The sequence below is a fragment of the Helicoverpa zea genome, chromosome 19 (genome assembly GCF_022581195.2).
Source record: "Helicoverpa zea isolate HzStark_Cry1AcR chromosome 19, ilHelZeax1.1, whole genome shotgun sequence".
Taxonomy (NCBI): domain Eukaryota; kingdom Metazoa; phylum Arthropoda; class Insecta; order Lepidoptera; family Noctuidae; genus Helicoverpa; species Helicoverpa zea.
This window is the reverse complement of record NC_061470.1, coordinates 2,397,949-2,542,127: the sequence shown is the minus strand read 5'-3', so window position 1 is coordinate 2,542,127 and position 144,179 is coordinate 2,397,949. Positions and strand designations below refer to the sequence as shown.

Genomic DNA, 144,179 nt, shown 5'->3' with positions numbered 1-144,179 from the left:
AAAGAGGAAAACTTTGTTTGTTTGTTTGGTTGTAATGAATAGGCTCAAAAACTACTGGACCATTTTTATTTAAATTCTTTCACCATTCGAAAGCTACATTATCCACGAGTAATTTAGGCTCTATTTTATCCCGGTATGGGCAGTAGTTACCACGGGACGCGGGTAAAACCGCGGGAAAACGGCTAGTCGTTGTGTAAACTTATCATATCCCTGCACATCCAAAAAGTTACCAGATGCGGTATTCGTGGCATTTCTCGCGTATTAATTTCTCTTGTAAGAAAATGACAATAATTTTTCAAATATTTTAAATAGTTTTGCCTCATGTATTGAAAGGGAAATCTTTATTATGTTTTAATTAGAAATAGACAAGAACCACAAAATATAAGTCCCGATTAAGAATCCATAGAGCTAGAATAATAATATGCTTTTTATTATAAAGTAAAAAGTAAACATTTATTACTTTTCGATAGTGATAATAATTAGCGTGTCTATAGAGTCATTCGATTTATGAGTATTATATTATATACAACTTTATGAAGTAACACATTTTACTTCCTTATGACTTAAGTGCATTGTTGAATAACATTTCTTTATGTCATCAAATGGGCACTATACATACATTTATACTTACTTATTTTATGTAAACCAGTTTTGCATAAAGTGGCACCCTCCCTGGGGTTTCCCTACCTGCCTACTTATCTAAGCACTAATCGTCTTTGTAAGTGATGTAAATAGAATGCACGCAATACAAACTGATTTATCTTTGCTTAGGTTTGATGCAAAAGTGAGTTTGTTAATTGATTATCTACGTATTCATGGTCAACAGCTCAGAAGATTAAGCTCAAGGTTCTATGGAGAGGAAATATCATCTGCATAGCCGTTTCCCAACGATGTTGGGGTCGGCTTCCAGACTAACCGGATGCAGCTGAGAACTAGTGTTTTATAAAGAGCGATTGCCTATCTGACCTAATCAACCCAGTTACCCGGGTAATCCAATACCTCTTGTAGCTTGGGAGTTTGTTGCGCCACTTTTTCTTCCCAGCAAAAACATATGGGAAGTGGGAAGGGCGTTTTAGGGACTGCTTTTTAAAAAGTGCTGTTTTTCAGCAAAGTTTGAATAAATTATTTTCGATTTTGATTTCTTGGTAATACTGGTCGTCAGACTTACTGTCTTCTCCTAAACTCACAGAAACACCGACAATTTAAAATTTTGTAAGAACTTCTACTTTATATAACAAAAACAAAGACGGCCCTATGACGGAATACATTTAAAAAATATTATGGCTATGTCCGTATTGCGTGCAAAATATATTGATGATGATTGAAGGCCGTTTGTGATATTTTTTTCAATTAGTTGCGGTGACAAAGAAGAAGCATTAGTAGATATTTCAACTAAAATTAATATTATAAAACTGAACCCTCAACTCACAAGTAACATTATTTCAATTTATTTTCTTACATTTTTAAGTCATTTTAATAATTTATATATGTATACCTAATTTTTATGGTCACAATCATAAACACTTGCGAGAAACAATATTTGCATTCCAATATCTATAAATTACAAAAAAACCGACTTCAACCTTCTTCTAAGTCTAACAATACTATTCTGAAAACCACATCAAAATCGTGCATAAACGCGCACAAACATACACATCAAACTGAGTACCTCCTTTATTTGAAGTCGGTTAAAGAATTATCGCTGAGAGATAAACATTGTTCTGACAATAATAAAAGCCTGTACATTCCAATAGGCAGAAATTATTAATGATACTAAAGTAATTAATATCGTTCACTTTCATACAAGTTATTTTAATTACACTCCATGCGAAGAGGTTATTGACCTCTCAGTACAAAAGAGTAGTAGTGTAGTGTAGTACATAACAGTTGCATTGTTTAAAATTCACCCTTAAAATATTGTCTTTCACTGTTAGTTTTATACGAAAAAGTCGTGATGGCCTAGTGGAAAAAGCACCGTGTTTGATTCTAGATCAGGCGAGTAACTTTTCATTTGTATAATATGTACTTTCTAAGTACTAAGTACATATGTCATGTTGTGAGGAAGGTGATGAGTATGAACGTGAACGGATATAGTGGAAGAGGAAGACCAAAAAAACGATGGATGGATTGTGTGAAAGTAGATATGGTAAGAAAGAATGTTACTTGTGAGATGACGGTAGATAGAAGAGTATGGAAGAAGAAAACATGCTGCGCCGACCCCAAATGAAATTGGGATAAGGGCAGGAGGATGATGATGTCCTTTCTAAAAAATTATAGGTATGTTGATGGAGGAAAACATGTCGAGAAAACCTGGATTATATGAAGTCTGAAACCGGCAAATAAATATATATATTTTTTTAAATCTATAAGTAACTCTGTGTGTTATGATAATCTGCGTTAGCGTCAGGACCGCCGTCACAATTCTCCGATCCTCTCGAAATACATATAGAGAGTTGCTACCTAATTGCCACCAGCTACCATTAGTTGCTACCAATTGCTACCCTCATGGTTTTGAAGATATTCAGCATGCAAAGGTGACAGCCATTCTGATATCAGGATGGCTGTCACTTTTCCCAGTGTGAATTCCTCACCTTTGGATGCTGAATATCTTCAAAACCACGAGGGTAGCAATTGGTAGCAACTAATGGTAGCTGGTAGCAATTAGGTAGCAACTCTCTATATGTATTTCGAGAGGATCGGAGAATTGTGACGGCGGTCCTGACGCTAACTAATCTGCTTATTCTTTTTTCTGAGTTGTTAAAAAGATAGTTAGTTGGAATGTTAATTGGAAGTACGGGAAGTAGTTTCTTCTGGACGCTGGTGAATCCGCTGGTGGAAGCCAGTACTTATAAACACACGTTATACAAAATGTAAATAAACAAATAAACATTGTATAACAACGTATTTAAACTAAAATAATTATCTATTTCTAGCCTCCGTGATATAAATGCAGTATTTAATATTTATTTGCGTCAGTTTCCGTATTAATTAATGCACATTATGTAATTATAAATTCCCAGCGTCATATGCAGTTTTAAATATACCACAATTAACGTACCTAACACTGCTTATTAAACAGTCGACCGGCAGTTGACCCGGTTGACAAAAATCATCATCATCTCCCGAGCCTTTTCCCAACTATGTATGTTGGGGTCGGCTTCCAGTCTAAACGGATTCATCTGAGTACCAGTGCTTTGCAAGGAGCGACTGCCTATCTGACCTCTTCAACTCAGTTACCCGGGCAACCCAATACCCTTTAGTAAGACTGGTGTCAGACTTACTGGCTTCTGAATATCAGTACCTAACGACTGCCAAGGGTGTTTAATGACAGCGGGAAACTACAGTTTAACGTGCCATCCGAAAACCCGGTTGACAAAAATGTTTCATTCAAAGTTTTCAGACGGTCTACTACCGGCTAAATACCTGATCTTTGTAATGTGCGCACTACCATTCATCTTCATACTGATTTATGAGCCCAAACAAACTAACGGCCGACTAAAAGTTTGTAGTGTCTCTTAATATACCACAATTTGTGTTTAAGGTACTTTTTAAAATTGCATAGTTCAAAAGTTCATTAATTAAACCATTATACAGCGAGATAAAAATCTAACTGCGTTTTTATCACAATTATGTATGTCCTATGTCTTAATAAAAGAGTAATCACACGTTTTGATATACTTAAAGTTGTTAAAAAATATTTCTTTTTTCTCATATGATACTAGTCTATACTTATATAATAAAAAGGAAATATTTTTTTGTTTACTGTTTTTACAGGGCTTAAAACTCATCATCTCCCGAACCTTTTCCCAACTATGTTGGGGTCGGCTTCCAGTCTAACCAGATGCAGCTGAGTACCAGTGCTTTACAAGGAGCGACTGAAACATGTTCAAATGACAGACGGGATCTACAGTTTATCGAACCTGAACTTTATAAGACCAGATGGATATTATTGTATGTTCTACTTATTCTGCATATAAGAAAAAATAAAAATAGGAAGGTGAGGTAGGTACTGGTTTAAGTAATGCGTGGGAAGAGTCTGTCTTTATATGGACCAGTTTTGTGTTCTGTTTTTTTTTTTATATAGTAGGTAAGCGAAGGTCTAATTTGCTTTACCTGGTAGTATGTACTATTTATGGTAAGACTCATTTTGAAATTATGAATTAAATATTTTGATTTAAATATATATATTTTTGATTGGTTTCCTTATGATGGTTATTCACAGATTGACAATTACACTGGTCAGCAGCATTCTTGGTGCAAAGGTGAAATATATAATTTCTTATAGATTATTTGATACGTAATCGAAGTCCAGAACATAAAGTTGCACTAGCACGTAGGGATTTAGAGATTTTTTAGAAATTACTAGAAAATTCTGCTGTCCCCAAAAAATTACATCAAATTTCATAAAAAAAACGCGTTTTTGGTACTTTAGGAGGGGTATATCTCTAAATCCCTACGTGCTAGTGCAACTTTATGTTCTGGACTTCGATTGCGTATCAAATATTCTACAAGAATTTGTTTATTTCACCTTTGCACCAAAAAAATAATAATAATTTGTTGACCAGTGTTATAAATGTCTTTTTTTATGTGTGAATTTATGATATTTTAAAAGTAATCAATAATATTTTAACGTGCCACTATGTAGAGACTAAACAAATCAAAGGTCAGAAAAATGAGGATAACTGCTGTTATGAGAATCCAACTTTTTTATATTTTACCCTTATCCTCAAGTGACACCTCCTGCACCCGGTCAAAAGTAGCCTTTACCTATGTTATTCTGATAACCCTATACTAATAATATTAGGGTCAATTCCCACTGAAAGAGCAGCGGCCGGCAGCGGCCGGCAGCGGCGGTAAATGCAAGTGATTGAGCGCGAGCGCGGCGGGCCGCGCGGCGCCGCGCTGGGCCGCGTCGCGCCGCGCTCTTACATTGTCCGTGCTCTTACGGCCGCTGCCGGCCGCTGCTCTTTCAGTGGGAATTGACCCTTAATGCCCGTTTTTACCAACAATCTCTTAACGTTTCCCTAACAAAGTGTCACTTAGAATAAGGGCTCCCCCCAATACTTGAACGTTATAAGGGACACTTAAACTTTGTTGAAAACGAAATTCGTATTAAGTGTTCCCTAAATGTTCTTAGGGATTCCTAAATTTAGGTATTTGTTGGTGAAAATGGGCATAAGTCTGTCTGCCTTTTCGTCGAGCTAATTTTTATCCGAGTGTGTATTGGTAGGTACCTACAACTGACTAATACCTTGATATTGAACTTTTATTGTATCCGGTATTTTATAGACAGTAATTTTCAAAACGCGAGGTCAATAATATAAAAGGGCAAACCAAAAAAAATCGACTATGTGTCACAATTTTCCCATGACGTCAAAAATGTTACCAATTTTGAACTTTTAAAACATAATTTAAATCAAGGACAAACCATTTCTGAGTATCGATTAGTCAGGTATTTTTATTGTATACGGAAATAAACTTGTATATATGCGTATAGGCATATCGAGTATGATTCATGAGTTACGCCTTTTAGTTTTAATATTGAGGTTTTGTTTTGATTCTTAGCGGGTAAATAGACCGGATTATTTAGAATGTTATATTACGGAACTTAAAAACATGAATAATTTGTTGTGTTTTATTCCATAGAGGAAAACTTTATTTTTTGTTTGTTTGTACCTTAAAGGCTACGAAACGAATCCACTGAATTGAAATGAAAAAAGCTAGGGAAGTTACACTATATAACCCCGGATGACATAGGTTGACATAGGTTATCCAGGAACGATAAATAATGCCACTATGTTCGGCCATTCAGAGAATGCGTTCCTGACACGTCGCGATTGAACTGACGACGTAATAACATTCATTGATTATTGATATAATAATGTTGTTTTAATGCTCCTCAATTGTTAAAACGGTAAACAACCAGCAAAAATATTTTTATCGTAACTGCAACGCCATTGCAAAGTTACGTCGTCAGTTCAATCGCGACGTGTCAGGAACGCATTCTCTGAATGGCCGAACTATAAAAGGTATAATTTTCTCCGAAGCGTACCTAAGTCAACTTTTGTTTTGAAAAGAGTGTGTCTACAGACTTTCTTGCCGGTTAACCATTCCTTGGAACCCTGCACCTAGCTATTGAAGTTTCGTAAAAACTTGTAATAGGTCTTTATGAAAGTAAAACCTTTGAAATTGACTCAGAAGCTAGTTCCTACTAATATTATAAATGCGAAAGTAACTCTGTCTGTCTGTCTGTTACTTACGCTTTCACGTCTAAACCACAGAACTGATTTTAATATAATTTGGAACAGAGATAGAGTTGACCTTGAGAAAGAACATAGGATAGTTTTTATCCCAGACTTTTGAAGAATTCTCTTGGAAACGCGATATAACCGAACTCTACGCGGGCAATGCCGCGGGCGGAATCTCGTAATAAATAAAAGCAATAAAATACTCACGTAATTGTCCCTGTGGCAAGTGTGGCTGCTTTTCATACCACTCCCTTATACTGGCTATTATTTCATCCAGAGATTTCTTGTTGATATTGTATAACTTGAGCAGGACTTCCAAATCACCATCTTTGATGTTCAACATCTTTTGCACGTTGAGAGAGTAATCAAAGTTGTTGTACTGTGAAAGAGATAAGTAAAATGTAGTACAAATATAACCCTTTTTGGAAGTCGGTTAAAAATATACACAGTCTTTGTTAGGTACTTAGAAAAAAATCTATTTATGGGTATTCATAGGTACTTATCAATTAATATTTTATGTTAGAGCTAGTTTCTGTGAAATATCATTAGTATCCCAAGAACTGATTGATCATCATTATCGTCTGCCTAGTTTTTTCCAAACTATGTTGGGGTCGGCTTCCAGTCTAACAATATGCAGATAAGTACTAATGTTTTGCATGGAGCGACTGCCTATCTGACTTCTTCAACCCTGATATCCGGGCATCCCGATATCACTTGGTAACACAGCATTTCAAACTTTCTGACTAAATTATCATTAAGTTTTAAGCATCTTGCAGTAAAAATAGAAATATACACATTCTTTTTTCCTAATGTCAAGTACGTTTGTTAATAAAACGAATATTCTTCTTCTTGTTAATAAAAGTCTAAAATTGCCTTCCTCAATAAATGGGCTATGAAACTCAGTCGCAGTCCACTTGTTCCTGGGATTACCATGTTGAAACAAACCAACTCTTTTGCTTTATATTTTAAAAAGAAAGTATAGATAAAATACGAAGATTTCAAAGAAAATTAAATGAAAAGTTACTTAATTAATTAATAATTAATTACGATATTTCCGACTTTGTAACTAATTGTTTTTCATTACGTAAATATAACAAATTGATAAGTAATTAACTGAGGCAACTACAATTATCATTGTTTATAGGAAAAATACAATAGTTATCTATAAATTATTATTGCTTAGTATTGCAAGTTACTTTGTTTGCGGCGATTACCTAAGTGTTTCATATCTTAAGACATTATTTATTACTTAAGTAAATAAAAGAACAAAGGATTCCTTTTAAATAGGAAGGAGTTTTATTTTCTCAATATTTTTTTAACGGAAAAAATAATAAAAATAACTTTGTAGCAAAACTAGTACGAGTCCGGTGATGTAGGTAAACAAAATATCAAATATTTATATGATTTTTTTTATTTATCTACCAAACTTTTTTTTGTTTTTAAGTATCTATAATTAATTACCAAAAACTTGGCAAAAGTAAATTTAAAAAATATCAAAAATAAATATTACTATAACTAATACTTACAACACACATCCCATCTCCGATAGTCATGGTCACTGTTTTTTTTTTTCAAAAATATATTTTTTTCACTAAGGATCACAACACACGCAGCCCACTCCACTATCAGATGAATTCTGTGCGCGTCAAGCCTCAACAATGTATTATATATTAATAGTCCTTGCGTATCAAACAAAATATGTTTTTTTTATTAAGTTATATTTTTAGATTAAAAAAAAAAATATATTATTGTAAAACATAAGTTTTTGTAAAACATATTTTTAGAAGTTATTTTTAGTTATATAAAAAAAATTAGGTATGCAAAAAAATATTATGCGAATTATTTTTGGCCAATAATGTAGGATTTTTATTTAAAGTTTTATTTTTAGGAGTTAGTAAAAAAATATCATAAAAATACGTTTGAGGTTAATAGAAACTACTTTTGATGTTTACAAAAAAAATTGGTAGGTCTGTACCTATGAATTATTTTGGTTAATATTTTTGGGATAAAAAATATAATTAAGTATATAATTTAATTGATATAAAATTTCGTGGCTTTGGGGCAGTATTTTGCTCTGACAGTCAAACAAACTCTGATTTATTTAGTTTCCGATATTTTTTTATAAACTTAGACGGAAAATAACAAGATGGTTAGCGTAAAACCCGTATTTTTTACGTCTTTTCTATTTATAAAGTGGGAAATTATAATTGTTGTGACATACCTTATTATTTTGCAAGATTTTTTAGTTCCTACTATTTAAAGTCGTACGTAAACAAGATTTTTATCATAATTTTTCTTTTAATGGGATCGTCTAATTTTATAAGAAACCTAGTAAATTCTCTAATAAAATATAATAATTTAAGCACATGTTATATACCACGATATCATACGCAATTGACTTCACTCTAATAGGCAAAAAACACAAAAAATACCGCCCTAATTGTGAATTTATTAGGTACATACTTAGACGTAATATTGCTTTTATATTTACTTTTATATTTATGTCACCCCAAAAAATATTTAAAAAACATTGAAAAGTGAAACTGACAATATAACTTGAAATAACGACTCAAAATTAACAGATGGTCAAGGGTCATTTGAATTCGTACATATACTGTTTTTAATAGAATTCTGCCATAGGCTCACCTCATTAAGTATGCCATAGGCTTATTTATATTCAACTAGCTTTTGCCCGCAACTTCGTTCGCGTGGAATAGTGACTACCAGCAGATTTTTGATTTGACCAATAGATGGCGCTATATGTCCGGAATAATTTTATTTTTATTTTTTTTTTGTAATAAAAACTATCCTATGTCCTTTCTCAAGTTTCAAACTATGTCTGTACCAAATTTCACACAAATCGGTTCAGTAGTTTAGGCGTGAAGAAAAGACAGACAGACAGACAGAAAGACAGACAGACAGAGTTACTTTCGCATTTATAATATTAGTTTGGATAAGTTAATGTTAATTTTACCAAACCGGTTTTGGACACAATCAGGTTTTTTTTATATATTTGATTAATCGAAGTTATGTTTATGTAACTTAAGTATAACTTAAGCGATAAAGCGATATAAGATTTTAGGTCCTGACCTGATTTTTTGTAAAAATATATTTTTTCAAATTTTTTTGCTGTCATGTCAAGTTTTGATGCAAAATTCCAGTATGGTAAAATAGAACCAACAACGATTGGTTATTGAATTTTCGGTTTTAATGTTAATTTCAATAGGGTTGATTTTGCTTTAATGCTAAAGCTGACTTTTTCTAGCATCTGCATGAGAACAGGACTGGCTTAATGAGTTCTTCAAGACATGTCGAGCCGGTCATTGACCTCTAGGATGTCTGGTCTTCTTACAACTTGATTGATTGCGATCATTCATATTGGAGTCTAGTAATGTTCCCAATATTTTAAGAAATCGAGTGAACTGATTTGGCATACGAACTGATAAGGCCGAGTTAGATGTCCATAAAAAGTTATTTTTATATATTTTCCTGCATTTGTGACGTTATACCAAGCAGTTTTATATGAAAACTAAACTATTTCCGTATTAATTTATACATACAATTATACCGTTTCCCCGTATCGGGATAAAATTTAGGGATATATATAATATAGATAAAAGATCTTATCGATAAGAGTGTATCTTTCCAACAGCGAAAAAAGTTTTCAAATCGCTTCAACATGTTTCGAGCCTTTAGCGTATAAACAAAAAAAATAGTGTAAATATTATAATACGGATAAAGAAGTCAGAGTGGCAGAACAGTGGTTCTCAGCTGAATCCGGATAGACTGGAGGCCAATCCCTACAATTATTGGGAAAAGACTAAACAGATGATGATGAATCAAGTATTCTAGTTTTAATACATAACAAAGCCTAGAAACACTTGAAACAAAGGCCTAATTGCCGTATATTTCCGTAATGACACTGGTTATGAACTCGTTGACAATTTAAAACTTGTTGTATTGTTTGAAGAATTTACTAAACCAGTTTACTCTTCCTGAAAAAGAAAAAATACTTCTAGTACATTTTCTCGAAGTTTTAGAGGCTTTGTTTTGATGTTCCATGTTTTTTTTTTTTTTTAATTTTATTACTATTTCATGTTTATCTGCTTTTTATCAAGAAGCTTTTAGAAGAAATATCGTAAACAATTTAATTTCGCTATGGCACCTTTGTTTAATTCTAATGAGTAATCAAAATCGTCAAATAGACCAAAACATATATAGATTTTCAGCAAATAATATTTTCCCCCAGATGTTTCACCCGTTTTCTAGAAAATTATTCTGATATACAAGCTATATTACTGCCGCTATCATCATTCAACTGATTGCGTGTAAAGAAGTAACAAACATACACAAAAATTCAATACTAACATAACTAAAATCGAACAGCATATTTAGATGAAGTTCACAACATTTTTCACTACATTTTCATCAGATAACAACAGACAGATATCAACAACATAATCCTATGATCCGTGGAAAATTCCACTGTTTCTTTTTCATTGCGAGATTAAATTTCAGCTGGCTTATTCATTCCTGGGTTTAAGTGCAAGGGAAAATGGGAAACTGTCGATATTCAACTGTCAATGCAGTTACATAGATTATATAGTGTATTCTGTGTTTTCGCGTTCCGGTTGTCATAAGTATCGGTACGAAAGTAAGGAATTACTGATAGTACGTTCTTGTAAATAATAAGCTTTTATTTTGGTTTTGTAACTTAAGTTTAAATTTTTTTGAATAGGTTATTTTTGCGAAGAAAATTTGACATCCTCAGTTTCACCCCTATCCTGGAAGTATCCGATTCAAGTACCTATCTATCGCGGAACTAAATTTCATTTAAATCGGTTCAATAGTTTATGAGTATTCAATAGGTAATTGTTGCGTGATATTCTGACTGACAGATAAGAATTATTTTTAAACGAAAGTGTTAAACTATATACTTACATTTTCTAAACTAATAAAATTTAAAACTTCCTGCTTGCTTCTAAATCATCAACAATTTAACAAATATGGGTCTCATACCACATTTTTTAACAAACTAAAGGTCCATAAGCCACAGAATCAATCCGGTTGACCATACCAAAGCATAGACATCGCATACCTATATTTTTAAATCAACCTTTTTATGTTAACCGGTTCAAGGGCAGGCTACCCGGCAACCAGTTATGCGATACGTTGAACTCCATTGAATTAAATTAGCATGAGGTCTAAGACTGTATGTGACGCGATTGAGAAGTTTCAGGGTTAGAGTTAAATGCAGTTTTGTTGTTATTTTTTGGGGTTTAGTAATTAAATTGAGAGCATCTCTTTGTTTCGGTCCTAATCTATAATATAAAAATGAATCGCAAAATGTGTTGGTAAGCGCATAACTCAACAACGCCTGGACCAATTTGGCTAATTCTTTTTTTGTTGTATTTGCTCTTATAAGTTCTTATGAAAAAAAAATAGGGTACAGTAGAGAAGTCAGTTGACGGGAGCGAAGCCGCGGGCAAAAGCTAGTATGTAATATAGAGGAAACAATTTTTTGTTTGTTCCCGAGAGACTCCAAAATTACTGAACTGATTTCAAAAATTCTTTCACTGTTAAAAAGCTACACTCTTCCCGAGTAACATAGGCTACATTTTATTCTGGTACAGTCAGTAGTTCCCACATAACGTGGGTGAAACCGCGTTAAAACAGTTGTGAAATAATTTAGTAACGATCGCACACATCACTAAGCTTTTTTCAATCAATTTAAACGTAGTTTATTGGTTTATTCTAAATTCATAAATATTTATTTTAAGAATGTTCAAAATTTGTCTTTTTTTGATGTACAAAGTTCATGTTAATAAATAAATATAATGCTTTTTTAGTGGTTTGTTTGTAATGGCGTCCAAAGCGACGGCGGCTGTTCTCATATAAGAAGATCATACGTATTATAGTGCTCAAGCATTTGCTCTATATACTTACCATATTTATTTTTACACGTCTTTGCTGCGTTTCAAACTTGCTTGTTCGATCGCTTTCAGATCAAGGATTACTTTATGTCAAGTTATTTATTTATTTACCTCGTTTAGCTAAGTTATGCATTTAGATCATTCTAAACGCTTTAGCTATTTTTTTAACATTAAAAGTTTGAATAAAGTAAAAACCAATCCCTTTTTCCGAACTTGCCTCAAAAAGCCGCACACCACTTTCTAGTGTTATGGCTCGAAAAAAAAAAACAATCATGAGCTTCCCCAGCAACACAGCTGTTTATTACAATTGATATTTATGTCTAGCCAGCAAAAATAAATAGTAATAAAGAATATGCATTTCTTAGTGTCTAGATTTCGCTAATTTATAAGAAAAAAACTTAATTTGAATAAAAAATTGACATAAGGCTTAACGGAACAAAAACCGTTGACTTATACACACTTATAAATGTGTGTCGACAATCTCATGTCCCAATACACATTGTACCACAACATTGTACCCATTTAACACTAGCTCGTACCCGCGGTTTCGCTTGTTTTAAAGGGACTTCTTCTTTTAAATGAATAAAAAGCAGCATATATTATTATGATGGTACGAGCTCTCTTACTGCCACGATTTATCAAAGTGTTTTATTTTGTGTGAAAGTATAAGACATACATCTCTAGTAGTCATCCAAGATGAAATGACACCATTTCAGCTTAGGCGAGCTTGGTACACAAACTCATCATCAACTGTTAGGACTATAAATAAACTAGGTATAAACAATCAAACACTTTAGCTTTATAATATCAGTATAGATGTGCAAAAAATATGCAAATGCTCTCACTAAATAAATTATTTTTAGTCTTGTTCAAAGATCTATATTGGTCTCGATAACCTGTCTTTGTATTTACTTAATGACTCATTGTGTGTGGTAAAAGAAACAGGTGGTACCTACATTATTAAAGCACTAGCTTACGCCAACGGTTTCAGTCGTGTCCGGTGGGAAATACCTACTTTATGCATCGGTATAAAAAGTACCCTACCTCCCTCGATAAATTGGCTATCTTACACCGTTAATGTCTTTTTCAACTGCCTAGCTATCATGGTGAGATACAGTCTAGTGACGGAGAAACTTACGGTGGATCCCACTATTTTTAGTTGTCAAATCGCCAAATTGACCAATTAGCGGCAATTACATCACATATTATGGTTTGGCTATCCAGCAACTCATTCTTAGTAAGTAATAAGGTCCCGTTTTAAGAAACTTGTAAACTCACAGATCCGATTCCCAATCAAACGCAGAATACGTTCACAAAACAATTGAAGATACACCACTACATACACACACTGACACACACACATAGATCATACATACATAGTGACGATACACCCCCATTCAGTACCAAGAATGACCCTTGCGATGGGGCGTGACGGTCATAAGCATGGAGAACAAAATGACTAGCGGAGATGTCATACCGCATGTCGCATGTCGCTTGGGCTATATTTTATCCCGGTACGAGCAAACCCTACGGGTGAAAGTAATCCTACGGGTGAAAGACTAATATTTGATAAATGTATTAAGGAATCTGAACGCCTCATTATTTTAATAGTAACTGATCTTTTTGGTCACGCCTACAGTTCGTTAATTGACCTACAAGAAGGAGCCTAACCTACCTTATGACATCTCCGCTATCGTTCCTTCCTCCGTGATCATGAGTTATAGCCTCAGCAGAGGTCAGTTTGACCTCTATTGTCCAGCGATTAGCTATTGATCCCACAGCGGTGCTATCAAACACAAAAGGGCTTGCTTGATGAGTGCGAATAAGTGGTATTGTTAGGGGTTTTAAGGGTTTCGGTATATTGCGGGTCTTGTGACGAATTTGGTAGAATTCCACAGTTATAATTAATAGAGTTACTAATCTTTAATTATTTTATCAGATAAGTTAATATCATGTTGCTGTTGAAAATAGTGGGTGGTACTTGAATTTTGACAGTCGGTTATGTTCAACAGTCGGTCGGCTATATCAGATCATTCATTAGTACTAATCGGTCATAAATCGAGTCAAATACCTAACTATTTTTGTATTGGGAAACAATTCATCTATAATAACAGCATGCTTAATTCGGGCCCTTTTTTTGAGATGGAAAATCATCAGTGTCAGTCTCTTACTCACTAAAACCACCTTTGTTCCTCCCGGAGCCCATTATATACCAGGGCCGCGGTAACTCTTTACAATATACTTGAGTGGGGACCGTATAATCATCGGCACGAATCTTGAGCGCTGACCTTTACCTGCGCAGAAGTAATTTATTTAGTCCCTTTTGTGGTATGAAGTGAGGCGTGGGGCGTTGCAAAGCGGTGATTGGCCCGCAGCGCATTGCGTCATAGCCGTCACTCGGGATTGGTTCTTTGCTAATAAATCACTTCTGCACTGATGAAGGTCAGCGCTCAAGATTCGTGCCGATAACTATACCTAGAAACATATATTCGATTAAAGAATTTAAACTTACTATCGTACTAGACTAATGATGTAAAAATCCAACCCAATTGAATTTTGTGTACACTGAGTTTTAAAACGAATTGAAAATGTTTGCAACCTCAATAAACGAACAGGATACTTACTTTTCGAAACGAATTGAAGCGTTTGAAACTTCAATCAACAAATATGTTTTTTTTTTTTTTATCCCTGTATCTAACCGCAATTGAAGTTAAAAGCAAAGTAATAGATTGCTACGAACTTATTAGTGAAAATCAAATAGAATTCTTGATTAACGAAACACTTATGGCCTTACTACAAAAACTTTAACCACTGTTTTACACATGTCTAAAAAAAATGTGGCTCCAAAATGAACCATATGTCAACGTCATAATTTGACATTTTTTTAGACAAGTCTTAAACTGACGTTAAAAAGTTTTTGTGGTAAGACAATGTGGGCCTTACTACAAAAACTTTACACCCTGTTTTACACTTGTCTAATAAAATTTTGGCTGCAAAATGAACCATATGTCAACGTCATAATTTGACATTTTTTTAGACAAGGCATAAACTGACGTTTAAAAGTTTTTGTGGTAAGACGGTTTTTTATGTTTAAAACGACTGAGCCGATTATTTTGATGAAGATGAAACATATTTCAGAAAACCAATTATCAAACAAAAAATAATCGCATCTAAATCGATTCATTCATTTAATTCATGTCACTAAAATTAGACAGATACAGTCGAACTTATTTTATGTGACAGCAAAAATAATACAAAATTTTAACTGTCTTCTTGGGTTTCTTAACATTAAAAAAGCTTTATTTTTAAAAGTCGGCTTAAAGCACCAAAAAAGTAGAAAGCAAAAAATCAACTCTCTAGACCCCTAGATTACGCCTCATTAAGTCCCCAAATTTCAGCACTCCATCTATTTACTACGTACCTACTTAATAGGAAGACTTATTACCTATTACAGACTAATTAATTGACAAAGTGCAGTCACAGTAGCATCACTAATTAGCTAGAGTATGATAGATTGTTTAATAGTCCTCGTTAATCTTAGAGCATAGATCGGCGGAGGATTGTGTACTAAAGCTTTTAAAACGTGAAATTGTCCTTCTGGACAGTTTTTTGCCATGTAACAAAAGTAAAGGCCACTGAAAGGAAATATGTGTTTATAACTTTTCTTGTCGAAAATACTTTAAGGTATTTTATAGTATACAGAAAAATTAACTTCCCAAATTAACTATCTTTCCAGTTTGGCTTGAAAATTGTAATATCCTTGTTTTTAGCGTTATCATCGTCCTAAAACATTTTTCCAACAGACCCAATAGTTCTGAGAAATCATCATCATGCTCCGAGCCTTTTCCCAACTATGTTGGGGTCGGCTTCCAGGCTAACCAGATTCAGCTAAGTACCAGTGCTTTACAAGAAGCGACTGCCTATCTGACCTCCTCAACCCAGTAACCCGGGCAACCCGATACCCTTTGGTTAGACTGGTGTCAGACTTACTGGCTTCTGACTACCCGTAACGACTGCCAAGGATGTTCACTGACAGCCGGGACCTACAGTTTAACGTGCCATCCGAAACACAGTCAATAGTGTCTAAGATATACTTAGAAAGTACATCCAAACTTAGAAAAGTTGCATTGGTACTTGCCTGACCTGGGATCGAACCCGCGCCCTCATACTTGAGGGGTTGGTCCTTTACCCACTAGGCCACCACCACGAGTAGTTCTGAGAAATCGAAGATCAAAAATTACACCGTATTTTATGAAGTCAGTGAAATCATTTTTTTTACAATTCTTTGTTTTTCTATTATATCTAGACACACGGCAGTGTGTCCGCCAAGTTCGAGCAAAAAAAGCGACACACCGGCCGTGGGTTATATTACACGAACCATTTCGGGCCAAATTCGACCCCCCTGTAACTCAAAATCTATTTTGTTCCCGCATATCAAATTTCAAGTATCTGTTGAGACCCCCTCACTTATCTAAAATACAAAATTTCATTAATATACCTATTGTAGGTCTTGAGATATTGACGTCAGAAAATCGCTATTTTTACTATACACTCACTGACTGACTGACTGACTGACTGACTGACTGACTCACTCATCAAAAACCTAGACCACTTCCAATGGTCGTATTGACTTGAAATTTGGCATGGAGGTAGGTCTTTATGTCAAGGTAAAGGGAAAAATCTGAAAATGGTCAAGTGTGAGTCGGTTTTAAAATAATGAAGGTGTTTTATACCCCTAAGGCACTAAAACGAACTAAATTTATCTATATTTATATAATATATCTTCGAATGGTCGTACCGATCTGAAATTCGTTACAAAGGTTTGTATTTAGTCAAAGTAAAGTAAAAATCTGAAAACGGCCAAGTGTGAGTCACTTTCGAAAATAACGAATGTGTAACTTTGATCCACAAACATAATATATGATAACATGTCATGTCAGTCAGTTGGTAAATCTAGTTCATTTCTTTGTAAGAAGCGAGCATATTAAAAAATCTGAAAGATAGAATAAATGAGTCATTTCCTTAACTAACTTAGTATACACAAAATAGTTACTTTTTAATGATGTTACTTGGCAAGTTTTAATAGAAAATTAAATACTTGATTCATTGCATTTAGTAGGTTTATAACAAGGTGTGTGAAAACTTGCCAAGTAGCATCATTAAAAAGTAACTATTTTTAACTGAGGTATGTGTATGGAACTTGGTACTTATTCAGATCTCATTTCTTTTATAGGCGAAGCGTTCCCATATTATCGAACTTGGCAGTCTTTCACATTTATGTTTTGGGTGGGATTAAGATTTACTCGTTTCATTTTCAATCAAAGAATTTTACAAGAACATTCGACAGATATGACAGTAATTTGTCTCCTTTGGTAAAAACAAGAGACACTCGGTCACCTAGACTGAAATGCCACTGTGAAATTGATTAAAAAATTTCATGAATTTGTAAGCAGCCTTTCAGAATATGAATGAGCTGGTTAACAGGCCAGTTGAGGTACAGATACAACTCTGCTTGACTATTTTACGAAAATTATTAAATTAAAATTTATGAGAATTCTCAATTCATGAGATTCTCTTTAAATATTTTCATAGAACCACTTTAAAAAAAAAAAAAGCCTATTTTAAATAAAATCTTTGTTTTTCATCTTCATGGAAAATAAACAAACTATTTTTTTTAAATTAATCAGATTTAGTTCTAGGTATGAAAACTAATAGCCTATTAAAATGCTTTCGCAGAAAGTACGCTTGCCGATAGTTGGTTCTACGAAATAATGGCTTATTGAATGTTTTAACTAGAAAGTTATGAATACTATGAAATTACCTACTATATACTACATAGTGTTCGCTATCAGAAACAATGAAATTCTTTGAGAATTACAAATTAGATCTTACCCTCTCTTTTTTTATGTATGTACATAACTAGATAGGCACCTATCCGTAAGACCACCGATTGTACTATTCTTTGTGTGTTATGTTGTTAATTTTCTTGGTGTACAATAAATGATAAACTATCTATCTATCTCTTAATGGGATGCACTACCAACCACGGGAAATAGCGCTCTCAAAACAGTAATATTCACAACATGAAACATCTTAAAACCATTTAAACAAACAAATATTAAAACGACATTCAAATACGATGTTCAGCTAATTCTCACTATAACTGACTTCAACCGCATCTGCTGGAAGAACCACAATAATACACGTCAAAGCCTTTCCTACTTCAAAATACAAGCCAATACCAACCTTATTTTTTTGCATACAAAGTCTACATTCCCATTCTTAAAATTTTGCAAACTTCATAATCAATTTTGCAGTTGACTTCATCCTTATTGGCTGGAGCATTAAGATCAATTTCGTGTGTAGGAAGGGAACGGTATGTTGGTGCAGTTCTCAGTGACTTTGCTAAACATTGTAATTGGATACCTATAGTGTAATGGACGTTTGGATACGCATTGAGAATGGGGGCACTAATCTGATTGCTACTAGCGTTTTGTGGCTGACTAAACAGGACCGTTTCATTCTTACATTTTTCCAAGTCCACGGAGGATGGAAAGGTATAGAAATAAAAACATTTGACTTTGACTTTAGTGGAAATGTGATAAGAACGTAGGTCAGGCACCTTCCTGTAGGTCAAGCAACGGGTTCCTTGTCAAATCAAAAACGATCTGTCAAGGATTGATCTTGATTAATTTGTGATTTATTTTGAAAATAATATCCGGATTCCGTAGAAGGCTAGTAAGGGCGGAGCTAGTAACGTTCCTCGTTCCCCGAACACCCGCATTTTGGCGCGCTACTTTCTCAGGAGATTTTGCGTTATGACATCTCTGCTAGTCATTTTGTTCTCCATGGTCTTTACGTTTTCCAAGTTGCATTTATTATAAACTTCTTTCAATGTTATAGGTTCCTTTGGTTAAATTTTCAAGCCATCTCCTCTTGTTTGTGTTACTTTTACGTTTTTGTTTTCTCTTCTCTTTTCGCGTTGAATTTTGTCGAAGATATTTTTGAGAATTTTATATGTATCTGCGTTGTTTGTTGAATGTGTTTTGTCATTTTAAGTTTTTTGTTTATCATGTAGGTTATCTTAGATGTCTACATACATTGTATCTCGTCAAAAATAGACGTATTTTCTCCTCTTAGATCTAAAATGTAATATTTTTGTTTACAGGCTTGTGTATAAAGACCAAGTTTTAAGTTGAATCCTGCGGTCTAACAACCATAAAACAAATCCCCAAAATTCAACAAATTACATCGGTTTCTCAAATAGCTCAAATAGATCTTTTGTCTGAAATAAATTATTTACAACGGTCGAAACCCCAGTACAATCCGTGAACACTATTCTAATACGTATTTAACAGACCCTAGCGGTTACTGACCAAGGGAATTTCAAATTCGGGACCCAAATTATCTAGACATTGGCATATTTAGTGGTTTCTCTCAAAGCCGGTGTAATGAACTTGCGCCGGTCAGTTATTATCAAAATATTCTCGCGGTGGTTGTAAATTTGAAACGGTTCATGGTATTTTGAGGTTCTGATGTCGGAATGGGTCGGGATGGGTCCAATTTGTGACATCATGATATTGAAGATTGGTACTGGTTTGGTTCGATGTAATTATTGGTCCTATGGGACGGAGTCTGTGGATTTTATAACTCTTGTTTATCACCTTTGAGGTTTTATTTTAAGTTTGCAACGAAGTTCTGTTCTATATGTCTCTATAATAATACAATAAAGAGGAATCATTTTTGTTTTGTTTGCACCCAAAAGACTTCGAAACTACTGCATTGAAAAAAAAAATCACTGATACAATAGGCTTCATTTTGTGGGTATAGTCTTTCAATTACCAAAACAGTATTTTTAAACTGACTTCGTAGTTATGTACTTCGTTAGCTATTATTTAAATAAAACTTCATTCAAAACTAAAATATAAATAACGTCCACAAAAAAATCTTACTTGTATTTTAAAAACCACAGCTGGCAAAACCAATGAGCCAAAATAAGTGCCCATTTGCGCGAAAACCTATCGTTTTAAATTCCCCGTTTTTACTTGCTATAATATTTTTATTTACGAAACGTGAAGTGTCGTCGTTTTCATCTCGGTGAGGTACAAATTGCGTTTGCTATCCAATTTCATACTGAAGTGTACGACGTGAAATTTTTCCGCGTTACCTCCTGTGTGGGATTTTATTATATTTGTAACACTTATCAGGTAGTAGATTAGTTGGTCCTTTAGTGCGGTAAGTTGGTCCTTTTGCTTTTTTGTGTAAAAGAAAAGGATGGTGGCTTTTTGATGTGGTCCTTTTTGCGTGTGGATTGGGTTTAATTTTGCAACTTTATTCTGTGTAATGTCTAGGGAGATAAATGGGTTTGGTATGATACTTATCAATAATATAAATGCAAAAGTAACTGTCGGACAATATGTATAACCTGCTGTAATGTCATAATGACTGCTGAATCGATTTAAATGAGATTTAATACAGATAGATTTTGTAGATCCTGGGAAAGGGCACAGACTACGTTTTATATGGATGCAAGAAGTCCCCTCGGGACATGGGGGGAACCACTAGGAACAGCAACTTCAAAACATATCTACACTTAAAAAGTATCAACACTTACTCTTTCTACTTCAAATTCACGCCTTTGAATGATAGACCAGTCACGCACAAGACCCAATAGAATGAAACGGCCCCAAGTGTGAACCCAAAGCAACCTTAATTCGAAGATAGTGCCTTTTGAAAAAGTAATAGCAAACTGTAGCAACTGAGTCTATGTAAAATGTAAGAACACAGATGTGTCTTAAGTTTTTTTTTTTTTTTTTTTTTTAATAAAGCCTTACCGCAGACTTGAGGGTCCGCGCTTTTATTTACATTTTTTTTATTTAATTATAATTTTTTGCCGTCTTGGCTTCACAAACTTATGTCTAGTCTTAAGACTATGTGAGTCCACCGCGTATTTACGTTTTTATTTTAATATTTATATATATATATGTATACAGATTTTTTTTTTTATTACTTACACAATACTTAACACTATATTCATGGACTTTGGCAACTTAGTTAAACACGATTTTGGGACAGGAACGGATTGGGGATTAGTCTCATTTCCCGCTAGCGACCAGGGACTTTGCGAGTGCTAGTAGGGCTAACATGACAGTGGAGTCTCGATGTTGCATGGCCGTCTTGAGGTTGTATTCGACGACCGTTTTTATTGGCGCGTCCATCGCTCGCTTTATGTGTCTTAAGTTTTATAGGGTCATTCCTTTTGAACTTTCGAAAACTGAAGAATGAGTGAAGGTCGTGTTGATTTGAATGAGCCTTTAAGGTTTTGGTTTCTTACTTTGAAAATGCTTCTGGGAATTATTATTTTCATCTTATTACGGGTACTGCAAATACTACTGTTACTCTTTCAAGTAATACTATTCCTCAAAGTTCCCCGCAGTTGGATAACAAGTAATCTATGTCCTATGTCAAGCTCTAGGCTATCTGCGTACCTACTAGGTTTAATTTAAATAGGTTCAGTAGTTTTCGCGTACAAGCTGGGAAGACAGACAATTACACTTGTTTAAATAAGTATTATGCATCAGATTTATTCTGATATGTATACAGATGGTCATAAAGGACTAAAATATTATTTTGTCTTCAATAATATTTCGATGTTATAAATTGTAATTTTTACAGAAAATGGTCGAAACTGAGAAATGCAGAATATGATGCATAACTCATGCAAGAATGCATTTTGAAAACCAACGCTTAGTATGCAAATTGTGCTATATTACATTTGAACATTCTGTGGTCCCGACTTCGTAATAGTTGTAATTCTTTATTGTACTTCGCATTTACATGTAAATACTTCGTATGTTTACTTTTATGTGTATCTTTTGGTAATAGGTTGGTTTGGTATATGGTTGGTTGGACTAGCTACATGGTTGGTGTTCGTTGTGGACGGTAATTGGCTGATATGAGATGACAATTAGTTACAAGCTTTGACCAATCTTCTTCTTCTTCTTATCGAGTGAGGTGCAGGTTTAATCAACTTACTAGCGTGTGCGTGGTGTTAGAGTTTTTAAATCCACCTGACGTGGGAATGTAACAACGACTGCTACTAGTAATATTTGCCACTAACTACCAGACTCCAGGCTGTTGAAACCCCTTGGTAGAAACGGATATCAACTTTCTGGCTTCTGACCAACCATGCATTCCTCTAACTGCCAAAGATGTTCAAATGACAGCCGGAACCCACCAACTTTGCGTTACTTAGCCGTAAGTTCTTCTATATATACTTAAATTGTACTCATTTCAAAATACATTGTCAAACAAATGATTTCCAAAATTGACGGCTGAAGATTTTTCCTTGACAACCAACAATTTATTCGCAAACAGCAGACACGGAAAAACCTCCCTTGTAAAATATTTATATGTCTCCAGCCTTTTCAACCCCATAATATATTCAGACGTGAGGGTGGTTGTGTAAAAATATTTAATACTTGTATTTATATTTCAAAGGCGTTTTAGCTTTGTTTTTTTTTGGGTGTCTGTATGTCATGATTGTATGGTTTTTTATATGAGTTCGTAAGATTAGGATTGTTTGAATGAAAAATCTAAAACGTCAAGCTTTTTTTGTTAATTTGATGGTTGCTTTTACAACTGTTCATTTATATTTACCATTATATAGCCGACTTAAAATAATGGTAATATTTTTCGTGCAAATTCCTATATATCAGGTTGCCTGAGTTACTAAAAGACGAGCCCAACAAGACTGGAAGACTGTTGCTAACCAGAAGTTTAGTAAGGGTACTAACGGGGTTATACCTAAAAACTATTCATGACCTTTCAATTTGGGTGCAAAAAGCAAAAATAGGGAACAAACGTGACCTCAAAACAGATGAGACGAATGATTTGTTTTATTCATAAAATGTTGTGTGTCACTTTGTGCCTACATCTGACGATGTCTCTGAGGAGTAAATAGTTAAATTCTTAAAGCTTAGTTTTCCCTTTTGTAAGTCTAGAATATTCTCCCCGGGAATAAAATTACCGTATCAATATTTTTCAACGATAAGTTGTTTATCACCTTCACATCGGCCTATTCCCGTCTACTGCTGAACGTAGACATCTCCACCAACTCTCCCGATCTAGGGCAGCCTGCATCCATCCTCAACCGCCTTCTTCAAATTTTAAGTCCATCCCGTACGCCATACACCATACTGTAGTGGTTGGTTCTTTACCCACTAGGCCATCATGACTCACAACGACGAAATTTACTGCTAGATAGGATAATTACTCTTTCTTATACTCTATCCTCCTTGAAACCGATCCCAAATATCGTCCACATACCTATCTACATTAAAACAACCAAAACGATTCAAATGCTCCCAAACGCGTAACTCGTGATCAAAACTTAGCAAAGCGTTCTAAACTATGAAGGTGTATGGCTGGATTCGAACCTCCGGAGTCAGGGGTCACAGTAATCCCCTACGTACTGGCTAGAGCACGGACTTGGCTCAAAATATGGAAAGGATTATCCTGGTATGGGTGTATACGGACGGGTGTTGTGTGCGGGCCTGCTAGAATAAGTTGTTGGTACAGAAATTTAGATTATGTGTTGTGAAAAAAAAAATGGTAATATCAAATGTATTTAAATGTTTAATTAAGAAGTAATTGCTAAGGAAAAAATGGTGTCGGATATATCATAATTCTATTATGACCTATGATTATCGGTTTATCCAGTTTATGGTGTAACCAAATCGAACCACAAGTCTCAGTCAGAAAGCAGGTATATAATTATTATTAACTAGCTTCCACCTGTGGTTAAATGCATGTCTTGAGAAAACTTCCATTGTACGTTATATTGATATAATGTTTACGTAAACGATGTATATTACAGCCAAGTTTCAATAAAATACATCCAGTAGTTTTTGCGTGAAAGAGCAACGTAAACACATAAATACATTCTTTTAAACTTTCGCATTATTAATATTAGTAGAATTAAATAAAAACTACCTCGAAATAAAAGTCAAAATTGCCCTTATTTACTTGAATCATTGAACTACTACTTATAGTTCTATTTGAATTTATTATGTTTATTTCTTCAGTCAAAGTCGGTTGTAAACACAAAATGTGTCCGTATGTTTTCTTATGCCATAGTTTCATTATTAAGATTGTTAAAGAAAAATAATGTTTTATAAAACATTTTTCTGGCAAACTTTTCAAAAGTTAATGAGAATTTCATATATTTTGTATTTTGCAAAATGAGTTTGTACGTGCGTTTTTAGTCTAATGGAAATAATTTCATATTTAATCTGAAAGAGATTCTTTATAAATCTAAATATATTTTATTAATGTATAAAAAGCTAACCAAAATATTTTTTAATAAAAGAAAATAAAAAATACCTAAGCAATTATTAAAATAGATTATTTTAATGTTTTGACTATAAGACCTATTTTTAATTTTCAACTTGCCACTATTGGTAGTTGAAAAGAATATTAACCATTGATAAATTAAATAAGTTTATGGTACTCTACCCTGCAGACTAAAAAATTGGTCGACAGGTGACCCGAAACATGACAAAACATTTTTTTAAAGAAAATCATGATCATTCAAAGTTTTCAATCAGTCTGATACTGGCTAAATACCTGATCTGTGTAATTAGCGTACTACCATTCATCTTCATACTGATTTATAAGCCCAAACAAAATATCGGCCGACTTAAAGTTCGCAGTGACATGTGTTCTAAAGGTTCCGCAGTTTGTAGTAGTGGTTCCGCACAAAATACCCATGACCTATAAAAGTCATAATTGACTCATGTCCCAGTCAAGTCACTCAGTCATGTGAATGAAATTCATGTACAATAAACAACATAAACAAGAATGAATTCTTTAAATTATAAGATACATGCTTTAAATAATAAAGAACCAGTGAAACGCGAGTCGTATTCATGGTTGGGGTCTTTATTTTTGCAACAGATTTAGTCGAGTAGAAAAAAAATATTTGTCAAACGACAAAAACAAAATCATTATTTGCACTCGTGCCATAAAAATGTAATGCAAATAAAAAACTTCATTCACAAGACCGACGAAAGTCGATCAGTTTAAAATGTTTCTTTAATACTAAACCCATTTTGTTTGAATATATTTTCCTTTGTTATAATTTCCTATCATTTTCTCTCTCTATCTCTATGATATGACGTGAATACTCAAAAAGGTATAAGAAATGAAAGCAGGTATTTTTATTGAACCCTAAAAAATCCAAAAAGTGCATAAAATAATAATTCAAACCGCTCCAGTTTGTTTAAAGGTCACTAGTATAACACGGAAGAGGTGACATGTACCAGTTTCTTTTGTACTTTAAAAAAGATAAACTGACTGTTATTCATAAAATAATACTTTCCTGTACTGTCTTGGCCTTATCTTTTATGCTCCAGTTGAAGACACAGATGGTTTTTATAATGTAAATACTACATGTTTAACTGGTTCACGTTTTTGACCGCATAATTCCGTGGCACAATGGCACCCAAGGCCAACTTCGGTCACGGTGGCTTTTCGCATCGCATATAAGATCATATTACCTATAGTGCACAAGTATTTGCTCAGACACAGGTGCACTCACTATTCTCTCACTCTGATAGCCCCCTAACAAAGTGACAATACTCTTCATCTCTAGTAATTAGGTTGAAAGAGAGAGAGGGTAGGAGTTTGATGTAGACATCAACTTATTAGTTGGTTTCTGTGTATCTAATAACACTTATAAATAACATTAATGCAGGGTTCAATTACCTATCAAAACTTCACAATAAAACATAGAATTGAGTAGGTAGGTATTACCACAAAAATCATATCAACTGAAACGTTAACGGAATTTCAATACCGAATTTATTCCACCGACAAAGAAAAACAGCAATACTTCGATAAAATCTTCATTTACTAGGAATAGTTAGGCTTTTTACAAACGTAGACACATTTTGTTGCGAATATGGGCAACTACCTCCTGAAAAAAATTGCTTCTTCATGACTCTTAACGTGTACTTTTATATAATTTTTCATGAAAATTTCTTAGTTTTACTTTGAGCACGATAAAACATAAATTTCATAAACAATCATCAATAACCAATAAGATTTAATTTCTAGGAAAAACCCAAGCAATGTGTCGATAGCGGTTAATGGTTGCGAAACATTATGTGTAGGTACTAATATAATAATAAAGAGGAAACAATTTTCTGTTTGTTTGTATTCGGCTCCTAATTTACTGAATCGAATTGCCACTGTTGGTAAGACTACATTATTTCCGAGAAAGAGATTATATTTTATCCAGGTACGGAAAAAAACTTCCACGAGGATGCGGGTGAAACCATGGAAAAGCAGCTAGTTATTTGATAGAGTGGATATATCCACTCTATATAGGAAATGGCAACTTTATGCAGCGTAACTGATATCAGCAACAAAATGTGTCAACGTTTGCAGTGATCCTAAATGTACTGAAATATAGGCCATTTTTCAGACTTCGAGGAAATCCAAAATGGTAGAAATAAAGCAAATTCAAAGCTAGCCTGTGTCGAGGATATTTTCATTCATTCAAGTGTAGCGAAGGAGATTTGTTGAATTTTTTCAGTACCACGTTTTTTCAGTTGGAAATTCTTTCACTATAATCCTGAGAACATTTTTCTTTGTTTATAGACGTTGTTAATTGACCCACGGTTCATTGTTAAGTTCTGGTAGTAATAAGTGTTTTTTATAGGTAATTAAAATGTATCTAACTTGGTTTTTAACATTAACAGCATTTTAAAATTAATCAAAATCAAGATCACGGATTTCAAAAAAAATCTGTTTATTTTTCCAAAATTTATTTATTCGAAACAAATAACAAGCTACCTTTATTGTGTTTTCCATTTTCCAAACTCTTTGATACACAGAAAATTACTTAAAAAAATAAAAATTAAAACATTGTTCCGAACCGAAACTTCGCTAATTCAATTCTAATGTAACTTCGTGTTTGTGAAAGAAAAAAAAACTTTTATCGCGCTCCTTGTTTGTAAAAAAAAAAAACAAAAGGATTGCTGGAGAAAATTATTATTGTTACGACTTTCTTTTTTTTTTTTTGTTTAGCCGACAATAAGTGACTTTGGTATGGTAAGGATGCATTCAGAGATGCTCTGTTTTAAATATTTTTTGTGGTAAAAATGTTCTCAGACAATTTATAAAAGTCACTAATATTTTATTTCAAAAAGTATTACCGTGTTACTTATGTATTTTTTTATCATTATATAGCTTAAACTAGTTGTTTTCCCGTGGTTTCGCCCGCTCTAAAGTATAACCTATGTTACTCAAGAAGAGTGTAGCTTTCAAAGAGCAAAATAATTTTTTAAATCGATTCAGTAGTTTCGGAGTCTTTAGGGCACAAATAAATGAAACAATGTTTCCTCTTTAGTATATGAGTATAGATTTACCTGCTGTTAACCAGTTATTTCGTCTTAAAAATAAAAACACCAATTTATTTTTATTCCCACAAAATCACACCAATTCACTCAAACAAAATACACCTCGAAAAACAATTTACCAAGAAAATCTGAAACACAGTGAAAATCAATTTAATTTTACCCGAAAACTTGTACATTACAAAACTGCCTAAGGCAAAATTTACACCTCTTAACTAATTAAGATAATGTTCAGCAATAAAGACCCGCTCAACATTTTTGTTCGTACCTATAAAAAGGGGTTTGAAGAACAAAATTTATTATTGTTTGCGAAATTTTTTGAAGCAATTCCATTGTTATCTTGGAAGATTGGGATAGGTATTATTCGTTTTGTTGTAGTCGTAATTAACGTTTATTAATGAATTCGTTATCACATTGACGGGTAATTTTGTTGTGCTTTATTCAGTACTAGCTGTTTCTTGAGGTTTTATCTGCATTTCTTAGGTATTAATTGCTTTAAGTACCTTAATAAAATAATAGCCTGCGTTGCTAAAATAATTTACATATAATGGATTAAAAATGTTTAGACATTACTCATAATTTTTACGTCACTATAATTAGTAATAGCATAGATTTGTATTTATTTTATATGTTTTGAAACCAGTTCAAGACTTGGAACGATACTAGCTCCTGATGAAAAAGGAAATTAAACGCGCTTTAACAATCGTTTGCTCAGTTATTTTTTAAGCTGTTAGCAATTTTAAATGTCTTATTACTAATTGTATAGTTTCCAGGGATATCGGGTTGCCCTGGCAATTGGGTTAAGGAGTTAGTCGGGCAGTAGCTCCATGTAAAACACCATGGTACCTACTCATTTGCATCCGAATAGATAGAAAGCCAATCCCAGCTTAGTTGGGAAGAGGCTGGGCAGATGATATGCGGAAATTGCATGTTTAATATTTAACGTCGATTAAATGATGCATTAAAACCGATTAAAGTCGAGAAAAAGCTTTGAGGATCCCGTATGAGAAGTTCCGTCATTTTTAATCTTCACCATAATTTTACTTCTTTTTGTTATAGCGTTTTTCCTTTGATTTTAATTTCAGAAATGTCAAACGCAGTTTCCTAACACAAATAACTCTCTAACCATATTTTTTTCTAAACCGCTTAAAATCTAAGAAAATATTATTAAGACCACGGTGGAAGGAAAGACAACGGAGATGTCACAAGGAAGGTAGGTCAGGTGCCTTCTTGTAGGTCTAGTATCGTACGGTAGGCGTGATCAGTTACTAGAACTAACGAGACGATCGGATGCCTTATCAAATCAAAACCAATCTGTCAAAGATTGGTCTTGATTGATTGGTGATTTTATATTGAAAATAATGGGCGGGTAAGGGCGGAGCTAGTAACGTTCCTCGTCCCCCGAACACCCGCATTTTGGCGTGCTACGTTCTTAGGAGATTTCACGTTATGACATCTCCGCTAGTCATTTTATTCTCCATGATTAAAACCAAGTGTTTTTTTATGCTAATTGTTATTCGGAACAACGTTAACGGTTAAAAAAGGATAATAAATTCGTTCCTTAAGTGTTAAAGTGTAGGAAAAAGGTTTATTAGGCGAATCTCCTGTTAAATGGAGGGCCGAGATATTTTATATTAATTATTTTGTTTTCAACATTTTACGTTTAACGCTCAGTGGGCGTGAAATGAAGTGATTTTGGGAATTAAATTTAAGTTGTATTTTTATTATTTTGTGAAATATAAGTAACTTATAGGATTCCTTTCACACGCACTCTGTGTTTTTTGCCACGCACGTACATTGTATTCGATTGCTTGCTTATTGGCTAATAACATTACCCGCATTTTTTTTTATGACATTTAAATCCTTGTGTGTCAATAATAATCAATTATGAAACAATAGAAAATCTATTGTCTCCCGTATGTAAGCGTACCGACATACAATGAGTTAACTTAGACAACATAGAAAACATAAAAGTTACAATTTACTTAAGGATTTCCGAAGAATATATTCACGACGTATCAGTGAAGACATCCTTAATTATACTATCTACTGTCTACAGTCAAAATTAACCAATATTCTCTATCAGAACGCTGACACTAACAAATTTCTGGTCTTTGATCAGAACTTATGACAACAAAGCGTGGCCTACCATTATATCGCAGAAGCGTTGTCCTCAATATGCTGATAAACTTGCTCTCAAGTTTCAGCTCTTAAATTAATTTCACACTTGGTAAGTCTGACTTAATAGGAAATTTACTGCCGGCCGTTTTCTTGTTTATGGTGGTTTCACACCGGCGGGTTTTTGTCGCGACACATTACGAGAGGTAAAAATCTGTCGTTCAGTTTTAAGCGTCAACTTTCACATTCATAGGTAGTCATTTGTTTTCTAGCACGAATCGAGTTGGTTGTGTCGTTTGGAAAAATCGAGCAGAAAATACGCTAGTGTGAAAGCGCTGTTAGTTCGGTATCAAATTATTGCAGAGGTTCGCCAACCGTGTTTTGGAGACAGGGCTGAAAATATTTGTCAAAATTTTGAAAAGGGAATGAGCAGAACTTTTGTTATTATTCAGTTTTGCAAAAATAAGATACCTACACGTATTTATGCATACGTCGATGGGCAAGTAGATATTATAATAAAATAGCCTCCACGGCTGTTGCAAATTACCTAAAGATGAAATATTTTCCACAGTTTACCTAAATATTATGAAGTAAGTCTGATAAAAAGTTGGCGAGTATAAGTACAGTACATATATCGACTTTTTTTAAGAACCGTCACTCCTATAGTGTGGTCATAAATCTCCGACAGCCATTGAAGAAAAAAAACAAATACTCTTCTAAAAACTTATAAACAAAACCAATCATCTTCAGAACTATCTCGTTCTATATCAAAATCGATGGAAACTAAAGATTTCAAAGATTGAACTCCTTTCAGAATTACTCTTAAGAGCTGAAACTTTGTCATCGAGTTTTCAGCGACTGATATGAATCAATAGTTCGAAACAGTCGTTCTTTCAAATATAATATTTTATTGTTGGGTATATTTTGTTATTTTTCTTTTTTTAAGTATAGGTAGGTATTATTCTTTGCTATATATTTGCTAAATTTATGTAATAATATTATGTTTAATCTAACTTAGAATGAATCTAATTCCCTTTAAAAATGACCATTTTCGTTGTCACGCGGTGTCCTGCGTGAGCGACGAACGCGACGCGACGCGACGGAACACGAGGCGACGTAATGCGACGCGATGCTATACGCGACAAATGTCCTACGTGATTTTGGTCATTACTTCTTAAATCATGGAGAAGTTGTGTTAAAATACATGTTACAATTTTGCTTGAAAGTTCATATTTAAAGTACAGACAGCAACATTCTTCTAACTTGTTTGCACTAATAAACGATTTCTTTAATGTTTATGTTTTTGTCATACATCAATCAACGCTTCTGAATAGTTCGTGGTGTCGCATCTGGTCGCCCTCAAAACAAGTTCGCGTTACGTCGCATCTCGCCGCATACTGTCACATAGGCCGCATGTAGGGAATGCCGTTGAGTTGATCGCGTTCGTCGCGTTCGCAGCGTCGCGTCGCGCCTCGTTCGTCGCTCACGCAGGACACCGCGTCAGCTTTTTGATTATATATCTCTCTTGAATAATGCCTTTGTACCCACGACGGAACCGAGCAGGTAAATGCGTTTAGGGTGAGAGATGTGCGTTTGTGTTTGCGTTTGTTCTATCACTATCACTCCAATATTGCGAAGACGAAAGTATAAGTACGTGTGTGTGTTTGCAAATTCTTCACTTACAAACGGTTGGACCATATTTTGATGAAATCGGATAGATAGGTATTTGAATTCAGTGTGGATCAGCAGGTAGGCTACTTTTTATCCTAGTGCGAGATGTAGAGAGCCTAAGAATTAAGCCATCTCCTGCTCTAGCAGTTTGTTGCAGTTTTTTTTTTGATAATTTAACAGATATACATAAATTATTAAGAAAGTATATGAGTAGGTATAATATCGTCAGACAAAACAAACTTCTTCCTACATAACTCCATACCTATAATTAATTCTGATGTTTATTAGAAAACATAATTTTCTCACATCTCGCCTACATTCAAGACACGTAATACAATTACTTGACAATAGACTTAAAATTACTTCAAGCGAGACCCAAGATGTCTCGCGGTATGAATATTAAAAATAGCTTTGCTTACATGCAAATTTCAACTTTATTTCTAAGGTAGTAAGGTTGAGATTTGGGTGTGGTTGTTCTATGTATTAAATGCGTTATATGTATGAGAGAAGACGGTAAAGTAGGTTATATAAACTAAGCTTATTCGACTGTTTAAAAGTGATATGTTTGCGCGCTCAACTTGGTGAGAAAAAGCATGTTTTGTGATTTTGTTTACCGTTCCTTGTGTTCGCGTTATTTATGTATTTTTATCATAAATAACGGCGTGAAGAGGATTAAATAGGTTTTTATTACGTGTCTTGTTTTTCTTGGCCTTAACTGTAAACAATATTAAAGTACTTACACTTCATTGCAAAAAAAGTATCCACCATTAAGAAAAGAGTAGGTTGACATCGCTTTGATTTTTAATTGGGACATTTCCTAGAACTGTCATGTGATACCAAAAAATCATGTTTTTATAACATGCATTTAAGACCTGTAGCTTCATTAAAACCGTGTCAGGACTAAAAAAAGCAAGTGACAATGACAAAGTCTCTCTTCACCCCCTCAATCACGTGAAGTATAATCGCGTAGAAAAAGGTTTTGTTCCGTACCTTGAACACTTGAAAAATAATAATTACTGGCAAAAACTGCCGTTGTACGGAGATGAGAGTTCTTCTCTTACAAAATAATGAGAGACTCGCTAGCTAGGGTCAAGTGTCGTGAAAACATTTGAAAATCGTTGTATATACCTCTATAGGTGTTTGTGCATAACTGTACTTTGGGTAAATGGTGCCTTGGTGCCTTTTTTGGGTTGTTTCTTTGAGTTTTCGCGTTTCAGAGATCATTTTTGGACATTCATTTTAAGGTTGCCAGCATTGGGGGATTGTTAATATCAAAAGCTGATGTTAAATGATACAGAAATTAGATAACACCTTAATATTTTTCAAACTTCAAGTAGTTGAATGCCACATTCTTCAATGTTCATCCATTATTTTTATATATTTCCTTATTTTCACGATTTATTACAACACCACCTATTTATCTGTTACTGTTACCTACTGCCTTTTTATCGTACCACTGCTGGGCATGGCCCTTCTATCACACGGAGAAGGATTGAGCATTAATCACCACGCTTGCTCAATGCGGGTTGGTGATTTCAGACTTTATAGTCCAGGTTTCCTCAAGATGTTTTCCTTCACCATTTTATCAGCCATTGGTGTCCAAGATATACATACAAACTTAGAAGAGTTGCATTGCCTAACCTGGAATCGAACCCACACCCAAATACTCGGGAGTTGGTTTTTTAACCTTTTTATCAGCCATCTGTGTCTAATATATAGGCTCGAGTTGCATAAATTGGACCGGCTCGTAAATTGTACCACCTCAAAATCTACTAAACTGTAATGTTTAGTTTTAAAGTTGTTTTTGGTAACACTAAAAAGCAGTACAGTACCAAAATGTAGCAAAGGCTGCCATTTTGGATTCTATAACACAACAGAGTAAATCGTCGTAAACAAAAATATGTTTTGCGGCGTTCTAGTATTATTTTATGGGTGTTTACCTGTAGGATTTCTTGTAGCAACGGTAAGTATAGAAACAAAATTAAAATTCTTGACAAGGGACAGTTGACCTACTTCTTAAGCAGTCTTTCAATAAAAACAATCGAAGCTCTCCACTCATAATTCAAACTGAACTACAAAGAATTATCGATAAAACTTTCAGCACATTTCCGAACTTATTTAAAAAGGTATCATGACAAATATTTCGAGTACAGGAATAAAGGTATTCTAACTTTTCAGACCCCATGTCAGAGCTGTCTCCGACGGAGAGCGTTTTATTAAAGCTGGAAGTTTTCACATATCTTATTTATGAAACTTGGTCTTCTTCGATATTGAGAAGAATTGTTATGAAGGGGAAATAAATATGTAAAGTTTCTGAGACTAATATTTTTCGGTTTAACTGATTTAAGTTTTTCGTTGGTAACCAGTCCTAGTACAAGTCCACCCGTGAACACAGTCGGTGCAATTTGGTCGAAACGTCGGGAAAATATAAATGTGTCGTATCTTGTACCTTAGTTGTTACCTACACGTAATCTAATTTCTACATAAGAGAATAGGTCCTCGTTGTAGACCGGGCGAGTAATAGACTGCCCTTATTAAGTAAACAATATTAACTACCCATACAGCTGCCATTAACAAATTGCTCCCTCCATTAGAAACTTACCAAGCCTGAGAAATGTACCAACATAAAATTTTTCTTCCACAAGACAAATATGGACCAACTCAAATTCCTCGACGGTTTAAATGGCCAAATTACATAGACCTCCGCGCTTCTTACATTGCGAATTTTTTTTAATACCCCTATAGTGGTTCTTAGGGGTCCGATTATAGTGGTGGGAGTTTTGAAACTTACCCCCTTGTCTTGCAAACTCTGGGTGCATTTAACGAGATAAGTTCGTCAGATGGGGTAGACGGCAAAAAGGCATTTAAGTAGTTCCGTATAATGTTGGGCATCTAATATGGCTACCGTATTTAAAATGCAGATTTTAATTAAGATGGATATTTTGTGTTGTAGTAAGGAATTTATATTTTGAATTTGTTTTTGGTTGAGTGCTTTTGTTTATAGCGGTAATTTTACACCGTGAAAAGTAGATTTTGGATCAATTTAGCTCAGATGATACTTATTTACAAACATCTTGGTCATTTCTTTATTTTTAAAAATCTTCTTTATCAAATACATTTTAGTGCAATTCACGCGAGTGAAACTGTGGAGGGAGCTTTCCACTGTCCAGCCGGCATCGAGTGCCCCGTCTTTGGCGGATCCTTCTCTGTCCATTTCCCAGTTCCCAGTTAAGTTTTCTTTTTTACCTGCTTTGAGTTTTTCAACGGAGATTGCAGCAACTTGTCGGCCAGCGAAGACTGTACATACTAGTTAATAATACTCTTCACAGATGCATAAATGTTTACCATTTTATAATTGTTCTAAGAAAAAAAGAAGGAAAGATACATTTATTTCCATACAACATAGGTGGTACCAGTTTTTACAGAAGTTATAAGTTCTAGCTATAATCTGTCTAACTTGACATGCAAATATTAAGTCCACTTAGGTACTTACTTAAAGTTACATTACAAACATTGAAAACATTTAGAATAACATTGATTCACTAACAATTTTCTAGCTACTTAACACGTCCTTTAACTCAAAGTACCTAACTTAAAGCAGAGATTAAGTATATTTGAAAAGATTATTTCTTTTAAAAGTTCAGATAAGCCGTTGTTACAAAAGATTTGCTTAATATAACTTTTAAACTTAAATTTTTAGACCCTCGTTAAGACAATCGCTGTTTTTAATGGAAAAAGGGTAAGTAAAATAAATGGCTGTTTACGAATATTTTCAGGTAGAAAACAAAAAGAGAAATAGATAAAATTATTTTCTTTATGGAAACTGCTTTCAGCCTTGAATGCAGTGTCAACACTTTACCAATCACTACGATGTCGGGTGACCAAATGACTCGATTTTTAAGGAGGCGTGACGAGTGTGTGTTTTTTTATTTGTTACATTTTCATGTTGATGCCGAAATGAGTTGTAAGGTGAATCATAGTTTTTTTTTTTTTTTTTTTCAATTAATATATGCCAACACATCATTACCTGAGATACCATGGATGATTCAGCGAGCAAATCTTGTTGTTTATTAACTAAGTAAGCTAAGAAGAGCCAGAAAGGTTTTATAATCAATCCAAAAATATGAAACAAATAAATAACGATTTTTTTGTTTGTCCACAAACTTACTGTAGTATATATTTACAACTTTAATTTAGTAGAAAAGTAAAGAACACAAAAAATAAGTGTTAATTTATGGGCAAGTTCCACGGAACCATATTTCCTGGTCACCCTACACTTGAGTGCGCAATCCGGATGTTTTTACATCAGCCATCTCTTATTGGATTCCTTTCATTGACATCTATAAGTGGTGATAAACTCCAAAGAAATAGCTTCACTCTGAGAGACTTAAATTGTTTGTGCGTATTGCCTGCCTTTATTGTGTATGGCATTTTATGGAAATTTTGTAGAAAGACTATGAATCTGAGGGCACGGCAGTGCCCCAGCCAAGACTCGAGCAAAGCGGGCACGGCTGTACCATCTTTTCTCGAAGCGTTTCGCGGCTATTTCAGCCCCCTGTATCTTCCATGTGAACAAAGCTAAGAGTTTAGGTTTTCGATGACCAAGAGTAAGTATTAGAACAAGCTCAGTCTCAAAATTACAAGACATTTGAATAAATAGTTTACGAGTTATGAGCGATCAAAGTTACACCATTTTGTCACTGACTCACTCACTGACCGATCATCAAAAGTCTAAGGTACTTCTAGCAAACTGAGAACCTTCAAATTTGGCACCAAGACAGTTTATCAGCTACAGCTACAAAAAATAGGAAACAAATTTATATTTGCGGTTTTTCAAGAACATTGTGTATGAATTTTGACTGCATTGATAACTTTGTTATTTATTTATGTACAAAATGTATTTGTTTTATTGTTACGTAGTGTGGTATATTGTTATTATGTATTAAATATACATACATATGTATAAAAAAGCTAGGTTAAAATGAAATGAATAATGATAAAATCTTTCGTATTAATGCAGTGCGATAAATAGTGCATGCTCGCTCGATAGATGGCGTTGTCCTGGTCTAAATCGCGCTATGGTTTCGTTACATAGCATAGTATAAGTAGTACTTAAAAAAAAAACAAATAATTTCATGTGATAGCGCCATCTACCTCTGAAATAAATCTCTTTTATTCTAAAAGATATTCGATTCAATAATTTGACAATTTCGAAATTTTTTAGTTTATTTTTAAAAAATGTTGTTTACGTGCTACTTTAGGTGTACACATTTAGTTAGTTGCATGTAAGTTGATTTAATATGTTAAATACTTAGAGAAGAAAGAGACCTACAAAAAATAAATTAGATCCCACCAAAAACATTAAATGTAAAAAAAAGCCAATCCTCTACGCAATCCCTCCACCGTAAAAAGTTTTGAGATCGCATAGAAGCCAAGTCCTGTTCAACTTTATTTGTAATAATAAATCAATATTTTGTGACTACCTATATCAATAGTTTTGTTCACATTACAATAATATTGTCTTGGCCATGAGCACAAGTTAAAAGCCGCTCCTTGAAATAATGTGTAAATACCATTGAATTGATAAATTCTATATGGACATGATTTTACGATTGGACTAATTGGAATTTGAGATCACCATGGACTAAACATGCGCCATATGTAGTATGCATACATGTGCAGTTCATTGATGTTGGATGATACTGACTGTCGGTCATTAAGTAACAATTGAATAAACTAAAAGTATTTAATTCTGTGATATTAAACTTCATGTTTGACTTTCGCCTCTCCAAGATATGCTGTATTATATTTGTAGTTTATTGTGCTCATGGCCGAGTCAATATTATTGTAATGTGAACAAAACTATTGATATAGTCACAAAATATTGATTTATTATTACAAATAAAGTTGAACAGGACTTGGCTTCTATGCGATCTCAAAACTTTTTACGGTGGAGGGATTGCGTAGAGGATTGGCTTTTTTTTACATTTAATGTTTTTGGTGGGATATTCTTTATACTTTAGAAGTAAGGACTATATTATAGTGCGCCTTATAGTACCAGCAGTGCAAACTTTTAGTCGGCCGATAGTTTATTTGGGCTCATAAATCTAATGGTAGTATTCACATTACAGAGATCAGATATTTAGCCAGCATTAGACTAATTGTAAGCTTTGACTGGAATCAAAATTTCCTCAAAAAAAAAATGCTGACCAACGTGTCAGCTATCAGCAGACTGTATTATTATGATATTTTCGGAAAATTAACTTTCCTAAGTTACTTAAATATAATACCTATAACCTCTTTATAATAATATACTATTCGTAAGCATTGTATAGGTATTTATTATCACATTCTCCTTTCAAAACACGACTTTATTACGACTCTATAAAGGTTAAATCAATCTAGCAATGACACTTCACCATTAAAACTAAGTACTACACAAAGTACAACGTTATTTTCTAAATACTGCACTAAACTAACTAAATAGATAACAATGTTAAACTACAGTTTAAAACCGTTGAGTTAAGACAGTGTTAACTGTTGGGTGATTGTTATCGTTAAACTGAATTCTCCGTTTAAGTACTTGCAGTTTTAATAAAAGTAAAATAACTATTATTTTGCAGTTTTAGTGATACCTATTATAAATGTGAAAGTTATTTGGCCTTACTACGAAAACTTTAAACATCTGTTGGACTCTTGTCTAAAGAAAATGTGGCCGCAAAACGAACCTTATTTCAACGTCATAATTTGTCATTTTTTAGACAAGTTTTCAACAGGCGTTTAAAGTTTTTGTGGCACGACGGATTATGTCTGTCTGTTAGGTTTTACATATTATAATAATATACATCTGTGTGCAAGTTACCCCCAACCCTAAGTGGAGGATAGTCAATAAGGACTTACTCCCTTGTTAAAATTAAATCTTCATGTATTTTGCACATATGTATGTATTAATATTAATATTCAGAGAAGCAGTAAGCAAGAATCATATTGAAAAACAATTATTATAAGTAGATTAAATTGAAAACTATTTTTCAGATGTTATTTACTGAATTGAAGGCCACGTCATTTATAGTTTTGTGATATCTGTAGGTAACTATGCACTTTCTTTGTACACGTAGAAAGAAACTACAAAAAAGTACATTCAACCCTTAAATCACCATATTCAAAAACGCCATTAAACACCATCTCAAAAAAACTATAACACACCGATCTTTGGTAGCTCGACGCTTATAATTTCCCCCGGGAGCGTCCCGACCCACTAGGCTCGTTTAATCAGTACCAGCTTAAGTTCCGGGTAGAAATTACCTGATGCTACCTGATACCTGATGCTAGAGTTATGTGCTGTGTTGGGTGTACCGGATTTTCTTGGGAAGTTTAAAATAGCACCTTGTATATGAAATGAAATCGTTTATTTTGCAAGTTGGACATTACATCACTTTTACACGTCATTTTAAGAACGCTGGGGTCGGCATTTCTTAACTGACTGATCCCTGAGAAGAAACGCTGAAACAAACTTAAGGGTCATAGTCTCTTTTACATGTACTTACTTTTATAGGTACATGACATATGTGCGTTAATTTTAGTGTTAGAGTGTCATTCAAAAAAAATTTGGAAAGTAAATGTAACTATTGTTACGAAACCAACAACAACTAATAATAATAATTAGTTTGTTATTATTACTTTATCGATGACTTCGTTAGATGCAATGGTCATCAAGCTGGACTGCCAAACTGATGGTCTCGGGTTCGATTCCCGGTACGATCGACATTATGTGTGATGAGCTCGCTTGTTGTGTTAGAAATACTTATGTATTTAGATTTTCGCATACCAGCGGCATCTCGTCTCAATGCTTCACTTCAAAAATCACACGATTTTACATTACATCCTATTAGTCCTAAGGGAGAAATTTTAAAAATTCTCTAGAGCCCCTTACACATAACCTTTTTTCATTGTTCAGCGTAAACACGAAGTAAGGAAAGATGAGCGGAGATGCTATAATGCAGGTAGGTCAGGCGCCTTCTTCTAGGTTAAATTCTTACGGTTGGCACGACCAGGAAGATCAGTTACGAGTGAAGAAACGAGTTTTGAGACATCTGTCAACGATTTTTGGTATTACAAAAAACGGTCGAGCCCAAAGAAAGCGTATGAGGGTGGAGACTGTAACGTTCCTCGTCCCCCGAACACCTGCATTTTTTCGCGCTACTTTCTTAGACGATTTTCCGTTATGGCACCTCCGCTAGTCATTTTGTTCTTCATGAGCGTATACAAACACATTTCCGACGTATTCCATACAGCGTCCCAGTAGGCCTTACGAAAACGCTCTTTGAATCAATGTGTAATAAATAATTAATGTACTGAATATTGTACATGGAGAAAATAAACAGTAGGAAACTGTTTATTTTCTCCTATTTTTCAGATATCACTTTTTTGAAAAGATTAAATCTAAAAGTGTCTATGAGAAGGGTATGTTTGTGTATCTATGCCTCGTTGGTCTACCAGGCACACTCTAGAGTAGACCCATGTCTCTAAGCAGATCTATCTGAGCACTGGGTCTAGGAGTCGAGTCCCGGTTGAAGCTGAAACTGCTTTGCAGGTTTTAATTTTCACAAAGCAGTGCCAAGTCTGAGAGATGGTGATTGATACACCTCTTCCTCACAGAGAACGTAAATGTCGGCCCTGGGACACAATAACATAAACTATTGCAATAAAACGACTAAATCAATTGAGACAAACATTCACATGGTTAGCTGGCTTCATTTCTTCTTCTTCCTCCTGCCCTGTTCCCAATTTTATTTGGGGTCGGCGCAATATGTCATCCTCTTCCATTTTCACTGTCACTCATCATACTGACACTCACTCCCTTCGTCTTCCTCTCCATCCATCTACATTCATACTTAGCGCACACTTTGTTGCATGCGTATCATCCCTCCTCATTACATGCCCATACCATGACAATCTTCTACTTCTCATATTTCTGTAACTGGCTTTAACCGGGACATAATACTCTTGGAACATTGATGCAGTCGCGTGTAAAATGAAGTACACCATATTTTAAGCCGGATAACGTTGCATTAATTATACGAAAATAACTAAATTTCCTCGTAATTCTACCATGAGTATCGACGGGTTAATATTTAAATCTATATATATTATAACAAGCTGGGCTAATTTAATTAGTGGTCGTTGATTGGACTTGATAGAATAACTATATTAAAGCCTGCCGGCTATTGCTGTCCTAACGTGGTGTTATAGTAATTTCATCATCAAAATTTTGATGAAAATCTATTGGAAATTACTAATATTTTGATATTAATTCGTCAGTGTTTAGAAATGTTTGGATTTAGTCAAAATGTAGTTTATTTGCTCTTTACGTTAAATCGTTATTTTTGTCCGAAAAAAATTATGTAACACTTTTTGGAGTATATAAGAGTGTAAGTACATAAGGGAGTTCATAGGGAGTATATGAGGAGAGTACATAAGAGAGTATATAAGGACAGTACATAAGAGAGTATATGAGGACAGTATATAAGGGAGTATATGAGGACAGTACATAAGAGAGTATATAAGGACAGTACATAAGGGAGTATATAAGGATAGTACATAAGGGAGTATATGAGGACAGTATATAAGGATAGTATATAACGGAATATATAAGGATAGACAGTACATAAGGGAGTATATAAGGACAGTACATAAGGGAGTATATAAGGATAGTACATAAGGGAGTATATGAGGACAGTACATAAGAGAGTATATAAGGACAGTACATAAGAGAGTATATGAGGACAGTATATAAGGGAGTATATGAGGACAGTACATAAGGGAGTATATAAGGATATTATACTTGAATCCCGCAGCCCCGGCAGGTTTTGGCCCTGGTGGGCCCCACTGCGGTTTGCTGACTCTCTGTGAAGGGCTTGGAACAACGCTCGCCTCCGACACGGGCCTGTTGTCTCCAAGGAAACGGAGGAACGATGAGCATCCCGAAACTCATCGTCCACAGACCCAAGTCGTCGGATACCCGACGCGCGTGGTGTCTTCCACGTCCACCACAGTGGGTGGGATGAGAGGCGCGAACTCTCAGTTATAACACAGCCTCCTTTTCTGGCATGCTCACCCCTATAGAATTTCGGGTGGCTCACCGTCCCTCCGTCTCTTTGGAGACAACAGGCCCGTGTCGGCGGCGTGCATTGTTCCACACCCTCCACAAAGAGTCAGCAATCCCCAATGGGGCCCACCAGAGCCAAAACCTGCCGCATAGCATAATAGAGTTGCAATGTGTTAGATAGAACAATGAAATCTTGAAGGTTTGTTTTTGGCAAATGTATTGTTTTATAAAAAGTCATAGAACAAAAAAAGTTGTAGTTTATGATGTTCGTAATACAGTCCTGCAAGGTTGTTAGTGTTTTACCAATAACCCTGTATAAGGACAGTACATAAGGGAGTATATAAGGACAGTACATAAGGGAGTATATAAGGATATTGTATAAGGGAGTATATCGATTGCTCCTAAGTATACTGAGTCAACTAACAAATTTTGCGAATTGCACTTTTTTGTGTATTTACAATATTGTTATTGTTATTTGTGTTAATACACAAAAAAGTGCAATTCGCAAAATTTGTTAGTTGACTCAGTATACTTTTTTTTTTTTTTTTTTTTATCGACGTAAAATCATCAAATGACCCCTCCCGCTGTGGGTTAGCAGCGGTGAGGGAGTGTCAGACTCTTACTGACTAAAATCGTCGTGTTCCGTCATAGGCCTTTTATGTACCAGGGCCGCGGTATCTCTTTCGAACAACCCGCAGCCCCGGCAGGCCTTGGCCCTGCTGGGCCCCGCTGGGGTTGCTGACGTCTCTTTGAGGAGCGCGTGGAACAACGCGCGCCGTCGACACGGGTCTGTCGTCTAGGAAGACAGAGGGACGATGAGCCACCCGAACTCACCGCCCACAGACCCACGCCTACGGTGGCCGGGAGTCATCTCGCGACACCCGGCGCCCATGGTGTCTACCTGGTCCAGCGCGGCGGCCGGGATGAGAGGTGCGAACTCTCTGGCGTTCCGCCTCCTCCTTCTCGAGCATGACCGCTTCGCAGAAGGAGGCGACGGCATCCCATTCCCTCTCGCCCCGGACCATGGCCTGAACCAGGGCCGGACGCGAGAGGTCGCCGCCGCCCAAAGCCTCGACGAGGACCCGGCGGTGCCCTTCCCATGCGGGGCACACCTGGACTGTGTGGTCCACCGTGTCCTCGGGGCTGTCCGCACAATGGTGACACCCGGGCGCCTCCTCACGACCGATGCGGTGCAGGTACCTCCCGAAACAACCGTGTCCGGTGAGGACCTGCGTCATGCGGTACGTGAGGGCGCCGTGACTCCTCCCGAGCCACTCCTCAAAGAGGGGACTTACCGCCACGATGGTGGCGTGCCCTTGACTCAGTATACTTAGGAGCCGTCGATATAAGGATAGTATATAAGGGAGTATATAAGGACAGTACATAAGGGAATATATAAGAATAGTATATAAGGGAGTATATAAGGACAATACATAAGGGAGTATATGAGGACAGTACATAAGGGAGTATATGAGGACAGTATATAAGGGAGTATATAAGGACAGTACATAAGGGAGTATATAAGAATAGTATATAAGGGAGTATATAAGGATAGTATATAAGGGAATATATAAGGACAGTACATAAGGGAGTATATGAGGACAGTATATAAGGGAGTATATAAGGACAATACATAAGGGAGTATATGAGGACAGTACATAAGGGAGTATATGAGGACAGTATATAAGGATAGTATATAAGGGAGTATATAAGGACAGTACATAAGGGAGTATATAAGAATTGTATATAAGGGAGTATATAAGGACAATACATAAGGGAGTATATGAGGACAGTACATAAGGGAGTATATGAGGACAGTATATAAGGATAGTATATAAGGGAGTATATGAGGACAGTATATAAGGGAGTATATAAGGACAGTACATAAGGGAGTATATAAGAATAGTATATAAGGGAATATATAAGGATAGTATATAAGGGAATATATAAGGATAGTATATAAGGGAGTATATAAGGACAGTACATAAGGGAGTATATAAGAATAGTATATAAGGGAGTATATAAGGACAATACATAAGGGAGTATATGAGGACAGTACATAAGGGAGTATATGAGGACAGTATATAAGGATAGTATATAAGGGAATATATAAGGATAGTATATAAGGGAGTATATAAGGACAGTACATAAGGGAGTATATAAGAATAGTATATAAGGGAGTATATAAGGACAATACATAAGGGAGTATATGAGGACAGTACATAAGGGAGTATATGAGGACAGTATATAAGGATAGTATATAAGGGAGTATATGAGGACAGTATATAAGGGAGTATATAAGGACAGTACATAAGGGAGTATATAAGAATAGTATATAAGGGAATATATAAGGATAGTATATAAGGGAATATATAAGGATAGTATATAAGGGAGTATATAAGGACAGTACATAAGGGAGTATATAAGAATAGTATATAAGGGAGTATATAAGGACAATACATAAGGGAGTATATGAGGACAGTACATAAGGGAGTATATGAGGACAGTATATAAGGATAGTATATAAGGGAATATATAAGGATAGTATATAAGGGAGTATATAAGGACAGTACATAAGGGAGTATATAAGAATAGTATATAAGGGAGTATATAAGGACAATACATAAGGGAGTATATGAGGACAGTACATAAGGGAGTATATGAGGACAGTATATAAGGGAGTATATAAGGACAGTACATAAGGGAGTATATAAGAATAGTATATAAGGGAGTATATAAGGATAGTATATAAGGGAATATATAAGGACAGTACATAAGGGAGTATATGAGGACAGTATATAAGGGAGTATATAAGGACAATACATAAGGGAGTATATGAGGACAGTACATAAGGGAGTATATGAGGACAGTATATAAGGATAGTATATAAGGGAGTATATAAGGACAGTACATAAGGGAGTATATAAGAATAGTATATAAGGGAGTATATAAGGACAATACATAAGGGAGTATATGAGGACAGTACATAAGGGAGTATATGAGGACAGTACATAAGGGAGTATATGAGGACAGTATATAAGGATAGTATATAAGGGAGTATATAAGGACAGTACATAAGGGAGTATATAAGGACAATACATAAGGGAGTATATGAGGACAGTACATAAGGGAGTATATGAGGACAGTATATAAGGATAGTATATAAGGGAGTATATGAGGACAGTATATAAGGGAGTATATAAGGACAGTACATAAGGGAGTATATGAGGACAGTATATAAGGATAGTATATAAGGGAGTATATAAGGACAGTACATAAGGGAGTATATAAGGACAATACATAAGGGAGTATATGAGGACAGTACATAAGGGAGTATATGAGGACAGTATATAAGGATAGTATATAAGGGAGTATATGAGGACAGTATATAAGGGAGTATATAAGGACAGTACATAAGGGAGTATATAAGAATAGTATATAAGGGAATATATAAGGATAGTATATAAGGGAATATATAAGGATAGTATATAAGGGAGTATATAAGGACAGTACATAAGGGAGTATATAAGAATAGTATATAAGGGAGTATATAAGGACAGTACATAAGGGAGTATATGAGGCCAGTATATAAGGATAGTATATAAGGGAATATATAAGGATAGTATATAAGGGAGTATATAAGGACAGTACATAAGGGAGTATATAAGAATAGTATATAAGGGAGTATATAAGGACAATACATAAGGGAGTATATGAGGACAGTACATAAGGGAGTATATGAGGACAGTATATAAGGGAGTATATAAGGACAGTACATAAGGGAGTATATAAGAATAGTATATAAGGGAGTATATAAGGATAGTATATAAGGGAATATATAAGGACAGTACATAAGGGAGTATATGAGGACAGTATATAAGGGAGTATATAAGGACAATACATAAGGGAGTATATGAGGACAGTACATAAGGGAGTATATGAGGACAGTATATAAGGGAGTATATAAGGACAATACATAAGGGAGTATATGAGGACAGTACATAAGGGAGTATATGAGGACAGTATATAAGGATAGTATATAAGGGAGTATATAAGGACAGTACATAAGGGAGTATATAAGGACAGTACATAAGGGAGTATATAAGGACAGTACATAAGGGAGTATATAAGAATAGTATATAAGGGAATATATCAGGATAGTACATAAGGGAGTATATAAGGATAGTACATAAGGGAGTATATAAGGACAGTACATAAGGGAGTATATGAGGATAGTACATGTAGCATCTAAGCGAGATGCTCATAAGCATGCTACGCAGGATTCTAACTAAATAAAAATGCTTCATCAAGATTGTAAAAGTATTGTAATCTGTCAGTTTATTTTTTGAAGGAGAAAAATTGATAAAATATAAAACATAACACACACACAAAAAGTTCCGACTGTACAGGTTTTAGTCCGCCACATGTTCCCCCCGGCCAGACCGTGACTACGGTCGATAAAAATCGGGGAACTTTACTCGACGCCCGCTTCTCGTTATTTTCGCCCCAGATGTCGTATTGGTGTTAGTAGTGTCAGCTCTTGTGATTTCGTGCTGCGCCTCATCACGTGCTATGAAAGCTGGTTTGAGGCGGTCGACTGACACGTTGCTTGGCTTTCCCCGTATCTCGATCGTGAAATATTTTTCATGCCTCTGTAGAACCTTGTAGGGCCCCGCGTACGGTGGTTCCAGTGAACGTCGTACATGGTCTCGACGGAGGAAGACGTGGGAGCAGGAATGAAGATCTCGCGGCACGTAGAAGGGCGACGTGCTATGCCATGCTGCAGGTTTCGGAGTGAGGCTGGCCATGTGACGTCGTAAACGATTTGCGTACTCGGTGACGTCAGCTGTGGTGAAGTCTGCTTGCATAGACATGAACTGACCGGGAAGCTGTAGTGCTTCCCCGTAAACGAGCTCGGCTGGCGTAGCTTGGATGTCTTCTTTCCACGAGTTACGCATGCCGAGTAGTACCAGTGGAAGAGCTTCCGTCCACTGCGAAGAGGTGTGGCACATGATGGCGGCTTTCAGCTGCCGATGCAGTCGTTCCACCATGCCATTCGCTGCTGGATGGTAGGCAGTGGTGCGAAGATGCTCTGCCCCCAGCAAGGCAGAGAGAGCCTTGAACAGGTGACTCTCGAATTGGCGGCCACGGTCAGTGGTCACCCGTGCCGGACAGCCGAAGCGGGCCACCCAATTGGCTACCAGCGCCTCTGCGCAGGCCTCCGCCGTGATGTCCTTCAAGGGGTAAGCCTCAGGCCATCGAGTGAATCTATCGATGACGGTAAGGCAGTACCTGTAATCAGACGAAAAGGTTAACGGTCCTACGATATCGAGGTGGATGTGAGCGAAGCGAGAGGATGGGGTTAGGTAAGAGGAAGGTGGGGATTTGGTATGGCGAGTGACTTTAGAAGTCTGACATGGCAAACACTGCCTCGCCCACTCTCTACAGTCTTTGCGGATCCCTGGCCACACATAGCTTTGCGTCACCAGTCGCACTGTAGCTGAACATCCAGGGTGATGCAAATTGTGCAACGATTCAAAGGCTTGCTTCCGGAGTTGTGGTGTCAAATACGGTTGGGGCGTAGCCGAGGTAGTGTCACATAGAACTTGTGCGTTGCCAGTTGGTGTAGCAACCTTTTCCAACTTCAGTGAGGACCCATTTCGAATGAGGTCTTGTAGTTCTGGATCTGTTTCCTGGAATTTTGCAAGATCTCCAAAGTTTATTGTCGGTGACACTTCCTCGATTCGTGACAATGCATCAGCAACCACATTTTCCTTGCCCGGGATATACCTTATATCGGTAGTAAATTGCCCTATAAAGTCTAGGTATCTGAATTGCCTTGGTGAATGGCTATCTCTGTTCGACTTAAAAGCAAACATCAGTGGTTTGTGGTCGGTGAAGATCGCGAAGTCTCTTGCCTCGACCATATGTCGAAAGTACTTCACTGCTTCATATACCGCTAACAACTCGCGGTCGTACGGGCTGTATTTTCTTTGAGCACCATTTAGTTTGTGGGAATAAAAGGCTAGAGGTTCCCAGTTAGCTTCTCTTCGCTGTTGCAGGACAGCGCCGATAGCAGTATCAGACGCGTCCGTGACGATGGCCAACTCAGCTGAAGGATCCGGATGAGCGAGAAGGGTTGCGTTGGATAATGAAGTCTTAATGTCTTCGAATGCTTTGAGGAGTTCTGGAGTCATATTGACTGGATGTGCTCCTTTAATTTTGGGACCGGCTAGTATTGCGTTCAATGGGGCTTGTAATTTGGCCGCGTTTGGGACGAATCGACGGTAAAAATTAATGACACCTAAAAATCTACGAAGGTCCTTGACCGTCTTGGGAACTGGATACTCCTGGATAGCCTGTATCTTGGTACTTAGAGGTTTTGTCCTGCAGCTGACACATGGTATCCTAGAAACGTTACCTCTGACTGTCCGAGGTTACACTTTGAAGTGTTTACCACTACCCCGTATTCTCTTAAACGGGCGAATAACTGCCGTAAATGCTGCTCGTGCTGTTCATGGGTCTGCGAGAATACTAGGATGTCGTCGATATACCCATAACAAAACTCTAAACCGAGCAGTACTTCATCGATGAACCTTTGGAAGGTCTGAGCGGCGTTCCTTAAACCAAAGGTCATAAATGGGAACTCGTAAAGACCGAAAGGTGTAGTGATGGCGGTCTTCGGAATGTCGTCTGGGTTTGTTCTTATCTGATTATAGGCTTTGACAAGATCTATGGTGGAGAATACTGTGCACCCTGATAGCTGGTAGGAGAAATCGTGGATGTGGCGTATAGGATACCTGTCTGGTATCGTCCTAGCATTTAGTGCCCTGTAGTCGCCACATGGTCTCCATCCGTCGTCTTTTTTCTTCACCAGGTGAAGAGGAGCGGACCAGGCGCTTTCCGACCGTCTGACCACACCACTTGCTAGCATCTCTTCGAATTCCTTCTTGGCGATTAATGTTAGAGCTGGATCGAGACGTCGAGGTTTGCTTGCTACCGGTGGGCCTGGAGTGGTTCTTATGTGGTGCACCGTGTTGCGCTTACCCAGTACATGTGTTCCTGGTGGTCGGGTGATTTCTGGATACTCACGAAGTATTTTATGGTAATCTGTATCACCGACTACTGCCTTCACGGATGCAATGTCGTCCGATGACTTGCAATGGGCTCCTGGAACCGATAGTGTCGTAGTGTTATCTATCAATCTCTGATTTCGGCAGTCGACAAGTAAATTATAAAAACTTAGGAAGTCGACCCCTATGATAGGTCGAGAAACGTCAGCTACCGTGAACTTCCATGTGAAGTCCCTTCTGAGCCCCAAGTTGAGTCGTAGCTGTGTTGGCCCGTATGTGTGTATCATCGTATTATTAGCTGCAACCAAATCGAATTTTGACTGTTTCACCGGCGTTTTTACTGCCGACCGAGGGAAAACACACAAGTCTGAGCCAGTATCCACCAGGAATTGCATTTTCGTATTTCGGTCGGTTACAAACAAACGGCCTGTTGAAGAGGGGCAGTCGTTGGCCGCTACTAGCGACCGCCCTTTGCGTTTTCCGACGTAAATGTGCATGGTTGTCTACACTTGTTTGCCTTGTCTCCAAAGGTGTAATGGTAGTAGCAATGCGGGTGGTTCGGTGGTGGCTGTGGAGTCCTAGAGTTATTAGAGCGACTGCGATAATACCTTCTTTGGTTGTGCCGAGACTGTGAGCGAGAGCGAGAGCGCCCTCTCCACTTGCTGTTCATTTGCGATGACAGCCGGGCAACTTGTTTTGTAAGTTCGCTTACCTCTTTGACCAAGTCCGGCGCGGTGTTGGTAGACGCGGTGGCAGCGACTTGCGGGGTGCATGGTACAATTTCGTACACCCGGTCAGCAATCTCTGCTAGCTTTTCTACCGGCAGGTCGGCAATCTGTGAAGCAATCACTGTCTGTATATTTTGCGGCAAGCGGTTAGTCCACAGACTTTTCACAAAATCCGAAGCTCCAGCGGGTCCAGCTAAATTTTGTAGATGCCGTAGAAACTGAGAAGGCCGGCGATCACCTAGCTCCTCATGGATTAATAATTGCTGGATCCGCTTTTCCTGTGATGCAGAAAGACGATTAATTAATTCAGTTTACTGGCACTGCTTGATCCGAGTCCTGAATCTGCGCGATCACGTCGGGGTCACCAATGTAGCATCTAAGCGAGATGCTCATAAGCATGCTACGCAGGATTCTAACTAAATAAAAATGCTTCATCAAGATTGTAAAAGTATTGTAATCTGTCAGTTTATTTTTTGAAGGAGAAAAATTAATAAAATATAAAACATAACACACACACAAAAAGTTCCGACTGTACAGGTTTTAGTCCGCCACATACATAAGGGACTATATGAAGACAGTACATAAGAGAGTATATGAGGACAGTACACAGTATGACGAGTATATAAGGGAGTATATTAGGATAGTATATGATGTTTTATCTTCAACTTAATGCAATTAATCTGGCGTGTAGTACAAAGAAATATACCACTAGATGCATGTTCAAAAAATACTTTTATTAGAGCTTTTACCGACTATTTGACAAAGAGACTTTACCTTACCTTAACAGAAACCAACTTACTCACACACACACTCTCACTCATAACTTCCCAAATCACCCTTATTAATATTCGGAACCCACTTTTCCACTTAGATGATTTCGGGCACTATCTTCCCCGATATTTACCCCCATTTCCCCCAAGATACCCTCGGTGATATCGGGGAGGAAATCGGCACGATACCAATGTAAGAATTCTGTATTGAATGTTTTCATATCATGTTCTATGAATGTTAAAGTAGGATAGGATTGGGGGAAACCTTCTATCTTGTTGCGTTTCGGCAGATTTGTTGGTTATTTTCTAGGTTCTACTTACCTGTAGTTTTGGATGTTGTAGTTAAGTAAACCAGGTTTAAGGTATTAAATAAAGATAAAACTCCTATTCGTGTCTGGGTAATAGCTTAGATGTTAGCAATAATATCACATACGAAGCTACTTTTAGAAAAATATTAAAACAAAAATATTCGCGATATATTTTCCACTGTCATAAGTGCTTGTAAAAGTGAATTACATATTCGACTTTGACTTTAGAAGCCTTTAAAACCTATACTTAAGAATATATTAAATCCCTATTTTAGTGTAAAAATGTGACTGGCATACCTATGCGCTTTTTAATTTCAAATATTCATATGTAGTTTGGTGTAGGTCATTTTAGAAAAAGCACGTAGGTAATGTTTCCCCATATAAGTCTCTTTTTTTTTCAATTCAGTTACATAAAGAAGCGTCTACAGAAAGTGAGTAAAACTGTAGGAAACCTTTCTAATAAAGAATCAATGACCCGCAAGTCAACTACACAACAGAACTACCAATAAAGTGACCACAGCCGATATCCTATTATTAACTTTGTCCTTCTGGAAGTGCGTTAATCTGTGAAGATTTACCTCATATTGTCTACAATGAGGATAGTTACTTGGTCTTTGTATTAACTCCTTTTTTAGTAGTTATAGTGTTTTAGTTCTTATTGTGTGAATCTTATTTACTTGAGTACTAAAGTGATTTTTTTTATCATCATCTGCCTAGCCTTCTAGCCTATACGTTGGTCCGACCAGATCCGCACTGCTCTTGACTCCACGGTGCACAGTGCCCTTCACACCGCCAGAGACAGAAGCAGATGGAAGAATATCATACGTTCGAAGGTGATGACACAGGGAGGTCACGACCCTCAGCATTGAGGAATTACGACGCAAGGAGGAGGAGCCTAGCCTCCTTCTTCAATGTTGGGGACGGCTTCCAGTCTAACCGAATGCAGCTGAGTGTTTTACAAGGAGGATTTATGTGGATTTTTAATCTACCTACCATAATATTCATACATTTTATGCGACACATTGGCTTGCATTGGTAGGTATTGAACTAAGCTATCGCCCCTTGCCGTATAACGTACTATTTCTATACCAACCTACGTATGACAAAGACATAATATTCAAAGTGAACATTTTTTTAACCATTCATGAACCGACCACATCATGCACCTTAACACATATTCTTCACCCATAACTGAAAGCCTTTCACACATAGAGCCTTTCTAAATTCGAACTCAATCTAAAACCACTAAAAGCATCCCCTCCAATAATTTTCACGCCAAACAAACCATAATATGAAGACATGAAACCGTTCACCATAAAGAAAAAAAAATACTATAAAAAACTGGCCACGTTTAGTGTAGGATTCCGTAGTTTTTCGATGAAAGCTCATATAATTACGAACTTAGTTCAGAAAATATTTTCCAAATTTTTTTAACTCAGCAAATTGAGTCCAAAACAATTTTCCTACAAAATTTTTATACAGTTCTACGTTAGATTTTTTTGATTGATTATTTTCGAAAACATCGACGTTATAAAAAAAATACCTATCCAACGTTATATCACACGTTAAGATTGGAAGGAAAAAAAAAACACTCCCCACTTTACGTGTAGGTAGAGGATGTACCCAAATATTGTTTTTTTACTACTTTTTATTTTTGCATTTGTCGGCGTCATTGATATTATGTTGGTGCCAATTTTCTTTTTTCTATTGTTGACGGTGACCAAGATTAAGTACAGACGAACGAACAGACAGACTAGATAAATTAATACCGAAGCTACAAGGGTTCTTTCTTGACTGCGGAACCCTAAAAAACCCTCCCTTAACTCGAGACGTTAAATATAAAAATCCTCATATTTATTCATGAAAGTATTCCGAACATATTTCGGGCGATTGAAAATTATTACAGGATGCCTTCGTACGGAAAAGTGAGGAAATAGGCCATTGTGTATTAGAAAATAAAATATTTACAGGCAATCTTTGTTTGGAGGTGGAAAGCGGATAGTGGATAAAGGATTATTTATCGAGAAAATTTTATAGCGTACTTACTTCTTAAGTTTATGAGTGGACTATCATTTCGATATGGCTGCCTTTGTCGATTTGCGCATATTTTGAAGTTAAAAGATATGCTTTTAGCTGGTTTTAGTTCAAAATATGATCCATCTATGTGACAAGATTCACCTGTATTTACTCACTAAGGGTGCTTACATAAAGAAACAGGTTACCGGTACAGACAAACCTGTACGGGTAGGTACCGATCAGTGCATGTATAATATTTCAATACAATCCTATTCACTCACTTATAAAGAAACAGGTAAGTTACAACCTCTTTCTTTCTTTCTCCTTCTACGTAATAGCCTACCTACCTAGCTATTGATTCGATTCCAAGACATTGACCAAAAATTATATTATGCTTCTAAGATACTTACTTCTTAGAGTTATAATTTCACCCGCGTCCCGTGGTAGCTATTGCCTGCACCGGGATAAAATAGATAAAATAGCCTATGTTACTCGCAGATAATATAGCTTTCTAATGGTGAAAGAATATTTAAAATTGGTCCAGTAGTTTTCGAGTTTATCCATGACAACCAAACAAACAAACATAGATAGTATAGATGTTAATTAGCCTGTTAAAATAATAGAATTGTTTATATAAATCAGATCCAATATCATAGGTTTTTTACTAACAATAGTTTTCTTTCATCGATCGCTCGATAGACCAGCTTCCTTCAGCTCCTCCCTATGATCTCTCGCCTCGATAACCAAAATGAGTGTTTAACAAAGTATACCACTTGATATATAACGGTTACACAGTCAAAGAGATAGGTATCGTAGTCAAAGTACACCCTACACTGCAGACTAAATAGTTGGCCGACAGTTGACAACAAATATCCTTAAAGAAAGTCTTAATTCCAATCTAAGTGTTCATTCGGTCTGATACAGGCTAAATACCCGATCTTTGTAATGTGCGTACTACCATTCATCTTCATGCTGATTTAGGAGCCCAAACAAACTATCAGCCGACTAAAAGTTTGCACTGTGTTACTCAAAAGGTTATACATATTATGATTACAATATGCACGGTTCACTTAACATCGGGTCCAAGAAAAAGCTTTCAATATTCCTGCGTAATCTCCAATTTATTTCTTTGGAGGTAAATATTTTAGAATATTGTGTTCTTATTTATTTTTATTATGCATAAAACTTGCTTTTGAAATATTGCAATATCTTCGAGGGCTGCGGAATATTTCGAGAGTAACCATCCCTGATATACAAAGGGCTTCAAAGAAACATGTTTGGTCCTCCTGTTCGCTGCATCCATAGTTTTCCCATCTATGAAAAATAAGATAGTTCTTCGAAATCTTGGCTGTTTGTCTTCCGAGTGCTATAAAATGTCTACGAGGGTTCAATATTTAAAAAGTAAAGCTAATTTCGAGCCTTTTGGATTACTCGGTATAATTTTCAGCAAATAACATAATACTATTTTAATTACATTTTATAATTTCTTAAATAATAATTGTTCAATTCAAAACACAATAAAAACCAAACCTAGGAATAAAAAATAAATAAAAATAATACCGACGATAATTACCACAAAAGTCGATATCATAATAAAAACTTTTAGTTCTTAAACCACGTACAATTCACATTAACCACTAACAGCTGACAATAACACCCAAAAAATGCTTTTCAAAATCATCCCAAATGACAGTTTTGATCCTAAACAGTCCATAAATACAATAAAAGACCCCTATTGTGTGCTAATGGCTAATTTATACCCAAACTTCAAAACAATGGCAATTTGATATTCATTATTTGCGATCTGAGTTGACTTTATTGTTCTCAATAGTAATAAATATGATGGCTATTGTTATACCTTTGGTTAATGGATAAATAGTAGTGTCTTCGGAATTTCGGATTGGTGTTTTAGGTGTATAAATCTCCACTAATATTGTATGTGGTAATATAAGTCTGTCTTTCACGCTTTCACGCCAAAAGTACGGACCAATTTAAATCTTTTGGTACACAGGTAACCTAGAGCCTGAGAAAGACGTAGTTTCACCATGTTTAACCAGTTGCGGGAGGTAATTTTCTAAGGACGCGGACAGTAGAAGCAACTTTTTCACGAACAACCTGAAACTTTTATTTATACTAAGTTTTTAATTTCCAAATTGTATTAAAATTGATACACATTGCTGTTTAATTAAATTATGTTAACAGATGTATTAACTTGAATTTAACTTAAGGCTAGATCGATGACAGTAGCTATCAATTTCAAAATCTGCACGACTTTTCTGCTTAGATGCTATGATAATGAGCCACAGATACGCTTAAACTATAACCCTCCTTTTTATAACCCTAAAAAACAAACGAAGGTGACACAAACGACATAGGGTGACATAGGCCGACAAGGGTGACGCAGGGTTACACTTGACACGCGTGCCCTGTCGATCTAGAAACATTGGATGGCATGGATTTAACGATAGCTGTAACCCGCAAGTTTCATGTAAATCAGATGCAGATCAGATGCTAGGATCGTACGTGAGGACGCTTATGCTTAGTTTAGGGTTAATTCTGAATTCATTATTGAAGTTTTGTAAGTGCTGTTTAACAGAGGTTTTGTATGCGACTATGTGTCTGTGATTAAAAAAGTGTTGACCGGCTGTAAAAGCAGAACTACTTTAAGGTGATTTTTTTTCTATTTTATTTGATGTTGAAGTCATATTGTTGAGGTTTGTAAATATTACTGCCTATAACTACGTAGTTGACAGACTGTGACATTGGTCAAAGAATCTTGTTTGAAGGAAATATGTATATTGTAAGAGATATAGGTGAGAAAGGATTTGAACTTTTGATTTGAAAATACTATTGATAAGAGATTGTAAATAAGGGCTAAAGTTTCTCAAAAACGTTGTTTTGTAGAAAACAGGTTCAAAAATCATTTCGGCAATGATAAGGAAAATTTATCTAAAGTAGATATATATACACGGTTTCGTTTAGTATCAAAAGCGAAAAACTTTTTTGAAAACATACTTTTTTTATTATCTGTACATAAAAAGTAATAGGCAACACAGCTATTTCCCTCAAAACACCTTGAAATATTATATTGTTCACATAAATAAATCCCATTGTTCGACTAGAGCCATTACATTAAATTATCGCTTGGAAACTAATTAAAAAGACAATAGGAAAGTTTGCGAACCGTGGAGAACCAAATGACTAGTGGAGATGTCATAACGCATAATCTCCTATGAAAGTAGCGCGCAAAAATGCGGGTGTTCGGGGGACGAGGAACGTTACTAGCTCCGCCTTTACACTCCTTGTACACGCTATTTTAAAACAAATGACCAATCAATCAAGATCGATCTTTGACAGATTAGTTTTGATTTGACAAGGAACCCGAACGCCTGGTTAGTTCTAGAAACTGATCACGCCTATCGTACGTTGCTTGACCTACAAGAAGGTGCCTGACCTACTTTCCTTATGGCACCTCCGCTATATTTCCTTCCTCCGTGGAAAAACAAAACTCTATCGCTTTTATTTAAGTAACATTTTTTACTTTTTATGAATGTTTTTTGATGTTTCACTCTTTTTGATAAAAATAACTGTTTCCATTTTGCTTTTTGTCCACTTTCGATTTGAATTTGGACGTGGAAGCAATGTGGAATAAAAAAAGGTATTTGTAAAACAAAAAAGAATTTTATTTATTTTTTATAGGCATAGAATCAGTACCTATTACTTTTACGAGAACAAAGTACAGATAAATACTTAAAAAGTATTACGTAAACTAAAAATTTATGCAAAATTACCGGTGTTATCATTAAACAAAAAATTGGGCACTTATTATAATAATCTTAATTTTCATATTTCTTCTCAACCGAATAACCAAAATTTTGCAAAATGTTCTTTTATCGATTCAGCTTCAGAACTTATAGCAGCAAAGATAAACTGATGAAAAAACTGCTATGCAAGTGACAACATATTAGTATTGCAAATAAATCGATTCACTCCTTATCATCCTTCATAAACATTAAAAACACATTCAAACCCTTATCTACCAGTCAACAGAACAAAAAAAATATTTCAGAAAAACCTATTGGAAGAACCATGGAGAACAAAATGACTAGCGGAGGTGCCATAAAAAAAAACTCCTAAGAAAGTAGCGCGCCAAAATGCGGGTGTTCGGGGGACGAGGAACGTTACTATCTCCACCCTTTTAGGCCTTCTGTGGACCCGACCATTTTTTGCAATACCAAAAATAGTTGGCAGAACCTGAACGCCTCGTCCACCAACAAGGTTGACAGACGACCTTATAAAGGTCGCCGAAAGACGCTGGATGCAGGTTGCCTCCGACAGGTATCTGTGGAGATCAAAGGGGGAGGCCTATGTTCAGCAGTGGACGTCCTATGGCTGAGATGATGATGATGAACGCCTCGTCAGTTCACTCTCAACTGATCGTTTTGGTCATGCTTACTATACGAATTTGACCTACAAGAAGGTGCCTGACCTACCTGCATTATGGCATCTCCGTTCATCTTTTGTTTCTCCGTAGGTAGAACCTTTCCAATATGAATAAACATGACTATGTTCCCGAGTCTACCTGACACTGGATATTGTCTAGACAGTTTGTTTTCATCCTTGTCAACCCCATATGGCACTTGGTGATATATTTGTTTTTCATATTCTTTCTGATTTTCGTAGGCTCTGATGTTTTGGATGAGTTTTTAGGAATAATCTTACGAAGGTTTAAGAAGGGACGTTTTAATAGTTTATGTAATAGTGGTCATGCTTGAGTCCTTATGTTTTACCTACTCTACATATATGTATGTCTGTATGTAATGTTGACGACATTATATCGGGGAAGACTTTTTCGTCTATCATCGTGACGAGTTCCTCCGTGACTCTGAAGACACGTTAAATGAGTGGGTCCCAGGTGTCATTTGAACATCTTTGTCAGTCATCATTGCCAATAGTCAGAAGAAATGATAAATAGTTTGTTACTCATGTTTGACAACTAGTCTTACTCAGTGGTATTGGGTTGCCTACGGAACTGAGGAGGTCAGATAGGCAATCATCCATGTATAACCCTAATATTGTATATCCAAACTAATATTATAAATGCGAAAGTAACTCTGTCTGTCTGTCTGTCTTTCTGTCTGTCTGTCTGTCTTTTCTTCACGCCTAAACTACTGAACCGATTTGTGTGAAATTTGGTACAGACATAGTTTGAAACTTGAGAAAGGACATAGGAGTTTTTATTACAAAAAAGAAAAATAAAAAATAAAATTTATTACGGACATACAGTGCCATCTATTGGTCAAATGTCGAGCTGTTCCTATGCTCCGTAGATAGATGGCGTTAATCGCGCAATGGTGTCATTACACGTGTTCGGTTCATGTTATTGTTTTAATTCATCCTGCGGGAGCGGGAACTTCTCAAAAATCCCGCGAGATCGGGAACTATGTGGGTAAAACCAAAAATCTGCCGGAAGTCACTATTCCACGCGAACGAAGTCGCGGGCAAAAGCTAGTGACAATATATTAACAGCTTGCAGCTGAGTTGGTAATGAATGGTTAGAAGTCAATCTTAAAATAGTTTAAAAAAATGCTAGATACAATGTGGTGTGGACTCCCATTTACCGAGATATCGCCATTCTAGCTCATATTCCTCATTTCGTTTTTCGTTTTCGACATAAATACAGAGACTTTATCAAGTTCTTGTGAATATTTCGCTTTTATTTATCTCCTGGGGCGCAAAGACAATGCTATGCCTCTTGTATTAATGGTCAGCGAAATTGCAATGCATCGCGTTTGCATTGTCAAATGAATTGCTACTTTGTGTAGGTTGGAATAGTGTTGGAAATTAAAGAAGAAAAAGATGTGGTGTTTGATGAAACTTTGAATGATCACTTTTTTTTTCAAGAGAAAAAAGTCTCCAAATATTACTTGCGATGAGAGATGTTTCATACCTTAATTAGATTGAAACATTAACATAAATAAATACATAATATAGGTACCTAGGTCCTTTTTCACGGAATATTTTCACGTATTTAATAAATAATAACTTTAGAAACTAACACTCTAGCCTCCAGACATTTGTAAAAATAATCATTCAATCACAGTCACCTTAACTTGTACTCTATTTTTGAGCCCTTAAAGTTTATATTAGCATAACAAGAGGTCCTATTTTCAGGTGTTAAAAGTAACATTTTGCCGTCAAATAAATACATTCTTAATTTATCATATCCAAGTTTACTCTTTAGTCATTTTTTTGCGACTAGGGGTGAACTTTTCGACGAATGGTGCTACCAATGTAAAAAATTCAGCGGCGCTCGAATTTCTTGATAAATGAATATTGTTAAGGAGTTCTGAAGGTGCTAATGTCATGTATTATATATTATATAGAAAATAATTTCACTGTGTCTATATCAAAATTCGAATCAAAGTCATTTATTGATATTGGGCTTATAAAATAAGCACTTTTGAAGAAGTCAAATTATACTAAACAGCATCCTCAACATCCCTAAAAAGTAATAAAAGCTATTGAACCTAAACTAAATTATCCATCAGAAAACATCGTAAATAATATACAGTTACTTAGCTACATAACTAAGAAATTACTTCAACCACAAGTATGAAAGGCAGAGTAAATAGTAGTATTTAACACTGTATCACGTAAACTCATTTAATTGGATTTAGCCTATAGTCTGCGCTCGCCATTTAGTCATTATAATTTTTACTTTACTTAAATATTGCTACCATAATCCACTTAAATAGCCAAAAACATACCTTCTTCGTAAAATCAAAAACAACGAAATTGTCCTACAAAATCTAACGAGAAAACCAAAAAAAAGGAAAATAGCAAAAAACGTTCACTGTTTTAACAAGACTGTGGTCTAGATTCAATCTTTAAGCAACGTATTGAACGAATTGAAGTTTGTACACCTACAAAATGTAATCAAAGTGGTGTAAAGGATAATTTGGAGAAAATTTTGGTTTTTGCTGAAGATTTTTGGTCATCATCTTCCGAGCCTTTTCACAACTATATTGGAGTCCAGTATTTTACAAGGAGCGACTGCCCATCTGTCCTCCTTAACCCAGTTACCCGGGCAACCCGATACCCCTTGGTTAGACTGGCGTCAGACTTACTGGCTTCTGACTATCCGTAATGACTACCAAGGATGTTCAATGACAGCCGGGACCTACAGTTTAACTTGCCATCCGAAACACAGTCATTGGTGTCTTAGATATACCTACTTTTGTTTATGTTTGGTCTATTATTAGGTAATTAGGTAGAATAGATTTAACGGTGATTTCTCAAAGCCTTGCTCAATAAATGAGCTATCTATCATTTAAATACTTTTTAAATTGGTCCATTAGTTTCTGAGGCTACCGTGTTAAGGTATCAAACTCTTCAGTAAGTGTAAATATGTAACAAGCAAAGTGAAATTTTCACAAGTCAATAAACTTTGTGAGGCTAATTGAGTGTGTATGTTTGTTATTTTCAATGTAAAAATGCTAAATAGATTTGAATAAAAATTAACAGCAATACTTATAGTTTACAATATCGGGACATCAATCAAAAAATATTGGATAGCCCCATGGCAAGCTATTGACTAGCTCGTGTTATGGGTGCTTACAAAACTGATATACTACACATACTACACTTTTTATAAGTTCCTTTGTATCGTAAGTAAAACCACAGGCAACGTTACAGCCTTTTTATCGTCCCACTGCTGGGCACAGGCCTCCTCTCACATGGAGAAGGATTGAGCATTAATCGCCACGCTTGCTCAATGCGGGTTGATGATTTCAGACTTTATAGTCCAGGTTTCCTCAAAATGTTTTCCTTCACCTTTTCGTCAGCCATAGATGTCTAAGATATTCCTACTTAGAAAGTACATACAAACTTAGAAAAGTTGCATTGGTACTGCAAAGAAATAACACAAACATACAGGCAAAGACCTAGTATGTCATATTACCAAGAATTATTCAAAGCCATTAACATGAATTTATATTAGTATCACGTAGTATAATGTTTATGTGAGTAATGACAATTTAACGATCCCATCCAAGTTTGGTTTAAAATGAATCCTTGTGTTCTGATAGCCTAGAGGCTTCTATTTAATACAGGGATGGCGAACCTTTGGAATCTTTGAAAAAATAATAATTTTATTATCACATGCCTTTATGCAAAATTGTTGAAATTAAAAGGCAATAGTTAAAATAAGTATGTGGATTTCGAGCCACTACGAAAATTAAGGCACCTTGAAATTCTCTCTACATTTAATCATTAAGATTTTTCATCTGCCTAGCCTTTTCCCAACTATATTGGGGTTGGCTTCCAGTCTAAATTAAAGTTCTATAAATCAGTGTTTTCATCTAATCACTAAAGATGTTTGTGTTTTTATATAAACTGAAAACGTATTTTCAATACCTTTACATTACTTCTGAAGTAGTTCCTGTGCGCCGGATGAAACTTCTAGAAACAATTACATATTTTACCATAGTTTGATTGTTATTTACATACATTTGACGACCTCGCTGGCACAATGGTCACCATGCCGGACTGCCGAACCTGAGGTCCCGGGTTCGATTCCCGGTTCGATCGACATTTGTGTGATTAGCATGCTTGTTGGCCGTGGTCTGGGTGTTACAATATGTATTTATAAATATGTATATATGTAGCTATATGTAGTTTATCAGTTGCGTTAGCCCCCATAACACAAGTTAATTAATAACTTACCATGGGGACTAACCGACCGTGTGTGAAAAGGTATCCCGACATTATTATATTATACAAAAAAAGGGCCATAGGTTTGCCATCCCTAGCCTAAAGGCTTCAATTTAACTCGATGCGCAAAACGAGTATTTAAAATTCAGCGCCCATTTGCGACATTAACGTTACTTCGGAACATACGGAGTAGGACAAAACGTTCTAATGTAATCGTTACCACGTAAGCAATTTAGGAATCTTTACCTTTAAATGCTTTGCAAAATACGTACGGCTTTCAATAACCTATCTATTTGTGTTTTGCTTATTAGAGATAGGAATTTGAATTAAGTTTGTATGCAAATCTATAGTAAACAAATACGTAGATAGATGGTACAAATAAAAAGTGTATTATCGACAAGCTAATCGTACGTTTTGCTTCATTATTTCAAAATACCTACAGTTAATAAAGTGTTGTACCTATTATGATGAAGACAGTATTTAAACCTTAAAAATTGTTAGCAGCTATTTCATAACATTTTTTTATACATTCACGTCAATGATTTCTTCTGAACTTGGTGGAAACTGAGGGAAATAGTGCATTGAACACATTAATTTCATTAAAACTGGCTGACTTATATCTATCAATATTGGTTCGCGTTCGCTAGCCCAGTAGTCTTCAAAAACCTAAAGGCGCGATTCCACCTAAATTGTTTGCAAACATTTGAGAACAAAAATAATAGGTATAACTTCTCGTAGGTATATACTCGCGTTCAAAGTTTGCAATTTCGGTCAAAGAAATATTGGGCATCACAGTGCCGCAGACCAATGGAATATCGCCTTCACACTCCCTACAGACAGATCGTTCCAATACCATTTAATGTGCCACAGATTAACAACTGTCTCTCCGCAGATGTCCGACATTTGGCAGAAGTTCCAATGGTTTCCACTATCGTCTTCAGACTACACAGGTGGATGATACCACGTACTTTCTTGGCACGAGTACTTTGTAAGGCAAGGCTCACACTGCCTTTAGACGTAGCTTCTGTTGTAAATGCTGTTTGTAGCGATAACATTTTTTAACCGACGTACATTTGTTTCTGCGTGATTATCTCACTCTTGGCTAAACTGATTTTGATGCGGTTTTGAGCGAAATATTTGTTAGACTAAAAAGTTTTTTTTTTGCGCTTGAACAATACTTATTGTATGACGGATAACGGTATTTTTTATTAATAGAGCTTGTTATAACAGCTAGCCAAGGCTCACCTTTAGCCATTACACATTTTAACTTCGTTTCAGTAGGATCAATGTTTATCTTATCTCTTAGGGAGTACACTTGTCCTCTGAGTAGAACAATCAGGTTATTTTATTCTTTATCTCTTTATCCGATATTATATAGCTCAGTGCCGTGCAGTGGCTGGCGTAAAAATTGTCAGTAGGTATGTTTTATCCGTAAAGAGACCTAGGTTATAGAAGTCCGTTACTGCCGATCTATCTATCCATTTTATTGGGTTTAGATATAGAAATCTTGCATGACTTATATGGAGCTGACATCAAAATTTCTGATTGTAAATCACCGGATAGGTTTTAGAAATCCACCTCTAGAGTGGTAGTGTGTGAACCGCTTTACCAGATCAATAGTGGGTATACAATAAACGCTATTACATAAGATAGTAGCCAAAGGGTTCAAGTGAGGAAGACAAATAGCGGTCTGTATTGAAATAGATGCCTTTTTGTGGCTTTGTTTCATACTATTGGGTTTGTATGATAACTAGGTAATGCCTGTTTCAGTTGTAATGTCTCTTTGTTTTAATATCGTAGGAAATGTTGATCTAAAATTCTTAACTGTTTATGTACTATCTAAACATGAAAGTTTGGATATGTGGATGATGTTACTCTTTCACGAAAAACTAGGTCTGTTACAGCCTTTTTATCGTCCCACTTCTGAGCACAGGCCTCCTCTCACACGGAGAAGGATTGAGCATTAATCACCACGCTTGCTCAATGCGGGTTGGTGAAAAACTAGGTACTGAACGAATATTGATGAATCTTGGCAACTCTCATAGCTCATAATATCATTTACGTTATTCTGACTAACATTGTAAAGCTGAAAAATGAGTTTCTTTTAAATTATTTCAGTGTTAAATAGCCCATTTATTGAGGAAGGTTGTAGGCTTTTATCCTTAAAGTTATTCCTACGGCCGAAACCATTGGTTGAAGCTAGTGTATAATAAAATTGTAAACAAAACATTAATATTTGTATCTCACAGTTAATTTCAGCATGAAATAAAGTCTTTATTTTCTTCTTTGTAAATATGCTCAATGGAAACAAAGATAAATTATTGAGTTTCATTTTCTTGTTCATAGAACTGTTGTTTTTTCATTTTGACTTCCTTTGTTTGTTTTTCAACTCGTATCTTACCATTTTATTATACTTACTACATTGAAATGTGTGACAGAACTCTTCTTTTAAACGGCTCCAGGATTCCTTACCAACTTCGGTTTGCTTCTCCATACTGCATATCTGTAGGTCGATGACCGCTCGTAACAGATTCTTGGGTCGGAATTTCACCTTTGCAAGCCTTAATACCTATCAGTTTTGTGAAATCCTTGTGACAGTCAGGATAGGATACAATAGCTTAACGTGTCTTCCCAGGTCCGAAGGGTATAAACCCATACAGTTGTGGTGACCTACCTCTTTCGCCACTTATTGGTACTGGCCGGCTGGTTTGGCAGCTACGTTCGTAAAAATGAAGACTTGTCAAACCAGTCGGCAGTCGGTTTTTTCTCTTTGGTAGGAAGAAAATGTATATTTTTATTGTCCCAATTTATCTTGTAAATATTATGTAAATATATCGATGTAAATACCAAACCCATTTATATTTCTTCCTACATTTGGTGACCCCGACGTGATATGTAGGAAGAAATATAAATGGGTTTGGTATTTACATCGATATATTTACATAATATTTACAAGATAAATTGGGACAATAAAAATATACATTTTCTTCCTACCAAAGAGAAAAAACCGACTGCCGACTGGTTTGACAAGTCTTCATTTTTACGAACGTAGCTGCCAAACCAGCCGGCCAGTACCAATAAGTGGCGAAAGAGGTAGGTCACCACACAGTATTAGACCGTAGGCAAATTGTTGGAAGCAGTCATATGTGGTGACGGCTGCTACAGGGAATCGATCCCTTTGTGACAAGAAGAATGGCGTAAGTATGTTTTGAGGAAAATCTTCTCCTTTATGTATGAGAAGAAATTCAGCCTGGAGTTGCTTTATATAACTGTCTTAGATATACATATACATAAGAATATATGTTTTCCTGTATGTGCCATATTACTCTTGGTATTTTGACGAGCAGAAGATTCATTTGCATGATTTTGCAAAAAAAAAAAAAACTATCATATAAACGGCAATAATAAAAGCTAAAAATAAAAATCCGCATTAATTTTCAGTTTTTTTTTATTCAACTCATATTTTTTTTACAAAGAAACTATTCACATGAAAATCATTACAGTTACCTTGATATTAACAGTTGACAAATAGATCCGATAAAAGATGTCACACATCAGTTCTATCACTAATTACAATAATTACAGTATTTACAACACTATTTACATAATTACACTTGATAAAAATAAATTCGACAAATACCGTTATGATATTCCAAAACTTGTGTCAATTAAAAATTCACAGCCAGAAAATAAAATAGAAAATAAAATTAATCAAAAACTTCAAGTCTTTTAGATTATGTGTTAACGTGTTCCAACATTTCTGGCAACGCATTGTATGCTACCATGCTGCCAAAACCTTTAGGCTCTTTCTTGGTTACTATAGCAACGATTTCTTCTTCTGGCGGTGGAGGTGGAAACTCAGCATTGGGATCCACGGCCACTGATATATCATCTACACTAAGAACTACTTCTCTATTGTCAATTTCGATTCTGTTACGCTCTAAAGAACTATCTTCCATAATGCTGTACAGATTCTCTGACTTACTCTTACTATACATTTGTCAGGAATTCATGTAAAAGGGATCATTGATATTGACTCCATCATTAACTGTGTTGCCCTTTTGGGACCACTGTTTCTGCTGATGCTTTATCCTATAGATAATTTCGTCATGTATGACGCCAAAACACATGGCTGTTAACGCTAAACCAGTTAAGGTATAAGCAGAACAGAACCATAGGGTAGTAGATTTGATAGTATAGTACCTAACACCATTTATTGTTGTGTACGTCATACCAGGAACGATATTACCAAACCCAATAGTGCTTAATGCCATAAAACAGAAATAGAATCCATCTATGATACCCAAATTATCTATGTTAAATAGTACTACTGCTCCTATAACTATGTATATAAATATTGCTGCTAAGCATAAGAGTACTGGTGCTAGTATGCTTAGACCATGCATAGACAGTTTAGAATCAGTATCAGGCCAACTTATGATGTCATCCTTAGCCGTACTAGTAGTTGGTCTTTCAGAAAGAGACAAGTCTTTTTGACTATCAGGTTTTAACACATAGCATTCTTCCGTGGGAGTTTTGCTAGTGTTTTGGCTGTTAAGCATTTCTTCTTGCTGTCTTTTGAGTTTCATTCTTCGTTCCTTTTCTGCCATTCTTCGTTCGTCGTAGCAGCAGTAGCCACAGTTTGAACAGAGGCAGCAGCATAGGGCTCTGCTGAAGACACTCCTAGCCATCTTGGAGAGGAGAGAACCCACGCTGGAGAGGTACACCAGGGTCAGCGGTATACCGATCAGGGCGTAGATTATGGTAACGCCTTTACCCAGGATGGTTCTTGGTGCGATGTTGCCGTAACCTGTGAAAGAAAATAGAAGTGTTATTTGCAGAAGTGAACTTCTTGGTTAATCAGTCCTAGGTAACAGTAAAAAGGTTGTGCCTGAAAGTCAAGATGTGGCACTAATAATTTCCTACTTGGCAGTTTTTTTTTCGAATTTGCTTTGTTTTGAGCCATACAATTGTTCATAGTATATGACCTAAATTATATTTAGAAAAAAAAAACCTTATAGCTCAAAACTGAATGTCAGTGGGTATACTTGTATTTCTACATAGCTGGTACATAATGAAAACTATTTAGGTCCAACACCACTGCAAAACTTAACACTAACCCAAAATTACTTCTACAATTTTAAAACAAACTACACACAAAATTCTCACCTATGGTTGTTAAAACGGTGAGCGAGTAGAAAAACGCCAGCGCCAAATTCCATTCATGTTCTTCATAATGGTTCGAGAGGTCACTCCCAAATTCACCAAGCGCCATCTCCCGGTAGCTGACGCCATATTGTGACGCCATTTCTGTAGTAACCCTTTGCACGAGCTCGTTTTGAAACTTCAAAATCTCCTGTGCAGCCAACCGCGTCCAATTCTCTCTATACAAAATATTCAGAGACACTGTAATCTCCCAAATATTTTCCACCGCTCTGCTTCTAGCGTCCCAAAAGTAATTTGCTGACAATGTTAGGTTCCCATAATCATACTCCTCTTCCGACTTTTTGTGCGTACTATTCTGATCTTTATGACTAAGTTTCTGTCTGTCTGGCAGTATTCGAGGCCTGGCTGGTACTTCAGCACCGCCTTCTATGGCTAAGAAAATGAATGATCCCAAAAACGTGTACGCTAAAAGTACGATGAATATTACAACGTTAGTTAGGGACCCTATAATGAATTGTTTTCTTCTGTACTTGGTAGTTTTTAGACAAAAGCAACAAACAACTTTTTGGCGGGATGTTTGTGCTCTTTTTCTGCTATTAGATGCCATTGAGTCGCCATCTTGGCATCGGTCCAAAGGGATCCCTCCATTTAGCGAGGGTTTAGCCAATGTGTACTGTTCGAATCGGCTGATTGCTTCTTTGTCCAATACCACATGATCTATATCCATGTTGGCGTGTTACGGTCTACCTTTGTTTGATGTCATTATATCGGCTCATCTGAAACAAAAGAAATACGATTAAATACCAAAGACAAAAGATGTTTGTATTTCGGGGATACCGTTCGGAACAAAAAACAAATGGTAGGAACATTCAAAAGTGGAGCTCCCGGCTACATTTCTTTTTCTTCAAAATCGGCTTAGTTTAACCGTGAAAATGGAATAAACGAAAATAGAAACAATTTTGATTTGTTTAATGTTAGCTTGGGTTACAAATTTTTATTTAAATGCTCAAACGTTGGTTGTTGATGGCAAGATTAATTGGATGTCAATCAATTTTGAACATTGGTTGACGGTGACAGGACTATCTACTTCAAAACATAGCCTAACATACATACTCGTTAGAAACAGCTTTACTAACACTGCGAATAATTTAAAGACATAACAAACAAAATTATTCAAACACAGACTAAATCATACGTCAAATAAACATGGCAATTATTAACAGAATAATCTAGAAAGTTTCAAAGATTCTTGATGTATTCATAAATAACGTTGTTGAGACCTATTTAAATATTCAAAGACATTCAAATTCTACGAGTGTAAATTAGTTTAGTCTGCATAAATTTAATTTGGTTCATGTCGAGATGGCATCGATATTAAGAAGGCTTTTTAGCATTATGTTCCAATTTGCATACAATTGAGGGTTCTAATTTAATTTATAATTATCTCGTTTAAGTGTATTGTAAGGCCCTAAAGGGCCTAAAAGGAGATTTTATGAAGCTCCATGGATGTTATTTTAATTTTGATAAATCTGAAACTCCTCTTGAAACAGTTGTTATGGCATATGTAAGATAGTCACTACGGTTAGTCAGTCTGTCAACTAGTATTACCAAAGTTTCAAGGAATGATTAATAAAAGTGATTTTTTCCGTCCTGAAATATACTACACTGGCCGTTTTCCCGCGGGTTCACTCGCGGCACGAGAGAACTACTGGCCGTACCGGGATAAAATATAGCCTATGTTTCTCGGGAAGAGTGTAGCTTTACGACTTTACGTTTTACGTTACGTACTTTACGTTTTTATGAGTTAATCCATTACAAACGATTTTTTTTTCTCTTTATAACATTGTTATAGATGTAGACTATAAGAAGACCAGTAAAATAACTCCCTTTTTATATTCACTAGCATCTAGACTCCCTGTCCACAAGAAGCTAGATAAAATGCATTCCTTTTTACGGAATCCAACCGCAGTTCAGAAAACATTTAAGCCCATACCACACTACTTAAGTGGGTACTCATTTTTCAAAGCATTCAGGGGGATGGGATGGGGATGAGATAGGTGACAAATGAAGGAGTATGGACTTAATGCCATGATTAATGATCGCTCGATATTCTCCGTGTGTACGATATAAGTAGTCTTGTAATATGACGGGAAGTTTTTTTGGGCTGATGACATGACTTAATATGGTTGGGGGAAGGGCTCATGATATTATTTAATTAGATTGGAAGTACTAGGGGGCATCTTTTTTGTTTTTTGTCTATTTAACAGAAATCGTATTTCTTAAATTTAATGTGTTCCGATTTTCCATTGAGGGTTAATAAAAGAAAAAAAAGAAAGAAACGTTTATTTGCATAGGACATACGTGGTTTTTACAGAGGTTAAAAGTTCTAGCTGTATTCAGCCTGACTTGACATGCAAATATTTATTAAGATTTTTTTCCCAGAATCAGATGTCAGTCGTATTTTGTAAAAAACACCACTTCAACAATAATCTTTAGGTAACTTGTACAGTTTCAAATAATTATGAAAAAAAAACCTACTTTGTTCGTAAGGTATTTTCAGCCTTCATTTTGCACCGAAAAGAAGATGAAAAAGCGTACCAACAAAGATGTGGACATATCCATAGAAGGTTCCTTTCCTTTAAAATAACGAGGGACATTATTAACAACGTGGAAACTGTTTTCGCACACTGCAGATTTTTTGTAGGCCGACAGTTTGTTTGGGCTCATAAATCAGTATGGAAATGAATGGTAGTAAGCACATAACAATGATGACATAATATATTTGGCCGATATCAGACCGACTAATAATTATGATAAAAAAAAAAATTGAAAAAATCTTTCAATCGGTCTGATGCCGACAAAACATTTATCTGATCGTTGTAATATGCGTACCACCATTCATGTTCATACTGATTTATGAGCCAATCAAAACTGTTGGCCGACTAAAAGTTTCCAGTGTGCCCACTCTAAAGAAAACCTCAAAAGTGAGCCGATAAAGTAAATTAGAGCAATTAGTGACACTTTAATTAGTTCGATTTGACTTCGAGGATTTTTTGCTCGAGTTCCAAAATTGGCGTCTTTTTCCGTATTAAGTGTTTAATTGGAAATACTTTTATGTGAGTTTTGTAGCGAAGAGGAAGTTGGTAAAAATGGGGCAGTAATTTGTCATCTAAAATATCAAATTTTAGTAGCTAAACGTCATTCACAAGTTTCTTCATTTTTATCCACACTAATTGTTAGAAATGTCTGTGATTAGGAGTCGACGGGTATGAATACATATTTTTATTGTTAAGATTTAGAGTTTGTTTGCTAACTTAACGCCCTAATCTCAGGAACTACTGGTATAACTCTTAAAATATTTTTGTGTTAAGGCCATCGATATAAATATGCATTGATTTAATCGGTTAATCTTATTGTATTCTGAAATGTGGCCTTTTTAATATCTTTGCAAACTGGTTTCATATTTTTATTCTTTCATATTATGTTATTATGTTTTCATAGGTTTCTGTGGAGATCTAAGGGGGAGGCCTATGTTCAGCAGTGGACGTCCTATGGCTGAGATGATTATGATATTATGTTATTTTTTATCGAAACTGGCAACATATTTTAAAATGTAAGTTAACAAATTATCAGTTTTTATAAAAATACTGTAAATTATATAAAAAAAAAAAAACTGTTAAAAAATACTGTACAAGTCGTGTCTAGACAATTTTCTATACAGACTAGATAATTCAAAATAATGTACTAGTCGCAGATGGCTCCTCTTTGAGAAATATTAACTTTACTCAAAAATTTAACATTCTATATTTATACAGATCCCGTTTAAACGAGGTCATAATTAATTTAGTTTTATCAGAGTTCGTCCAAAAATACTTGATGATCATAATAAATCAAAAAGTTTCAGTTTACAAACAGATGTTAATCATTTTGGAAACCTACTGGAATTGGGGCTATATAATTTTATTACCTTTATTATTTTAGCTCTCATTTCTGTATATTTAAGCTCTGGGGAAATTCTTTTGTAATAAAATATATTTTTTACAGAACATAAATTATGAAGGGTTTGTAAATAAGCCTATTTTAATTCAGATTATTATGGACTGTATCATTATTCTACCTGTAGATAGAGAGTAACTTATTAATATTTTATGAAAAGTTTGATTAAAAAAGAAGCCTTTTTTGACATGTCCAACTTTTTGGATCTCTTCAAAACTAGAGACGACTAGAACTAGAAAGTAAGTCCTTTCACTATTTATATCATTTGCCTAGCCTTTTCTCAACTAAGTATGTTGGGTTTGGCTTACAGTCTATTCGGATGCAGCTGAGTACTAGTTTTTATAAGAAGCGACTGCCTATCTGACCACCTTAACCCAGTTGCCCGGGAAACTCAATTCCCCTTGACTGGTTGCAAGACTGGTTGTCAAACTTTCTGCCATTTGACCACCCGTAACGACTGCCAAAGGCATTCAAATGACAGCTGCAACATCTATCTCACTACTTTATTATACAAACTACAAAGGACCAAGCATTCAGTAAAAAGGTTCGTCAATATTTCAGTCCGATTCACGCAGAAACAAAACCAAAAAAATATAAATAATAAAACAACCCATCACCATATATTTGATCCTGAGGTAAACAGATGCACATAATTCACATAAACTTCAAACATTTTCTATACTGATAGACGAAACTGCGGTTTTTTAGGGTTCCGTACCCAAAGGGTAAAACGGGACCCTTTTGTGTTCGCTTCTCTGTCCGTCCGTCCGTCTGTCACCAGGCTGTATCTCATGAACCGTAATAGTTAGAGAGCTGAAATTTTCACAGATGATGTATTTTTATTGCCGCTATGACAAGAAATATTAAAAACTAGAATTAAATAAATATTTTGGGGGGCTTCCATACAATAAACGTGATTTTTTTGTCAATTTTATAAATGATGGTACGGAATCCTTCGTGCGCGAGACCGACTCGCACTTGGCTGGTTTTCTTTGTTTTATAATAAATTCGCTTGCTGAACACGTAGGGGTATAGAACGCGATGTATGTGTTGCGTGAATTGGAACGGTTTGGCGAATAAATGTGGGTGTGTGCGTGAGATGGATGTGTACCTGACGGTCTAAGTTTTTTATTTATATATGTGTCTTTGTTTATTATGAAATAATGATAAATAATGATAGAAAATTAAATATTTCGAAACCATGTGTTATTAAGAACATCGGATCTTTTGTGGAACCAATTTTGTGCCGAGTTATTCAATTAACTTCTAGGTATTTAAAAAATCGATTTGCTTCCATTCCTCTTGAAAATATTATTCCAATTACATCTTAGAGGTACACTGCAAACTTATTCAGTCAATAGTTGTATAGATACCTTCACGGATCTTGACCGCTCGGCGGAAGAGTGGGGATCGCTTTGCGCAGCAAAGAATCAATCCCGAGTGACGGCTATGACGTGATGCGCTGCGGGCCAATCACCGCTTGAGCCCGCCCCCGCGCCTAACGTCATACCATAAAAGGGACCAAATAAATTACTTCTGCACAGGTGAAGGTCAGCGCTCAAGATTCGTGCCGATGATTATATCAATCTGTTATAAAGTATGGAAGTGCAGCACACATTATCATACAAGGATCCACGATTACGAATCGTAAAGAAATCTGGGCTTAATGATAATGTATAAATATACCTATAAACATTACTATGAAGTTTACTTAACAATAGTATGAAAAACCTAGTAGCATAAGGCTTGTCAATTAGTATGTTGCGCAAGACAGGTTGGTCAGAGTAGCCTTTGTTAAAATCCTTACTAATGAGAGTAAGGCTATTATTTCTAACAATAGAATACAAATAAAGATACAGGAATGCATGTGGAACTTATATACTCTTACTATCTGCAGATATACTACTGAATATTTCACAGTACACAAACAATTATCATCAGCATTTCTTTCGTCAGAAAGTCGCTTCTTATACAAAGAAGGAAAAGCGGTAATCACCATTCTCATGGTGAATTGGCGAATTCTTCCAATTCCAGGTTTCCTCAAGATGGTTTTCCTTCTCCTTTACTCAGATATTTTAAAAACCATTCGCTTAAATCACGAACCTGTACATACAATCAGTAAAAAATTCGCAGACGCCTAAATTTCTCAGGTTTTCTATAAACACATATTGAACCATGTGCGAAAACATAAATATTCAGATATTTTCCCAAGATTTTCTTTCCACAAATACCTTCTGAGTCCTCACTTTCCTCACCTTATAAACGAGGGGGCTATGAGTACCATACACACTGCAAACTTTTAGTCGGCCGATAGTTTGTTTGGGCTCATAAATCAGTATGAAAATGAATGAGTACGCACATTATAAAGATCAGGTAATTTAGCTGTATCAGACCGACTGAAAACTTTGACTAAAATCGAGATTTTCCTTAAAAAAACCGGCCAAGTGCGAGTCGGAATCGCGCACGAAGGGTTCCATACCATTATTTATAAAATGAGCAAAGAAATCACGTTTGTTGTATGGGATCCCCCAAAATATTTATATTATTCTAGTTTCAGTACTTATTTTTGGTTATAGCGGCAACAAAAATACATCATCTGTGAAAATTTCAGTTCTCTAAATATCACGGTTTATGAGATACAGCCTGGTGACAGACGGACGGACGGACAGAGGAGCGAAAACAATAGGGTCCCGTTTAACCCTTTGGGTACGGAACCTTTAAAAAAATTAACAATCATCGGGTCAACTGTCAGTCTTAAGTCTGTGGGTTTTCTAAATATTGGTGCCGATAGCTTATTTCGACACCGCGTGAGGAAAATGTGGCGTCAATGCGGAGTGCGGAAATTCTTATTGTAATTATTGCTGGTTTCTTGTTGGGGTATTAAGTCTATGGGAAAGGGAAAATCGTTTGAAAAAAGTGGGTTTTAGTGATGCTAACTAATTTTGACGATGATGACGTAAAATTAACTGGGTATCTTAAGTTGAGCAGATGTTTATATTTGAGATCATTTTCTATCTATCGCTATCATTAGTGCTTGCCGGCAGTGTGATGAGAAAATAAAAATATTATCAAAACGATCTGTGTATAGACGTCTAAAACCTGATGATAAATCTTAAAACATAAAATTCTTCCTTTCGTCTCTCCTTTATTTCCTAACAAAAACTCAAAAGTAGCAAAGGGATTTTCAACATTACCAAGAACAATATTTACGTTGTAACATAAATAGAAAAACTTTTCACAATTTCCATGCAAAACGGAAAAGGTATTTTCTATATAACTTCTCAAAGTATAACTATTAAAACAGCAATTGAAACAAAAAAGGAACTTTGAATTTTACGAATTGATAATTAAGATTCAGCTGTACGCAGGTGTAAAACTAGTTAAAACCGGTTAAAACTGGTTTAAACTGGTGAAAACTCGCGAAATCCGGTGCGAACTGGTATTTTAATGGCAGGACGCGAGCGCAAAGCCAATTGTAGGCTGGGAACAATACGTGCGGCTCATTAAATGCCAATATACGCTAACGATATATTGGAGCGATAGCCGCTAGTGTGTAAACAACCTGCAGTTGAGTTATTTTTAATTGAGTGACGCATAGGTGTGCGTGGTGGTGATTAAAACATAAAAAGATTTTTTTTTTAATTAGATATATGTACTGTAGGCCAAATAGGCACACCAATTTTTACATAACTACGTTGGGGTCGGCTTTCAGTCTAATCAGTTGCAGCTGAGTATCAGAATACCTTGGGTGACTGCTTATGTGACATACTGAACCCAGTTACTCGGTCAACCCGATACCTTTGGCATGAATTGGTCTCAGACGTTCTGACTCCTGATTACCCGTAACAAAAAGATACTACAAAAATCTGAAAAATTGTGACTGACTTTTTTTTGGAAATCATGTCAGAGATAAACGTTTAAGGATGTATCCGTCAATTTCAGCAGCAAAAAGCTAACTTACGCTATCAATATTTTTGTCAAGAAAATATCTGAGATCTGTATATATCTTGAGTCCTATTTTCTATTTTTCTCGTGTCGAATCTGAGCTTATTAGATTATTTACTATCGCGACCGTATATAGTAATATGCGGTAAATGCTACCAATATGGTTCGTAAATAAATCGTTTATGTTTCTGTGTAGAAATGTTTTGAATTGGAATACTGTTATTTTGTTTTTTTGTCTTTGGAGCAATAGCCTTACAAAGTGGAGCAAATATATTTTTTAGTATGTTGTGTTTAATACTAAAAGCACAATTTAAATAATACATAGTTACAGTTTCAATTGGTTCTTTTGAATATACAATCTTGTGTACCGCAGTCCGTAATGGATATCTAAAATAATTGTAGAATTTATCTACACTAATGAAGAAGAATTTTTGTTTGTTTGTTTCTTAAGCGAATGGCTCCGAAATTACTGTACCGATTTAAAAAAAAATATTTAACTGTTGGAAAGCTACAGTCTACCTGAGTAACATAATAGGCTATATTTTTGTATGGGTACTTGAAACGACGGGGAATAATAATATTTTGTATTTGATTAAGTATCAGACAATAGAAAAATAGGCATTTGTCTGTCTACTTTTTTCATTATTTCAATACATTTCAGTAGTAAATTATCAACGTAAGTACACGATAGCAATTATTTTCTAAAACCCTTTAACCAACAAAACACTGAAAACAAAGCATAAATTAATTTCAGCACATAATCCCGTGTAGTGACAAATATCTTACATTTGCTGTGATAATGAGTTATCATCTTTTCTCAACAATAGAGAGCCATTTGCAGGCACATTTTGGGCCCTTTTGTACCAACTTAGGTCTGAAATGTTGTACTGACGAGATTTCTTGTACTGAAATTCTATTTAGGAATTGTATTTGTATCATTTTGTTGGTGAAATAGAATCTAGGGTGTAATGTGTTATTTATTTTGGCGATCATATCGTTTTCGATATTATTGTATCACAAGGTATCTGTGGAGATATAAAGGGGAGGCCTATGTTCAGCAGTGGACGTCCTATGGCTGAGATAATGATGATGATTATATTACAATAGGTCGAAAGTCGTCGTGGCCCAGTGGTTAAAGCAGCATCCTTTCAAGTATGAGTGTGTAGGTATAATTTCAGGTTTTTTCAACTACTCTAATTTATGTAGGTACTTCTTGTTTCTTTATAATTATCTCTTCGAAGAACCAGTGAATGATACAAGCTGAAAAAAAAACATGTCAGTTATAATCATTAACCCAAATTGAGCAAGCGTGGTGATCAACGCTAAATTCTTCTCTGTTTGTTACAGTCCTGCCCTGCAGTGGGACGGTAAAAAAGATGATGATGATTACAATTTCTCCGTGTGAAGGAGGCTCCAGCTCAGCAGTGGGACGAACAAAACGCCGGTGATGATTACAATAGTTGAAACTATTACATGGATTTTGGTGAAACTTGATAGTAAATACAAGCTATACCTACTATACTTCATCTTTTCACTTCATTACCAGTGCATAACCTAACAATAAATTACCCAAAATTCATAATGAAAATGCACCTCAAAATTACATAGGTAACTAAATTAATTCAAGCAAACCCAAGTGGCCCAAACAAAGGTGAATTAATATCACCGCGCCCCCAGGCGTCGCTCGCCATTTATCAAACGCCTGCATTGTTACACGTTATCCATGGAGAACAAAATGACTAGCGGAGGTGCCATAACGGAAAATCTCCTAAGAATGTCATCATCTTCCGAGCCTTTTACCAACTATGTTGGGGACGGCTTCTAGTCTCACCAGATATAGCTGTTTACTAGTGTTTTACAACGAGTGACTGCCCTATCTGACCCACAACCCAGTTACCCGGGCAACCTAGTACCCCTTGGTTAGAGTGATGTCAGACTTACTGGCTTCTGGCTACCCGTTACGACTGCCAAGGATGTAATGTGTGTAATGACAGCCTAATCTCCTAAGAAAGTAGGACAAGGAACGTTACTGGTCTTTTCAATTACACGCCTTCTTTGAACCCCATCATTTTTCGAAATGCCAAAAATCGTTAACAGATATCCCAAAGAACTCAAATGCCTCGTTAGTTCACTCATAACTGATAGTTTTGGTCATGTCCAACGTATGTATTTGACCTACAAGAAGGCGCCCGACCTACCTGCATTATGGCATCTCCGCTCATTTTCCTTACTCTGTCACGTCATCTAATGTTATGCTAATTATTCCAATCCACCTACAAGCTTCATTAGCGAGTCGTTTTATAAGAACTCACGGTTATAATGTGAGTTCGTATAATTTCATATAATTTTGATGGAGGTCTTTGTGGAAAGTTTTTTGAATTTGGAGTGTTTGCGAGATTTGCTGTGGGAATGTGTAAATTTTCGAATTTTAATTTGGAAGTATTTTTGTTGCGTTTTCTTAATATAGCGGAGTCGACTCCTTAAGGAATTCATAGATATTTTTTAGTAAATATTAAAAATAATGGATTACTCAATAATAATAAAAAAATAAACGTTTGCCACATTAATTTCCCTGTAATGTAATGTTTAGGGAAAGTATAACTTTAGGGAAAATCTAATTGCGTCTAGGTCTTAATATTAGTTATTGTAATTTCTAATATATATTTCGTCCAAAATAAATCTGAGTTAGTTAGTACTTAGATTTATTTATCTCCAACTAATCACCTAAACACAGCGTTCGAAAACGACAGAACAAAGCGTTACCAATCTCCGATCTCACATTCACAGACTATCGGACAAAATGGCGGTAACCAGGAAACCCAGTCATTGTATTGCACCCAAATATATACGAAATGATTGATGGATTACCAAATGGGCTGCGGTTAATTAACTGTAATTCGTTAAAATGACCGCTTTATGTGAAAATGTTGGTTATCTGTCATAGTAAGTATCATGCACGGAGGAAGGAAAGATAGCAGAGATACCATAAGGAAGGTAGGTCAAGCGCCTTCTTGTAGGTCAAAGTAACAGGCGTGATCACCAGAACTAACAGGACGTTCGGATTCCTTGTCAAATGAAAACCAATCTGTTAAATACCTAGTAGTTTTGATTATTTGGTACTTTTATTTTGAAAATAATGGACAGGATCTCATTAAGGCGTGCTAAGGCGGAGCTAGTAAAGTTCAAGATAGGTGTCCCGAACACCAGCATTTTAGCGCACTATTTTCTTAGGAGATTTTGTGTTATGACATCTCCGTTAGTCATTTTGTACTCCATGGAAAAATGTAAGTGGTAGAATATGTCATAAAAGATTGTGTATGGGAGAATTTTATGGAAGTATATAATGATATATGTATTGTGATAACGATATGATGGATTATTGTTGTTGATTTTTATGAGCTTCGTATTATAATGTGAAGGGGAACGAATCTATTGACATATACTTACAGTCAAACGGGGAATAATGTATTTTACTACTGACGGGATCAAAATAAGTTTGTTTTGGAACGTACGTCTTGGAAATGTATTTGGAGTGTGATAAAAGGTTTTTAACTTGATTGTTCGATACAACGGCCGAGCTAATTGTGCTGAAGCTTATTTTTATACTGAAATGTTGTAATGTAAGTGCAGGACGTAGTTTATTCGGGATGCGGATGAACTCGTAGACAGACGCCGCGCTCTTTCTGTGATTAGTTAAGATAGATAACACGGACGGACAAAAAAATACAATCAATTAATATCCCTCTACTAAAATACAAACCACAGACAATACATAAACCATACAACATAATAAGAACGCAAGTTCTCATAATGATTAAATTAAGACACAGTACACATAATGCAGGAACACTGGAACTCGTAAACAACTTAGGGGACATCGTAAAAGCTGGTCTTTATAGCTATCAAGCAAACGGTTATACCTTGCTATAGCTGAAGTGTGCTAAACTGTGTGTACACCGCTTAAGACGTCGTAAAGACCAAGTTGCTAGTGTTTGGCTTACTTAGGATTTTTTTAGATGAGAATATTACTAACAAACATCATTTGTTAATAGATTCATCTTTATTTTCAGAATAAAAACTAATAAACACGCTAGTCATGTATAGTCATCAGATTCAGAACTCAGAAAGTATGCAAAGTTTCATCTTAATCGAAGACCGGGAAGTGGGTCACTTGGTCACTTGTAAGTGAAGCTAATAAAAAAAAAATCTATCAATATCGAGTAATCATTATAAGGTCCTCCCCCAAACTATATTGGTGATTTATGGATTGTACCATAATTTACTAACGTGCTTTTAGAAATAACTCGTCATGTATAATTGGTCACCCATCCACAGATCGAACGTGCCAAAGGTTGCTTAACCACGAGGTGTGGTTCTTACTTAGTCAATAGCTTCCTTCTATCACTAGGACTATTTCTGATTAATTTAATTTTAAAACTTGAAAATACTACTTCCTCGACTACAAGTCCAAGATGAAATATCATTAGATACGCTTCAACATTTCACCCGTTTCCACTGGGCCTACAAAATATCAAAGCCCTTTATTTGCTACATAAATATTTACACTACAATAACAGAATTTCTACATATAACCTTTCATATACGTCATATGTATATACGGTTATGTGTTCAAATGTAGCAAGCACAACACACTGCAGACTAAACAGTCAGCCGATAGTTGCCCGTTGGCAGTTTTTTTTAAAGCAAATCGTGAATTCGATCAAAGGGTTTAGTCGGCTTGATACCGGGTAAATAACTGATCGTTGCAATGTCTTCATAATGAAACTTAATACTCAATTCTTTATAAGCATATCTTATACAGATACTGTTACAGCCTTTTTATCGTCCCACTGCTGGGCACAAGCCTCACACGGAGAAGGATTGAGCATTAGGGTCAATTCCCACTGAAAGAGCAGCGGCCGGCAGCGGCCGTAAGAGCACGGAAAATGTAAGAGCGCGGCGCGGTGCGGCGCCGCGCGGCGCCGCGCGGCCCGCCGCGCTCGCGCTCAATCCCTTGCAATTACGGCCGCTGCCGGCCGCTGCCGGCCGCTGCTCTTTCAGTGGGAATTGACCCTTAGTCACCACGCTTGCTCAATGCGGGTTAATTCATTATTAGCATATCTTATGTAGATGGTATATTTTACATCCTCTGAGCCTTTTCCCAAACTATGTTGGGGTCGGCTTCCAGTCTAACCGGATTCAGCTGAGTACCAGTGCTTTACAAGAAGCGACTGCCTATCTGACCTCCTCAACCCAGTTACCCGGGCAACCTGATACCCCTTGGTTAGACTGGTGTCAGACTTACTGGCTTCTGTCTACCCGTAACGGCTGCCAAGGATGTTCAATGACAGCTGGGACCTACAGTTTAACGTGCCATCCGAAACACAGTCATTGGCGTCTAAGATATACTTAGAAAGTACATACAAACTTAGAAAAGTTGCATTGGTACTTGCTTGATCTGGAATTGAACCCGCGCCCTCATACTCGGGAGGTTGGTTCTTTGCCCACTAGGCCACCACGACTTCACTGGTATATTTTACATATATGGTATATTTTACAGCCTAGAAACAATATGGACCTATACGGCACAGTTTAAAGAGATTTATGAGCTCAAACAAACTATCGGCCGACTAAAAGTTTGTAGTGTGAAAGTATGCTAACGTTACTCCCACACGAAAAGTCTATCAAAAGGGAAATTTTCTCAGAAAGTTTGTCACGCGTAGAAAATTTGCGGATTCCCACAGTGTTGCGGTCAAAGTGCCAAAACTTGTGAACAGTTGGGAATTTTCCACTTTTACTAACTTCAAAAGATGTAACGTTTGCTAAGTTTTGCTAGGTACTAGGAATTATGGAGATCGGTTGAACTGAAATTAATATTCAAAAGATATTTTAGTGTCTGCCTGGAACTTTGAGCTTGATTTTTCTTGATCATTTTATTTTAAGTACCTAAGTAAAAAATATTTCCTCATATTTACCTATTTATTTGGCTAGGCAAAAATATAAGAGAGATCGAATAGAAATAATATGCAGTAGTTATGCCTACATGTTTGTAGATTTTTCTCTGATTTTAACAAGTCATCGAATGTCGCATGACTTTCAACAATCATCAATTGTATGGATGCAGATAAGTCGATTATTGTGACGCATTTTACTAAAATGCGTCGCATCCTTTTTTGTCGAAAAACCATTTAGCTTTACAATATTAGGATATACTCGAAACTACTTTCCTTCCCACGCTTTCAAGTCAAACCACAAAACCTTATCCAACAGCAAAAAAACAAGATAAAAATAACCAACAAAGTCTTTTACATCCTCACCTCAGAAATTTCCCCGAAGAATAATTTTTAATCGTCGCTGTTTATTCCCGCTCATGCAACCAACAAAGTACGAGAGAAAATTCATTTTTCTCAAAGGTATCTATATATCTATAACTTTAGTGGTAATAAAACTTCACGACGCAAGGTAAAAGGAATTTATAGTGCATCGTTTGTTTTGCAGGTGTGAAATAAATCATTGTATGGATAGGAAGCGGTTTTGATAAATAGCTTAGAATTTGTACTGATAGTTTAGTTAGTGCAGTTGGGTAAATAGGTAATTTATTTATTTAATGTTCTGCATATTTTGTACAAGGGCGGACTTAACGCCTTAGGCGTTTTCTACCAGTCTACCTTTGGGTGGTGGAGAAATAGCAGTGGTAGGTGCAAAGGTTATAAGTATGCTATTTATTGTAAAAATAATAATGATAATATCTATTATACATATATATGACATACAATAGGAATATGACACTCCCATTTCGAGTCCCTATTCGCGTCAACGGTAATGTTTGGATTGCTTATCGTATCAAGTTAATTTATGTTGTTACTCTTGCACACAAAAACTACTAAACGGGTTTTGACTTTGACGAATCTTTAGACCAGTTATTGGATAAATAAAGAAAATTTTATGTCTATAATTGAAAATGGTAATTAATGTAATGTTTAAATATAATGAATCCATTAGGGAAACAAGTATTTCGCGCAACCGGATACCTTCTTGTCTTATCTACTATCTACAGAAACTTTTAAATAAACAAAGTAACCTGTAGCCTACCTCGATTTCAACGGAAAGATTTTCGCAAGTCGTACCATTAGTTTTTGAGTTTTATAAAATTAATTTTACCAATCATTTTCAGTATAACGTAAATTGAAACTTGTAAAACTCACAATTGTTTTGTATTATCACTGTGCAAAAATTACATACCAGTAAAACTGCAGTCATACAGAGTAAAACAGTAGATAGAACATAGTATAAGGCTGTAACCAGGATTATTTTGTTATCTACTAGTGCAGCGCTATAATCTGTGACCTCACAAGTTATCTAACATAACATAGGTATATCTTAACGGGAGTTTAGTGTATATTAATGAATTTTGTCGAAATTGAGAATAGCATCTTAGAAAATTTTATATTCGAATGCCATAAATACCTACTTCAATGCGGATGAAAAAGTAAAACAGCTATTTTCAATACTCAATAACTTTATTGCAAACCATAATGTGTACAGGCTGGTGGGTGAAATTAAAAGAAACAATTATGGACCCTGTCGGGCACAGCAAAGTTAGTTAGTCTATTTTCGCATATAAATAAGTTTTTTTTTTGTTCTTATCCACCCCCAAGTATATGTATTTCAGCAGAAGTAATTCACCACCTCGAACTTAATTTTCCTCATAAAAAACCAGCGAAGCAATAATGAGTTCAGTATTCAAATGAATCCTTCCTTTTCCATTATTTATCTTCTTTTCCAACTAAAATAAAACCTCACTGGACTGCATAAAATGTAACAAATAACTGAGGATTTCATTAACTAATGTGATTCCGCTGTGGTCTGGTTGAGGCGTGGTGTTACTGATAGCGATGCACTTTTTAAAATGGGAAGTATTTGACCACTCTCACTATTGTCAGGCTTTTACTGACTAAAACCCGACCCCCGTGTGCCAGGGTCGCGGTAAATCTTTTTAATAAAGATAGATAGATAGATAGATAGATATACTTTATTAGGTACACCAATTTTACAATTTTGATCTAAATCTAGTTAAGGTAGGTGACATAATGGGCGGTCTTATCGCTAAGAGCGATCTCTTCCAGACAACCTTAGGATGGATTGAGACGAGAAGGAAAAGATTATACGGTAGGCAGTTAGGCTAAGTGTACACTTGCTCCTGCAATTTGCGCACCTAAATATTATTACCATAAATACTTAAATTATAAACTAAATATATATACATACATATAAGTTTATATATATATAAAATAATAACAATAAATACATATATACCTTTAAATAATGTCAATGCTAGATATATATACTTTTTATAAATATTATTCTACCGTTAGGAGGAAAGGTAGTGGCTTTTTAACATTCTCTTGAAAACGGCTAATGATTGAGCCTGTCTTATCGTAACGGGCAATGCGTTCCATAGCCGAACAGCCAGAACAGTAAAAGATTTGTCGAAGAAGCTAGTGGAATGCATCGCCATCTCCAGCCTCAAATTTTCTGATGACCTTAGATATTTTGTATGTGTGTCATAAAGGAACTTGAAACGTTCTTTAAGATAAGGGGGGTTAGTGGGATTAAACAAAATGTTGTATAGCAAAGACAGGATATGAGTATTCCGGCGAAGACGTATAGGAAGCCATTTGAGCTTTGAACGAAATTCAGAAATATGATCATATTTGCGCAGGCCAAATATGAATCTAATACAAACATTTTGAAGTCGCTCAAGTTTATCTAATTGTGCCTCTGTAAGATCCGGATAGCTGACATCTGCATAATCAAGGATGGGAAGCAGGAGGGATTGTGCGAGCGCAGTTTTGGTGGCAGTCGGGAGAAAGTTCCTCAGTCGTCTCAGGGACCGGACAGATGCAAACACCTTGCGACTAACCTCTTGTAGTTGAGGGCCCCAGGAAAGGTGTTTGTCAATAAGTACACCTAGGTTTTTGACTGTGTCCTTGACTGGAATGGTAGTGCCATTGAAATTGATGTGCGGGAGTTGTGACCAGCTAACTTTTTGTACCAACCTAGAACTGCCAATTACAATGGCTTGGGTTTTTGAAGGATTAACCTTAAGACCGTAAGCCTCACTCCAATCAGATATTACAGCCAAGTCACTATTGATGATGGCGATTGCATCTGCCAGCTCCACTAAGGCGGCTTTCCTATAAATTTGTAGGTCATCAGCATAAAGGTGGTAGAGAGACTGAAGATTATTGGAAATTGAATTTATAAATATCGCGAAAAGTAAAGGAGATAAAACGCCACCCTGTGGCACGCCAACAGAAGTATAGCACCATGAAGAGCATTTGTCTTCTATGCATATACGTTGACGGCGTCCAGACAGGTAACTACGAAACCAGTCAATCACCGTTGGAGATATGTTAAGTGAGCCAAGTATGCCAAGCAGGATGTCAAAGTCGACGGTGTTAAATGCATTACTGAAATCTAGCAAGCAAAGGACCGTCAAATCTCCCGTATCCATGCTGCAGCGTATATCCTCAGTAATATTGACTAAGGCTGTAGTGGTGCTGTGACCAGGTCGGAAACCGGATTGGAACGGGTTCAGAAGACTGTTCTTGCAAAGAAAAGCATTAAGCTGATCATGTACAAGACGTTCTAGGACTTTAGAAAGGAAAGGTAAGATGGAAATGGGACGATATTCAGAGAAAGAGGTAGGATTGGATGTTTTGGGTAACGGGATGACTTTTGCATCTTTCCAGATGGATGGGAAAATACCATAGGACACAGAGTAATTAAGGATATGGGATAGGACTGGTAGGATTTCGTCAAGGATAGGAAGTATCATTTTCCGACTGACACAATCATCACCAACAGCGTTAGAGGAGATGGATACTATACTCTTTTTAACATCACAATCAGAGAATTGACTAAAAACAAATGCAGGATAGTCTGGAGTTGGTAATTTTGAAAGATAATCTAATGTGCGTGCTTTTTCGGTCCCACTACACGGAGACGACGATGTGAAGTGTTGATTAAGTAAATCAATATCTAAGTCTTTGGAAATTGTATCACGGCGTGATTTTCCAACTCCCATGGATTTTAGGAATTTCCAGACTTTTGCTGGATCTCCGTTTTCAACTGAATGATGTATATGTTGGCGTTGTGCATCTCTACACACCTTGTTGCAACGATTACGGACCTCAACATACTTCTCCCGAGTAGACATATTAGGTCGACATTTAAATTTAGATTTCGCAACAGCTTTTTTATGCATGGCAGTCTTAATGGCACCAGTTAGCCACGGAGCCGGAAGATGTTTTAGCTTAATTGCCCGAATTGGAGCATGGACGTCATAAAGCCGAACCAGTGAATCAGTGAATAACGCAACTTTATCATCAACCGACTCAGCTGCAGCCAAAGGTGCCCAATCAATACAGCCAGCATCACTGCAAAGGTCTTCAGTATTCATACCACCAAAATTGCGTTGCAGTAGAATTTTGGGTTTGGGCTTAGGTGGTCGGATTTTATAGGAAAGGAATATGAGATCGTGGTAGGAAAACATATCAGCTGAACATTGACCATGCTTACTGACATGTTCCGTAGACGATACAAGGGCAAGGTCCAGTAGTGAAGGGTTGCAGTTGGGGAAACGGTGTGTGGCACTTAATGGCAGGATTGACAGATTGGATGATTCAATTATTGAACATAAGGAAGACGAGCTGGAATCGTTTTTCAATAAACACGTATTAAAATCACCCATAATAATTGTATGACTGTAAGAAGGCATTAGGTTTTCGAGGAGATGTTCAAGGCTGGAAAAGTAATTAACACGTAAGGAAGGGCTATAGAAGACACCAAGCAAAATTTTGGTATGATTCAGGTTGACTTCCAAAAAGAGATGCTCACCGGCACCCAGCGGCGGGGGCTGTGCTGACATACTAATGATTGAGAAAGGAATATGAGGACGAAGATATATGGCAACTCCACCCCCACCGCCAACCGCACGATCATTTCTTATCAGCTGAAAACCTGGCAAGGAATAGGAAGTAGAAGGAAGACATGGTTTTAACCACGATTCTGAAACAAGGATAGCGTGTAAATTCTTACAGTCTAGATTAGCTAGCATGTCAGAGTAATGTGCCGGTATACTTTGGGCATTTATATGGACTACATTAAAATTCTTCGGAACATCAGAAAATGTCGCTTCAAGAGAATCAGCAAGCGTTGGAAGGCTGGCAAAGCTGTCGTCACTACTACAAGCCGAGACAAAAGTTTCAGCATCGCTGTCATCATTTAAATCAAGCATTAACGTTATTAATGATATAAATAAATATAAATATAATAATATTGTAAACTAATAATAAATATAACAATTCTGCGTATTGTGCAGAAAAAAAAGCAATCTAATAACGTTGGTAATCCACCCGCCAGTTGTGTGTAAATAACAGAAATAAACACTGATAGTACGAAAAAAAAAAAAAAGAAAGTTATATAAAAAAATAAAAAAAAAAGAAATTATTAATATAAACGTTAACAACAATTGCAGAAAAAAAAAGTTACGTATGTACTGAATTATTGTATTACCCGAGCTATTTTAATTAAAGTTTCCGAACGAAAATTTATAATGGTATTAGTGTGACACTTGACAGGTGACGTTTGACAAATGACATTATTTATTTTATATTTAGTGATTTGTCGTCGTAGTGAAACAAAAAGCAATAAAATAAATTAATTTAGGGTACCTACACTACATGACACGCAATAAAAAAATTATGCTACTCGGATAATACAATTACAACTTACAAAGAGAAGCTATGGAAATTACTTCTTTTTGGCAGCTACTCGTTTCGCTTTCTTCGGTGCTGGCGACGACTGTGCCTTCTCTTTATTTTGCTGGATTCGGCTGAGGTCGCCTAGTGTGCTTACTCGATGGCGAGAGCCGTCCGCGCCCATCACGTAAACAAGCCCTTGTTTTGTCCAGCAGTTGTTTACACCGAACTTATCACGCGCTGACATGAACAGCTGATGACGAGGCCGAGTGAGGAACTCCGATAAAGTTATGCCAGAGCCCTTCAGCTTTGTCTTTGCAAACCACATGCTGTCTCAAGACCCATTGTTTCAAATTCTCTTCAGTCCAGTATTTTTCCCATTATTTTTGAGCTTAGGAGCTCCTGGCTAAGCAATCGTCGTAAGGGTTGATCAAATCAAAACAAAAATCAAAAGTCATTTATTCAAAGTAGGCTGAAAATCAGCACTTTTTGAAGGTCAAAAGACAGCCCCCAAAACGCCCGCCCTTCAGCACTTCCTATGTGTCGTGATCGATCACATACGCTTGATGGTCCGAGAATGGATTAGCATCTTAGCCTCCATGTTCTGGGAATCACTTTAAATGGATGGTCCATCTCTAGTGTACCAATAAAGTATTCCTGTGCCCTCCTCAATATGCTCACCAGTCATTGCCCACAAGCATAATTAACAAACAAAATGCCACATTTAAGACACTAGCCTTTATTACCATATTTTTTTACGATCGCTTGCAGTGAACCCCCGCCTCACAGCGGGTAATATTTAAACTGTCTTCCACAATATATCACTTAAACGAATATGCAGAGTTGAATGCTACATGAAAAGTTTGTGTTTATGTCCGTCTGTTTATTGAGCGATGTTAGCATTGCTTTACATGTGTTTTTTTTATGTTTCATGTTATATGATTAGTATGATAGAACTGCAAAGTTTTTAGTAATTTTGCACATTGCAAAGTTCTAAGTGACGGAATGTTTGATCGGGCTCATAAATTAGTATGGAGATGAATGTTGGTAGTGCACATTAAAACGATCAAGAATCCCGCCGGGATTAGACCGACTAAAAATTTGATTGGATCCACGATTAACTTTGAAATAAACTAATAGCCAATATCGCCAGTTTAGTCTGTATTATGTAGTAATAGTTTTCTAATAGTTCGTTTCCAATAGTTTTCTTGACATAAAAATGTCTCATAAATACATTTATTTTCAAATTCAGCTATAGGAACCTAAACGTTTTTGACATTAAACAACAACAAAAATAACACCAAAATGGCAAGCACATAAATTCACAACCTTACCTAAATAAAGTCTAAAAATATTAAAAGGAAAAGATAAATAAGAAACAAAGATAAAGGAAAAGATAACAAAAGGTTTGTTTAATATTTTTTCCTTTGAGTGAGTCTTTACGAAATCATTTATAATTCAAAGATATGATTTATGGCCGTCAGACTTACTGCGATGGCAGATGCTAGGAATAAAATATGGAGTTCTTGACTTAGATTGCTAGATAGCTTTATTTATAAAAGTGATAGATTGAGATAGAAGACAATATTGGTAAAAGTAAATTATCTGTTTTAGTAACAATAATTTAATACGTCATTATGGCAAATATTCATTTGATATCTAACTAATGTAATAGAAATAAATGGAAAATGTTTAAAATTGGGAGTTCTATTTCTATTGGGATAATTGGGAATTCTACGATTATTGTATAACTGTAAATTCATGAGTTATACCTAGTAGTAGTGATTATTGTATAACTGTAGAGTTTGTTCTTTTTGTTGTAACCGCTATTCTTAGGAACTACTGGGCCAATAAAAAAAAATGGTTTTAATGTTGCATAGTCTACTTATTTACTGAGGAATTATACATAGATTCACTTTACTTAAAATCCGCGAATTTGTTCCCGTGAGACCCTCGAAACCGCGAAGGAAAGCTAGAATATAATAATAAAAATCATAGTTTAAATGTTTTGTCTTGACTAAAGTTTAAGTAAAAAGCTATTGACAAAGTCAAAAAAAACTGAAACAAACAAACAAAACCTAAATAAACTCCAACCCCGATATAAATCATTGTATTTATTCCACATTTTATCGTAAAAATAAACATTTGCAATCAAAACAAAGGAAAAATCATAAAAAAGCTGTTTGTGGCAAACGTTATTAAATTAAGACGGGAATAAAGCGTTGCCATACAAAAAAATATACGAATAGGAACACAGAAAATCCGTTGGACGAGATTAAAATACTGTATTTGTGGTGTTTGAGTGATTAAATTGTAAAATATGGGAGCAGCACTCATTTATTTATTTAAACTTTATGTAATATGAAATATGTTCAAAGGCGGGCTGAATGCCATAAACATTCTTTCCAGGAAATCTTAAGGTAGTGATGTAATAAATAAAATAGAATAATTTGTTTGTTTGAACACGCCAATCTAAGGAACTTCCATTCCATTCTTAACCATGTGCAACTGAGTACCAGTATTTACATAGAACGACTGCCAACGTGACCTCCTCCATCTCAGTTACTTACCTGGAAAACCCCATATCCAATCTTTGGCATATTTCCTTATTTTTAACTCCTCCATAATGACTGTCAAAGACGTTTAAAGGACACCCGGACCTACCGACTTAACCTGCTATCCAAAAGACACAGAAATACACTAACTTTGTACACGCGAAGAAAAAGATTAAAAAGCAGAACCTAGAGAAATTTTCTGCCACCCAGCATAAAACCGTAGTTCATAAATTAATTTCAACGCACGACGCGCTCTTAAAAAATGTGCTTCCGTAAAAACAATCGGCCCATATTTTTACGCACGGCAAAAGCATGACAAAGCGGTAAAAGTGAGGACAAAAATTGGGACAAAAGCAGGTGTGGTACCTATTGTTTGTACCACGATAAATTTGTACAAAACCTGAAATGTCGCCACCAAGACATACATTTTTTCATTGTCCTTTACACGACCGTAATGTAATTAATCGCTTTTATTTTGCTGTTTATATTTTGTTTTTGAGTTTGCGTTTTTCGGGATGTTAGTTTTTTGGTACTAATTTATAACCTTATTTATAGCAGGAGTTATCTTTTTACTTACTTATTTTATAATTCTATAAAAATTAAGGTAGATTCAATCATACTTTCGATGTTAAAAATGCTGTGTGCCCCGATCCCAATTTTGTTTTTAGAATATAATGTTAACATAAATCCAGTGATTAATATGGAAGATATAAAATGAATAACATACTCAAAATAGCATTAATACTGAACTGCAATATTCTGCAGTAAATTTAATGTTGCTTATAGATGAAATCAATTTACTAATTAATTGGGTAGCTCAAGTCAGTTACCACCCACGTTTCTGGGTAACTACATACTTCTCGTACCCATATAAAAGCAACCTTACCTTTCTTCGATAAATGGGCTATCAAACACCGAATGAGTTTTTCTAATCGGTATAATAGTTCCTGAGTTAAGCGCGCTCAAGCAAACAAACAAATTCTGCAGCTGTACAAATATGAGTAAATATGTAGATTATAACGTTTACTAGTTATGTTCAAAGCAAATAAAATAAAGCCAAACAAATACAGACTAACTATAATATAAATACATTTAGTTTGAGTAAGCAGCTTTTTCATAGCCTCCGGTTAAGGATCGTAACATAAAAATATATCTATCTAGAAGAGCCCCTTGTAAACTGTTTATCTTCGATAAAAACTTCCGTATGCCGTTTCTAGTATTTATTTATCAGGTTTATTTTGTTATGATGTTTGTCATGGCTTATTTATGGGGTTTAGAATATGCTGGCTTTTAAGAGTGGTAGCTTTGTGATGTCGGTTTAATCATAAATATAAACTGCAGATTTGTCAACTTCCAGTGGGCTACTGCATGTTGGTAGGTACTCGGATAAGAAGAAACAAGGTTTATGTAATTCTGATAATCTAGTGATTCTAGTATTGTAAAGCTGAAATGTTTGCATGCTTGCATGAACGCGTAAACTCAGAAACTACTGGTTCGATTTGAAACTCAATATCCCACTTATGAAGAAAAGTTTACAGGCTATTTTTCCGGTTACGCGAAGTAGTTCCCATGGGATAACAGTAAAGACAATAAATATTCTTTATCTATAGTTTTGTCAATCAATCGAAATATGTAATTGTGAAACCATTTTGTAAATCGACATGTACGTCATTATTCTTTTAAATATTCATAGTTTCTTTTTCCTATCTCCAAAAATAGAAATGATACAAATATGAATCTACGCTCTAAAGTAAATACTTAAGTATTTTGAGCACCATATTTCAGCATGTCATATGACGAATGGACTACAAATTTTGTTCCTTATTACTGTTCAAGTTATCCTGGCGTTTTGCCAGAAACTAGACAGTTAGAATAAGACAGGTTATTAACGACCGCTTACTGTAAGGTTAATATAAAATTTATTTTAGACTAGGTTTAAATGGCAGCGTAATAGATTTAATTTTAATTATTTGTTGCTTTATTTCAGGCTATTAGGGCCTGAAAATACAAATACACATTATCACACATAAAAATACTAATAATTTAACCACTTCACTGTCCACGATGTAGACACAATAGTTAAACAATCGGTGTGTATCACATATGACTCATGGGACAGGGAAGTTATTAAATTAGGTACATTATATTTGGCAAGGACAGATTAAAAGAGCATCATCAGAGCGTTAACCATTTACTTTTGCAACCACTACCTACTTATAATCTGAAGCTTTTTCAAAACAGCTATTAAGAAAGGCTTATCTTAGTGCAAAGGCAATATTCAATGCATACTTTTCATATCAGATAAATATTTTAAATCCCAACACACACTCATTAACTGTAAGACTGCTTCCACACTAGCGGATTCTCCGAGCGGTAAATCCGGCTTTTGACTATGGGATATAACATAATATATATTGCGTCCTGACAAGTATGTATGACGAGCAATAAAATATTATATCATATCTCACGATATTATATCCCATAGTCAAAAGCTGGCTTAATGCTCGTTTCTTATGAGCAATGTCACACATAAAAGAGTAATAACACACAGATGACAACTACAGGCGCAAACGATGACTCCTGAATCTGCGTGACAGGTTTGTTCCTGGTACATATTTAAAAATCGAGCGACAAAATCCCCTAGTCTGAAAGCGTTCTAAACAAAAACCAAACGTTTCTGAATACACGAATATATTTTTTATTTCCGCATCGCCAATTTAAGCTGGCTCTTTGATCTATTTGCAAACTCATTTCGCGTACATAATCTCTTTTTACATATTCATATAGGCGATTATATAGTATAATGCTGGCGGAATTATCTGCTTTGTAATACACCAGTAGCCGTTTCTGTTTTTATGTAAAAGAAGGCAGCAAAATACATTGAGTTATGAAAAGAACTTTATAAATATCGTTTTAAGGAAATATTTGACGCTACTAAGAATTTCAATGCAATAGAATTAGCACTTATAGATATTCAAATTCTAACTGCCTAGAGTCTTGGTTGTTTAAAAAATCCAGCCCTGATCATTATATCATTGGTCAAGCTTTTACGCTACTATATTGGAATTAACGATATACCTACACATGAGTGCCAATGAAGTGACTACCAGTCTAACCTTCTCTAACTAGGTATCCAATCAAAACAGTACTCCATGTTAAGACTGTTTCTCAGACTTTATAAATCACACGTGGTACCCACAATTTTACGAGTCTTCTGAATACGGTCGGTTAATGAAAACGCTTCAAACTGTTACTGCTCTAACACAAAACGAGCAAACTCATCAACACAATACCATTTGACTAGGCAAATGATTACTCAAACCACCACAACACCAAAACAGTGATTTCAACATAAAATTCTGGGTACTTCCCGAAAGCGCCACATTTATTGCATATCTGATACAAAACGATAAAAAATTTAAAAGCTCCCGCTCTGAGGGAAAGCCATAAATGTCGAACATTAAAAATATTATGTCGGCCACATTGTAAGGGTAGTCCAGATTTGCATTTCGATATTTTAAGTATTAAAGTTGGGCTTGATAGATAGTGTGTTAAAAAATGTTTGGTTTTTTATGCTATCGATATTTCGTGTTTTCTAGACTGAAAAAATCATGCTGGTTCTAATGATTGCAGGGAAAAAAGCTTGGAAATGAGCCATGTTGTAAAAAAACTTACTAAGTATGACATTGCAAATTTTGTAAAGCAGTGCATTCGTTCATGTATTGATCCTGCTAATTTTATAAATGCAAACGTTTGTGTTTTTATTTAAGAGACTATGTTTGTTATACTTTATCGCTAAAGCTTCTGGATGTATTTTGAACTTGGCAGTTATTAGACAGAATAACATAAAGTATATTTTCATCTATCTACGGACAGTATTAAGACGGTTAAAAGAAAATGTAAGCAAAATAGAACTCTAATAGTTACGAACCTTAAAGTCTTAAATTCACTAGACAACAAGGATGACGTGACATCCATGCATTCTACGTATGTTGAATAATTCTACGCGAAACTACGTTGGCAGATGACAGTCGAAATGTTGCGGATATTTGTTAAAACAAAAGAACATTACTGTCATTTGGTCACGAAAGGGAAAAAGACACTGCAATAATAATTGATTTACTAAATTAAATTTCGATTTATTTACATTTGTAAAGCATCATCATCCTACGAGCCTTTTCCCAACTATGTTGGGGTCGGCTTCCAGTCTAACCGGATTCAGCTGAGCACCAGTGCTTTACAAGAAGCGACTGCCTATCTGACCTCCTTAACCCAGTTACCCGGGCAACCCGATACCCCTTAGTTAGACTGGTGTCAGACTTACTGGTTTCTGACTACCCGTAACGACTGTCAAGGATGTTCAATGACAGCCGGGACCTACAGTTTAACGTGCCATCCGAAACACAGTAATTGGTGTCTAAGATATACTTAGAAAGTACATACAAACTTAGAAAAGTTGCATTGGTACTTGCCTGACCTGGAATCGAACCCGCGCCCTCATACTCGAGAGGTTGGTTCTTTGCCCATTAGGCCACCACGACTTTTCATTTGTAAAGCAATTATAGCAAATAAAGATTAAATATTGGTTATTCGAATGATGTGAATCCTGGTTACTAAGTAAAGTTGTCTGCTTTAACATCAATCAGTTACATTCAATTAGAAACTAAAGTACACCTAATTATCCTGTTAGGTTTCATTTGAAACCCTACTCTTGAACAAAATGCCTAAATCAATAACCCTCAATTTGTTTTATTCGATTACTAAACAGAATTTAAATTCGACCGAAACGTTTTGCAGACTTTCCAATACATTTCAAAATCACCAAAAAATTTTTGTTCAGCAAAAACATTAAAGGTTTTATTTACTTTTATCGACTAAGACTCGATGTAATCCATACCGAAACACGTTCAAATTCACTTAGCTTAACCGAATACGTTAATCGAATTGACAACCATTCGATACATCAAACGCTTTTACATTACATTCAAGTATCGATAAAATACGTCAACAAAATCTAAATGAAAATTGATCTTTTTTTTAATGGATTTTCTCTGAGGGCTTCTCTTTATTCTCGTTTTTTTTTTTTATATACTATCTGTTTCCTGTCATTTCACTCACCGTTTTGTGGACATTTTAAGAGTACATTTTTCAAGGTGAAGTTTTGCCTTTAGTTGGCTATTTATTGCTGACTTTATCAATAACAAAAAAATATTGTGTAACAGTATTCAGTATCCTCCACCGCGTACGTCTTTCTCTCCAAAACATATAAAGTTGAAAACTACTACACAAATACGAAAGTGCATATCTGTCAACTTATTCAGTGTTTACAAAAAAAATGCTTTTTACTGTTATAAATGAAATACAGAAGGGATAAGTTTTGCAACACTGAGAGACAACTTTTTCTCTGCATTGTGACATACAGCAAATCATTTTGAAGAACCTGTAACTTGCATAAAACATGACACCAACAGAAGAAATAATGATTAAAAAATTGACAAAAAATCATAACATCAACATATGAAATCATCGATATAAAACAGACACTCATCCCAGCCCTAATTCTACAACCAAAAATAATCCCCATCACGTTCAACTGAAAATCAAACGAAAAGCCATCTGCCGAGTCACGTTACATCCAGCGACAGTATGTGAGGGAAGCCTAGCTAGCTAAAGCGATTTGTTGTACTCAGCGGACACTGGTCAAAGCCGGGCGACGTGTTAAGATCTATTTACTTTGGTTGCCTGCGACGGTTGGGGCTTAATGCATGTAGGTTGGCTTAGGTACGCGATGCAGTCATTTGTTTTGTTAGCTTTTAGGTACGTGTTAATGGGAATGCTAAGGTTGGGTACATTATTTTGGAGCTGAGAAGTTAAAGTAGATTTTTCGGTAGTGATCATTATATTAAACCAATATTTAATGATGAAATCATTATTTTATATGATTAAATCATACCATTTTATATTTCTCATTATTTAAATTAGTGGAGTACCAACAAAAAGATTTTAGAGCCAAAGCAGCTAATTCACGGTGTGAAATAATTAGAAAGAAAAAGATAATTTAAAAAAAAAACAATACAAGAATGGTACAGAACGTAAGGAGTTAGCACGTTTACAAGCACTTCCATGTATACCCAAATTATTGTATTTTTTTCAAAATTTTCTTACAAATAATAATATAGTACGTGAACAAATCAACCACTCCACCAAGCAGTATGTCACAACCCATAAATGTATCGTCACAAAGAACTGTAGGAAAGTCCGTCTGATTGGTGGCTAAGTAGAAAACTTGCGGACACAGAGCAGCTCAGCCCCCAAACGAGTTCTGAACCAACGGCGTATTGTGCAGCTGTTGTCTGCTAAATTTTCTGCTCTGTGATTGAAAATAATGGCCGTCTATATGAGACGGGTGTGTGTGACGGTTTTATAGATAGAATGTTTAATTTTATAGAAGTTTTTGTTTAAGAACATAAAATCTAAATAGTACTAAATAATATATTGTTGAGAGTACTAATAGTCAGTCAGTATGTACAGTAACTTTCATGTAGGAGCCTCAAGCGCGTCCTGTAAGAACTACTTCAGGCACCAGGGTAAAAAGTACCATCTTAATAAATGGGCAATTTAACACTGAAATATATATTTTCAAATAAGAATATGTAGTAACAAAATCTTCGGCCTTATAATATAATCATAGATTTCACAACGTACCTACATGTTCTAGGTCTGTTTATTCAGTCGCAAGATGATTCACACACGGTGCCGTGGTCCGTGCACCGCGGTGACATGCAAATGGCTTCTATGAAATCCACTATACCATCCACACCATCCGTGTTTGTGTGCCTTACCTATTGTATGTAAATCGTTTAAGTATGTACAGTCAACTTCAGATCAGTGGTAACAGTTTTATAGGAAAATCGTACTTATTATTATTGAGTTAAGGTGCATGAGAGTTACCACTTATGTGCAAACTACAGTAAGAGGTAATGGAGTTATTTATTACATAGGTACCTATTTATGAATTATTCATTCTGAAAATCAAATGGTCGGATCGGATTAGAAATACCGAAGTGCTACGACGCGCGAATGTCTGCGGCATAGAAGCGTACCTGATGCGGCGACAGCTCAGATGGTGCGGTCATGTTTTACGCATGGATGATGATAGGGTGGCCAAACGCATCTTCTTTTCTGAACTCCAGAACGGCAGACGGAAACAAGGTGGCCAGTTCTTACGCTAAAGACAAATGAAAAGGTGCAACATTGATCCTCAGTACTGGGAGACAAAAGCCATTTGCCGCCCTGAATGGAGAGGCCTAGTTAAAAATGCGATCAAAGATTTCGAAGCGTGATGCTCTTAAGGCTAAAACATCAGCAGCCATTCATTATAACTACGTGGACGGTATCCTAACGTGCAGCCAATACTCGCGCACGTTTACACATAAAATAGGGTACTGCAGCCATCAAAGGGCGCATAGAAGAGCTGATCATCCTAGCTCTTCTCTCAATGATAACCGAAAGCAGTCACCATAGCCGAAATCGACAGGGAAGTATATATACAAGGTGTTGATTTGCATTTGTGCCATAGTTCAGGAGGAGGACATACAATACGTAAATAATCGATTGGAATTACAGTAGACGGGAAATAACCAATATGCACTGCTTTTTTTGTCATTGTAATGTCGTGGTATTTCCGAAGTAATCCAATTTTATGAATGAAATTTATGAGTGATCGTTGCGTATGCTTTGTGTTTGCATTTGTGTGAGGGTGCAGCCCGATTTTAACGCCAGTAACATACGCGCCAAGTTTAAATAAGGCTAAATGACATTTACGGAATTCCGAAAAAAAATTAAAGAAAAAAAATTACGTACCGATTTTTTTATTGATTTGGGTCGAGAATCATTAGCATAATTACCTCCTTGAATATGGCACGGATGCAAATCAACAGCTTGTATATATATATATATATTTATGAATGACTTGAAAAATTCCATATTCTCGTAAAAGTAGGTTTGTGATGTTCCCTCAAAATATTTCAATCAATTTTTAACCGACTTCCCAAAAAGGAGGAGGTTATCAATTCGGCCGGTATATTTTTTTTTTTTCTGTGTATGTACATCGATTACTCCGAGGTTTATAGACCGATTTACGTGATTCTTTTTTTGTTCGACTCGGAATAGCTGCCAGTTGGTCCCATAGTCATCAGGTCAGGATCTGATGATGGAAACCCTGAGAAATCGAGGGCAACCTTCGAAAGTTGTAGGCATACATAGGGTAAAAACTTGACACTCAGGTGTACGCCTAAAAGCACTATTCAACAGTGAAGATTTGGAGCTGATCTGATGATGGAAACCAGAGAGGGTCGAGGGAACTCAACAACTGAATATGTAAACTACCTCGTGTTTGGACTTATATTCTTTGTATTGATGAGAACTTCCCACTTGTATGGATAGTGACAACTATTCGTATCACTAAAAAGCTTTAAATAAAAAACTTTTTTACAAAAAAATTAAACCGACTTCCCAAGACACTAAAAAGCAAAAAAAAACTATTTTTAGGTGCATCGGCCTAGAAGTCGGTGGCAAAATTAACTTAGTAACATCCATAAGACACCGACTTCTAGGCCGATGCACCTAAAAATAGTTTTTTTATATAATATCCTTCTGGATTTTTCCGTATTTTGTTACGAAAATAGAAAGATTCGAATTTACCTCCCACTATATTGAACTCTCAAAAAATTGCATTTAAGATCGAGTCAATAATGTAAAATACTTGCAAAAACGAGTTATGTTCAATTCATAGTAAAACACTCTTTGAGCAAAATCTAGATTAGCAACATAAAATGTCTAGCAACTTCTAACAGGAAAAAAAATTGTAGAACTAAACGAAATACCAAGCCATACCACCATTTCTTTCCGTCCATACCGATGTATCACGTCACATATTAAATGTTGCGACTAACGAAACATCTCGAATGTTCCGTAGCCATCGCTCAGAGAGCCTTTGTACTTGTAATACAACAGTGAAAAAGAATAATGACTCGAGAAATGGAGTTGCAAAACTGTTACGCCAATCTCTACCCTATAACTTCAGCATTAAGGACCAGTTTCCCGTAAAAGTAAAGGTGTTAAATAAACTTATAGCGCGAAGGGTGTATATTTTGTTGGCGATCTTCTAGATATATCGTCAGGCTTATTGCAATTTTTATTCATGTTCTTATAAATATTTTGAAGGCATTTTTTTATTAAAACTGTGGCGTTTTATGTAAATTTATTGGGCTCTGAAGTTATTGTGGAGTCAGCTCTAAAATTTGAATAGTCTGTAACATTTTTATTTTTTGCTGCCGTAAGAGATTAATATACATTTTGCAAACTTTGCTTCATCGTAAAAGAAAATGTTAGTTTATTCAGTGTAATGAATAGAAGGCTTACCATGAAAAACTTTAACATACTGTCTCAGTTACTAGTGAGCTTAACAAGTCATAAAAACCTACACGAATAAGTGTGTTTTCTTTCTTCTATTTGATAATGTATTCAATAATACTGAGTTAGTGATTTTGAAGGAAAAAGTAAGAAAAATACAAAAGTCAAGGTCAAAGACATAAAAAGTCAGACACTCTTGAAGATCAGTGACCTTATTAGCAACGTCCCTCAAAAGGTCAAGATCGTAAAATTCTTAAGAAATTTGCGTGCATGACCAGATATATGAATTTGAACAAACAAAGAAGACCCGAAGAGTATATAAATCAACCAGACGAACAATTTATGCCTAAATGGGAAACTATCTTAATCATTGTCATGTGGTAGTAACAATAAAAATATCGTCCATATAAACGAGATAAAACGGACAAGACGTAACACTTGTTGCAGTAGAAGCAGTTTGTGCTATATATCTCTCTGTCACGAGAACCAGCTATAACTTACTGTCGACACAATCGTGTAGGTACAATGTACACACAACTGGGGCTGTGCCATCTATTCTGTAACTAATATTTGGCGATATCTATTATCTAGGTCTAGAGATCTGAATCTTGGTAGGATTTATAAACAGTATTTGATGGATACAAAATATGTTTTTTTTTTTGGCCGTGTACCTGTAGTTATTAATATTAAATACAGGCTATATACAAGTAAGCCCAGTTTTAGGGTGCTTACATAAAGAAACAGGTTTCCGGTACAGACAAACCTGTACGGGTAGGTACCGATCAGTGCAGGTATAATATTTCAATACAATCCTATTCACTCACTTATAAAGAAACAGGTAAGTTGAAACAGGTAAACAACCTGTTTCTTTATAAGTGAGTGAATACGATTGTATTGAAATATTATACCTGCACTGATCGGTACCTACCCGTACAGGTTTGTCTGTACCGGAAACCTGTTTCTCTATGTAAGCACCCTTACCCTAGACTGTGGAATTCGGTTTTTTGTCAATTTGTATAATGTACGAAAATATACTTGGGTGACAATTATTTTATCCATATTTTTTAATTATTCTAAGTAATTGTATTATTCTTAAAAATATACACCTACGATATTTTAAGAAACACCAACAAAATCTGATTCCCGTCAAAAATTGACATTATATTCCAGTCTAATCTCTATTCCAGTCTAGATCAAATGTCAATACCTAACACAGTACTAGCACAGCTAAAATTTTTCCATGAATATTTTACTTTCGTTTTCGGGTCGACATATTCAATATTTTGATTTATATCTCGGGAACCATCGAGATTACTTATTTGATTTATGATAATAAATCCTGGTAACCCTTTATTTTAGATTCACGGTCAATTGTTGGGTCGAACAGAATTCCTATTAATATTGTCTTACTTGTAGGATTTGGATATTATAATAAGGTAGGGTAATGTTCAATCGAATATAATTTATGGTAAGCACTTTTATTTAAATTAGGTTAATGTTTTTGGGTTTGGTATATTATTAATGTGAGGTAAGGCCTTCTTCGCTAAAGGTTTGAAACGCTGAACCTTTGATTACAAGGTTATCAAAATTAGAGCCTGAACTGAATTTTCCCTAAGGAAATTGGGTAGACATGTTCATTAAATTATTCATCAATAATTTCAATCAAACAGGAAATAGGATTACTATAGTTCGGCCATTCAGAGAATGCGTTCCTGACACGTCGCGATTGAACTGACGACGTAACTTTGCAATGGCGTTGCAGTTACGATAAAAATATTTTTGCTGGTTGTTTACCGTTTTAACAATTGAGGAGCATTAAAACAACATTATTATATCAATAATCAATGAATGTAGTTACGTCGTCAGTTCAATCGCGACGTGTCAGGAACGCATTCTCTGAATGGCCGAACTATAATTATATTAGTTTCACGAACCTTTTTGAAAAAATTGAAGATTATATTCGTTATACAAAAATGTTTCACTATAAAACAAGAACTTGATAAAATTGGTAAACGAGTATTTAAAATACCAAAATCTTAACCACCAACCACACCATACCTAAACCAAAATTCACTTGACTACAACAGCGCGTCCCAAGAAAAATCGAATTCAAAAAGAGACCTCATGCAATGCAAATACTTAAACTTAATTCTGTGTTCCCAACTTATTCAGTACATTACTACCGAACAAAGGTAACTCTAGAACATTCTGAAGCAAAACTACGTCTTTCTTCTTACATAATTGGTTTTCAAAGTCTGTACAAAATTGATGGATTGGTAGAAGTTCGCCTTGCAAATTGTTAATTATGAAAATTTTCGCGTCCTCAATTTAATGGTTGCTGAAGAAAAGTTACCTGTTTTGAAACAAATTTGTTTTGTGGCGTTTTTAAAGTTGTTCAACAAGGTTTTAAGGCTGTTGGGTTTCAATTTTGGTTTTGAGAGTAAGATTTTTTTGTTCTTTATTGCAGACTTAGTGGAGATCTAAGGGGGAGGCCTATGTCAGCAGTGGACGTCCTATGCCTGAGATGATGATGATGATTGCAGATTTTTATGTGTGGTGTATTAATGAATAAGTAATATATGGATAAAGCAAGATATCACTTATTACAGATTAACAGAATTGTAATAGTAATAAGTGGTTCAGGTTCAACCACACTCGTTCACAACATTGTTACAGCGCTGCACCGCTTGTGAAATATATATCACTTATCTATCTAAATGCCTGTAAAGAATTATTACATCTAAGTAATTAAACTAAACACTCTGATAATACCAAAACATATAATCAATATAATACTTTACAAAAACAAAATGTCTCTTTACCTCGCTTCTTTATTCTGAACAATTTCTTTTCGAAACGATTACGTTATAAATTAAACGTAAACCCACTCATAGATGTAGTTTCACTAGAAATGGCAGCTACCTTATTTCTATTACATTTTTTTAACTTCTTCCTCGGTTTCACTTAGAGCTTCTCCTATCACCCAGATAACAGGTAAGTCTACAGTCTATATATGTCCATCATCCATATAGCATCTATCTCTGTGCTTAATATTTCAATTGGTTCAGCCGCTTTAGTGTGATCATGTAATGCAAAAGCAGAAATACTTTTGTATTGATTATAGTATGGATTTTAGAATCGTCTGTTTTTGTCTATACTAATATTATAAAGAGGAAAACTTTGTTTGTTTGGTTGTAATGGATAAACTCAAAAACTCACCATTAGAAAGCTATATTATCTGCGAGTAACATAGGCTATATTTTATCCCGGTGCGGGCAGTAGCTCCTACGGGACGCGGGTGAATTCGCGGGAAAACGGCTAGTAGTAAATAAAATACCAGTAGCTCGTAAATTAGCCTATGGGTTTATCAAGACAAATTAAGTAATTATGTAATTATACATTTGCTAAATCACAGAGGATTTAGTAACTTAGCGTCAGCAGTCTTCTTTCTATTTATTAACTGTTTATGAACTGTAAATAAGAACTTCTAGATGTCACATCCAGTATCCTAAGTTGAGAACTTGGCAGTAAATAAGAACACCCCATCCTACCCCGATAAGGCCGAAGGAATATTAATCATCCCCTTAGTATAGGATTTATTATTTTTTCTTACCCTTTGCGCGAGTATCATTGAATTTAATCGTGGGAAGGCATTTTTTGCTCTTCTCTTTACGATTATTTCTTATTGATGATTTTGCTGTGTTTTTTATTAATGTTTTGGGGATACATTAAGAAGGAAAACTTTTGATATAAATGAGCTATGAATTGATTTTGATGGTCTCTCCAATAACAGATGAATCTAGACACACGGCAGTGTGTCCGCCAAGTTCGAGCAAAAAAAAAGCGACACACCGGCCGTGGGTTATATTACACGAACCATTTCGGGCCAAATGCGACCCCCCTATAGCTCAAAATCTATTTTATTTACGCATATCAAATTTCTAGTATCTGTTGAGACCCCCTCACTTATCTAAAATAAAAAATTTCATTAATATACCTATTGTAGGTCTTGAGATATTGACGTCAGAAAATCGCTATTTTTACTATACACTCACTGACTGACTGACTCACTCACTCATCAAAAACATAGACCACTTCCAATGGTCGTATTGACTTGAAATTTGGCATGGAGGTAGGTCTTTATGTCAAAGTAAAGGGAAAAATCTGAAAATGGCCAAGTGTGAGTCGGTTTCAAAATAATGAAGGTGTTTTATACCCCTAAGGAACTAAAACGAACTAAATTCATCTATATTTATATAATATATCTTCGAATGGTCGTACCGATCTGAAATTCGTTACAAAGGTTTGTATTTAGTCAAAGTAAAGTAAAAATCTGAAAACGGCCAAGTGTGAGTCACTTTTGAAAATAACGAATGTGTAACTTTGATCCACGAACATAATATATGATAATATGTCATGTCAGTCAGTTGGTAAATCTTGTCTATTTAGTTAATCTAGTTCATTTCTTTGTAAGAAGCATAGTGCATATTCAAAAATCTGAAAGATAGTATAAATAAGACATTTCCTTAACTAACTTAATCATAAGAAAAAAATAAAATAAACAACCTTACAAAAATAAATGAAATCCCACCCAAAACAAAAATGTGAAAGGCTGCCAAGTTCGATAATATGGGAATGCTTCGCCTATAAAAGAAGTGAGATCTGAATAAGTACCAAGTTCCATAAACATACCTCAGTTAAAAATAGTTACTTTTTAATGATGTTACTTGGCAAGTTTTAATAGAAAATTATATACTTGATTCATTGCGTTTAGTAGGTTTATAACAAGGTGTGTGAAAGCTTGCCAAGTAACATCATTAAAAAGTAACTATTTTTAGCTGAGGTAGGTAGGTAGTAGGTAGGGTTTAAGTGAGGTAACAAGATGTCATGGGTGCTTAATACTTTTGGCCAAGGCTGTATGTGCTATCTAAAACTGAAGGATTTTTTCTAATTGGTTCTGTTATTCCAGAGATTAGAACGTTCAATTAAACAAACTCCTTAGCTTTAAATATTAGTATTAATTCTATCCAATCTTTATTAAAATACCCTTTATTTCAATCCATACTTTATACATAATTCCACGTATTTGCAATAATGATATTATTTTCTACTCGCTTTGAACTACCCGTGCTCCGGCTTCTCTTTGAGTAACGCTCTGAATTCAGACTTTATGTCGTAATTGAATTCCTGTCTGACCTGCAGGAAAAGGTACATAATATCTAGCTTCCTCCTCAAAGGCTGGATGCATCAGATAGGGTAAATATGCTACTGGCTAATTTTACATAGTTTCCACCCGCGGTTCTGCTCGCATTTCTTCGAAAATACTTTGAGTATCAGGATAAAAACTAGCTTATTGCCTTCCTTGATAGTTAGGCTATCTAACACTAAAATTATGGTTCAGTAGTTTTTGAGAATAGCGTGTTTAAGCAAACAAACTTTGGATTTCTTTTGATTAGATCATCTTCCAGGCCAATCAGATGCAGTTGATAACCTAATGTTTTATATGGAGCGACTGCCAATCTTACTTTTTTAACCCTGTTACATGGGTAAAAACAATACCCCCTTGGTAAGACTGGTTGCCATCAACCCTATAAATGGCAGTATAATAATGGAAATAACAACAAGACAAAATCAATTTTCAGAAAAATTGCAAAGGTGTATTTATATACGGAAAAGTATAAGAACAATAATTTACAAATGTAATGTTCAACAAAAGTTGTTGAATACACAAGTTTGGAACATTTGAAAGCAAACTATGCAACGAGCCACAATGCCTGTATTTCAGCTACCATTGTATTATTTTCTGTGTTTTTTTAGCCTTTTGCCATAACAGTATGGTCTTTATTTATTGGTTTGTTCGTGGTTTTTCAGTATTTGTATTCAGAACCTTTTATTTTGGCTGTCATTGAACATCCTTGGCAGTCGTTACGGGTAGTCAGAAGCCAGTAAGTCTGACACCAGTCTAACTAAGGGGTATCGGGTTGCCCGGGTAACTGGGTTGAGGAGGTCAGATAGGCAGTCGCTTCTTGTAAAGCACTGGTACTCAGCTGAATCCGGTTAGACTGGAAGCCGACCCCAACATGATTGGGAAAAAGGCTCGGAGGATATATTATTCAGAACCTTTTATTTTAATTGAGATTGAAAATATCGTCAGTCAATCTATTCTAGTTACTAGTCGTTTAGCCGTGGTTTCACCCGTGTCTCGTGGGAATTACTGCCCGTACCGGGATAAAATAATAGCCTATGGTTACTCCGGAAGAGTGTAGCTTTCCAACAGTGAGAGACTTTTACAAATCGGTTTAGTAGTTTTGGAGCATTTAGGGTACAAATTAACTATTTAGGGATAAGATCGCCAATTGTACTGTTCTTTGTGTGTTGTGATTGTGATGTCCTGTGGTGTTAATTTTGTTGGTGTGAAATAAAGAATAATCTATCTATCTATCTGGCAGAATTTTATTTGGCCGAATTTTATTTGGCATAACACACTTGGCATAATTTTTTTTCAACGAATGTTTTTAAGGCATAAAAAATATTTAGCATAATTATTGTTTCACCGAATATTTATATGCCCGAATTTACAGTTGCATACTTTTAAGATGGCAGAATTTTATTTCGCATAATTGCTTTTGGCATAGTTAGAGTTTCGCATTATTTCGTTTCGCATAATGTATATTTTGAGAAACTATTATTTGGTATAATCTCATTTGGCGTACTATGAAGATGGAAGAATTTAATTTAGATTCAATTTATTTAGCAAATTGTCATTTATAACCTTCAATTAAAAAACATTGTATTAAAAATTGAAGCTAGTTACGAAAACGAATCGCTGCAAAACCGACACCACGTAGTCTTGTCTGCCCTACCCCTAGAGTGCAATTCAAAACCGCGTAGGCGCGGAGGGGCGAGGCGGCCTGCGAGCTGAGGCGCAGGTAGTTTTAACGCTTGCCGACGCGGCTGAGGCTGGCCGGCTCGCCGGCCAGTAAGCCGAAGCTGCGGTGGTGAGCGTGAAAACCATCTGCGACGATAAGCTCGCATGGTACCGCCGGAGCCCCGCAGCGCCGGAGCCGTGACAGAAGCCATGCTTGCTCCATGTTGCATGCTTACTTCCATACTGCATGCCTGCTTGCATTCTGCATGCTTGAAATTCTGACTGACAACTTTCTGCTAAATGATGTTTCTACTATTTAAGTATTATGAATATGAAATTTATGCCTAAAGATGATTCTGCTTGCCAAAATTATGCGTTTTTAAATTATGCGAAATGAGTGTATGCCACACGATTTTCTGCGAAATGAAGGTTATGCCAACTGTTGGTATGCAAAATAAGATTATGCCATAAAAAGTTCTGCCATAAAGGGGGGACCCCTATAGTATAGATAAACCTAACCTTTCAAATTCTACATTTCCTTTTTAGTTACAACAAACAAAGGCTGATTAGATAGGTACCTATATTTTTTCAGTATAAATTATAGATACAGGTAGAACCAATATCTAGATAAAATAAATATTCTGTAGTACAAGTGTTTTAGTAAGGGAAAGTAAGTTTATTTTTTTCTTTTGTTATGTTAAAAAGTTTCCTGCTAGTTCGCTATTCTGATTCCTTGAGGAGCTTTGTTTTCGATTTATATTCTTTTTTGTTTGGTTGTAGGTTTAGTACCTTATATGAATATTTTTATGTGTGATTATGTTTTTTGGCTTCTGAAAGACAGTGGTTATGAGGAAGCTTTGTTGGGGGGTAAAATTATTAAAAGTCAGAAGTTTAATCGGCCTTGTATACAGCTTAATGAATATAATTAAAACATTATATCACAATTTGCTCTTCGTTTTTCTTTGAAATGAATTTGAACAAATTCATTTTTAAACGAGTAATAAATTAATGTTCAAATTGCGAATCAAATAATATTATGAAATTAAATACTTATTCAAATTAAAAATGTTTCAATTATTTTATTAGCTTGCCTGAAACAGGGCTAAATTAAAAATATTATTGTGATCAAAAAGTGATGGATGCTAAACTGTGATAATACATAATTTTTACTATAATTAAATAGCATCTGTCTACTTAACTACCCCATCGCATAATAATATTATTAAAAAAGCCATAAACTTAAACCATAAAAACACAAAAAAACCGCAACAAAAAGGTGCGAAAAGCAATCTAAAATTATTATCAGTACGTAAATGGGTTTTGCTCAAAGAAAACAGTTTTCCAAACTGGCAACTTATTATTGATGGTAGTTACATTATTTTTGTTCTAACAAACTGCTTTTCGCCGGCGTCGGTAAATTATGGCTTTCTATCGGAGAGATTTAGATCCTCCGTCCGGATATTCTTACCTGGAGAGTTTGCCGTTTTTGAAATCTGTTGAAAGGATTATAACTATCTTTTTTATTATTTTTGTGTTACGATTCTTGATTTGATTTTCGTCGCCTGAGTTTTGGTAAGACAGACAATTGGACTGATTTTTGTAGGTCGTTCTGACTAGGATATTTCTACCGACTTTTTGTAATACCTATGGGTTAAACTATTGCTATCAGTGAGTTCTGGGGGTTTTTATGTCCTACAAAAATTGGCCCCGTTTATTTGTCCTGCAAAAAGTCTGACGTAGGTAGGTAACCTCAATATTTTTGAAAATCATTTTTGCTATGAAGGTTCCTTGCCCAAAGTGTAAAGCTTTATTGTATAGCACTATTATTAAGATTTCGATGTTCATCTGTACGTCCGTTCATCACCAAGCTATATCTAACGAACCGTGATAATCACAGGAATAGACATTTATACAGGTTAAATTATCCATACACATATGTAGACACTTATGTAAGTATTCATCTTATGAATAAAGAATTACCAAAAATATTCCTACCTACACACTTGCGTAGCCAGATTTTGTCAAAGAAAATTAAAATGTATTGGAGTGGAATATTCTGTCAACCTACACAAAATTACCATTCAGGAAATTGACTTCTCATGTCAATGAAGGAGCTTAGAATAAGGATTGACTAGTGGTTCCTCGCGGTTTCACTCGCATTCTGATTTTCTTGGTAAAAACTAGCTGTCGTACCACAAATACTTTTAAACGTCTGTTGAACGCTTGTCTAAAAAATTGCCAGATTATGGCGTTGAAATAAGATCCGGTTTGCAGCTTTTTTTTTTACAAGAATTCAACACATGTTTAAGTTTTTGTAGTAAAACTGTAGCTGTTTCACACGGTTTTACCCTCGTTCCGAGGTACCTAACTACTTATCATGATAGTTACATCTGCTGTACTGAATGTACTATGTAGGTACCGAATATACCATAAAACATAGAATAGTTATTAAAGTTCTTATAAGCTTCTAGCAAAAGTAAATACTAACGAAATTATAAGAAGTCTATGACCCCAAAGAGAGATCAAAAATTTACTTGATATCATTGAAGGTAAAATTATGTAAAAGTAACTCATTATACACACATCAAAAGTGTCTAGGGATCAAGCATTTTTATGCGGATTTCTTGAGATTGAGATGTGGCTTTGTAATAAATTTATGATTTTATAAATTTATATGGATCCTTTTTGGTGCATTTCATAATTTGAATCAGGAACTGTGAATCAAATTCGAGTAAAAGATGAAAATCAGCTGTCAATATTTTCCCTATAAACACATACAACGCATTGAAGACATTATTAGTGCTACTGTTTCCCTACTACTGATTAAAACCAACGTTATTATGGAGCGGCGACGTCATTTAAGCAGGGAAGAAATGCTCAGAGCCGTGGGAATGATAGAAGCTGGTTCCCGGCAACGTACTGTGGCTTTAGCTCTGAATACAAGTCAGAGTGTTATCAGTCGACTTTGGACACGTTACCGAAGCACTGGTACCGTAGCTGAGCGCCATGGAGGACGGTATCGCTGCACCACACGGAGACAAGACCGATACATTCAAATCTTAACTCGAAGAGCTCCAACAATAACCGCCATGATGTTAGCCGTGAGGCTTCATCACTCTTCAGGGAACTTAATTAGCGACCAAACAGTCAGAAACCGCTTGCATGAAGTGAACCTTCATTCCCGAAGACCGCTACGGGTACCACCTATAGCAATGCACAATCGTAGGATTCGATATCAATGGGCTCTTGAACACAGAAATTGGGCAGAAGAACAATGGCGTTTCGTGTGCTTTTCTGATGAGTCTCGTTTTGGTATGAGACCGGATACAAGACGTATACGACACTGGAGAACCCCTGGACGCCAACAGCGATTAAAATCCTGCCAGGAAGTCCATCCTTATAGTGGTGGAACCATCATGGTATGGGCGGGTATTTGGATCGGCGGAAGAACTGAGTTGATTTGGATCAGAAGCAACCTCAACGCTCAAATTTATGCTGAGACGATTGTATCAGACGTCATCGTTCCTCTACAAGTGCAAATCGGTCCCTTATTTCAGTTAATGCATGATAATGCACGACCGCACACCGCAAGAGTTGTAAGACAGACTCTCGCGGCAGCTAACATCAATGTCCTGCCCTGGCCTGCTCAGTCGCCAGACTTGAACCCGATTGAGCATGCATGGGATATGCTACAGAGAAGAGCTCTGCCGAATATGGAGGGTATCCAGTCGCAAGAAGACCTTTTTTTGTTGTTGCAACGAACATGGGCGGCCATTCCACATCGTGATTTGGATGAACTCATTTTGAGTATGCCAAACCGATGTTCTTGTGTTGTTAGTGTTCGCGGTAGAAACACGGATTATTAATTGTTTAAGTTACCCAATAAACTTTTAAAGAAAACTGTTATTTCAGTCTTTTTTTTCGAACTTTTGTGTTAGTGTTTCAAATGTCAAAAATCCCTTTATTAGGAAAATGGCAAATTTCTTTATTAGTGCAAAGGTGACTTGGTTTATCGTTACTGTGACAAACGAAAACACTTTATTTGATGAATCCTTAAAGAAAATTTTAATTAATATCAATCAGGAGAAAAGTTATTGCAAAAATATATGTTGATCCCTAGACACTTTTGATGTGTGTATATGTAGCTAAGGAAATTAATTTAATATTCGGAGAAATACTTTCTTAGAATTCATAAGCTTTTAACGTGTTTGTCAAAAAATAATATACAATGGCATAGGAGGCACAAAATTCCGTAGAAATAATTTGGGGTTTCTACGAAATCAAATTATATACTTACACGGTACTTACAGATTAATGGCCAATTTGAACTTTGATGAAAAGGAATAATTTACGAAATAAATTTCAAAATAAAATTAATTCGTCATTTTATTACGAAGTTAATTTGCTGATAGATATGTCGGTACATACTATTGAAAAAATGCTAACTCAATCGTTGTAGATAAGTATCTATTGCAAACAATAAATTCATAGAAAAACAAGCGTGGCCGAACTGACCTGAAACTTCTCAGTCCAACTCTTTGAAAATAAAAAAATGTATTATAAAAAGTATCTGACATTCCGCATGAGGTAATTAGTCGAAAGGACGACTAATAACACTATGCGGTCCATGTAGCATGTTAGAACAGAAATCTTCCAACACAAAATACGAAATAAAAAAAGTGTAGAATAAACTGTGACAATCATCAAACCAAAAATGGTCACCCATCTATCCACTGACCGCGCTTAACCTTCCCAATCTACCTATATCCACAGATACTTACCTACGAGGTTCTCAAGAATACAAATACGGCCTAAATATACATATACATCTTCACGGAATTGAATATAGAAAACATCTCAACAACTGTCAATTTGACGTGTCAATATGGGAAGGGGATTCGATTAGCTTGTCAATGACATAAGTACAGTGCTCGAATATTTGAACATCGGGAAGCCATCTTGTATTCGTCCTTATTATCATAATATTGAGGTTTTTATTGATTTCTCGTAAGAAAGTATTATGTGTTCACATAATTTGTGTCGCGTAAATAAAACAATTTTTACTGTTTCTTGGTTGGATAATGATTTTGGCTGCAATACGTCTTAAATTAATGTGAAAATATGGGTATTATCAAAGGCGTTTTGACTGATTGTATTACAAAATTAGTGCTATCAGACATTATAGGCCTACGTTCTTAAAGACCTGATTATAAAAACGATTCGCAACAGTGAGGTCTAAAAAATATCAAGGAGTATCAGGTTACCCGGGTATCTGGCTGTCAAATAGGCAGTCCCTCTTATGTAAAACTGCTACTCAATTGTTTCTGGTTAGGTCTGGTGATCAATCTCATCGCAATTTGGGAAAAGTGAGATGACCCATTGAAAAAAAAACATACTCTTGATATTTTACACAATAATTTCCTAAACCGCAAAATAAGCTTTACACAAAATCTCCTAATATGTTGATTTCAATTAATAAAATTAAGCAACCGTCTGCAAGTATGCAATGCTTGAGTTTGCCGACATCCACTCTGACAAGGGTTGTGAAAGGTATGCCTAAGGGAGATTAAAGATTTAATTTAAGGGATTAAATTTCCATGGAAGAATGTCCACAATTTATGTGTTTAATGTCGCTATTATGTTGAGCTAGTGACATATTTTGCGTTTGCTTTGTTGGGGAAAGGGAACTGATATTTTTTGGCAGTATAATTTTCAAAAATGGCAGTATTAAAACTACAGTGTTAAGTAGACATGATATTGTGATATTTTCAAATCAATGATTTGAATAACAAATTATTTATTTTCAAAAAATAAACAACTAGAATATTATAAGGAATATTTATTTTGTTTTGAACGCATATTCAATTTGAAAAATTCTTTCAGTGTCAAATATCGAGAAAGACTATGCGTTATTTTTTATCTGGGTACATTAAGTAAATACCGAAGGCAATTGAAAATACTGCCGGGAGGTAGATACCACTAAAGTCATTGTCACTATTAAGCGAAAGTTTAACAACAAAATCGAAATCAGGACAATATGAATAGAAACAAACCATTACCATAAACAAAATGAAACTATCAAGGATTTCCACACAGCAATTAACTATTGTGGCCTATAATTCTGATCTGATGTCCTCCTAGCCAATTATCGGCTACGGCGGCTGTTCTCATATAAGGAGATTAGCCAACTGCGCAGGACATATTATAGTGCACAAGCATTTGCGCAGACACAGGTGCACTCCCTATTCCTTCACTCTCATAGCCCGATGGGATGGCAATCCGACACGACCGGAAAGAGATCAGGCGCAGGACCGACATTTACGTGCTCTCCGATGCACGGGTGAATCAATCACCAACTTCCAGGCTTCGGGCTGCTTTGTGAAAGTCTTCTAAAACCCACAAAGCGATTTCGGCCCGACTCGGGAATCGAACCCGAGACCTCGTGCTCAGCAGCCACACTTGCGACAACTAGACCAACGAGGCAGTCCTATAATTAATGTATCTATTAAAACTGAGAATAGACCAGACATATACTTAGCACTATGTCTGGATAGCCTTGAATAGGATGTAGGTCTGAGTGATTCATTAATCATTTGTAATTCTCTAGACTCAATTGAGGAACCTAGGATTTATTTCTTTGTTCCTTTACAATTGGGTTATAAAAAAAATTGTGTAAAAAAAGCTTGGTATGCCACCCTACTAGCTTTTACCCAAAAACTACTAAACCAATTTTAATCAAAATGTTGTACTCAGATTGCCTAGAACCTGAGAAAAGAGATAGACTACCTTCTGCGGCAGATAGACTACCTTCTGCGGCAGATAGACTACCTTCTGCGGCAGATAGACTACTATCCAGGTGCGGGAAGTAGTTCACTCAGGATGTGAGTGAAAAGCCAGCGAACAGCTGGTATTATTACATAATGCATTTAGCTAAAAATCTCGCTTCTTTATCAAACATACATAGAAAAAATTCTATTACTTCATATTGTTTAAATATGTATGTTAATATGTAATCCGATATAAAAGGAAGATCTAACAACTACTAAACTCGAGGGAATAAATTCAATTTGAAATAACATCGAAAATGTATGAGTGTATGAATGAATGGTTCTTACTGAAGGCACATTTAATATGGATGAATGAATGCTGCTGGAAGCTCGTTAGTTAAGATAATAGAATTTCTGAATGTTATTATTTTGACAACAATCATCCTCCAAGCCTTTTTCCCAACCATGTTGGGGTCGGCTTCAAGTCTAACCGGGTTCAGCCAAGTACCAGCGCTTTACAAGGAGCGACTGCCCATTTGACCTCCTCAACTCAGTCACCCAGGCAACCTACCCTTTAGTTAGACTGGTGTCAGATTAACTGGCTTCTGACTACCCGTAATGACTGCCAAGAATGTTCAATGACAGCCGGCACCTACAGTTTAACGTGCCATCCAAAACACAGTTATTGGTGTCTATATCTTAGAAAGTGCTTACTTTAGAAAAGTTGCATTGGTACTTGCCTGACCTGGAATTGACCCCACGCACTCATACTTGAGAGGTTGGCCATTTTACCACTAAGTCACCACGGCCAAATTAATAAGACTGTTAAAACCTTGATATAAAGCAGATAAATGTATTCAAAACCGGACAATCCAACCTTTATTATGACATATGCAAATCCGGATTTTTATTTGCGAACAATTGGTTCTAGTAAAAGCCAAATGGTAAAATACATGGAGAACAAATGACTAGCGGAGGTGTCATAACGCAAAATCACCTAAGAAAGAACCGTCGCCAAAATGCTTGGTTCGGGGGACGAGGAACGTTACCAGCTCTGCCCTTGTGCGCCTTTCTTAGAACCCGACCATTATTTCCAAAATCACAAATTAATTAAAAACAATTTTTGACAGATTGGTTTTGATTTGACAAGGTACACGCCTATCTTTGCCCTACCCCATCAAAAATCACTCTTTCACTCTAAGGTTGACTGTAAAAGAACCCAGCACTGGGTTAAGCTCGCCGTTGTACTAATCTCTCTGTTTTTCAGTGTGTCAAAATGTATTTATACACATAAATATATTTATACACATAGGTAAATACATTTTGACTGGGAGTTACTAGCGTATACTAGTTCTCCTAGTAACTAGTTCTAATAACTCCCACTTTACGTTACATTGACCTACAAGAAGGCGCCTGACCTACCTTCCTCATGGCATCTCCGCTATCTTTCCTTCCTCCGTGGTAAAATCACAGCAGCCATATTGGAAATTGTTAGAACATTCTAGATTAAACATGTTTCGTTCACGAGTTTTATTTTATTTTGCGTGTTTTAGACATGTTAATTGATTTTGTTCTTTTTTTTGTTTCAATCGATTTGTTTGGTTTTTATTTGCGAGCAAATTGGCACGTCAGTCTTTTTTACTTACGTTATTTATTTTCTATATAGCCTTTTGCACGTGTATCCCGTGTTCTGGGGACACTAATTCTCCAGTAGTTATTACATTATTTTTTGCAGTATGTTTAGTATAAATTTACTATAATTTATATGCTTTTATAGTCAGATTGGATGTTAGTTATTTATCCGAATTTAGTTTTACTAATTGTAACCAACTTCCAAAAAAAAGGAGGAGTTTCGCTATGAATTTTCGGAATGTTTGTAAGATTCTTTAAATTATATTTCAACCAGTTTATTAGGAAAGCGTGTTGTGTGGCATTATTGTTGTAATCAATACGATTGGATCATATTATGATATGGATCAAAACAGAGGTTCTATATACAAAAGAAACTTGTTTGATAACATATATGTTAGTCTGTAAGATAAATATCAATGGGTCAATGTAACCCCACAATAAAGATCTATATTTTTTATAACACAATTATTTCCATTGCTAATTATAAAATCATTCATAGCGCTTACCAATACCAAGAGAAAAAATCTAAACCTACTTAGATTAACGTCAATACTAAAACTCCTATCGAAATCATTGTAAAAACCACATAATTAAACCTTCAAAGCAACTTTTCAAACCCTGCCGACCGATAACTTCATCCGCGCGGAAATATAAATCTCTAAAGCCCGTATTTCATATCCAAATCATCGTTTAAAAGGAAAAACGCTTTGAAAATTTCCAGTAAAACACATATATCTTGTATGGCAAGCATTTTCCGGATTAAAGAAGTAACTCCTCTTCATGGAGTATGGAAAGAACGGAGATGCTAAAACGCAGGTAGGTCAGGCGCATTCTTCTAGGTCAAACAGGTACCATAGGCTTGACCAGAATCAGTTACGAGGCGTCCGGTTTAGGACGTGTGTCAACGATTTAGGTATTACAACAAAATGGGTGGGTTCTAGAGAAAGCGTATAAGGGCGGTGACTGTAACGTTCTATAGGCTGTCATTGAACATTCTTGGAAGACACTAAGTCTGACACTAGTCTTTCCGAGGGGTATTGGGTTGCCCAGGTTACTGGGTTGAGGAGGTCAGTTAGGCAGTCGCTCCTTGTAAAACACTGATCCTCACTTAGACTGGAAGCTGAACCCAACATAGTTGGGAAAAGGGTAGGCAGATGATGACTTTCTTAGGAGATTTTCCGTTATGACATCTCTGCTACTAATTTTGTTCTCCATGCTCTTCCCTGTTTTTACGACTTTCATTCGTAGTTAAAATGGACCGAAATGAAAGATCTATTATGAACGATAAAATTTCGATCGGGAAGCGGAAAATGCAATCGACTTTATATTACGATGTTCAAATAAAATGGTTTTTATTTCATACCGGTTTTGGGAGCATTATGCTGGATTTGCTTGTGTCCTATTTTAGGAGATAAAGCCTTTTTGGTTCTGAATTTCAGTTTCTAGATTCGTTTATATTTTGGCAACTAATGCCATTCGCTCTTTTGTTTACTAATTAATTAGGACCTGTATATATGAAATTTATGAAAGGATGCTTACTAATTGGGAAAATTTGGTGATACCTTAATAATGTCAATCTTTACTATACTAAATAACACTTATATTATAGAGTTCTTGAGTACATCAGAGTAGAATCTAAATTAATGAATCAATTTAAAAATCATTGTAATGTAAGTCAAGTTATTCGTGAGTTTATCTAGGCAAGGGATGAGAAGATATTAAGTCCTGAATAAATGCTTTATCTATCTATCTATAATATTATTTCAAAAATGATTGGTCTATTTTCTTAAAACAATATATTTTTATATTGACACTAAACTGTCCTCAAATATTTCTTCTTACCCTAGTCTCCATTAATACCTCTAAGCTTCTTGTCGCAATAATACCGGAATTTTCAAAAGGAATTATATTACGAACCGTTTTCAGCGGTCCAACAAACAATGTTAACAGTTAAATTAATGCGTATTTTAACCAAAATCTGTTTTCTCATACAAATTGTCTCAGAAATTTATTTAATAGATTTCCTTGGGATTATTAATGAGCTATTTATTTCTTAATTATGTTTTGAAAATTAGGTTACTTACAGTACGAAGTGGGTTTCCCGTTTTATTTAGGAAGGCTGATAAATATTAAATTAAATAATTATGTCAAGCTGTGACGGCAAGAATTTTATTTAATTTTGACATTTCATTTTTTGTGAAAATTATTTTTTTGAAGTAAATTAAGAAAATGAAACTGAAATTATAAATATAATGAGCGTTAGTTATTTTTATTTAAATGAGAAATATGTTTTCCTGTTTTATTCGGCTTCCGAAAGAAAACTGTTTTATTATTCAAAACATTCAACAATTTAACTGGTCAATAAAATATTTACGAAATCAAAAAACGCACTCTAAAAACCATAACGAATGCAATCAATTTGGCAAAAAAAAAAACATTAACATTCAATTTTCGCCTATCAATCTACCCATTACGCACGCAGCTTTGAACCATTTTACAGGTAAACTATGAATATTTAAAATCAATGTGCGCCACGGTTGTTTATCAATAAGTGTAATAACATATAAAAAAATACTCAAACATCAGCTGAAAGACCTTGCAAACTTAAGCTATGTCCTATAGCTATGTCCAACATTTTGTAGAACGGAAAATCGGGCCAATTTTTTTGTAGGACGCTTTCACTACTATTTTTCTACCGACTTTTAGTAGGAAGTGTGCATTGCATTATTGCTTGCTATCGGTCACCGATGATTATAAGAGCGGGCAGCCTTAGTATTGGGGTAAAATAAAGAGTCAAATTTTTATTCAGTCTTTATTACCAAAAAAGTAAAGTCACCACTTTTTACGTGTAGCGTTCATAAATTCAACATAGGCGACTGTGAAATAACAGAAAACTGCGGTCCGATAGTTGATTTATGAGTATGTTAAGAAAAACAAATGAGAACTCTCGTGTTCCATGTTTCTGTTCCACTTTTGGTGTAAACAAGTCCTCGCCCAATTGTGGCCGTGGTTTACAATTACAAAGGGGCTTCAATAGACAGTATTTTATTCCATAAAGAATCGAAATCTGAAGGTATAAACAATTTGGAAATAAAAAAAATCTATGAAGTAGTTTTTGTTAAAATCCTCTGAAATACCCAAAACCATATCTACAAATTTGGAAAATAACAGCTTATAAATATTTACACCTTTTACTTAATCTACAATGTCTAAAATTGGGTCATCTATCCGTTTTGCTTACAGTAAGATCCCCAAAATTATGCAACACTCTCAAAGCTTCATAGAATCTGCTACCAAACAGCAAACATTTAAACATCATTCTAAAACACTGGCCGCATTCAATCGATTATAAGAAAGGGATAGGAATCGAAATAACCCAAATCGCCAATATTAAACTGAACAATCAAGATATACCCGGAAGATTTCGAAAATGGAAGAGCCATCACTTACGTCTCTCCCCGGTCACGATAATGAACCGTTCGGAAATCTGGACATCAATCTTATCAGGGATTTCTTCATTCCATTCGATTCCTGTTTTTAATCGAGTTGATTTATCGATACTTTTTTGAAATCAATAGTGTTTGGGGAAGTGGCTGTCGGTTTTTGTCGATGTGTTCTAGCGATTTAAGTGGTACTTTTATTAATGAGGGGAGGAAAAAATGTTAGTTGGAAATCACGTTACATAAGTATGTGTAACGTAAGTTGAAGATCGTACACTATTTTTCAAAAATAGGTAGTAAATTCAATGCAATCTTAGTATCAATGTAACTATTTGGTTCTATTCTTTTATTTGATTAGGCCATTCTATATTATAAAGTTAGGCACTTACTAGAAGGCACGGATTGGAAAAGGTCATCGTAAGATTTAAATTAATAGGATTTATATTTGTCCATCTGTATACTTGTTATCGATAGTGGTCCTTCACTATCGATAACGAACAAATTCCCTACCAATAAAAAACAAAATTACCAAACTAAAAAAAATATTGTCAACCAGTGCCCAAGTTTTGCATTAAATCTTAAAGTTTTGCATATTTTTATGTTCTCAGTTTCCAAGTCAAAGAATAACCGAGTAGTTGGAGTCAAGAGATCGTATTTTTTTTTATTTACCATACCTCGTTTGACCAAAAGTTTTCGAGTGAATGGTTGACTCAAATCACGGAGTAAGGAAAGATGAATGGAGATGTCATAATGCAGGTAGGTCAGGCGCCTTCTTGTAGGTCAAATTCGTATGGTAGGCATGTTCAAAATGATCAGTTACGAGTGAACTAACGAGGCGTTTGGAGTCTTTGAGATATCTGTCAAGGAATTTTTGGTATAACAAAAAAATGGTCGGGTCCAAAGAAGGCGTACAAGGGCAAAAACAGTAACGTTCCTCATCCCCCGCTCACCCGCATTTTGGCGCGCCATTTTCTTAGGCGATTTTCCGTTATGACACCTCCGCTAGTCATTTTGTTCTCCATGCTTGACTCAAATAAACTTCGAAGTTCAACCAGACTTGGTATAAAAATAAATTATTCGAAGTCGGTGCAGTCTCCGAGACTACGAAATTCTTACTTAGCCTGTGTTTTATAAAGTATGATTGCAGTCTCTTTTGTATGGCAAAGTTTTTGTTTGTACGGTAATCTATTCTGTTTGGAGAAAGAAAGCTTTATGTTTTTATTTTGGTTTTTAAGCACGATTACTCAAGTTCAAATTTGGTTACGTAATTTCTAATGGAGCTAAGAGGGACTCAGAACCGACATTCATTAAAATTTCAGGGTTGTGATTTTGTAGATAATGAGATATCTAGACACACGGCAGTGTGTCCGCCAAGTTCGAGCAAAAAAAGCGACACACCGGCCGTGGGTTATATTACACGAACCATTTCGGGCCAAATTCGACCCCCCTGTAACTCAAAATCTATTTTATTTACGCATATCAAATTTCTAGTATCTATTGTGACCCCCTCACTTATCTAAAATACAAAATTTCATTAATATACCTATTGTAGGTCTTGAGATATTGACGTCAGAAAATCGCTATTTTTACTATACACTCACTGACTGACTGATTCACTGACTCACTCATCAAAAACCTAAACCACTTCCAATGGTCGTATTGACTTGAAATTTGGCATGGAGGTAGGTCTTTATGTCGAGGTAAACGGAAAAATCTGAAAATGGCCAAGTGTGAGTCGGTTTCAAAATAATGAAGGTGTTTTATACCCGGTGTAAATTTATACCCTTAAGGAACTAAAACGAACTAAATTTATCTATATTTATATAATATATCTTCGAATGGTTTGTATTTAGTTTAGTTAGAAGTAAAATAGTGTAGTTAGAAGTAAAATAAAAATCTGAAAATGGCTTGGCCATTACTTGGCAAGTTTTAATAGAAAATTAAATACTTGATTCATTGCGTTTAGTAGGTTTATAACAAGGTGTATGAAAACTTTCCAAGTAACATCATTAAAAAGTAACTATTTTTAACTGAGGTATGTGTATGGAACTTGGTACTTATTCAGATCTCACTTCTTTTATAGGCGAAGCATTCCCATATTATCGAACTTGGCAGTCTTTCACATTTTTGTTTTGGGTGGGATTTATACTACATGAACCAAAAAAGTGTTTGTTACAGATTACTTACCAATCAAATAAGTTGTTAAAACTTATTTGGGTAAAGAAAAATATAGTATAAGTAATATATGAATGGTTTTTGGCATAATCATTGTGTAGTAACAAGATACCTACAAAAATTGCCTCATTAGCATATAATTTCAAACGAGACTGTCCCAAGTAAATAATCATAACACGGCACACGAACACAACCCCTTCCCCCACCATTTTCAACTATGTACAAAACTTTTCTCATATCAAACAATTCACGAAACCAAAACTAGAACAATATAGATAAGTAAATAACCTAAACACAAAACGAAAAGGAGTACCAACTCTCAAGAACGATTGAAGAACCTACTTCAAACCCAACACTGTGTTATTGTGTGTCACAGATGTTCTCAACATTATCGCGGTTATGAGCTAAATGTACTGAGCCGAGACACTGTGTCACGTAATTGGAAAACTTGAAAAGGTGCGAGCGGGTAGCAATTGAATTTTCCCTTTCAACGAGTATTTGTTGTTAGTGTAAATGTTTCGAGAAAAGTCTTATTGTGTTGGTTTCGTGATTTCGTTGTTATAGGCTTGTTATTGATATTATTTTGGGTGGGTGATTTTTTGGCTTGTTTTGTAAACAAAAGTGGTGTTCGTTTAATTTGAACAGGGAGTACCATTGCTTGTTTTTTGGTGAAGGAAATAAGAGCAGAAATATAATTTGTTCTGAAAAATAGGTCGAATACTAAAATATCCTAAAAATAATCAGACTGCTTTTACATATTAATTATAGAAATCATATATCGGTAGATAGGTACTTGATCATTTTGTGCATACTTCCCTATCTGCCGTTTCAAATATTTTTGACCCATTAGGTATAATTTTACACTTCTAACTCTAGTGAACAAAACTCTAGTTAGATTGGCACGAGTGGCAAAGTATGCAGTCTGCGAGGGTTTTACAGTATTTTTTTTTCAATAAAGGTAAAAGTATCGAGTTTTATATTAAAATCACATGGCGGTCAGTTTCACCTACTATCACCGCGACTGATGTTATTTTACAACTTTTTGTCAACCGCACGTTGTTTTGATTATAAATAAATGCAATGTTTTCAATGAAACGGATATCATGTGTGAATGTGTATTTGATTTACTGAAGGTTGATGAAAAAGTTGATTCTTTTGAAACGGTGATCTTTCATTCTTTACTAACTTTTGCCCGCGGTTTCACCCGCGTCATCGGATATTAATTAAAACTTCTGACCCTTGTACTTGCTCTGGGTCTAAGCTACCTTCCCTCTATCTTTTAACTTAATCGTCCAAACCGTTCCCAAGCATAGAGTGACCAAGTGATGTAGGGATTCCATTTTTAGGCATTAGGATATAGGAATTATTATATGAATACAAGGCTTAGGTCTCAACAAAAAACTAGCAAAATACTATTCAATTCTGCGCAGAAGTCATTAATTTGACCAATAAAAAACACACGTCCCCAAGTACTGCCTACCCCTTGACCAGACAAAGGGTATAACGATATATAAATACTCGATTAGAAGTCTTTCATAAAAATCCAGATCCCGGGGCTCGGATATTACGACCGGGATATTAAAAGCGAAAGGACAAAAACGCCTACATATAATGACCTTCAGTTACTTCAATCAATAAAATGGTTTTTCTCTATAGAAATTTCCTTTTACAACTAAGCTGTTATAGAAAGATCTATTGTGTTATAATCAATGCCATAGTATTTTTTTCAAACTCAAAATTATTTATTCAAACTTGGGTGCAAAACAGCACTTTTTGAACGTCAAAAATGTGTAAAAGACAATCCTCAAAACGCTTTACCACTTTCTATATGTTCTTGCTGAGAAGAAGTGGCGCACAACAGTAAGCTCAATAAGTTTATTTTATTCCGCCTATTACCTACGCCCTGGTATATAAACGGCTCCAGAAGGAACACAGGCATGTCTTAGTCAATAAATGTCTTATACACGGTCACACCCACAGTCAGATGACATTTTGATAATCCCCCATCCACCAACATCAAAGGTCAGAGTATAATTTTAGCAATACAAACAATTAGTCGCAATCCTTAATAATCCAAAATTTATTATAAGTTAAATTTATTATAACCTATACTAAGTATATATCAGGTGTGTCGTTCACAATCACATTAAATCCTATCGCATATACTTTATGATATTCTATGACGAATTGTAAAAAAAATAACCTAATCCATTCAGTGGTTTAGCCACAGGAGTCATTTTTCGTTTTTATAATTTACAACATCATGTGTAAAGCAGTGATAAAGTTAGGAGTATCGAATGTTTTGACCAGTTGACAGCTGTCAGTTTTTAAGGGAGAATTTCAGTTGTTTGTAATGACTGACTTTTATATGGTGTTCTAATTTTCACACATTTTTATTCTATTTACTTTGTTTGAAAAAAGATTTTTTTATTTTTAAATATTTTTCTTTTTTGTTTGTATTCATCGAGATATATTAACCAGTATATTAACGCATTTCATTTAATGTGATAGTGAACGACACACCCGATATAATATAATAGAGATGATTTTTTTATGTATTCGTTACCCTAAAGGCTCCAAAACTAGGGAACTTATTTGAAAAATTTTTTCACTGTAGACAAGCTACACTCTTCTCGAATAACGTAGGCTATGTATTTTATTTATTTAACAGTTTATGTACACAGTTACACAAACAACACCAATAAGAAAAATAGAAAAAAATGTAAGACAAAGGTACAGCTTATTTCATAAGAAATCTCTTGCAGCAGGCCTGTTATGGCATATTTTATCCTGGTACGAACAGTAGTTCCCACAGAACGCGGCTGAGAAGACAGCTAGTGTAAAAAGATACCAAGGTTTTTAACACCACATAAAATTGTAACAAAAAAGGCAGTCAAAATAAAACGCCTCACTCAAAAAGGCTGTGGCCTCAAAAATTCTAAACGTCCAGCTTATATGTAGGTAACAAATGTAATCTGCGTTTAATCTGCAAGTCTAAGTCGCAATTTAGTTGTCAAAGGGTGGGCCGCGGCCGCCGCCGGCAAATTGCTACCCTGATAGCCGGACATAGATCTAGTGGATGATAGACAGGACAATTTGTGACTTTTTTTCTAAAGGGTAGGTAAAAATTTGGTGAGAGGGTTTTATTTTGTTGTTGAAATTATGTATTGCTGCTGGTAAATAATAGGTACTTATAGCTGGAAAGTCAAAGTTAAATCATTTATTTCATTTAGGCCTTTACAAACACTTATGAATGTCAGAAATATAACTAAGTTTGATTCTTGTTGCCCATTTCAAAAGTAGCTTCCTATGGAGAAGAACGGGCAAGAAACTCCATGGTTGAATGACAGATTAAACTGGTAATTTACAGACGCTAGCAGGTCGACCTACCCGAATCTATCACATTTTACCAATCGAATATTAACCTTCCACTATTGTTATGGGGTTGTAAATCTATTGAAGTAATTTGACAGATGCCAGATTGAGATAGGTTAATGTGTTGTCGTCTGTACAATAGATTGCGAATTACAATGTCCCATAAGATAAAGAATTAAACGAAATGTGGAATACCTCAGAATATTTCTAAATAAATATCCATTTTTATTTACCTTATTTAAGACATAAATTCCCACAAACATGACAGTATTTCGTATGCAACTCTATGCGTCCTTAACTCTATAGAATGTGAAAATAGCCAGCGGCTCTCTGGCGAGACTAATTCTCGCGTACACGGATGTGTTAAATAAATTAACTACACCATTAATATCTATGTAAATAATAACACTTTGTGCTTGTATGTGTCAAGTTTTAGAGTACTCGCACAGCGCAAACTTTAAGTCGGCCGATAGTTGGTTCGGGCTCATAAATCAGTATGACGATGAATGGCAGTACGCGTCTAAGTATATCTAAGGGTGCTTACATAAAGAAACAGGTTGCCGGTACAGACAAACCTGTACGGGTAGGTACCGATCAGTGCAGGTATAATATTTCAATACAATCCTATTTACTCACTTATAAAGAAACAGGTTGTAACTTACCTGTGTTTGTCTGTACCGGTAACCTGTTTCTTTATGTAAGCACCCTAAGACACCAATGTCAGATATGCAGTCGCTCCTTGTAAAACACTGGTACTAAGCTGCATCCAGAAAGATTGGAAGCCAACCCCAACATAGTTGGGAAAACGGCTCGGAAGATGATGAATTGTAGTACGTACATTACAAAGATCAGGTATTTAGCCAGTATTAGATCGATTGAAAATTTTGATTGAAATAAAGATTTTCTTTAAAAAATTTTTTTGACTACCTTCGGGTCAACTGTCGGCCGACTGTTTAGTTTGCAGTATGCTTGTACCCTTAGTGAGAGAGTAACCGAGGTTCGGAAACTATTTTAGACAGAAATTATGAAGGAAATATATGAGAGTCTGGATTTTAGAGTTCCGTCATATAATGCTTGGTGTTTAACTTGCTCTTTGAAAGTTTATTGCTTATAAAGTGGATTGTAATAATTTGTTTTATTATTGTTTCGTTTTCAAATATTGACATTAATAAAACTGGCCTGAATTCTGAAAACAAATTCTGTCCCAGTTATTCATTATTTTGAAAGCAATCAAAGTTACTACTGAAGACAAATATTTAATAGCTACATGAAATTTTGCTTTTAATCAACACAAACACTATTATTTTGAAAAAACTTGTCCAAAAAATTACAACGACACACTCAATTACTCAAACATTATACACCCATATTTCGTATCACACTCAACATACAATTTCGAGTTAAATCCCTTATTAAACGTTGAAGATTGAGATCAAAAGGATGCTGGAACGAAACCACGGAATTGTGCAAACCTCCCCGGCAAACATTGTTGTCAAAAGCACAGAGTAAGGAAAGATGAGCGGAGATGACATAATGCAGGTAGGTCAGGCGCCTTCTGCTAGGTCAAATTCGTACTGTGGACATGACCAAAATGATTAGTTACGAGTGAACCAACAAGCATTTAAGTTCTTTGAGACATCTGTCAATAATTTTTAGTATTACAAACTAATAAAAAGCGTGTAAAAATGGTCAGGTCCAAAGGAGGCGTATAAGGGCTAAAACAGTAACGTTCCTCGTTCCCCGCTCACCCGCCTTTTGGGCGCGCTACTTTCTTAGGCGATTTTTCGATATGGCACCTCCGCTAGTCATTTATTCTCCATGTTGAGAGCTAACAAATTTTCACATCCCTATGTCATGTAGATATTGTGTACTGTGTATATGTGTGTGAGTATGTGTGTTTGTGTGTGTGTGTGCGGTCGAAACCTGTGGACTGTGCCCGATTGGATTACAGTTGTTAGAATTAATTTCGAGTGTGGACTTAAGATAATGTTTTGTTTGTTTTTTTTTACACGCTTTTTATTAGCTTCACCTGTATGTTTGTATGTTTGTAGGTTTGTAACCGACTTCTTTGGGCGCGATTTTGACCCACTTTAAACGGCCAGATTTCGTTCAAACTTTGTAGATTTATTGAGGACCGATGACAATACACTAATTTGATAAAATTATTCCATTTTTAACCGACTTCCCAAAAAGGAGGAGGTTACACATACACATCGATTACTCCGAGGTTTATAGACCGATCTACGCGATTCTTTTTTTGTTCGACTCGGAATAGCTGCCAGTTGGACCCATAGTCATCAGATCAGGATCTGATGATGGAAACCCTGAGAAATCGAGGGCAACCTTCGAAAGTTGTAGGCATACATAGGATAAAAACTTGACACTCAGGTGTACGCCTAAAAGCACTATTCAACTGTGAAGATTTGGAGCTGACCTGATGATGGAGACCAGAGAGGGTCGAGGGAACTCGACAACTGAATATGTAAACTACCTCGTGTTTGGGCTTAAATTATTTGTATTGACAAGACCTTTGCAACAGTGAAGGTTTGGAGCTGACCTGATGATGGAGACCAGAGAAAGTCGAGGGAACTCGACAACTGAATATGTAAACTACCTCGTGTTTGGGCTTAAATTATTTGTATTGACAAGACCTTTGCAACAGTGAAGGTTTGGAGCTGACCTGATGATGGAGACCAGAGAAAGTCGAGGGAACTCGACAACTGAATATGGAAACTACCTCGTGTTTGGGCTTAAATTATTTGTATTGACAAGACCTATGCAACAGTGAAGGTTGGGAGCTGACCTGATGATGGAGACCAGAGAAAGTCGAGGGAACTCGACAACTGAATATGTAAAATACCTCGTTTGGACTTATATTCTTTGTATTGATGAGAACTTCCCACTTGTATGGATAGTGACAACTATTCGTATCACTGAAAAGCTTTAAATAAAAAACTTTTTTACAAAAAAATTAAACCGGCTTCCCAAAACACTAAAAAGCAAAAAAAATACTAATTTTAGGTACATCGGCCTAGAAGTCGGTGGCAAAATTAACTTAGTAACATCCATTAGACACCGACTTGTAGGCTTTTCAATTTGCAAAATATGATTTTTGCTAATTTATATAATTTTTATCTATAAGGTAAGAAAATTAATTAAAATTTTCTATAATTTTTCTCTACAGTCGATAAGGCAGGACTCGATGTTAATTTTTATTTCCAATAATTATCTTTAGCCGTTTTCTCTAATATTGACAAATTTTATACTAAAGAGAATTTTAATTCTACAAAACAAATAATAGTTTTAAAACAAACTAAAAACTAGAAAATAAATAATAGTTTAAAAAAACTAAAAAACACGCTTTTTATAGAAAACCGAACTAAAAAATAGAAAATAAATTTTAATGAATTTAAATTAAGAAAATAGTGTTAAAAATTTCAATGAATATAAATTAATAATAGAGTGAATACAAAAAAAAATATTTAAAAAAAGCGTGGGGTGCTTTTTAAGGTATTATCGAAATGAAAATCACTCTACTCATATCTGTCAATAAAATATTTATAACTATTGACACCATGCACCCCACGCTTTTTTTAAATATTTTTTTTTGTATTCACTCTATTATTAATTTATATTCATTGAAATTTTTAACACTATTTTCTTAATTTAAATTCATTAAAATTTATTTTCTATTTTTTAGTTCGGTTTTCTATAAAAAGCGTGTTTTTTAGTTTTTTTAAACTATTATTTTTTATAATATTTTCAGTGGAGAATACTGAGTTTTGCTATTAAGTGATGACGCTGTAATTGTAATATTGCCTTATCGTGGTCAAAAATATTTCAGTTATATTATGTTAAGATGAAACCACAGTGAGTTGCACCATTTAACTATGAACCGAACCATTTTCAGTTGTCAAATCACAGCTGCAGCACGGCGTCGCCTCTAATTTAGACTACGGCTAGCTGCCAGCGCGCTAACTACGCGTTGTCCGCAAGGTGCCAGCTCGCGGTCCGCGCGCCGCCCGCGAGGTGTAAGCTTGCTGTCACCGCAAACTCAATATTATTTTAAGACAGTTATTATTGAACACGATGCAATGACGTTGTTTAGGTGCCGTCTCGGAGTCGGCGCGTAATGAGCATGCCGTCGGAGCGCTGTACGCATGAGGTCCGCACGCTTGCAGCACGCGGGCTGCGAGTCGAGTTGTGTGGTAGCGGCAAGCGCGCTTACTGCCCGCCGTTGTCTTTTTCATATTGACATTACGAAATATATTATAATATACACGATTTAATGCTCTAAATTGAATGACAAGTGAAATGCTGTTGTGGAGCGGTGCTGTTGCGGTGCCGGTATAATGTGCCATGACCCTTACTGTAAGTAGTGTATGTAATGTATACAGAAATATCCTCTATGAGAGTCTACTTTTACATTGCTAGTTCTTTCAAATAAAAAAATCTCCAACTCTCAACTTAATTTGCGTTTCATCATTACATACATACTTTTAAACAACCCGGAAAAAATATTTCCACGGAAAAAAACTGCTTTCGCAGCCAAGGCCAAATATAAAGCTATGTACCTCATAATACAAACTTAAGCAGGGTGTGGAGGGGAGAGAAAAAAGGTTTCCCTTGTTATTCAAATCAGTGACAAACTCTTGGCAAAGTGAGCAAAGATCTCGACTCCTGCACTCGCGAGGTCGCAACTTTTTTTCAGCGGTATTTTCAATATTTTGCCCTGTCATTATGTACGACTATATTTCGTAACTTTGGGAGAAGTTTTGTGTTTTGTAGCTTGGTGCGTGAATTGTTATAAATTACCTAAGCTTGTAATTTATTTGTTACTTAGTATAAAAGTTTAATCCTAAAATTTTAAAAAATTATGAGAAGCATAAGATCTAGACTCTTTAATTTTAAAAGGTTACTGAAGACCACTTAAGTTTAGAACTGAAGTGTTCTTAACTAAAAGTTTAATTTTTTTGAACATAGAATAAAGACTCAAAATATCAAAAAAATATTAAATTAAAGCCTCTCAAATAAATTTCCACTCAAAAATCAAACCAACCAATTCAAATTCAACTTCCAAAAAAGTATTCTTTTATCCCAAACCAAAAAGTTGATCTAAACCAAAACCCCTTTGAGTTGGTCAAAAAAATCCCGTCAAGCGTCCGTCCTTGACTGTTGCAGGCAAGGCTGTTTGATAAGGGATACCGAAATCAATACTGTTATTTTTAGGACCCAGACAAAAGGGACGAAAGTTTGGCTTACCCCTCAAAAGGTCCTCTGTCGACCTGAAACAAATACAGATCAAATATTAGTTCAAGATAGTTGCGTGCGTGTCGAAATAGTCCTTTGGTTGGTTGTATTTTTAATTTGGTTCTTTTGATGTGCAAATTGGTCCTATTTTGATATGTTAAATTGAATTTAGAAGTTCAAATAAAATTATTTATAGAATCGATATTAATAGATTTGGATATAGACCGCTGCTTTATTCTCTATCACTTCTAATTACAAGTTAATGAATGGCTTTCCTTTCACAATATGAAATGTCATTCAAACAGTCCATGATTGGTTTCAGTAACCTCTCTTATAGTCCTTACTTTCAGAATATAAAATGTTATTCATAGAACAGTATCATCTAATTTACATGTTAACCTTCACCTTAACAAAACACACAGTCCAGTAAATAAACACTCCTCACAAGAAACACATAGTTAACCCAAAAACAGTCAGGGTCAACTACAAAGACCAGTCACAAAAAAGGGACAACGAGGATAGACCTCACTCCATTTCACCAGTGTGTTATTCGAAAATTTTCTGAGAAAACCTCCTGAAACCATTTACACAGTAAAACAGATGGATCGTAGCAAATTGTTATTGTAACAAACACGCTATGGAAACGAGGGAATAAAAATAATCGAATAGGGAATAATTTTTGCGGTCCGTTGCGTCAGCTACAGATGTTTGGGAAGGCATTACGAAATGCTATTTGAATTCGGCTTTGATTGTGGTTGTAATAAGCTGTTACATGTTTCGTTTTTAGAATTTGGAAAAGGTCATTTTGGGGAACTGTTTATTGGTAATTGAAAATTGTGAACTTTGCCCTTATTGAATTTTAAATTGGGGATGTAGCAAAGTGGAGTGTTGGTCAGGTCCTTCTTCCTACGGATTTTGAATTCCCAACACAATTTCTGTATTGAAATGAAAAAAAGAAGTACTGGAAAGACATGGTTATGTTATGGCTTATTCGTTCCGTCAATTTAAGCATCAACCTTTAAGTAACATTTAAGTCATGATATCTTGATATTCCAAGTCATTTAATATCATCCTAAGAAGGTATATTAAAAACCTTTGTATTTGAATACGCCTATCTCAACTAACTGGTCCTTTGGCTCAGCTTTTACAGCAAAAAATAAAGTCACTGTGCCATTCGGACAATAATATCTTGTAAGGAGAACTATAAGAGAAATGAAAAACAATTTGCGAAAATTAATCTGAGGAAAAAGACTTTTGTAAAAAATATGCAGCCGTTGCTTTGTGGTACAAGTTTTAGTTTTTTAGCGATTACAATATTTACAAATTGTTTTCGTACTTTGTATCAACGATAAAACAGAATAAGACATAATAGTGGTTCCGACAATAAGTTAAACTTTTTACAAATTATTTTACAGTACAACGGGATACTTTTCATTCAAATCTGTTTGATATTTATGTACCTACTACTGATTTCTATGCATGTGTACAAAGTGGTTAATACTTCTATGCGAATGATCATCATCCTCCGAGCCTTTTCGCAACTGTGTTGTGGTTGGCTTCCAGTCTAACCGGATTCAGCTGAGTACCAGTGCTTTACAAGAAGCGACTGCCTATCTGACCTCTTCAACCCAGTTACCCGGGCAACCCATACCCCTTGGTTAGACTGGTGTCGGACTTACTGGCTTCTGACTACCCGTAACGACTACCAAGGATGTTCAATGACAGCAGAGATCTACAGTTTAATGTGCCATCCGAAACACAGTCCATGGTGTCTAAGATATACTTAGAAAGTACATACAAACTTAGAAAAGTTGCATTGGTACTTGCCTGACCTGGAATCGAACCCGTGCCCTCATACTTCCTCATACTTGAGAGGTTGGTTCTTTGCCCACTAGGCCACTTCCACTTTATACTTCTATGCAAATATCTAAATATATAAAACTCAAAGGTGACTGACTGACTGACTGACATAGTGATCTATCAACGCACAGCTGAAACCACTGGACGGATCGGGCTGAAATTTGGCATGCAGGTAGATGTTATGATGTAGGCATTCGCTAAGAAAGGATTTTGATCAATTCTACCCCCAAGGGGATAAAATAGTGGATGAAAGTTTGTATGAAACTTTGTCAATTTTTAACCGATCGGACTGAGACTTTGCATGCATAAAGCAACTATGGCGTAGGCAACCCTTAAGAAAGGATTTTGATAAATTCCATCCCTAAGGGGATAAAATAGGGGATGAAAGTTTGTATACATCTTCTTAGATTTTATGAAGAAGTCCTGATGACGAATCAGAATTTTATGATGACGTTCGCTTAAATACGATTTTGATTAATTCAACCCCCATTCAACCCCCACGGGTGATAAAATAAGGGATGATGAAGGATGTAAAATGTATTAGTTTGAACCTATCAGTACGTAATGGAAAAGGTCTATACTTCGATTGACACTGTAGTTAATACGGATGATGCTACTAATTACCCTGTAGAATTTTTAAATTCATTGAAACCGCCAGGTTTGCCTTATCATAAGCTTATTCTGCGCGTGGGTACTCCAATTATGTTGTTGCGAAATTTAAAACCACCAAAACTTTGTAACGGTACGAGACTGCAAGTGAAAGCGTTGCATCGCAATATAGTGGAAGCCGCTATATTAACTGGGTGTGCAACAGGGGAAACTGTATTTATACCACGAATCCCATTAATACCTAACGATATCCCGTTCGAATTTAAACGATTAAAGTTTCCCCTAAAAGTCTGCTTTGCCATGACAATAAATAAGTCTCAGGGGCAAACTCTCAAATTTGCGGGTATTGACTTGAGAGAACATTGCTTCTCTCATGGACAGTTTTATGTTGCTTGCTCACGAGTAAGTTCACCCAATAACTTAATAGTTTTAGCGCCTAATGACAGATTAGTAAAGAACATTGTGTACAAAGAAGTTTTGTAGGCCCTAATTTTTTACACACGCTAAACAAAAGTAAAGCCGCAAAAACCATACCTACCTAATTAATAATAATACTTCTTAACGCGAGCGAAGCCGCGGGCAAAAGCTAGTAAAACTATATAATTTCAATTTTACTCAAACATATGTACAACTTTCGATGTCAATGTGATATAAACATTTTAATTCACCATTTATCTCAATCCGCCTATATCCTATAAATTACACAGGCTCCCATCCCCAGATTTTCCGGAACACGAAATCCGGGACGAGACGGCTTGTCAACACGCTCGTCCGTCCGTCCGGCGGAACTAAGAATTTTTAAATTATACCAAAAATAAATGTTACAAGCTCAAATTGTTACCATCACGCTGGATTTTTGTTTGGTATAGGGTAGTGTTTTTGGTCCTTTTGTTTTTGGGTCAGTTGGAGTCTGATTTGTAGTTTTTGATTAACGCTATTAGTAACAAATGTATAATTTATTTACAGCACTTTAGAAGAATAGTGTGTAAAGAATAGTGCCAAACTGCGACTGAGCAAAGATGCATGCATGGGTAACTGTCTGTCATATGTCATGACGAGTTTCTCCGTGTTCATTAAATTTGGTCACGCTTATCGTTCGTATGTCTTTTATAGTTGTTACGGGTAGTTAAAAACCATAAAGACAGAAAGCCAGTCTAAGTATTGGGTACCGTGATGACCAAATTACTGGGTTGAGCAAGTCAGCTTTCAATACTCAGCTGCATCCATTTAAACTGGAAACCGAACCCAACATAATTGTGAAAACTCTAGACCGACATATAGGTAGGTTTACCCTACTTACATGTCTCTCTTTACCTAACTGTTTGGAAATAAACAGGTGCGATATTACGTAGCGCCTAACAGCCTACCTCATTAATCTACGTTACCCTAACTGACACTTTTCAACAACAAACATTTGGGTACTTTCCCAAATTATTAAGTACCTAAGTGTCTATTTTAGTTACCCAATAATTTTAAAGGATTAAATAATACGAGAATTTCTAGGTATTGGCTGTCTTTACATAAATGAGCACTTAAAATTTTCATTTCATTAGAACATCAGAGAGAGAAAATTGTTTTCTTCGTCGTAATTAGAATTTAATTTAAGTTTTGTGGTGAGATAACATCCATTATGAGTTAAGAACCACACACCACGAACTTTTAGTCGGTCGATAGTTTGATTGGGCTCATAAATCAGTATGAATGGTGATGAAAGGTATGGCATCCATCTGACTGATAACTTCGATTTTTTTTGATACACACATTACAACGATCAGGTATTTCATCGGTATCAGACAGACTAAGAACTTATTAATCTTAAGATTAGAATGACGATTAGCTTCAAAATTCTACAACGGTCAGTCAAACTTCGTGTCAACTATTTACTACAACTTTTATGGTCAATCCCGAAATTGGTGAATCAGTGCCCAATCTAACTTAAAGCATCTGAGTACCAATATTTTACATTAAGCGATTGCCTATCTAACCTTCTCAAACCAGTTAGCTGGCCATCCATCGATAAGACTGGTAGTCAAAACATCTTAGATTCTGATGACTCCCAAAAAATGTACAATTGATACAAAGTCTAATCCTTGTAATAAATATTCGTGTATAATTTTCTCTTCAAGTATAATATTAAAATACTCTATAAGCTTGAATACACTTTGATAATCCCAACACGTGTTACGCGAAGGAAATTGATTCCTTATTAATTTCCACATGCGAAAGCTTATTTATGACACTTTCCTTCCTTATATATTTCTCAATCGGAAATTCATATCTTTTGCACTGTTTTACTCGTGTATTGAAATACATAGTTTATGTATTGAGACAAAAATTCTTAAGTTCGTTACTAACCTTTAATTTATTACCATGTAATGTTTGTAAGAAATCATGTTTTTGAGATCCACTTTATCACTTATCATTTGCCCAGCCTTTTCCCCACTATGTTAGGGTCGGCTTCTAGTCTAACCGAATGCAGTTATGTACCAGGGTTTTACAAGGAGCGACTGCCCATCTGATCCCCTCAACCCGATTATGACGTAAGATTTACTGGCCTCTGACTACCCGTAACGACTGCCAAAGTCATGCAATGAAATGCACTCAATCATTATAATTATTTATTAATAACAGTATGAGTGTTGGAAGGACGATCTAGCCAAGGTCACTGGGAAGCAGTGGATGCGGGTTGCTGAAGATCAAGTAACGTGGCGAACCCTGGGGATGGCCTTTGTCCTGCAGTGAACGGTCTTTCGGGTCAAACGATATGTGACCTTTGGCATCAATTATCCAAAAAGATTTTTATGGATAACCATATTAGAAACTACATTTATTTATTAAACCTTCTCTTTTCAAATTGGAGACAAATACAATTCGAAAATTGAAAGCACTACGGTTCAAAGGACTAAAAAGTAATTCAAACATTAAATCAAAAAATAATCTTTCGATTATAATCGCGTTGTCAATACCAGTATAATGATATTTTAAATTAATATATTCGTGAAAGGGCAACGGTAGAACGTAATTTCCTTCGCGAAGATAAGGCAGTACTTTGTAATCTATCAATGTGTTTTATTGAATGGTCTGAACTTTCCATTTTCAAACGAGGTTTTGAGAAAAATGCTGAGTTTTCATCAGTTTCATTCAGATTTTAGGTTCTTTAAAAGCTTTATAGTTATCGGCACGAATCTTGAGCTCTGACCTTCACCTGCGGAGAAGTAATTTATTGGGTCCCTTTTGTGGTATGAAATGAGGCGAGGGGGCGGGCTAAAGCGAAGATTGGCCCGCAGTCATCGCGTCATAGCCGTCACTCGGGATTGTTTCTTTGCTAATAAATCACTTCTGCGCAGATGTAGTTCAGAGCTCAAGATTCATGCCGATAACTATAAAAGTATTGTAAGTAGTTACGTAAAAGGTTTACCAATTATTCATTACTCAAATTGCTGGACTTTGTAAACATTGAAAAAAAGTTCTTAAAATGCGTGCATCAAACCAAATTACACGTTTAGGCAGTTACTGGTAAACAATAATTTTAGTAATTCTGTACCATACCTACTCTTCAACAATGTATCTAATTGTAAACCAAAGTTAGCAATAGTAACAAAAAACATAATTTTCTTCTCATTCCAATCCCATTTCCGTATAAAAAAGACAAAAAAAATCTCCTACAAACGTACTTAAGAGATTTTCAACGGGCTTTCATTTTGAACTTTTTAAACGTCTTTAAAATTTTCCGAACGACGATTTAAACGTTTTATGTGAGCTTCACGCTATTAAGAATAAGGACCAAAGAAAATGGAAATACAGCGGAGATGCCATAAGGAAGGTAGGTCAGGCGCCTTCTTGTAGGTCAAGTAACGTACAGGCATGATCAGTTACTAGAACCATGGACGCATTCGGGTTCCTCGTCAAATCATTCATTCATCGATCATTCGATTAATTGGTGATTTTATTTTGAAAGCTAGCTTCCGCCCGCCGCTTCGCCAGCGTAGAGTTCGGTTATATCGCGTTTCCAAGAGAATTCTTCAAAAGTCCGGGATAATAACTATCCTATGTTTTTTTTTTCAAGGTCAACTCTATCTCTGATCCAAATTTTATTAAAATCAGTTCATTGGTTTAGACGTGAAAGCGTAACAGACAGACAGACAGTTACGTTCGCATTTATAATATTAGTAGGGCTTATTGTCGGGTTTTAAAGAACACGTGTAAGGGCTAGTAAAGTTTCTCGTCCTCCGAACACCCGCATTTTGGCGCGCTACTTTCTTAGGAGATTTTGCGTAATGACATCTCCGCTAGTCATTTTGTTCTCTTTGGATAGACAGTAGAAGATTGTGTTTGTCTGTCACTAAAGTATTTCAATTTGTTTAAGTCAATTCCGAGGGGTTCGTGAATTTGGGAATAAGTGATGTATCTTGAGAAATGGTAGGTATGCGTATGTTTATTTAAGTATTATTGTTGTTTTGTATGCTGGTAAGAGCTTTTTCTGGAAGGAGATGTGAAGTTCGATTCCTGGGTTGATACTTTGATAAAAAAATCAAATTATTTTATAACGTAAAATCGATGGTATTTTACTAAAATCTATGCAACAAACGAAATATGGGTAAAACTGACGCTTTTAACCCCCCGACGCACACAGAGTGTAAGTTTGACCGCTTTGTGTGTCTGAATTGTTGTCTGGGGCACATACTTCTTAAATAGATGAAAATATTGTGCGGTCTTTTTTGTTCAAAAGCTGACAGTGACTTTAAAATATAAGAACTACAATAGGCAATTGTACAATAGGCAAAAAATACATACAAACAATATTGTTTATGATATCACCCCAACAATTATGAAAAGGAATTCCACATCCATTGTTCAACAAATAAATTCACCAGTTCACTTGTTCACATAATTAATCATTTTATTAAAATACCATAAACAAACGATTTTATCCGACGGCCAAATAGCCCGGAAGACTTTTATATACATCCCAGTTTTTGTTTACAACAGATAAATAAATTGGGATATATCCAAAATGGCTGCCTTTTATAGATTCACAATAAATATTCTGAACTGAAGATTGCTTTACAAAAGGGGACTCGCTTTAAAAATTATGTTCTCTTTTTTATTGCTTTTAACAAAAGTTCTTTTTTTTTGTTTTAAGTGTTGAAATGGATTAATTGATTGTTTGTTGTGTGAAATACGTATTTTGTACAACCTTATGCAGACATGGTTACTATACATAAATTATAAATCATATTTAAAATGGCCCTTACGCTGAATTTACCCGTAAATTGTAGAAAGTTGGCCCACGGTTGGAAAAAATATATTTTTTAAGAAAATCGTGAATTCAATCAAAGTTTCTAGCCGGCCTGATTCCGTCTCCATACCTGATGGTTGCAAGCATGAACAAACTGTTGGCTAACTTGGCTTAAAATTCTGCAGTAGTAGGGTCAATCTAACTTGATAATACAACAAAAAAAATATGTACATTCAATTTCAATTATATTTTCATTAATAATCTCAATTGCTCAAAGACCATTTTATTACTTAAAAAAATTTAAGGTTTAAAAAATAAAACTTTAATTAAAATACCCAATTATATAACCACTCAACATTTCAGGTTAAGTGCATTAGTTTAAGAGCCAGTGTGATCTAAAGCCACAGGATTATGTGGTTTTAGCTATGACCTAGTTCAAGAGCTCGGGGTCAAAAATGTTCAACTATTGATGTGTATTGATGTGCTTGTTTTTTATTTTTAATTAAGAGGGAAAAAGTTTTTATGGTGAGAGGGTTCTTTATTGAAGAATACTTTTTTTCAGTTTTATATTTTTTGAATTTAGTATTAACTGCAACTATATAAGGGTGACTTTAGCAAAGCAGAGTGGAGACGTTTTCAAACAACCAATCTTACTTTATGACTGCGAATTTGTATAATATATCCATCCGCTGTTTTTCTTCGCCGCATGTATATCGATAGATAAGATTGAATCTCATTGATTTGAAAAACGGAGTCTTCCTGGAAGAATGCTTATATATTATTACCAAATATTTTGAAACGAAAATCACTTTACAGATTTTCACGTAGTTCACACCAATTATTAGAGCAGATACCGTTTAAAAGGAATAAAGCACGAACATGCTCACGTCTATAATTCTGCCTATTATTTACATAATAACCAACATAGTTACACTTCCGTGTACAAAATGTAGGCAAACCAATTTGCATATAATATTACATCTTCATAATATTTATGTTCCCTTTATCCTGCAACGACTTGTAACACATCTCTCATTATAAAGCCGGCACCAAGCACCGTGCACATAAAATCAAATTGGCAATCCAATTTGTATCTTATATCCAAGTAATAAGATTTATTATTATACGCCCAAGTACATTGTTGCAAGGAGCAACAAAGATTGTTGGATATAGGTATAAGAGACTTGGTTTATACAACGCAATTTGTATTTTATTACTTGGTTATAAGACTCGTTTTGGTTTGAAGAATTATTAATGCAAGAAAGGAAGATTTTCAGAGTAAATTGTAGGGGTTAGGAAAAGTTTAGAGTTAAATGGTGTTGGTTATTATTTAAGAAGCGCGTTGAGATCAAAGATTATCTGATATTCATCTTAAAGTTGTTATTTTTGATGAGATTTAGTTACAAGTTTTGGTTTGAAATAAATGTTGTTTGGAAGATTTCAGATTTGGTCACGTTGTTTTCAGTATCGTGTAAGGTATACTTATGGAAATGACTTATTTTATAACTTTTAGACAAGAATCGACTATTATATTAAAAACGCGAAAGTTACTCTATCTGTGAGTTTTTAGAACAACTTCTTCAGTTTTGTAATATTTATTACTAGCCGTTTACCCGCGGTTTCACCCGCGTCCCGTGGTAACTACTGCCCGTACCGGGATAAAATATAGCCTATGTTACTCGTGGATAATGTAGCTTTCGAATGGTGAAAGAATTTTTAAAAACTGTCCAGTAGTTTTTGAGCCTATTCATTACAACCAAACAAACAAAGTTTTCCTCTTTATAATATTAGTATAGATACACATTAGTAGCAGATGTCAAAATTATATTATTACTAGCCGCTTTCGCAGTTTCAACCGCGTCCCGTGAGAACTACTACCCGCACCGGGATAAAATATAACCTATGTTACACCGGTAACAGTGCAGCTTTGCAGCTGTGGAAGAATTTTTCAAATCGGATCAGTAGTTTCAGAGCTTAGGGTAGGTACCAACAAACAAATAAATTTTTCCTCTTGATTGTAGAAGTATAGACTTTGCTACTGGCTTCATTGGTCACTCCACATCTTTGAAAATGCCTTTAATATCGTCCAAGCCGAGATATTTCATCCTTTAGCAAAATATATCTACAAATGCACAGTTTTGCTTATCAGTAAACTCGGAAACCCGACAATTAAAATGTGATTTTCATTTAAATTTGACGACATTTTAATCCGAAGAGATTTCATTTGGATTACAATTATTTGCGAGCGCCGGAAAGTGTCTTTATTTTTGTTCTGTAGTTAAATTATTGGATTTATTTATTTCATTTATGATAGTTACATCTTTGGATGAAGTTTTATATAATATGCGTGCTTGTCAGTTTCTCAGCCATATCGTCTTTTACAAAATCTTTTTTTTTACCGCTTGTGCAAAAACGGGTTTGTTATAAGTTTGATAGCTACTGTGTCTGTCTGTGGCAATGTCATCATCTCCCGACCGTTTTCCCAACTATGTTGGGGTCAGCTTCCAGTCTAACCGGATGCAGCTGAGTACCACTGCTTTACAAGGAGCGACTGCCTATTGGACCTCCTCAACCCAGTCAACTGGGCAACCCAGTACCCCTTGGTTAGATTGGTGTCAGACTTACTGGCTTCTGACTACCCGTACCGACTGTTTCAATCTATATAATCTGCGTCTAAGGCAATGTATAAACATAAAATTTGTTGTACTTTAAGAATAATCCTAAAACATATCCACATCGTAGCGACTTTTCTCCAACACCCATTCTGAATCAGAATTAGTACGAACTAAGGTATAACCTAATCAAGTATTCTATTGTTTTCACTCGATTAGCAATTAAACTCTCGGAACGATGACTATGGCACATCCCTAACGATTAAATCTTATTCGTGACTTGACTGCCTAATGTCTAGTACTTGTGGCTGTCGAGTTCAGTTTTAAGACTTGGAGAATTCGGTTAAAGAATTTACAAACATATTATTATTTCGACAGGCTTTTTAGGGTTCCGTACCCAAACGGTGAAACGGCTCCCTATTGTTTTCGCTCCTCTGTCCGTCCGTCCGTCATTCCATCAGTCACCAGGCTGTATCTCATGAACCGTGATAGTTAGAGAGTTGAAATTTTCACAGATGATGTATTTCTGTTGCCGCTATAACAACAAATACTGAAAACTAGAATAACATAAATATTTTGGGGGGCTCCCATACAACAAACGGCAACAGGAAGATGCTTGAAATATTCACAGAATATGGAATGTATTATGATTATTGAATGTTTTATAGTACGGCACCGTCGTACGCAAGTCTGACTCTCACTCGCCTGGATTTTTGTCAAGGAGCAAAACTGATAACTACGTTACAAAGTCATTTACCATAATTTACACGTACACAGTCTCTTTAATAAACCCTAAACTATAAAATCCTTACATACATTCTGTAATAAACCCTTAAGTATAAAATCCTGTATATGAACCGTAGAAGGTTTAAATAATAACGTATATGCCATAAAAGATGAACTGTTTCAACTGAAACTTGGCAGTCATGGCCAGACGTGATTTACGTTGCAGACAGACTGTAAGCATGGCAGTTTTGTAGAATAACTGAATATGTCGCTTTTTGTCGGTATCATTAATTCTGTATGAAAGAAGCCTAAGTTTTAATTATTTTTAGGGTTCCATACCCAAAGGGTAAAACGGGACCCTATTGTTTTCGCTCCTCTGTACGTCCGTCCATCCGTCCATCCGTCTGTCACCAGGCTGTATCTCATGAACCGTGATAGTTACAGAGCTGAAATTTTTACAGATGATGTATTATTGTTGCCACTATAAAAACAAATAAACAAAAATAAACTGAAAACTAGAATTACATAAATATTTTGGGGGGCTCCCATACAACAAACGTGGTTTTTATGTCCGTTTTATAAATCGGTAACCCTTCGTGCGCGAGTCCGACTCGCGCTTAGCCGGTTTTATTTACTCATCTAAAATTTTTTGTAAAAAGTCTTCTATACTTATTTATATTGGCAGCAAAACTATAGTTAATCAGATATCTAGGACATTAATACCATATTGGATGCTGCGAAATTGATAAAAAAAAATACTATGGTCTCAGAAGACAAAGGCACTGACGGACTTTAGGCAGCAAAAGTCACTCCGTTCTACTGCACTCACAACTTCAAAAAAACTACACAAAAAAGTATGAAGAATATTTTTAAAAGTAATTTTCAAACTAGCAGCCTAAACCACTACCCATTCACCTTCGAATTTTAAAATTTAACTGAATTTACGCGACTAATGTACATTGGGTGTTCGCCAAATACCAAGAGTAGGGTAGCGTATCTTTTGTTTCATTTTTACCAGTTTAGACCGGTTTCAACCATTTTATTTTCGGTAGGAATATTGTTATCTTTGAACTTTATTACTTATGGGCGAATAAAGTTTAAAGGAGGATAATATTGGCATTGGTTTTGGCAAAAAATACGTAAAATTCTGTTTAACACTGGCTAGTTATTTTTTGTAGTATCAGTATGTGGCTATGTCAAATAATGCACAGTTTTGTTCAAGGCTGGTATGTTGAATGAGTGCATCCCAGCTGTCATTTGAACGTTTGCTCAAGACCTTAAGTCTGACAAAATGGCTAGGCAGAAGATATATGCCAAAGAAATTTACAAAAATCTGTTATCTATATTTATTTAGATCTAAGCACTGACTTCAAGGATCCCAACTTTTTACTTCTTCAGTAAAAAAAAAAAAAAACATATCAGAATGATTCTAACAAACTTAAAATAATACAAAGACCTCAGACTTTTTACTAAGAAACGGAACGCCGACCGAAAAGTTATTTTTTTAATAAAAACTTATAAAAATGGTACGTCATCGCTGGCGGTGACGTCACGGAGTTCAGTTCCAAAAAAGTTTACCGTCTTACCACACAAACTTTTTAACGTCAGTTTAAGACTTGTCTAAAAAAGTGTCAAATTATGACGTTGACATATGGTTCATTTTGGAGCCACATTTTTTTTAGACAAGTGTAAAACAGTGGTTAAAGTTTTTGTAGTAAGGCCATTAATGTTTATTACTTGGCAATTTAGTTTTACTTTTTTTGGTTTTTGTAGGAGTCTTTTAATGTTCGTAATTTTAAAAAATGTATAATTAAGTATAGATTATATTTTAATTAGAAACAATGACGTAGTAGAAGGTAGTTAAATATCGATATTCAACATAATTCTCTGCACTCGGATCAAACTTCTTTTGACTTCTTCAATAAATAAGCTATCTAACCCTAATATTTTTTCAAGTATCTTCTAGAAATCAGTCTAGTTCTTCCTGAGATTACAGAAAGTTTCGGCTTCACAGTACCTACAGTACAAATATGAATGATTATTCGACAGACTTTTGGAGAAATATATTCTCCGGTTTACTGGTAACCAATACCTACTTAGTACTCAGCTGATAAAACTACAAGCTGGCCCAAACATATTTGAGAAAAGTCTAGGCAGATGATGATATGTGTATATCCAAGTAAATTGTCTTGTAAAACTAGGTGAAAATACGTCTTACAATGTAATTTCCACTTCAATGCGTACACTGAGCATAGCAGTTATTCAGAGAGAATACTTTATGAAAATAAATCTCCTTAAATACAGCTGCATGAAAAGTACAAGCATTGCAGTTGCAATCTCTGTCGCATGCATAGTTTAAAATCATAAATGCGGAAAACTTACTGCACACGTTTTCATGAGAAAAAGTTATGTAATTTTTTTATATTTGAGAGTCCGCTGTAATGGTGTCGTCTTTATTAAAAAATCACCTGACGTTTTATTTCATTTTTAAGTTTTATCATCAAGTTTTGTTCGTAGTTTTTTGGAGACTTTCTGTTCCCCGCAGTTCCATTTACTTCCTGAGGGAACTACTTCCCGCATACGTTTGAAAGAAATCATGATCTTTCTCAGATATCTTGAACCTACCAAATGCTATTTAAATAAGTAATTTTCCACATGTACTATAGTGAATTAACTGTAGTTCCCGGCTGTCATTTTAACAACTTTGGCAGAAACCAGTCTTACCATGGGGTATCGGGTTGCCCAGGTTACTAGGTTGAGGAGGTCAGATAGGAAATCGCACCTTGTAAAGCACTGGTACTCAGCTGCATCCGGTTAGACTGGAAGCCGACCCCAACATAGTTGTGAAAAGGCTCGGGAGGTTATTAACTTCCAATTTCCAAATAACTTGAACAAATATTGTTAATTTTTTCATCATAAAGTTACTGTTATCAAATACTGATTCAGGTATTCAATAAAGGTTGAATTTTTGCTTGAAATTTCACAGTCTATAAATCTGCATGCTTCGAGTAGTTGCTTGTTTTTTTTTAAATTCAATTTAAACTGTATGCTTTCAGAATTGTAAAAAGTCTTATTAATTTATTGCTTAATTTTTATTGATATTATGTATTAATTCTTTTATAATCATGACTTTTTTAGGTCGGCCGACAGTCGAACGGCTGAAAGGATTGAAAGAAATCTTTCAATTCAATTCAAACAATAATGTGTGTAGGTAATAGTGACAGATAACTTTCTTCGATGATAGGAACATTTCACCAGTAAAACCCACAGAAGAGCAGAAACTAATACAAACATATTTCAAGAAATTAGAAACATCGCTCACTCCCACAAAATTGCCGAAAAAACACTTTCTCAACAATAACAAAAGACATAAACAAACAAAAAAACTCCATTACACGTCACGCGATTTCCACCTTTATTACGAACACAATAGATACATATTTAACTGGCACATTTGTTGAATAGGGCCATACAAAAGAAAGTAGTGTATTCACTTGTTTTGTAATACATAACTTGGTACTGTAAGACCTACACACTAGAAACTTTTAGTCGGCCGATAGTTTGTTTGGGCTCATAAATCAGTATGAAGATGAATGGTAGTACGCACATTACAAAGATCAGGTATGTAGACGGCATCAGACTGATAAAAGACTTTGATTGGAATCAAGATTTTCTTATACTTTGGTCAAAGATATGCATTGCCATTCAGCGTGGCAATGCAGTCAGCCTTTTGGGCCCGATCCTCGCTGATAGCGATGCGGATGACTTTTTTTGATATAGGTATAGTTTTAATGTTTCCTTTTTTATTTGTAAACAGTTTATATATGTAATGTAAATATATACTCGCTTTTGTCCGCGATTTCGTTCGCGTGGAATAGTGACTTCGAGCAGATCTTTGGTTTGACCAATAGATGGCGCTGTCCGGAATAAATTGCATTTTAATTTTTTGTAAAAACTATCCTATGTCCTTTCTCAAGTTCCAAACTATGTCTGTAACAAATTTCACACATATCGGTTCAGTGGTTTAGGCGTGAAAAAAAGACAGACAGACAGACAGAGTTACTTTCGCATTTGTAATATTAGTTTGGATTGTCTAAAATACATCTGTCCCTAAATAGGATTTACTTTAAAAAAATATTGCCAATGTCAACTGTCGGCCGACTGTTTAGTCTCTAGTGTGCTACTCTAATATGAAGTAGGGCATCGTATTGTATGAAGACAATAGTTTTACAAAATGTTGTGTTCATCTCCTGTATTTATTAGGCTGATGGACTTATTATTTTTTATCGCTCGCTGTGAAATGAAAGCAACTTTTTTATTTGTTATGTTAACGTCAAAACGTTTCCTGTGTGTGTGAATTCGTAGAAAATAAGTAGTAAATGTATGCTTGACATTATAAAATTGCAGACTTTGTTTTGTTTGGTCGGTTGAATATTTTCAATCAATTACTGTTCTGATTTCAAACAAAAGATAAAGAATCAGCTCAGATTTGCTGAATAAGGCCTTTTGTTCTACCTCTAGAACTCAACATAGTAGCGGTGACACTGCTATAACAATTCCAAAATTAAACGTCGATTAGTAAATATAATCAGTTAATAAAATCATCTGGATCGTAATAACTTGTCCAATATTACTAAAATTTCTTTACCACACGTCATGTATTACTCAGAAAAAAAAAAAATATTTACAGTAGAAATATACTCGTATTCTCATTGAGTGTATTCTGTAATCGAATTTCAATCATCAGTAGTGTTTGACATTCGATTCAGCCGTGATTCGATACTCAAGAATCGATGCTCGTCAATTCACTTTTAATGTATGATTTTTTGATTCATTATTGGGGTAATTTTCGTTCTGTGTGGTTAAAATATTATGGTTTCGGGAATTACAAAAAATATATAATTTGGTACCTTAATTAGCCTAAATAGACTAGGTATATATTTTTATTTATTTACCTTTGCATCAACAGATGCCATTCAAGCATATTTAAGTATTACAAGGTTCAAATATCAACCACAATTTTCTCTATGTAGATGCAATGTAGCGATCCTTTGGCTACGGCGTAGCAGTCTACGTAGCGCTACGCCGTAGCGATAACTTAGTCACGTATTCCAATTAAACCTTCAACGGCAGAAGTTTTCTATCAATTAACTTTAATTTGATTGGATCATGAATAAGAAGTTTCTTCATCTAGACTTCTAGAGTCTGAATAGCTTGATTGTTACTAAGCCTAAGTTGCTAAGTTAAATCCATTTTGGTTAGATCCAAATTGAATCAATTTTTTTTTTAAGCAGGATTCGTTATCTGCCTATCCTTTTCGCAACTCTGTTTGGGTCGACTTCTAGTCTAACCGCATGCAGTTGTGTACCAGTGTTTTACAACGAAAGACTGCCTATCTGACCTCTTCAACACAGTTACTCGGACAATCCAATGCCCCTTGGTAAGACATTGTCAGACTTACGCTCCAAATACTAATACATAATGACGTAGCAGACAAGATTTATATTTTTACCTTTTCTCTGATTGTCATCAGAGACATTTGTTGACATTTTGTTTGTTAATAAGTATGTAAATTTTGTTTTTCACTATGTTAATTTTTAAGTTAGAGTTATTAAAACTTTAATTATGGCTACAATATTTAATTATAAAATAACATTTCCCAGAAATCAGTCAAA

The 144,179-nt window shown here is 35.5% G+C and overlaps 2 protein-coding genes across 2 annotated transcripts in view; both read right to left on the bottom strand.

Moving 5' to 3' along the window:
• LOC124639862 (alpha-tocopherol transfer protein-like) overlaps window positions 1-7,929 on the bottom strand; it is a 13,525-nt gene extending 5,596 nt beyond the window's left edge. The window contains exons 1-2 of the mRNA XM_047177369.1: window positions 7,775-7,929; window positions 6,456-6,627 (exon numbers count right to left, since the gene is read on the bottom strand). Coding sequence (XP_047033325.1) covers window positions 6,456-6,627; window positions 7,775-7,801 — 199 coding nt within the window. The 5' untranslated portion in view covers window positions 7,802-7,929. The remainder of the gene's footprint in view (window positions 1-6,455; window positions 6,628-7,774) is intronic.
• A 56,611-nt stretch (window positions 7,930-64,540) lies between these two features.
• Window positions 64,541-127,495, bottom strand: LOC124639721 (uncoordinated protein 58-like). The gene is made up of 3 exons (XM_047177180.1): window positions 127,471-127,495; window positions 66,280-67,052; window positions 64,541-65,920 (listed from the first exon to the last, which is right to left on the bottom strand). The coding sequence occupies exons 2-3, from the start codon at window positions 67,001-67,003 to the stop codon at window positions 65,112-65,114; spliced, it is 1,533 nt and encodes a 510-aa protein (XP_047033136.1). The 5' UTR covers window positions 67,004-67,052; window positions 127,471-127,495; the 3' UTR covers window positions 64,541-65,111.
• Between the last annotated feature and the right edge of the window lie 16,684 nt (window positions 127,496-144,179).

Excerpts from the sequence above, each read along its gene's own strand:
- LOC124639721 (XM_047177180.1), bottom strand. The coding sequence starts at position 67,003 with ATGGATATAGATCATGTGGTATTGGACAAAGAAGCAATCAGCCGATTC. Across the intron at positions 65,921-66,279 it reads CACCGTTTTAACAACCATAG|GTTACGGCAACATCGCACCA; the intron begins GTGAGAATTTTG and ends TTTCTTTCACAG.